The 144,179-nt window shown below is 41.2% G+C and overlaps 10 protein-coding genes and 1 long non-coding RNA gene across 17 annotated transcripts in view; 4 read left to right on the forward strand and 7 right to left on the reverse strand.

Moving 5' to 3' along the window:
- The first annotated feature begins 18,244 nt into the window (after positions 1 to 18,244).
- On the forward strand, positions 18,245 to 21,278 carry LOC308101720. The gene is made up of 4 exons (XR_013934542.1): positions 18,245 to 18,475; positions 18,657 to 18,770; positions 18,990 to 19,009; positions 21,130 to 21,278. It is a non-coding gene; the product is annotated as an uncharacterized lncRNA (long non-coding RNA).
- A 681-nt stretch (positions 21,279 to 21,959) lies between these two features.
- LOC308101436 (uncharacterized protein) lies at positions 21,960 to 26,251 on the reverse strand (the record flags this gene model as incomplete). The annotated part of the gene is made up of 5 exons (XM_080450855.1): positions 26,111 to 26,251; positions 25,626 to 25,991; positions 24,862 to 25,224; positions 22,962 to 23,028; positions 21,960 to 21,984 (listed from the first exon to the last, which is right to left on the reverse strand). The coding sequence occupies exons 1-5, from the start codon at positions 26,229 to 26,231 to the stop codon at positions 21,960 to 21,962; spliced, it is 942 nt and encodes a 313-aa protein (XP_080306981.1). The 5' UTR covers positions 26,232 to 26,251.
- Positions 26,252 to 31,268: 5,017 nt separating this feature from the next.
- LOC308102050 (uncharacterized protein) lies at positions 31,269 to 35,463 on the forward strand (the record flags this gene model as incomplete). Its single annotated transcript, XM_080451642.1, has 7 exons — positions 31,269 to 31,314; positions 31,987 to 32,334; positions 32,585 to 32,629; positions 33,570 to 33,620; positions 34,165 to 34,260; positions 34,791 to 34,825; positions 35,005 to 35,463. 7 exons carry the CDS (start codon positions 31,269 to 31,271, stop codon positions 35,119 to 35,121), a joined length of 738 nt encoding a protein of 245 aa, XP_080307768.1. The 3' UTR covers positions 35,122 to 35,463.
- A 5,666-nt stretch (positions 35,464 to 41,129) lies between these two features.
- On the reverse strand, positions 41,130 to 44,460 carry LOC308102302 (RNA-binding protein 4.1-like). Its single transcript, XM_080451948.1, has 4 exons — positions 44,416 to 44,460; positions 43,092 to 43,510; positions 42,323 to 42,973; positions 41,130 to 41,780 (listed from the first exon to the last, which is right to left on the reverse strand). Exons 2-3 carry the CDS (start codon positions 43,498 to 43,500, stop codon positions 42,348 to 42,350), a joined length of 1,035 nt encoding a protein of 344 aa, XP_080308074.1. The 5' UTR covers positions 43,501 to 43,510; positions 44,416 to 44,460; the 3' UTR covers positions 41,130 to 41,780; positions 42,323 to 42,347.
- A 1,076-nt stretch (positions 44,461 to 45,536) lies between these two features.
- tifa (TRAF interacting protein with forkhead associated domain) lies at positions 45,537 to 47,151 on the forward strand. Its single transcript, XM_080451339.1, has 2 exons — positions 45,537 to 45,701; positions 46,353 to 47,151. The coding sequence occupies exon 2, from the start codon at positions 46,364 to 46,366 to the stop codon at positions 46,961 to 46,963; it is 600 nt and encodes a 199-aa protein (XP_080307465.1). The 5' UTR covers positions 45,537 to 45,701; positions 46,353 to 46,363; the 3' UTR covers positions 46,964 to 47,151.
- Positions 47,152 to 48,977: 1,826 nt separating this feature from the next.
- Positions 48,978 to 56,392, reverse strand: LOC308102301 (RNA-binding protein 4.1-like). 2 transcript variants are annotated; one of them, XR_013934631.1, is made up of 6 exons: positions 56,310 to 56,392; positions 55,330 to 55,759; positions 54,518 to 55,239; positions 52,961 to 53,065; positions 52,707 to 52,835; positions 48,978 to 50,344 (listed from the first exon to the last, which is right to left on the reverse strand). XR_013934631.1 is itself a non-coding variant. In XM_080451947.1 (4 exons), the coding sequence occupies exons 2-3, from the start codon at positions 55,736 to 55,738 to the stop codon at positions 54,536 to 54,538; spliced, it is 1,113 nt and encodes a 370-aa protein (XP_080308073.1). In that variant the 5' UTR covers positions 55,739 to 55,759; positions 56,310 to 56,392; the 3' UTR covers positions 53,439 to 54,160; positions 54,518 to 54,535. The 2 variants fall into 2 exon arrangements, 1 of the variants encoding a protein (XP_080308073.1); XM_080451947.1 differs by lacking the exons at positions 48,978 to 50,344; positions 52,707 to 52,835; positions 52,961 to 53,065 and adding an exon at positions 53,439 to 54,160.
- Positions 56,393 to 72,456: 16,064 nt separating this feature from the next.
- fxr2 (FMR1 autosomal homolog 2) lies at positions 72,457 to 93,931 on the reverse strand. Of its 2 annotated transcripts, none has more exons than XM_080451690.1 (17): positions 93,161 to 93,931; positions 89,499 to 89,551; positions 88,389 to 88,482; positions 87,679 to 87,750; positions 86,269 to 86,417; positions 85,566 to 85,659; positions 84,633 to 84,749; positions 83,418 to 83,588; positions 82,631 to 82,709; positions 82,129 to 82,285; positions 81,373 to 81,460; positions 79,977 to 80,202; positions 79,648 to 79,827; positions 77,655 to 77,855; positions 76,848 to 76,946; positions 74,944 to 75,032; positions 72,457 to 74,460 (listed from the first exon to the last, which is right to left on the reverse strand). In XM_080451690.1, exons 1-17 carry the CDS (start codon positions 93,209 to 93,211, stop codon positions 74,350 to 74,352), a joined length of 2,031 nt encoding a protein of 676 aa, XP_080307816.1. In that variant the 5' UTR covers positions 93,212 to 93,931; the 3' UTR covers positions 72,457 to 74,349. The 2 variants fall into 2 exon arrangements, with proteins under 2 accessions (XP_080307816.1, XP_080307815.1); XM_080451689.1 differs by having other exon boundaries at positions 81,373 to 81,459; positions 82,122 to 82,285.
- Positions 93,932 to 125,757: 31,826 nt separating this feature from the next.
- On the forward strand, positions 125,758 to 132,148 carry LOC308101728 (prostaglandin D2 receptor 2-like). Of its 3 annotated transcripts, XR_013934549.1 has the most exons (3): positions 125,862 to 126,060; positions 127,988 to 129,723; positions 129,858 to 132,148. XR_013934549.1 is itself a non-coding variant. In XM_080451186.1 (2 exons), the coding sequence occupies exon 2, from the start codon at positions 128,069 to 128,071 to the stop codon at positions 129,209 to 129,211; it is 1,143 nt and encodes a 380-aa protein (XP_080307312.1). In that variant the 5' UTR covers positions 125,758 to 125,836; positions 127,988 to 128,068; the 3' UTR covers positions 129,212 to 132,148. The 3 variants fall into 3 exon arrangements, 2 of the variants coding, with proteins under 2 accessions (XP_080307312.1, XP_080307311.1); XM_080451186.1 differs by lacking the exon at positions 125,862 to 126,060 and adding an exon at positions 125,758 to 125,836 and having other exon boundaries at positions 127,988 to 132,148; XM_080451185.1 differs by having other exon boundaries at positions 127,988 to 132,148.
- A 212-nt stretch (positions 132,149 to 132,360) lies between these two features.
- The window catches only part of LOC308102254 (placenta-specific gene 8 protein-like), a 23,409-nt gene continuing 11,590 nt past the window's right edge, over positions 132,361 to 144,179 (reverse strand). The window contains exon 5 of the mRNA XM_080451878.1: positions 132,361 to 132,960. The gene's annotated coding sequence lies outside the window, so the exon portion shown is untranslated. The remainder of the gene's footprint in view (positions 132,961 to 144,179) is intronic.
- LOC308102253 (putative G-protein coupled receptor 132) lies at positions 132,954 to 137,989 on the reverse strand. Its single transcript, XM_080451877.1, has 4 exons — positions 137,520 to 137,989; positions 136,265 to 137,148; positions 134,817 to 134,963; positions 132,954 to 133,749 (listed from the first exon to the last, which is right to left on the reverse strand). Exons 2-4 carry the CDS (start codon positions 136,858 to 136,860, stop codon positions 133,434 to 133,436), a joined length of 1,059 nt encoding a protein of 352 aa, XP_080308003.1. The 5' UTR covers positions 136,861 to 137,148; positions 137,520 to 137,989; the 3' UTR covers positions 132,954 to 133,433.
- Positions 138,774 to 144,179, reverse strand: part of ugt5g1 (UDP glucuronosyltransferase 5 family, polypeptide G1) — a 6,212-nt gene continuing 806 nt past the window's right edge. For 2 of the 3 annotated variants that reach the window (XM_080451141.1, XM_080451142.1), the window contains exon 2: positions 138,774 to 141,457. In XM_080451141.1, coding sequence (XP_080307267.1) covers positions 139,855 to 141,444 — 1,590 coding nt within the window. In that variant the 5' untranslated portion in view covers positions 141,445 to 141,457 and the 3' untranslated portion in view covers positions 138,774 to 139,854. Of the gene's footprint in view, positions 141,458 to 142,477; positions 142,512 to 144,179 lie in introns of those variants that run through there. The other variant, XM_080451143.1, reaches the window with a different exon arrangement.

Below are 144,179 nucleotides of genomic sequence, written 5' to 3' on the forward strand. Positions count from 1 at the left end.
ATGACACGAACAGCATACAACGCAAACTGCAGCAGCAGCAGCAGCATCCAGCAAAGGAAAAGGAAAAATTATTACATGATCGCCTAATCGCAAGTATTTGAGATAATCGCAATACTTTTTCAGTCGTCATAATCATTTCCATGTTGAAAAATGTTAATATGTTTTCAAACATAAAAAAAAATTGTGGAAATAGCAGAATGCTATTTCTCACTATTTATGTTTTTTTTTAAGTATAAAGTTCAGCAGAGCACGACAGATACGCATTTAAATCGTTAATCGCAATTATTTGAGCGACAATTAATCGTCAAGTAAAATGTCATAATCGTGACAGTCCTAAAGAGGTTCCTACTTTGAGCCGTCTTCATCAGCCGTCTTCAGGGGAAACCCCCGAGAAGGACGAGGTCTTCGGCCGTTTTACCGTGCGGACCAAGTCTTCGGAGGAATCCCCCATGCAGACAAAACCATGGATAGAGAGAGATCTCCAGATCTCGTTCTCTAGGGCAGGGCATCCTCGGATGAGCCTTCCAGTGGCGAATCCCGCCATCTCCATCCTCCATACATCTGGTTAGCTTCACCAGTACTTTATTAGAGGTGGATGGAACCAAGCCATCCAGAATCCTGGTGAATGTGTAAAGTGATTTACTGGGCCCAGTGGTGTAAAAAGTACTCAATTATTTTTACTTGAGTAAAAGTACCAATACAACAGTTTAGAAATACTCTATTACAAGTACAAGTCTGGTATTCAAAATTTACTTGAGTAAAAGTACAAAGGTATTGACTTCAAAATATACTTAAAGTGCCAAAAGTAAAAGTACTCATTATGCACAACATGTTACGATGTGACGCGTTGTGAGCTTGTAGATCGGCTATTTTCAAATAGCCAAACTATGGCTATAGGGCTGAAGTGGTATGTTTTGTAATAATAATCCAAATCTACAAAGTAACTAAAGTTTTCAAATAATTGTAGATGTGGATAGAAGTAAAATATTTGTCTCTGGAATGTAGTGGAGAAGTAAAAGTATTGAATATTAAAATACTCCAGTAAAGTAAAAGCTCCTCAAAATTGTATAGTACTTGAGTACATGTACTTATTACTTTAGTTTACACGACTGACTAGGCCTGCATACTCTAGTCTTAGCATCACAATCAAACATGGTTCAACAATACAACATATTCACTTAATCACTTCACATCACATCACATCACATCACACAACACAACACAACACAACACAACACAACACAACACAACACAACACAACACAACACAACAATGCTGCATCCTGACTAGTTGTTGCTTTACCAAGTAAAATAAAAGTGAAATTACACGCAATTCCATCAATTCCTTTAATGCTAATTAGCAGCTAATTAGCTAAGCTAAGTCACCTGCAGAAACTCACCTCAGTTTGGTCAGATGGAGAAAATGCTCTTCTGTTTGTGTTTTAGCAGCTTTCACCACTCTGGTAAGCACTGACAACTCTACTCAACGTTCATCTGGAGTAACATTATATTATGTATATATTTTGATATTTTACTTCCAAAACATTGCAGAGACTGTGTGTGTGTGTGTGTGTGTGTGTGTGTGTGTGTGTGTGAGGGGGGGGGGGGAGCCCGACAATTGGAGGACTTAAAAAGCCCGCCCCTCCCTCCCTGCTCCTAGGGAGTGGTCAGGGTTTCTCAAAGTGGGTGCCACGTGGCAGACGGTGGCACCCTAGGGTGCCGTGACACAAGTCCAGGGGTGCCACAGCAGGATACTAATATTTGGAATTCATCAATATCACTTCAGTTTAACCACTTAGACCCTCTAGATTTAATTAGTAAAACGGACCTTGCGACACGTTGAGAGCTTGTAGATCGGTTATGTTTGACTAATATTCCCCCCAGAATAGGGATGCTGGGGTTCAAGTGGTTAAATGTCAAGTATAATGTCAATCTGTCTAACTCCAAAAGGAATTATTCTCTCAAGTTTTCACCGTGACACGCTGTATCTTAGGGGGAAATATTTACATATTTGCGTAGCGTAATTTCACATAAATTTAAGGTGCTATAAAGTAACAATGTTATTCAGGGGTGCCATGGATGAAACAGGGATGACCTGAGAGATATATAATGTGGTTAAAATGATGGTAACGCTATATCAACTATAATTGTCTCCGCCATGCATGGCGAGAGTATGTTTTGCCCCCTGTCCGTCCGTGTGTCCGTGTGTCCGTGTGTGTCACTCCCTGGATGCCAGAGCAGAACCTCTGCCCCACATTTTTCACATGGGCCTTTTATAGCGACACCAGGAGGCCGATTTGTGCAAAAAAAAAATTGACAGTAGCCTACTCCTACAGATTTTGTCCAAACATCCCGCAAATCGGTACACAGTATCTCTATAGTCATTAAACCAAACAAATCTTTCAGATTTTTCAAATTGTATCCTGATGTTTCAAATCAGCCTCATGGTGGCGCTATGACAGGCCGATTCGTGTTTTTACCTATAACTGCACCGATCTGTGTAAAACTTTGTATGCACACTCTCTAGAGGCCAAGGAAAAACCTTTGCCCTGCATTTTTCACATTTGCCTTTTATAGCGCCACCAGGAGGCCGACTTATGTAAAACAATCTTTTTGATATTAAGCCTTCAGATGCAAATTTCACGCAATTCGGTACACATGATGTCTATAGTCTATAGTCATGTGATGTATTATTATATTTATATATATATACTATATATTTATTATATTTAACATTATTATCATTTTATTGTAATATTTTCCATCCAGAATGTCTTTATTTTCTCAACAGGCATTATGAGCAAGAAGTGTCCTTGTTCAATTATTTATCTTTATTTTATCATAGAGGACAGTAACCCACACAGACACTATGGATGACAATAAACGAAAATATACATTTACGAAACAGTTGAGCTGCTGTGTTCTCCTGGCCTCAAGATAGGAAGTCAGAGACTCGTGTAAACACTGCATCAAGGCCAGAGGCACTTTAGATGAAATGGGATGTACAACTCACCAGCAGTGTTGCCATCTTTGCTTATTATAGGCCACTTTGGGCTTCTTTTTCTGCAAAGTTGCTTGTAAATATATATTTTTTGTTTTTTTGGGCTTGTTTCTAAAGTGCTGTTGTTTATTTGGCGCTCGCTTCCAAATGTTTTAATTATTATTTAAACCAGACTGTTACAAATGAATGCATTACAATTGAAGCTGATGAATTTCTTTTCAACAATTCAAAGACATCTACTGATTTGTGTCTCGTCCGTTCTTATGTCACAGTCCAACGCCCATGCACACAGTGAGCTGAGTGCAGGTACTTCTGTGGTAACAAACAAAAAACAAACCATTTCCTCTGAAGATCTCTCTCTCTTCCAGGATGTCTTTGTGGTTCTTTGCTCTTGTTGCTACAATAGGTTAGCTCTATCACAGTTGAGTTTTGTCTGTAAACCACATTTCTCTAAGGAGCCCACACTGACAACTACAACAAATTGCTGATAAATAATCACCAACATAATTGGTTATTGAAACTCCACACAACATAATCAGCAACGATTAGGAGCTCTTCTGTCACATTGTTAGCCATTGTATTATCTGATTGTTAGGACATACATCAGTAGTATCTTCATATAAAGATATGTGCCTTTGGTCGCCTGAAAAAACTGTTGATAATCACATTCATATTCCTTATAAATACATGATTCATAGTAATACACCCATGCCTGAAGACATGCAGATATGCCTCTGTCTGCTTTTAAACTTGTCTATACCTGCTGAGGTTAACACATACTGTAACAGCTTTGCTGTGACACTAATTACTTGTTATTGGCTGAACTTCCATTGTTTTATCCTTCTTCAGATTTATTTTTTGCTTACTTTGTGTTACCTGCCCTAAACATTAACCCATACCTCTTAAACATATCAACAGTGTATACCCTTGATTAAATAAATTAATAGAGTCCGTGCACCAAGTATTTGTATAGTTCTCTTTCTTCCAGCGTTACGTCCTGTAACCATTGGCAACCACTTTAAGAAGACAATGCCTAATGTACAGTGGTGGGAAAAGTACTAAAATGTTTTACTTAAGTAAATGTAGAATAACTCTGTCTGGAATTCAAAATTTACTTGAGTAAAAGTAAAAAATTATTGATATCAAAATGTATTTAAAGTACAGAAAGTAAATTAAACCCATGTCTAAACTAAAAGCAGCACTTTGATACTTTTTTTAATGAATAATATGTAATTTTGTCCAATCTGTATGGTAGAGTATGTTAATTCAATATAGCTTATACAATTGGGGTGGTTGTATTTTGTTTCCCTGCTCTTCTATTGAGACATTTAGATCATGTCAAAGGTCACGTGACTCATGTCTCACCTAGACACAGGATCTGACACTTATTTTGATCTGATGGTCAAGATTCAATTTATCCCCTGAGCAAGCAGGCAGGCTCTATTAGCTCAATGGTGAAGAGTTCAGGACTTACGCAGGAAACAGGGTTCAAATCCGGGATAGAAGAGGAAAGTTACATAGTGCAGCTTTAAGCGGAGTTACAGCTTAATTGGAGACCTGCAAAAAGTCAACTACAAGAACCTCTTACTATTCATAATGGTTAAACTAAAATAAATGATATGTGTCAATTAATAATTGTGTGGTTGTGTTCAGATGACTGTACATTATCCCACACAGATACAGCATGGTCCAAAAAAAACTCTGATCATAAATGTTGACGTAGTTTACCCCTTTCAAGCTCAACCGAGTCTCAGCCGAAAGCATATTTTCTCACTTCTATGTGGTTACAGTTGTTTAGTTTCCTTTGGTGGAAACTAGTGAAGCGAGGACAGGAAGACTGGTCTGCAGCCTCAAAGACACACAGCATCTTAAAGCGTAGCATAGTTTGAACATGATGTAGCATGTGTTTTTTCCTGTATAACGTCTAATAAAAACAAATCAAATCAACATGTTCACAAGATGAAGATTGATTTATCATGGAGAATGTGGCACCCTGAAACAAATTGTTCAAAACACAAAACATATGTATAATAATCTGGCTACATGGTGCGTCTGACCATGTAACCATAGTCAGTAGCTGATCCAGTTCTAACTATTTCAGACATTGAATATCCAACCAGGCATATGACGATATAGGTCTATTTTGGATGTAGAAATTATTAATACTATTGACCTTGAAAAAAAAGAAAGAATACTGCACACAATATATTGTGTAGGCCTACTCTTAAGCTATTTTTAACACCATAAAACTATATTTCAACAATGGAGGCTTTGGCAGGTTCTATTTTTCTACTTTATTTCGACACAGGAAAGGCAGCCAAAGAGTGAATGGGTGAATGACACACAGCAAATAATCAAGCTGGCCAGGAGTTGATCTGGGGACATGCTAAAGAAGGCATCCTCTGCATGTGGTAGGCTATACACCCTAACCACTCGGCTATCGGGTCGCCCCATCTTTACTGTGCTTTTTATCTCTTTCACTACAATATACTTTGTGGTTTTAGCAGGAAGCAGTCAGAATCATGTGAGCTTTTACCCACAACCAGTGACCTTTGCAATAAATATATACTTTTGTATTATAACAGCTCAAAAGGCAGAAACAACCCACAATCACCACATCAAATTTAAAATACATTGGGTGCATACAGTTAGTGCACTAACCACATGCTGCTTGTGGAAGGACCGGACTCAAATTCTTAATTTCTTGCATGTCTCCAGTCTCTCTGACTTCAGTTTCCTGTCTATACACTCTCCTATTGAAATAAATGTTATGTTTTTGTTGTTGTTGTTGTTGCATTTTTTAAACAAATTCATTTTCCAAAAAGTTAAAACATTGGGATGACACTAGGAAACACGAAATCCATTGGTGTTAATAGATAGAGGTTTTTGGTTGACTTAGTTACAGCATTATAAAAGAGTTGTTCATTCATGTCCACAAACAAAAGCTTCACAGTTTAAGATCAACAGAAAAGTACATGAATTTGAAGTTAAAGTGGATTTTCCTCATTGAATACCTGTCATGTTCCAATCAGCGTAGCCCCAACTATAGAGTCAACAACAAATCATCATTCCACAGCTTGGGAGCCATCAGGGAGAAGAGTTTAGGACCCTTGGAGCGTTGGCCAGGGTGTCTTAGAGAAGGGATAGTGCCATGCTCTAGAGTCTAAATTGTCTTGTAGGTCATCACCAATGTTTTGAATTGGATGCAGGCAGCAACCAGAAGCCAGTGAAGTGAACGCAAAAGGCAGAGATGAGAAACCTTTGGGAGGTAGAAGGCCAGGTGTGCCACAGCATTCTAGATCAGTTGAAAGGGTTTGAGTGAGCGTACTAACAGACCAGCAAGGAGGGAGTTGTAATGGCTTGATGTGTAAACCTGCAGTATTGAGTGATCAATACGTGTGCCTTGAAGGACAACTGACTGTCTAGGACCACGCCCATGCAGGAACCACCAGGGTGTTGTTGGTGGAAATAGAAAGATCCTAACTCCAGGCACTGAGGAGAACCGGGCAGAACAATTTTTGGGCTCAGAGGTTTGGGCTCAGAGGTTTCGGCTCAGAGGTTTGTGGAATTATAGGAGGATGAATCCCAGCGTCCCTATTCAAGGGTGAATATTCCGCAAAAATAGCAAATCGACAAGCTTGATCGACTCTGCAAGAGAAGAGTCTATAGGACACCTTTAGCATTGGTCCGGTTGTCAACAGGAAGGGAGAGAGAGCTTGTGTCATCCATCTTATTCATTTGGAAAACTTCCACATGACATCCTGAACCAGTTCAGTATTGGACATTTTATTGTAACACACACCCTCACACATGCAGCATGCACGCACACGCGCACACACACACACACACACACACACACACACACACACACACACACACACACACACACACACACACACACACACACACACACACACACACACACACACACGTGCACGCACATGCGCACGCATGCACACATACCGTATGCATATATCAGACTTTCTGGTAGAATTCTGCACAAGTCAAAGCAATCAGTTTATCCAATCACATACAGCCACACCTCTTAAGATGTTGTCCACATGCGTAAACTCTTTCCACTCAAGAGACAAACTTGAAGACGATGGCAGCATCAACAATCATCCTGCGCCTAATGGGTTTACTTCTATGGGGAGAAGGTAAAATACCACAATTATTTTACCTACAATCATAACAAAAATCCATTATTGTAATAATATGTATTATTTATATATAACTGTCTGTTTCCAGTTGCTTTTGTTCAGTTATCAGAGGAAGAACAGCAGAAGAGTTTCATAATGGCTGATGTTGGACACAATGTGACATTGAAATGCTTCTTCTATCAACATGAAGGCATAGTGTACATAACCTGGTACAAGCAACTTTTTGGCAATAAACCTGAGCAGTTAGATTCCCAGGTGAAGCCGAGAGGCGAAGCTATTGTGAGGAAATCTATGAGCGATCCCCGTTTCTCCGTGGTCACAGGAAAAGGAATATATAATCTCCAGATCTCAGATGTGCAGTTGTCAGACTCTGCAATGTATTACTGTCTGATTACAGAGTATGATAAAAAATTATTTCAAAGAAGGAATCATGCTCCTTGTTAAAGGATCCTCGTCCAGCATTCAAGCGATTGTCCAGGAGCCACCAGAGAAGTCAGTGCAACCAGGAGACTCTGTGACTCTGAACTGTACCGTCCACACCGAGCCCTGTGCTGGAGAACACAGTGTCTACTGGTTCAGACAATCAGATAAATCTCAACCAGTATTCTTTTACACCCATGACCAAGGTTGTGAAATAGCAAACACAGCACAGGGCAGCTTCTACAACTTCTCCATGAAGAACTTCAGACCGAGTGATGCTGGTACTTACTACTGTGCTGTGGCCTCATGTGGGAAGATTCTGTATGGTAATGGAACCAGACTGGATGTTGAAGATGACTGTCGGAACCAAATGAAGATCCTGGTGTTTCTCTCCATCATCAGAACTGGAGTTGTACTCTGCAGCCTCATCACCTTAACCATCATCTACATGACCAGAAAATATACCTAAACTTGACATCATGTAAACATAAAAAAACACGCCATTATGAATTGTCTCTCACTTGTTCAACTTGCTGAATATTTTCATCTGAATTAATTGAAATAGTTTCCTAACGCTTTATAATGCCACTATCATAATAATTCCATTTGCATCCAAAATAGCTTTACTTTTTCAATAGGTTTTATGAACAAAAATAAATTATGCTTATTCTATTCTATAGTATTCAATTCTATATTATCTTTATTTTAATTTTTCCTTTTTATGAAGATATTATCATTAAAATGTAATTAAATTATACATTGTTGTGTATTTCTTCTGTTCATGTGTTGAATCACAGAATTTAAAGGGTCCGTGACTCTTAAAGAAATGGTGCATACTGCATAGAGACGTGTGAGAAGAATAATGTGAGGTGTGATGTACCAGCTTGCCACGTTTCCTGCGTAATATTCTTGGTATTAAGAGGGTGCCTCATCTCTGCTATAGTCTTGTCACCCTCAGTCAGTATTGTGATAATGTGGTAGGTATATGCAGTACATTTAGCATGTACTGCTCAAACTGTAACATGTATATGAGCTGGAATAAGGGAAATTCACAGTATTCTCATTAGCTGTTCAAACTCACAGTAGACCAACACTAATACAGAATAGTATGATTTGTTACAGTTTACAGTTTACAGTTTAGGCATTTCGCAGACGTTCTTAATCCAGAGCGATTTACAGTAATCAAGGACACAAGATAAAACATCATAATACACACAATACAACAAATGCATAAAAATAGTAATCTAATAATAAAATTATACATAAGTAAACCAATAATCTAACTAGAAAAAGTGCTCCTCGGAGCACAGGTCTCCGCCAGGTCAGGTAGGCTATTGTGGCCTCCTGGTGGCGCTATAATAGGCCAATGTGAAAAGGGTGCCATTTGTTCTTAGGCCTTGCATGACAATTGGACCCTGACTGCATTCATGATTTGAGGCATTTTGTTAAAAACATTTGTTTTGCTATATGCAAACTTTAGATGTCAATCTTAGCCAATCAGGATAGAATATGAAAAATCAAACACATCCGTCTTGATCACATAACTATAGAGATCATGTGTACCGATTTGCGTGAAATTTTGATAAAATTGGAAGGAGTAGTATTCACCTGTTTCCTAGGCTTTCCACTTCCTATGTGTTTTCCACTTCCTGTCGATTTGATCCAATGAAATCCAATGAAACTGGTCAGATGACTAATGATATCCAATGAAATCCGACAGGAAGTGGAAAACACAAACAGGTGAATAGAATAATGTGTTTTACATAAGTCGACCTCCTGGTGGCGCTATAAAAGGCAGATGTGAAAAATGCAGGGCAAAGGTTTTTGGTTGACCTCTAGGGAGTGTGCATACAAAGTTTTACACAGATTGGTGCAGTTATAGGTAAAAACACGAATCGGCCTGTTATAGCGCCACCATGAGGTTGATTGGAAAAAATTCAAGTGGCATTTCTTCCTCGGCCTAATGGGAATGTGCATGCAAAATTTCACGGAAATTGCATGCTGTGTTCATGATTTGAGGCATTTTGTGCAAACTTTGGAAGACATTTTTAGCCAATCAGGATGGAATATGAAAAATCTGAAAGACCGGTTTCGTTTAATGACTTTAGAGATACTGTGTAGCGATTTGCGTGATTTTTGGACAAAATCTGTAGGAGTACTGTCAAAAAATATGTTTTGCACAAATCGGCCTCCTGGTGGCGCTATAAAAGGGCCATGAGAAATATTTGGGGTAGAGGTTCGGAATTGGCATCCAGGGAGTGTGTGTGCACAGTTTCGCTGCGATCAAGCCAACGGTGCCGGAGATTAGCTGGTCACAGACGGACGGACACACACAAGGACACACGGACACACACACGGACGGACGGACAGGGTGAAAAACATACTCTCTCGCCATGCCTTTCGGCCTGGCGGAGACAATAATAACTAATACGTAAACCAAGAACCTATCGTCAGCCTGCATTGATATTACAGATATTACAGATATCACATGTCACTGTTTTTTGTAAACGGTGCTCTGATGTTACTCTATGGCACAACATCGAGCTCACTTGCACCAAATATTTGTATATTTTATCAAGATTGCAAGATTTACCAGATTACATTCATGTTGATAAATATCAACATAGCAACTTTTTTCCAACATGGAGGATAAATGAGCATTCTAACAATTCTGTGAAAGGCCTCTTTTAAACCCATGTCTAAACTTAGCCATACCAATAGTGCCTAACCTTATCTAAAATGTATAAATTAGGATAAATGTCTAAATGTAAGTTACAGAGACCTGCATATTTGGAGACCTGCAAGCCAAAAGTCAAGACAATTCATAATGGCCAAACAAAAATAATGTATCAATTAATAATTTGAGTGTTGTGTTCAGTCGACTACATCAGGTACGTAAATTCTGTGTACAAAAGTCACACACTATAGCCATTATCCCATACAGATACAGCATGGCCAAAATATATTCTCAAGGGTCTATAAATTCTTTCCTAGTCATAAATGTTGACGTAGTTTACAACTTTCAAGCTCAACCGACGAGTCTCAGCCAAAATCTTCGGTTCTTACTTCTATGTATTGTGGTCACAGTTGTTTTTTTCCTTTGGTGGAAACTAGTGAAGCGAGGACAGGAAGACTGATCTGCAGCATCAAAGACTCATATAGCATCTTAAAGTGTAGCAGAGACAATACAACATGTTCATAAGATGAAGATTGATTTATCATGGTGAATGTGGCACACTGAAACAAATTGTTCAAGAAATGCTAATAATGATCCTATCCTGGTATACATAGTCCGTAGTCCGTCTAATTATGTCATACATTGCAAATCCAACCAGGCAAAACGCTGTGTTACTGCACTGGGGTCTATTATGGATGTAGAAATTATATTGACATTGAAAAAAGAAAAGAATACTGCACACAATATATTGTACTCTCTTGAGCTAATTTCAACAACATAAAACAATGTTTGCTTTTACCCACAACCATTGACCTTCGCAAAAAACTATACTTTTGTATTATAACGGCTCAAAAGGCAGAAACAACCCACAATCACCACATCAAATTTAAAATTGGGTGTGTGGTGGTGCATACAGTTAGTGCACTAACCACGTGCTGCTTGTGGAAGGACCAGACTCAAATTCTTAATTTCTTGCATGTCTCCTGTCACTCTGACTTCAGTTTCCTGTCTCTAGTCTATACCCTATCCTATTGAAATTAAATTAAATTAAAGTTATTTTTGTTGTTGTTGTTGTTGTTGTTGTTGTTGTTGTTGTTGCATTTTTTAAACAAAGTAGAGGTTTGGTTGACTTAGTTAGAGCATTATAAAAGAGTTGTTCATTCATGTCCACAAACAAAAGCTTCACAGTTTAAGATCAATAGAAAAGTATATGAATTTGAAGTTAAAGTGGATTTTCCTCATTAATGTGTCATATTCCAATCAGCGTAGCCCTAACTATAGAGTCAACAACAAATCATCATTCCACAGCTTGGGAGCCGTCAGGGAGAAGAGTTTAGGACCCTTGGAGCGTTGGCCAGGGTGTCTCAGAGAAGGGATAGTGCCATGCTCTAGAGAGTCTAGATTGTCTTGTAGGTCATCACCAGTGTTTTTAATTGGATGCAGGCAGCAACCAGAAGCCAGTGAAGTGAACGCAAAAGGCAGAGATGTGAAACTTTTGGGAGGTTGAAGACCCTGGTGTGCCACAGCATTCTAGATCAGTTGAAAGGGTTTGAGTGAGCATGCTAGAAGACCAGCAAGGAGGGAGTTGTAATGGCTTGATGTTGTACAGTGTAAACCTGCAGGATTTAGTGATCAATATGTGTGCCTTGAAGGACAATTGACTGTCCAGGACCACGCCCATGCAGGAACCACCAGGGTGTTGTTGATGAAAATAGAAAGATCCTGCAGTAGCCAAGATTTTCCAGGGAAAAAGAGAATTGCTGTTGATATATCCGAACCACTGAAGATCAGTAGGATTCAGAGTTTTGGGGTTCAATGTCATCGGTCAAGATTACATATTTTCTAATACCTTGAAAATGGTTAGAACTAGGAACAACAAATATAAAGACATGTATGGTGTTTAATTTTCATTGTTCATTTTATTGTAACAACACAAACTCACACATGCAACCGACCACACACGTGCATGCACATGCACACACATACCGTATGCATGCATCAGATACACTTTCTGGTAGAAAAAAGGCAAAGCAATCCGTTTATCCAATCACATACAGCCACACCTCTTAAGATATTGTCTACATCCGTAAACTTTTTCCACTCAAGAGACAAACTTGAAGACGATGGCAGCATCAACGATCATCCTGCGCCTAATGTGTCTACTTCTATGGGGAGGAGGTAAAATACAACAATAATGTTTTACCGTGACAAATGTCCATTCTTAAAATAATATGTATTTTTATATATATTTATATATTTCTGTTTCCAGTTTCTTTGGTTCAGTTATCAGTGGAAGAACAGCAGAAGAGTTTCATAATGGCTGATGTTGGAGACAACGCGACTTTGCACTGCTTCTATCAAGATGATCTACAACATTTTCAGTACACTACACTACCCTTGTACTGGTACAAGCAACATCTTGGCGCTAAACCTGAGCTGTTAGCCAAACAGCTGTCAGACAAAGCTCCTTCATCAGAGAACATAAAGGACAATCCCCGTTTCTCCTTGGTCTCAGGAGAAGGAATTAATCATCTCAAAATCTCGGATGTGCAATTGTCAGACTCTGCTATGTATTACTGTGGGTTGAAAGTGTTTGAACTTCAATTCAAAGAAGGAATCATGCTCCATGTTAAAGGTTCCTCATCCAGCATCCAAGCGATTGTCCAGGAGCCACCAGAGAAGTCAGTCCAACCAGGAGACTCTGTGACTCTGAACTGTACCGTCCACACTGAGCCCTGTGCTGGAGAACACAGTGTCTACTGGTTCAGACAATCAGAAAAATCTCAACCAGTATTCTTTTACACCCATGACCAACGTTGTGAAATAGCAAACACAACACAGGGCAACTTCTACAACTTCTCCATGAAGAACCTCAGACTCAGTGATGTTGGTACTTACTACTGTGCTGTGGCCTCATGTGGGAAGATTCTGTATGGTAATGGGACCAGACTGGATGTTGAAGATGACTGTCGGAACCAGATGAAGATCCTGGTGCTTCTCTCCATCATCAGAACTGGAGTTGTACTCTGCAGCCTCCTCACCTTAACCATCATCTACATGACCAGAAAATATACCTAAACTTGACATCATGTAAACTTGTGAAAAACACGCCATTATGAATTGTCTCTCACTTGTTCAACTTGCTGAATATTTTCATCTGAATTAATTGAAATAGTTTCCTAACGCTTTATAATGCCACTATCATAATAATTCCATTTGCATCCAAAATAGCTTTACTTTTTCAATAGGTTTTATGAACAAAAATAAATTATGCTTATTCTATTCTATAGTATTCAATTCTATATTATCTTTATTTTAATTTTTCCTTTTTATGAAGATATTATCATTAAAATGTAATTAAATTATACATTGTTGTGTATTTCTTCTGTTCATGTGTTGAATCACAGAATTTAAAGGGTCCGTGACTCTTAAAGAAATGGTGCATACTGCATAGAGACGTGTGAGAAAATAATGTGAGGTGTGATGTACCAGCTTGCCACGTTTCCTGCGTAATATTCTTGGTATTAAGAGGGTGCCTCATCTCTGCTATAGTCTTGTCACCCTCAGTCAGTATTGTGATAATGTGGTAGGTATATGCAGTACATTTAGCATGTACTGCTCAAACTGTAACATGTATATGAGCTGGAATAAGGGAAATTCACAGTATTCTCATTAGCTGTTCAAACTCACAGTAGACCAACACTAATACAGAATAGTATGATTTGTTACAGTTTACAGTTTACAGTTTAGGCATTTCGCAGACGTTCTTAATCCAGAGCGATTTACAGTAATCAAGGACACAAGATAAAACATCATAATACATCATAATACACACAATACAACAAATGCATAAAAATAGTAATCTAATAATAAAATTATACATAAGTAAACCAATAATCTAACTAGAAAAAGTGCTCCTCGGAGCACAGGTCTCCGCCAGGTCAGGTAGGCTATTGTGGCCTCCTGGTGGCGCTATAATAGGCCAATGTGAAAAGGGTGCCATTTGTTCTTAGGCCTTGCATGACAATTGGACCCTGACTGCATTCATGATTTGAGGCATTTTGTTAAAAACATTTGTTTTGCTATATGCAAACTTTAGATGTCAATCTTAGCCAATCAGGATAGAATATGAAAAATCAAACACATCCGTCTTGATCACATAACTATAGAGATCATGTGTACCGATTTGCGTGAAATTTTGATAAAATTGGAAGGAGTAGTATTCACCTGTTTCCTAGGCTTTCCACTTCCTATGTGTTTTCCACTTCCTGTCGATTTGATCCAATGAAATCCAATGAAACTGGTCAGATGACTAATGATATCCAATGAAATCCGACAGGAAGTGGAAAACACAAACAGGTGAATAGAATAATGTGTTTTACATAAGTCGACCTCCTGGTGGCGCTATAAAAGGCAGATGTGAAAAATGCAGGGCAAAGGTTTTTGGTTGACCTCTAGGGAGTGTGCATACAAAGTTTTACACAGATTGGTGCAGTTATAGGTAAAAACACGAATCGGCCTGTTATAGCGCCACCATGAGGTTGATTGGAAAAAATTCAAGTGGCATTTCTTCCTCGGCCTAATGGGAATGTGCATGCAAAATTTCACGGAAATTGCATGCTGTGTTCATGATTTGAGGCATTTTGTGCAAACTTTGGAAGACATTTTTAGCCAATCAGGATGGAATATGAAAAATCTGAAAGACCGGTTTCGTTTAATGACTTTAGAGATACTGTGTAGCGATTTGCGTGATTTTTGGACAAAATCTGTAGGAGTACTGTCAAAAAATATGTTTTGCACAAATCGGCCTCCTGGTGGCGCTATAAAAGGGCCATGAGAAATATTTGGGGTAGAGGTTCGGAATTGGCATCCAGGGAGTGTGTGTGCACAGTTTCGCTGCGATCAAGCCAACGGTGCCGGAGATTAGCTGGTCACAGACGGACGGACACACACAAGGACACACGGACACACACACGGACGGACGGACAGGGTGAAAAACATACTCTCTCGCCATGCCTTTCGGCCTGGCGGAGACAATAATAACTAATACGTAAACCAAGAACCTATCGTCAGCCTGCATTGATATTACAGATATTACAGATATCACATGTCACTGTTTTTTGTAAACGGTGCTCTGATGTTACTCTATGGCACAACATCGAGCTCACTTGCACCAAATATTTGTATATTTTATCAAGATTGCAAGATTTACCAGATTACATTCATGTTGATAAATATCAACATAGCAACTTTTTTCCAACATGGAGGATAAATGAGCATTCTAACAATTCTGTGAAAGGCCTCTTTTAAACCCATGTCTAAACTTAGCCATACCAATAGTGCCTAACCTTATCTAAAATGTATAAATTAGGATAAATGTCTAAATGTAAGTTACAGAGACCTGCATATTTGGAGACCTGCAAGCCAAAAGTCAAGACAATTCATAATGGCCAAACAAAAATAATGTATCAATTAATAATTTGAGTGTTGTGTTCAGTCGACTACATCAGGTACGTAAATTCTGTGTACAAAAGTCACACACTATAGCCATTATCCCATACAGATACAGCATGGCCAAAATATATTCTCAAGGGTCTATAAATTCTTTCCTAGTCATAAATGTTGACGTAGTTTACAACTTTCAAGCTCAACCGACGAGTCTCAGCCAAAATCTTCGGTTCTTACTTCTATGTATTGTGGTCACAGTTGTTTTTTTTCCTTTGGTGGAAACTAGTGAAGCGAGGACAGGAAGACTGATCTGCAGCATCAAAGACTCATATAGCATCTTAAAGTGTAGCAGAGACAATACAACATGTTCATAAGATGAAGATTGATTTATCATGGTGAATGTGGCACACTGAAACAAATTGTTCAAGAAATGCTAATAATGATCCTATCCTGGTATACATAGTCCGTAGTCCGTCTAATTATGTCATACATTGCAAATCCAACCAGGCAAAACGCTGTGTTACTGCACTGGGGTCTATTATGGATGTAGAAATTATATTGACATTGAAAAAAGAAAAGAATACTGCACACAATATATTGTACTCTCTTGAGCTAATTTCAACAACATAAAACAATGTTTCAACAATGGAGGCATGTGATATACATCCTAACCACTTGGCTATCAGATCGCCCCATTTGTGCTTTTTGTCTCTTTCACTGCAATATACTTTGTGGTTTTAGCAGGAAGCAATTAAGCTATCAGAATCATGTGTGCTTTTACCCACAACCATTGACCTTCGCAAAAAACTATACTTTTGTATTATAACGGCTCAAAAGGCAGAAACAACCCACAATCACCACATCAAATTTAAAATTGGGTGTGTGGTGGTGCATACAGTTAGTGCACTAACCACGTGCTGCTTGTGGAAGGACCAGACTCAAATTCTTAATTTCTTGCATGTCTCCTGTCACTCTGACTTCAGTTTCCTGTCTCTAGTCTATACCCTATCCTATTGAAATTAAATTAAATTAAAGTTATTTTTGTTGTTGTTGTTGTTGTTGTTGTTGTTGTTGTTGTTGTTGTTGTTGCATTTTTTAAACAAAGTAGAGGTTTGGTTGACTTAGTTAGAGCATTATAAAAGAGTTGTTCATTCATGTCCACAAACAAAAGCTTCACAGTTTAAGATCAATAGAAAAGTATATGAATTTGAAGTTAAAGTGGATTTTCCTCATTAATGTGTCATATTCCAATCAGCGTAGCCCTAACTATAGAGTCAACAACAAATCATCATTCCACAGCTTGGGAGCCGTCAGGGAGAAGAGTTTAGGACCCTTGGAGCGTTGGCCAGGGTGTCTCAGAGAAGGGATAGTGCCATGCTCTAGAGAGTCTAGATTGTCTTGTAGGTCATCACCAGTGTTTTTAATTGGATGCAGGCAGCAACCAGAAGCCAGTGAAGTGAACGCAAAAGGCAGAGATGTGAAACTTTTGGGAGGTTGAAGACCCTGGTGTGCCACAGCATTCTAGATCAGTTGAAAGGGTTTGAGTGAGCATGCTAGAAGACCAGCAAGGAGGGAGTTGTAATGGCTTGATGTTGTACAGTGTAAACCTGCAGGATTTAGTGATCAATATGTGTGCCTTGAAGGACAATTGACTGTCCAGGACCACGCCCATGCAGGAACCACCAGGGTGTTGTTGATGAAAATAGAAAGATCCTGCAGTAGCCAAGATTTTCCAGGGAAAAAGAGAATTGCTGTTGATATATCCGAACCACTGAAGATCAGTAGGATTCAGAGTTTTGGGGTTCAATGTCATCGGTCAAGATTACATATTTTCTAATACCTTGAAAATGGTTAGAACTAGGAACAACAAATATAAAGACATGTATGGTGTTTAATTTTCATTGTTCATTTTATTGTAACAACACAAACTCACACATGCAACCGACCACACACGTGCATGCACATGCACACACATACCGTATGCATGCATCAGATACACTTTCTGGTAGAAAAAAGGCAAAGCAATCCGTTTATCCAATCACATACAGCCACACCTCTTAAGATATTGTCTACATCCGTAAACTTTTTCCACTCAAGAGACAAACTTGAAGACGATGGCAGCATCAACGATCATCCTGCGCCTAATGTGTCTACTTCTATGGGGAGGAGGTAAAATACAACAATAATGTTTTACCGTGACAAATGTCCATTCTTAAAATAATATGTATTTTTATATATATTTATATATTTCTGTTTCCAGTTTCTTTGGTTCAGTTATCAGTGGAAGAACAGCAGAAGAGTTTCATAATGGCTGATGTTGGAGACAACGCGACTTTGCACTGCTTCTATCAAGATGATCTACAACATTTTCAGTACACTACACTACCCTTGTACTGGTACAAGCAACATCTTGGCGCTAAACCTGAGCTGTTAGCCAAACAGCTGTCAGACAAAGCTCCTTCATCAGAGAACTTAAAGGACAATCCCCGTTTCTCCTTGGTCTCAGGAGAAGGAATTAATCATCTCAAAATCTCGGATGTGCAATTGTCAGACTCTGCTATGTATTACTGTGGGTTGAAAGTGTTTGAACTTCAATTCAAAGAAGGAATCATGCTCCATGTTAAAGGTTCCTCATCCAGCATCCAAGCGATTGTCCAGGAGCCACCAGAGAAGTCAGTCCATCCAGGAGACTTTGTGACTCTGAACTGTACCGTCCACACTGCTGGTACTTACTACTGTAATTCGGCCTCATGTGAAGAGGGTATAGTAGGTAATAACATTACTTAATCTTATTCTCATTATTACCTATGGAACTATTTAATCTATGGGTTTATGACTGTAATCTATACTTTTTGCTAATATCCATGGATTAGTGAGAGGCTTTATACTGGCTTTACAAATACATCACAAAAATATATAAAAAAGAGATATAAAAATAAATATTTTCACAGATTGGACAATTGTGCACTGCCTGGGTGTGGCACTGGTCATTTCCATCATCCTGGTTATTGTCTTGTCTTCCATCATCTACAAGTTGAAACGCGAAACACGTCTTCATAGTAGTGGTAAGTAACTTCCATGACAGGAATGCTAATCTTTTTCCAGAGTTAAAGTGTTGAGCAAATGCTATTTACTCATTGTCTTTGGGAACAAATAAAGTTATTTGTATGTGTAAACTAATTATCACCTAGCATTCATTGTTGCACTGTTATCCACCTGGCACGGCCATTATGTGATAATGTAAACGTATCTTTTAATTTTAGGACATTCGGTTGGTTCCACAGGGTGCCCTACAAACACAGTGGTAGGTTTTATTTATTTAATTATTGTCTCCGCCAGGCCAAAAGGCATGGCGAGAGTATGTTTTCGCCCCTGTCCGTCCGTCCGTGTGTCCGTCCGTGTGTCCGTGTGTGTCCGTGTGTGTGTCCGTCCGTCATTCTGTCATTTTGTGTACAGCTAATCTCCGGCACCGTTGGCTTGATCGCAGAGAAACTGTGCACACACACTCCCTGGATGCCAGAGCAGAACCTCTGCCCCAAATTTTTCACCTGGGCCTGTTATAGCGCCACCAGGAGGCCGCTTTTTGCAAAACACATATTTGGACAGTACTCCTACAGATTTTGGCCAAAAATCCCGCAAATCGGTACACAGTATCTCTATAGTCATTAAAAGAAACGACTAATTTCAGATTCTTCATATTCCATCCTGATTGGCAAAAATTGGCTTTCAAAGTTTGCAGGAGTACTCCGTTTCGAACAAAATGCCTCAAATCATGAACACAGCATGCAATTTCTGTGACATTTTGCACACACATTCCCATTAGGCCGAGGAAGAAATGCCATTTGAAAATGTTCAAATCAGCCTCATGGTGGCGCTGTAACAGGCCGATTCGTGTTTTTACCTATAACTGCACCAATCGGTGTAAAACTTTGTATGCACACTCTCTAGAGGCCAAGGAAAAACCTTTGCCCTGCCTTTTTCACATTTGCTTTTTATAGCGCCACCAGGAGGCAGACTTATGTAAAACACATTCTTTGATATTAAGCCTTCAAATGTTATCCAAATTTCACGCAAATCGGTACACATGATCTCTATAGTCACGTGATCAAGACGGATCTGTTTGATTTTTCATATTCCATCCTGATTGGCTAACATTGACATATCATGTTTGCAGAAGTGGCCCGTTTTGAACAAAATGCAGCAAATCATGAACGCAGCGTCCGATTGCGGTGAAACTTTGAATGCACATTTGCACTACGTTGAGGAACAAATGCCACCCTTTTAACATTGGCCTGTTATAGCGCCACCAGCAGGTCAAATTTAGCAAAACACATTTTTAGAGCAAAATGCTTCAAATCATGCATGCAGTGTCCGATTGCCATGCACGGCCTAGGAATAAATGGCACCCTTTTCACATTGGCCTATTATAGCGCCACTAGGAGGCCAAAATAACCTACCTGACCTGGCGGAGACCTGTGCTCCGAGGAGCACTTTTTCTAGTTTGACCTAATTTCACTTCTAAAGTTTTTGCACGGCCACAAAGTCCACAGTGGGGCCTTGTTGTCTCCGCCAGGCCGAAAGGCATGGCGAGAGAGTATATTTTACCCATAGAGTTAAAAATACTGTCCGTCCGTCCGTCCGTCCGTCCGTCCGTCCGTGTGTCCGTGTGTCCGTGTCGTGTGTCCGTGTGTCCATCTGTCTGCGAGCGGCTAATCTCCGAAACCGTTGGCCCGGTCGCTGCGAAACTGTGCACACACACTCCTTGGATGCCAATTCAGAAACTCTGCCCCAAATCTTTTACATGGCCGATTTGTGCAAAATCAATTTTTTGATATTACTCCTACAGATTTTATCCAAACATCACGCAAATCCGTACACAATATCTCTATAGTCATGTGATCAACACGGATCTGTCTGATTTTCCATATTCCATCCTGATTGGCTAAGGTTGGCTTCCAAAGTTTGCAGGATTGGTCCATTTTGAACTAAATGCCTCAAATCATGAACGCAGCATGCAATTTCCGTGAAATTTCACATGCACATTCCCACTAGGCAGAGGAAGAAATGCCACTTGGACATTTTCAAATCAGCCTCATGGTGGCGCTATAAAAGGCCAAATTGCGTTTTTAACTGTAACTGCACGATCTGCGTGAAACTTTGCACGCATACTCCCTAGAGGCCAAGGAAAAACATCTGCCCTGCATTTTTCACATTAGCCTTTTATTGCGCCACCAGGTGGCCGACTTATGTAAAATACATATTTTGAGATTAAGCCTTCAGATTTTATCCAAATTTCACGCAAATCCTTATTGGCAAATTCTGAACATTGCTGGCCCACAATAACCTACCTGACCTGGCGGAGACCTGTGCTCCGAGGAGCACTTTTTCTAGTTTCTATTGATTTTGTTTTTCTTCTTTGTTAAGTCACAGAATGAAGATAACCTCCATTATGCTGCTCTGAGTCTCAACAAGAAGAGACAATCAAGACCACAGAGGAACAACTTGGAGAACGAGACTGTGTATGCTGGAGTTAGAGTTACACAATAGCACTGATATCTATTATCCACTACTTACTATCTACACTATGGGGCTCATCACCCATACATGTATGACTTAGTTCACAAAAGCCTTTCCTATATAAAAATCTGACAAATGAAGATTAGTTTCTTCTCTGATAGCTTTACCTGTGATATTTTTATGTTTGCTATAATGCATGCAATACTTTAGTAATTAATAAATGGCTCCGTAAACCTTTAGATTTTTATTTGATTTTTGTGGTGGTGGTGGGGTGCTTATTAGTTCTGATCAAAAAATGTATTTACATTTTTTGTAACATACATTACATACACTATCACACACATATACCCTTGCACTAGCGTAATTATTTAAAAAAAAACATAATAATAATGATAAATAAATAAATAAATTTAAAATAAAATAAAAAAGAAATAACATTGTCCAAGTTCAAGTTCAAAGTCCAAGATTTTAGTCTGGTTTGCTGTCTGTATAAAGTCATTTGGATATATTCCAAGTACACAGAGTTTAGTACTTAGAGGAACTGTATTTTTAAAAATTCGGACAGACACTTTATGACTTTTATCAATTAAACATTTAGTACAGACATCTAGAATACTAGCGAACATATGATGGAGTTTGACAGGAGTTATATACATTCTCATATATTACATTATATCATCTCAATATTAAAGCATTAATTCAAGAATGTTATGTAAACACACCTACTGACACTCAGTTCAGAGCTGACTGATTTGTTTGCGCCTGATGCCATAATGACACAATGACACAATGACACATTGAGGATAGACACACTCCATATTTGGGCATAGCTGCATTGGGAACTCCTTATATGGTTATGGCTGAGTCATGGTGACATGAACGTGACGACGTGGTCCTCCCTTAAGCAAATTTTTATATAGGATTACGTAATATCAATTACCTCTTAGAGTGACTTACAAAAGAGCAAGGTCAGAGAAAGTGACTTTGACATTTGTCAAAGAACAACAGGTGGCCATGGTATTGGAGTTGAATTCTTTCAGTTTATTCATGTCCTATTCCTAAGGATTAGGGTCAGTGCACATCCACATCTCCAGCTGTAAGGCCAGAACCTCACCCACATGAGCACAGGGAGAATATGCAAAACCCACTCTGAAAGCTCCAGTCATGCTGGAAACAACAGGGATTACTCCTGAGACATTCTCTCTCTCTCTCTCTCTCTCTCTCACACACACACACACACACACACACACACACACACACACACACACACACACACACACACACACACACACACACACACACACACACACACACACACACACACACACACACACACACACACACACACACACACACAGAGAGAAAGAGAGAGTGTCAGAGGGAGAGAGAGAGAGGGAGAGAGGGAGAGAGAGAGAGAGGAAATAAAATATTCTGTCTGTATGACGCATCCCTATTGAACATGTAATGTGGTTGAGTTCAGTGCTGATGCATTGTGCTTTGTTTGTATCTAGATTGTATTAATCTTATTACAGGCTCAAGGAGATCATGATAGCTACAAAGAGACAGACAGCCGGAGAGAAGGAGAGAGAGGCAGACTTTGAACATTCTAGTATTATTATGGTGGAAGACAGGGCCTGGGTAGTAAATGTGCCACCCCACACCGCTCTTGATCGTAAATGTTGTTGCCGTTTACACCTTTCAAGCTCAACAAAGTCCCAGCCGAAGGTTTCTGTTCTCACCTCTCTGTGGTCACAGTTGTTTGTTTCCCTTGCTGGAAACTGGCGAAGCGAGGACAGGAAGACTGGTCTGCAGCCTCAAAGACACACAGTATCTTACAGCGTAGTAGAGACAATAGATGTTCCTAAGATGAAATGTGGCATTCACATTAGTGAGGTTGATATATCATGGTGAATGTGGCACACTGAAACATCTATTCAACAAGTCACTGACCATGCCAGTAGCTTGTTCATTACTAAATATTATGTCACACTGAATATCCAACCATGCAGGCAAAAAGCTGTAAGTGTTTCTGCACCGTGGTCATAGTGTTACATGCACCGTGGTTATAGAAATAATTAATTTTGACCCTAAAAAAGGAAATACTGCAAATTGAACACTCCTGACTCCTAGCCACTGTTGTGCGTCTTGTTTCTTTCTATAAGTCACAGTCCAACACCCAGTGAGCTGTGTGCAGATACAATGTCACAGTCCAACACCCACACAGTGTGAAGGTACTGCTGTGGTGTACAAAAAAAACAAAAAACAAAAAACAAAACAGTTTCCTCTAAGCACAACCGCAACTTTGAGCTACCTCGCCCAGATAGAGATGTCACCTATGCCTCTTAAACATGAGTGTCTACCCTTTAAGGAGCACTTCTTCCTTTTTTGTTGTTGTGATTAGTAGTTTATTAAATGTTTGACACTTTTTTGATAATACGATCAGTCCAACAAAGGCATCGGACATAATATAAATTACATATACAAGCATGACAAGAAACAAACCAAACCTGACACACAATACAGAAATAAAATAAATAAGAAATGAACAATAAAGGGAGAGGCTATGTCATAAATAGAACAAAGTAAGGACACGCAAGGATATGCTCCTCCTACATGAAAAAGCAAGGCCAGTGGTCTGTCATTCCCACTTCATATAAAAGTGGTTTATTCTGCCCTGTCATAGAGACCTGTTCTTTTGGCAGTTTGGACTCATTCCATGTACAGTATATGGAAGGATCTCCCTATAATGAATAAACGGATGCCAAAAGGGACATCCTGATCAGCAACTCTGAATACAATCATGGACTGCTGTCCAAAAGTCCTGTACCTTGGGGCAAGCCCACCTTCATCGGAGCACATCAACACACAGGGTCATCTTTAAGCTTCAGCCTATACAATTTAGAGGGTGCCCAGTACATTCTGTTAACAATTAAGCTTCACACATTTTCAAGAATGTTCAAGTCCTTACTAATGCTCATTATAAGATAAGATCAGATCATTTCTGTCTACTCAATCTGTGTCTCAGAGGAGGGCTGGGTACAGTTCAGAAACAGGAAGGGGACAAGACTTTCCAGGGAAAAGGGATGCTCTTTTGATGCTACAACATAATTTGAGGGCATATAACATTTGTATCTCTAAATCTAATAGGCAGATTGTCATAAAACTAATGCGCTCAGCAAGGACGAATCCTACTGATTTTCCTCTAGCACCACCCTTAGGCCAAACTTTTCACTTACACACAAGTTATCTCAAAGTCTCGCACTTGAGATATATGATCCTATGTTTAGGGATAGGGACAACAAATATGAAAACACGTATGGTCCTTCATTTAGAAATGTGCCCATTGAACTTGTGCCCATTGAACAAAGACACCTGAAGTAGAATTATATTTTGAACAAACCCAATTTTATTTTGTATTCAGAACACAAAGCCCACATATCTCTTGGGCAAGCAAGACTTGTTCAAGACTAGAAATGAACAAAATTATATTGAAGAATGCAGTGAGGCATCCTTATGTATTTATTTCCGCAACTTTTTTATTGTGATATAATTAGACTCATCATCACTTCACAGGCCGCATCTTGACAAAGTAAACAAAGGTACAAATAGCTATGAATAACAACATGATTCCACATCTACTAATGGACAGGATGACGAAGGTGTGTATCTGCGGTAACGTGGTGACAATGTCCACTTTGCTTCCATTGCCAAACAGTATCTCCCCACATGAGGCCACAGCGCAGTAGTACATCCCAGCATCAGTCCAGTTCAGCACCTTCCTCTGCAGATGGTAGACGCAGCTCGTTTTAGAGGTCTCCCCACATTGGTCCTTGAGCCCATCCGCGTGGATGATGACAGGGTGAGGACCGTGCCTTAACCAGTAGACACTGACGTGTCCTCCGTCACAGGTCTGATTGAATACTGTACAGTTCAGAGTCACGGATTCTCCAGGCTGGACCAACTCCACTGATGGCAGCTGGACGATTTTACTGGGGCTGGACTCTAAACCGCACAAAATGTATTGATCAGAGAGAATTCACTGACTGTTTTATTATAAACTACTGTAGTTGTGTGTTTGTGTGTGTATAAATATATCATGAAATAATTGAATTAATCGATTAAATAGATTTAAAAAAATATAATCAATTTAAATAAAATAATCGATTTGGGGGAAACATTTTACATAATTCTTTCAACCAAAAATCTAAAAATAGCAGATCTAAAAGCACAAAATGTGTCATAAAGTAGGCTACAAGTGGTTAATTAGACTCATCAATTTAGTCGATAATAAAAAATCTATTTCATTTGTTGATTATTATATTATGATAATTGCTGAGAACATAATCTATACTTGCAGCCCTATATATCACTTCAAGAGCCTTGCACAAATAAGAACACATTACCTTTGACACTGACAAAGACTCCCTCTCCAAACTCCACTACATTGGAGTGGGCACTGCCACAGTAATAGGTAGCCGAATCTGAGGGCTCAATGTCAGTGATGTGTAGATGATTGATGCCCGGTTCGTACTGCACCAAGAAGCGGGAGTTCTTCTTCACCTGGTGGTACGGTGTGGTCCTCTCATCGTACTTGTAGATGGTTGAAAGGAGCTGAGGTTTACCTCCCAATGTCTGCTGGTACCAGGAGAAATGCATCGCCACGTTGCTGTCATAGAAGCAATGTAAAGTGACATTGTCCCCGACGTTGGCACGCCTCACACCGCTGTCCTGTTTCACTGTTGAAGACTGGTTCATGCCTGAAACATGAGCTGAACAAAAGAGATGCCACCATTTAATATACTATATCATATTTGAAATTTTGCCTCATTTATACTTGGCGGCACGACTTTGACCGTCAAATCACCTTTTACATTAAAACTAGACTTACATATTCCACCGAGAACAACCATCACATACAGCTTTATTATCACTCCAGGTAGCTCAGTCAGTAGAGAGCTCATCTTTAAATCACGTTCTGGGTTTGATACCGGGCACCTCCAACTCAGCATATGAGTAGCGTAACTAAGACAGTACAGTAAAAACTGGGAGCTGATGGCAGATGTTGCGCTCCACCTAAGAAACCTATCTTCCCAGAGGTCTAGCGCGTTGTAAAGAGGTAGACACCCGTGTTGCTTGGCTGATACTAACAATGAGCCACAATGACCTACCTAATGTTTTTGTAATTCTCAGGAAATACAATGTCTTGAGTGGAAAGTGCTTACATTTGCAAAAAGCATAAAAAAATGTGGTTTCATGTGATTGGCTGGGAAGGTGAAGTGTTGACATTTCATTTTCACTTCCGCCTTGGCCTCCATATAACAAATACAAGCCCTAGAATTCCTAGCAGATTTATCACAATGCATCGCAACGCTGCATGTTGTGAGCTTGTAGATAGGCTATTTTCTGTGAAGAGATTTGGTATCGAGGGAAAGAATTATGGGGACTAATATAGTCCCTATAGGGGGCTTGGTGGAGATTTCAGCTATTTAAACAACAGACAAATTGTGCAATGAAATAATTTGTTACCCTTCAGGATCACGCTCTCCGCACGTTTGTTGTATTGGTAAAATTAAGAGCAGACAAGACTGTTAAAATTAAGTGTATTTATTAATCAAGCAGTAGGTTAAAAGTAATACAGATTGAATATAGAAATGTACTTAATAACAGAGATCTCTGGGCTCACACACTAGCTTTCCTTATCAGCAACAAGTTGCATCGAGGTCAGTTCACGAAGTCTGAGCCCTCCTATCTGTCCCTATAGAGCCCCTATATACTGAAATGTGGGGTGGTCTTCAGGTTGGGAGAGTGACTTTGTCTGCCCTGCGCCATCTGACTCAGCATTTCCCTTCAAACAATAGGGGAGGCCTTTCTCTCCAACCTGCAGTTTTCAAAGATTAGGGAAGGACAGAAAGGAACAGAAACCACAAATGCAGACACATGTACAGACAGATGACCTCTCATCACTCCAACGGCCGGGCCATCTGACAGTTTAACATTTAAAGTTACTTGATCATAATCTGTTATAATAGTTCTATATTTCTGGTAAGTTAAGTCACATACTGTACATGGGGCTTTCCACTGCCATTGTTCTGAGATAACCTTTTCATTAAATGGATTCAAGTGCATGACAATCATGAGCACACTTATTATATTTGTCTTAATGATTACATTGTTTGTTAATATATTCTTTTTAGTCTTTATTAGGATGAAACAATAGTAATTAATGCAATCGCATATTCTTATTAAAATACCAACTAGTAATATCTAAAGCTTTAAAGGATAGCAATTGCCATCAGACTCCAGACAACAAAGTATATAGGTTTAAATGAGAATGTACAAAAGAACGTAGAAGTTTCAAACACAAACATCCATAGGTCTGAAACTTACATGTCTTTGCCTTCCACGATCAATGTTAATTCCCAAAACTCAAATTGTCAAATGTGGGACCATTTTTCTCACTCTGTCCACTCCAGTCAAGTAATTCAGTATTGTGTATTTATACAAGAGTTAGACTTGACCCAACTTTCACACTCATCTTAACTTTCTCTTTTATTTCACGCGGCAATTCAGGCTTTCATGGCTGGACGTGCTTTTTGTGACTTCATGCACGTAGTACGTATAGTACATAGGACCACAATGGAAACAAGTCCCCGGGACTTTTTTGTCATCCTTTTGGCCTTAATGTCTGACTGTACCACGTGCTGTTTACATTTCTGACAAATAAAGTATTCAATTAATCAATCACAGTGGCATGAACTGTGATTGTGTTGAGGGGCCTACTGTCTAGCCTGGGTAAACCCCTCCCTCCGGAAAACTCATTTTAATTTGATGAAAATGAGTTTTCCGGAGGGAGGGGTTTACCCAGGCTACGTACTGTCTGCGTGGTCAAGAAACGTGGTGCTTATTAGTCCAGCGGTTTGTGACAGTAGCCACACACACACACACACACACACACACACACACACACACACACACACACACACACACACACACACACACACACACACACACACACACACACACACACACACACACAGACAGACAGACCGACAACCCTCCACCAGACCCACACCGTGAAGGTTTTGTGGAGTGTGTGTGAAAGGAGCCCCACAACGACAGTTTGAAACAGATCTAAAAATCCCCAACTCTGCCCCTAGTGTGGGTGTTTGTTGACTCATGACCTTCTTTGGGAAGCTTTGGTACACTGCTGAGACAAATCGTTCACTTGGTGACATGCTTTGTTGCGACTTTGACAAAGACCCATAGACCCCCTTATAAGGAAACATATAAGTTAACATAGCATTTCCTGTAGGAAGCAGTTCAGTGTCGGGTGTGAGCTGGAAATCCCCCTTAAAATCGATATTGAAAGTAAATGTACTATTGTTCTGTGTACACATTTATTTTTATACATTTTCAGATATGTTACATATTAGCATATATACTAATATAGAAATATGATCAATACGATATGAAAGTCCACTGAATAAAAATAAAACAATTCCAATTTACATTTTGGGAATTTTGCTTAACCAGAGCAACTTGCAATAAGCAAGGAAAATAATCACATACATGGAATGCATGGAAAAATTAATGCAAGGAAAATTTGTGAAGTTTGTGAAGAGATGCTTTACCTACAATTGTAAACCAGCTTGAGAACATACTTACATGTTGATGTTGTGAAGCATTGAAGCAAAAGGCACCCAAGTCAAGGTACATAATTGATGGTATGGCCACCAGTAAAGTGACATGCTACCAGCTACCAGTCCAGGGACTGCCTGTTACCAGGAAAAGGAGACGCTGGATGTAGCAAGTCGTTGCCACCAGCCACCTCTGTGGCTTGGGTTTCTCCAACACTCAGGGACACAGGTATACAGATGGTTCAAACAAATGTATTATAAAGAGTGGCAAAATGGTGCAAGCTAGCCAGCATATGGTGTCATGGCAGAGGCTCTCTCCTGAGTATGTGTGGGATGGCCGATTTATCGTGTGTTCATCGATTACATGAGAGCTGTGCAGGCTAGGTGTGACTGCTTAACTCAGCTATCACCACCACACTAGCTGAAACCTGCTGCTTGTGGAAGAACTTATGATCTGAAAGATATAACCTGGGGTATTGATGGCAGCTTGAGTCTTGACACTAGCACTAAACTAGCACCTAGTTGACCTAGTATGATATGTTACAGTACAGTAGCATATCTGTGTTAGGTGAGGTTGAGTGATGGTGGATACACCCCCTTCTCTCTCTCTCTACTCTTGAAAAACAGGAAGACTGAATCATCTTAAACAGAGTGGGTAGATAGGCCATCTGGTAATCAGAAGGTTACCAGTTCACCTCATGACTTGCCCAGTATACGTGTCGAAGAGTCCTTGAAGTGTCTTATCAAGCCCCCCTCCCTTTACCTATCAGTCCCTCTTAATGTAATCGATAGGACTGACCTAGCTATACTTCAGGCAGAATGAAACAAATGCAACCATAGAATATGATGCTGATATGAAAATCTCTGAAAGTATCACACATAATACGCTCAAGTTCTTAACTACTTAAACCCTATTTACTTTGTTGACCAGGGTCCCCTCTACACCAAATCTCTTTGCCGAAAATAGCCAATGAGCTTGTAGATTGACTATTTTCGTCGATTGTTCTCCCCAGAATATGGGACGCTAGGGTTCATGTGGTTAAAGGAGGTCACCTTGATTTCATTAAAAAAACTTCCAAACTTCCACTTCCAAAGGTGATAGGAATAAGTGATGAAACAAAAAATGTATGAGCAGACAAAATTGGAACTGGAACATTATCAAATTGAAGCTGATACATTTTCTTTTGGGGTACTCTCTCTCCTGGTTGGATAAAATTGGTATTCTGATCTGAACATGTTTACTAAAGAGCTGAACAAACACTATAGCAATCACTTTCAGAATATAGAGCAACTTATAGAGCTTCAACACCCCCATTAAGTTAGCCCCATCTTAACACAAAGAGGATGGAGGATATGTTACTGGAACAATAGTCAAATAAATCTATAGTCACATTGTCACTTAACCACCAAACAATGGACACACAGCACAAACAACATATGGCAAGCCTCATTATCTTCAACCATACTAAATATACTAAACCATATACAGGTGGTATCTGCATGGTACAGTAGTCATCCTGAAAACTCAAACCCAATAAAAATAGAATAGAATAGAACTCACCAGTCAGTACAAGTGCAGGTGACGATTCTGCTGAGAATGACATCTCTTCATGATGGCATCTTTCCAATCATAATAGTGAAACCTGTTTCAAAGGACACTTGTTATAAGTGTTGTTCATGCACCACATCCTTCTGTCTGTGAAACATTGATGCCGTAAACATCAGTAACCACACATGGCATGTTCCAAACCTTAACTGCATGAACCATAGCGTCCTTATTTTGGACATGTCATAATAGGCAATCATTAAGGGGGAAAATAGGTGCACATCCCGTGAAAATAGCCAATCTACATAAAAGGAGTGGACCAAGTGGACTCAACAAAGTTTATAGGGTGGTTCAGCAAGTGAATTAAAATGCTGTGTCTGCCATGACGCTGAATTACAAATGTTCTCTTTGCTTGGACCAAAGGTTAACAAATTAGTGTTTCTGGCCCTTGAACTGGTGAACAGATTCATGCTGACTGAACTATCCAGTGAGGCCATAGATGTCATTTTGTAATACGTAGGAGGGCAAAAAGAGTTCCTTCTAAAAAAGCATTGGATTTGATTTTTTTTTTTTTTAAGGCAATGATTTTAATATAGTTCTTGGTATAAATGAGCTAGAAGACTGCACTGGTTAACAACTTTGTGTGATCTTATGAATATGAACATAAATGTGTTCTATAGAGGCTATCATTTCACATGCAGTATACAGGTATGTATTAAGTTTTGTTTTCCAGGTAGGTCCTTCATGTGGTCATTGATAACCAACAATGGAAAAACAAACAGCCCGCCCCTTTCCAGTGAAGCCCCTGCTTTTGAAATGCATATTATTAAGCTCCATCAATGTGATTCATGCTCACAGACACAATGATGAGCTGCACCTTCATACCAGCTCTGCTTCTCTGTATCTTGAGTAAGTAGATCATCTTTGTACTGCTGCTAACTGCATCAATAACTTTCTTTTGCAGTAACACGGCAAGCCATTGATACTTGACATTTTTGTAGGGAGCAATATTATGTTTTATTTTCCTTTTGCAGTGATGCATATATTAAGGCTGCAAGTATTGATTAGTTTCTACGCAATTATTCTGTCGATTACTTTTTCGATTTGAAAAATAAAGAAGCCTGTGTTTCTTTTTTATACATCAACGAATCAAAGCGTAAGATTTCGATTTCTTTTTTATAATCGACTAAATCGATTAGTCTCTTTACAATTTTACAATTTAGGCATTTAGCAGACGCTCTTAATCCAGAACGTAAGCAGGTAACAGAGAGTAAGCAGGTAAATACGAGGTTATATATCAAATGCATAGAAATAGTAATCTACAGTTTAGTAGATCTAGGAGTCTTTAACCACATAAGCCCTATTTATACTTTGTTGTACAACGGTACAATAGCAAAAATAGCCTTTCAAAACATAGATACAAGCTTGCATGTCACTGTGAGCTTGTAGATTTTCTGTGTTTTTGCAACTATATATATATATATATATATGTATAATCAATTGAATCATTAATCAATTTGTTTGATTAACTATAGCACCCCTAATGCATGAGTCACTCAGGTGTTGTGCTGTGTGTTTTAGGCTGGATCCTTGTTTCAGCCGCTGAGACTAAGACTGTAGAGGTCCAGCCAGGTGAAGATGTCACCTTGCTCTGCTCCAAAATCTCCAGTCAGGACACTCACGCTTTCTGGTTCAAATTGGTCAACAACTCGGAGCCCCAATGCATCTCCTCCATTTATGGATCTGTTGGCGATGCTTCTTACTGCGAGAGTCTAAAAGCGAAAAGCCAATTTGAAACAAGTGCCAATCTCTCCTTTGTCATTCTGAAAATCAAGAACGTGAAATTGTCTGACTCTGCACTGTATATTTGTGGGATGTACGATAATCCTCATACAGTGATCGTGAATGTGACACTTTTAAAGGTTCAAGGTATGTAAGAGCAAGTCATAGTCTTGACCGTCTTCTGCTTCCATGAGAACAATACTGATTTATGAACATTAACAAACCTTAACGAGTAGGATCATTTCCCTTTTTATAATGTTTAATTTGTTTTATTTATTCCTTTGTAAACTCAAAACATTACAAAAAGTAACTTACATTTGGATAATGTTTTCATAATAATAATGTTGTGATTCTTTGCTTTAGGTAAAGTTGTAAATTTTCATTTATTATTGTTAAGGTAAAGACAAAGCTGCCAATGAAGTTGAAGATGACTTGTATCAGGGTAAGCCTGTCCTCTTCCTTTAATTAAAATTCTTAGTTCTTAATGTAAAGTATATGACAGTAGTACTGCTGAATGAGAATGAGATGTCAATCTTAGGTCAGTTCAGTGTATGAATAATGACTGCATCAATTTTCTAACGTGTGCCGACTCCGGGGCACACTGGTATGCTGTGAGAGGAGAGACAAGTCCAGGTGATTTTGCATATTATATACGACTACAGAAAGAACTATGAATATTTTTTCTATTTACTATATTAGTACTTTGTGCAGTGATTTCCCCAGAGGCAAATTCTGTACCCTGAAATATATATTTTTTAAACCAATTTCAACCTGGTGTCTGTATTTTGGGCAACATTTTCAAAAATAGTGGAAATAGTTTATCTACAAGCTCATGTTTTCTGTCGCAACACTATAGATCTGCTATTTACACTATGAATACAGGCGTGCCTTGACATTTTGACTTCTCCATTGATGTGCATTGGGCACAAAAATGTTTAAAACCACTGACCTTCATCATTACTACTTTACTGCTTTGGGTATAGTCATTGGCATTGATAACTGTAACAGTTATCCATTAGGCATCAGATAAAGGTTATGTGCGGGTAGCTCAATCAGTGGAGCAGAACTTTCAATTGCAAGGTTCTGCGTTCAATACCGGGCATCACCAACTCTGCGTGCGAGTAGCACGGCTTGGGTAACTAATACAGGATAAGTAGGCTACTGGGAGCTGATGCCATGCTCCACCTCAGCAATCTATCTCCTGGTCTAGTGCCTTGTAAAGGCCTTGTTGCTCGGGTGATACTGAGAATGAGCCCCTTCGTCGTAACTTGAAAGTGTGTCAAAGTTAAGAATTCTTCTCAAGAGACTTTTGGAATCTCCTGCTTGATTCTTGGTACTGTGAATGTGATCCTTATTGTGATTGTACATTTATTATTGTTAAGGAAAAGACAAAGCTGATAATGGAGTTGATAATAAAGTGGACAAGTATCAGGGTAAGCCTGACCTCTTCCTCTTATAAAGGTTTTAGTTCTTAATATGTTTTAACCCATTAAAACCGGGAAAGCATCTGTGTAATTTTTTATGTTATAGCGTTGGCTAATCAAAAACAGCAGATATACAAGCTCGCAGTGCGTCACTTCGTGCCGCACTGCGAGCTTGTACATCTGCTGTTTTCGATTTTTTTTTTTTATCTTGAAAATTTTTTGAATAATTTAGATATTTTTTTAACATAAATCTTCTCTTCTGGGGGGCCCTGGTGGGTCCACGGCCAAATATATATCAATTTGAGGAAAAAGTTGGGAACTACTGATTTAGAAGGCATTAGTAGAATCGGCCTCAGTGCCTCGGTCAAGTGTAGGATGGCTGACCTATGATGACCATATAGTTACATGTCAGTTTAGTGTTAGTTCAGCGTATGAACAATGAGTGAACGTACATCACTACTACTCTGGGACGTGATTTATGGTCTGTGGTCTTGACATTTATCTACAGCTTGAGAGTATAGTGTGTCTAATGTATGGATCCTTCTCCTAGCAGAGCCTTTTGGAATCTCCAGCATGATCTTGGGTGCTGTAATTGTGATCCTTATTGTGGTCATCATGGGCCTGGCTGTCAAAATCAGACGTCTTTCAGGTACTCACTGTAGGTTATCTCCTCTCATTTGAAAAGATCATTCATATTTTATGATGTTATTATTATACTGTATATCGTCACTGTTGGGCCGAAACCTTGTATCTCCATACTTCATCTATTTATGTTTTTTCATGAATGAATGCCCTATTTTATACATAAATATTACAGTGTCGCGCATAAGTAGCTAAAATAACCGCCACAAGCTCACAATGCATTGCGATGTGAAGTGTTGTGAGACCGTAGATCTGTTATTTTAGCAGTTTAAAAAATCTGAAACAATTTTGGGGTGTAAATTAAATTGTGGCCGATAATGACATCTGAATCCTGAAAAGTAACAGTTTTGGACATAATGAGGTTTCCACCCAACAGAGACGATATTGTGTATTATTAGTTGTGTATCCTCTTCACAGCATTGCAATAATGTTATGTCACCACCATATTTCTGAGAAAATGTTATTCAATTTACTGTAGCTTAATATTGACAAATCATTGTATTTCTGACATTTTACTTCACTCTCATCTCTCTCTAGCCATTAATGATCAACCGCAGCCACAAAGCAATGAGGTGAGTGACATTTTAAGATTATTTCTTTATCAAATAAAAATACCTCTGAAGTCCTTTCAAAAGGCAACAATCAAACTAAATGTAGACTTAACCTTTGCTTAGATGGTAAAAAAAAACTAAAAGAAATGTGAAATGTGCGATTGTGCTAAAATACTATACTATACTATACTATTCTACAGAACCCGGACACGTCTGATCTGAATTACGCTGCGCTGAGTTTCCATCAAAAGAAGAAGAGGAGCAGGAGGCCCCAGACAGAGCTGGGACACAATGTTGTTTATGCAGCTACCAGATAGGGTGAAAGAAATAGACCAGTGTCCATTGCTTTTTTGAAATGTCTGCTTTGTGTGTGTGTGTGTGTGTGTGTGTGTGTGTGTGTGTGTGTGTGTGTGTGTGTGTGTGTGTGTGTGTGTGTGTGTGTGTGTGTGTGCGCGCGCGTGCGCGCGTGCATGCGCGCGTGCGTGTGTGTGTGTGTGTGTGTGTGTGTGTGTATGTGCGTGTGTGTGTGTGTTAAGCATTTCCTTATCACCCAAAAAATTATAATAATGATAAACAGACGAAGTTAGGTGAAATGCACATCCTTTGTTATTGTCAAGATATGGGCCATCCCCACATTCCTAATCGACATCCTCCATCTTTCAGTGGGGCCAATTGGAAAGGAGAGGGGAAAAACTCAAATGAATTAAATATATATTTTAATTTCAATTTCAATTCAAATTCAATTGAATTGCACTGAGTTTCCATCAAAAGAAGAAGAGGAGCAGGAGGCCCCAGACAGAGCTGGGACACAATGTTGTTTATGCAGCTACCAGATAGGGTGAAAGAAATAGACCAGTGTCCATTGCTTTTTTGAAATGTCTGCTTTGTGTGTGTGTGTGTGTGTGTGTGTGTGTGTGTGTGTGTGTGTGTGTGTGTGTATGTGCGTGTGTGTGTGTTAAGCATTTCCTTATCACCCAAAAAATTATAATAATGATAAACAGACAAAGTTAGGTGAAATGCACATCCTTTGTTATTGTCAAGATATGGGCCATCCCCACATTCCTAATCGACATCCTCCATCTTTCAGTGGGGCCAATAGAGCGTCGCAGTTCCCGCCCACTTCCTGTTTTTTTTGGTGCCGGAAGAAAAAACTCAATGCATTTTTCCATTGACATTTCCAAAAATATTTATATCTATTAATTTAAGCCTCGAATCAAGCCATCATGACATGACATGAATCATGACCATAAACGTTTGATTCTGTGATATTTTTTTTTGTTGAAAACGGCAAAACAAAGGGTATTTATTAAATATAGTATATCATATAATTAAATATAAAATAAAAAAAAATCACAGAAAAAAACGTTTTATGGTCATCTCGTGATGGCTTGATTCGAGGCTTAAATTAATAGATATAAATATTTTTGGAAATGTCAATGGAAAAATGCATTGAGTTTTTTCTTCCGGCACCAAAAAAAACAGGAAGTGGGCGGGAACTGCGACGCTCTATTGGAAAGGAGAGGGGAAAAACTCAAATGAATTAAATATATATTTTAATTTCAATTTCAATTCAAATTAAATTTTATTGTGCCAGTTTAACCACTTTCAACCTGGCGTCCCTATTACGGGCATGTCATTATAAGGCTGTGACATATCCATAGTTACTGTTGTCTTGAAAAACGTTTAAATAAATGTATGGTAAGCATGTAAATGTCTATTGATTCATAAAAGTGGAGCGGATCATTTTTGAGGGGCGAAGCAATATGAAAATGTTTTCAAATGCTCATTTGCCTACTTTTGGGGCATTATTCAGCTCTCTTCCTGACAAGCTAGCATGATGTGGACACAACATGATGCCTTAGGTTGTTTAGTTTCATATGATATGAAGAACTTATGATACTGGCATTTTATGAGCCCGGTAGATTATCTGAAATAGAGTAATGTCAGCCGTGGGTCTCTGGGCAGAGAAATTGAATATTCAGTTATGTGCATAATCAACTGAATTATGAACCATTGTTTTTTCACCATCGAATGGGCCCTTTATATGTACAGAGGGAGTGGGTCCTCTTCACGTAGACTCTGGGGATACCAAATTCTGGTCTGGCTCATGGACTACATTACTTAATAGCTGTGGGTCAGCTGTGGGCTCCTCAGGTGGCAAGCAATAACTTGATGAGTTCCCACAACTTCATGAGTGGTGGTAGTGGTGGTAGTGGTGGGGGGGGGGCTCCACCACTGGATTCTCATCATTTTAAAAATAAAAAACTACAAACGAAACATATTCCTGTTCAACGTTACTGACATGGTCTGTCAGCCCCAGTTCACTCCTGTCTGTTCTGAATATGTCACCACACAAAGTTCTTTTAAATGGGAATGCAGCTGAATTTCACTCTTAAAAGGTCTATCTATAACTTAAGGTCATATCCCAATGCGAAGTTAATAAACATTCATGTGTCATTGACACAAATGTGTTAGCATTTTTTTTATACCAGGATCATTTCTACAGTGTTTGATTTGATTGATTGATTGAATTTATTTGGTGACAAAAGTAGGCTACATATTCTGGGATGAGGTAGCAGCACTATAAAATTAAACTCCTTGTTTGCAGTATTATTCACTATGCAGATATAAGATAATTGGTTACTTGTTCACGTTTGTAAAGATACTTTTTTCTTGACCACAAATGTTAAGACTGTTATTTACAGTAGATACCATGATGTTTAGACAGATGCAAGGTTTGACATTTACCCGGTATCCTAACGCTCTCAGACTTAAATCTCACACTTAAAATTTTCAATTTTCTAAATTGTAATTGTGACTTGTGAGGCATTACCCTTAAAGACTATACAGTGTGGGGCGAGCAAAGCCGTGGCTCTGCACTAGATAGTATTGGAGCAATAAGCCATTCAGCCAAGCCACACAATGTACTAGAACACACATTTCTTGTCCTTTCATGGACCTGACCAACACATTTAGTTAGTTATACCCAAAATGTTTATAACAAATTATGACTATTAAAATTAAAATAACACTGTCTGTCAGTTATGTAACATAGGAGATTTAAATAGGATTAAATCTGATTTAGGCAATTGTTTGGCCTAAATCACAAAACCATGTGACTTAGGCAAAGAAAATTGCTTATTTTGGCCTAAGTCACACTAGGGAGATAGGCCATTATATTAAAAGGGGAGGGAACAGTATGATCCTTTTCAATTAGGAGATAGGCAATTTTACCAGAGGTGGCCAGTGTCATGAGGAGCTGACTTAGGCAAAAAATATAATTTTCCTCAAAAAATGACTTAAGCCATTAGTTTAGCAAGGTGACGTTTTATTTCCTGAATGGAACGCCAAGTAGGACAGCCATGTTGGGTTCTACCCTGTGCTTTATATCAGATGATGTCTTCTTCACCCTTGATTGTAGCGCTACAGATATACCATATGTACCAACATATACAGTTGTGATTCATCTTACATTATACTACTTTAGAATAGTGAAAATTGTATGTTATTCCAGTTAGACTGCTGCTTGTTGAGATATTGATGGGACCATTGGCCAAAGAACAGTGCACATGGTCCCCCTGCTGGCCATTATGGGCAACTACGGGGACGACATTTCATAAAATGAGACTAAATAGCTTCTATAAACTGATACAATATTGTTCATTTGTTTTTAATTGCAACCACTTAATTCAAGGTCAACTAATCTCAGACTGTACCACCATTACCTATTAATGACCAGACACTGTCTTCAGGGTCCCCACACATTTTTAGCAATGAATTTCCAAAACTTTTCCAAAACTTTTCCAGAATATTTAGCCCAATTTCCAGGCCTATATAACAATCATTCAGCGCAATAATGTGTCTCTTACTCCTATGTACAATGCCCAAAGATAGGCAGTGTAGCAAAAATAAAGCATAGAATATAGAATGGTACAATTCCATTTAAAATTTCGTGCAAAATTAGGGCATAGCTCACTGAAATACAAGACTCATTATGGCATCCGTATGACTTATTTTTTTAAATAATATTGCCTTGCATTTGCCCCATTTATGAATTTAAAAGTAATGAAGGATGCAAGGATGTTTTAAATTACACTTTTGTTGTAGGTTTTCCTATGTTTTTCCTATTAAGTTTTCAACAAGAGGATACTGTCAGACACGAGAAGGGATGAACATAATTATGTAAAACAAATCAAGAGTGGTAAACTTAAAAGTGCCATTTATTTTAGGAACAGTACAGTATCCGGCTAAGATTTGTGGCATAACTTGCAGCCAGCTCTATTCGGGTCCTCTTCTCACTTTACCCAGTCTTTAAACTTTTCATTTGTAAGCCACAAATTATTAAACAAACATTTCCCTGGCATTGTGGATCATACTACTAGTTCAACCGATATATTTTAACTGCGTTCGTTTACGCTTCACCGACTATTCACATGTTGCTCTCAATTGTTTGTTGGGACAGCAAACACACAACCTGCACAAGTTGCCAGGTTGGTGTCACGTGACAAACAAACAGCTCTACAAGCTAACTACTCATCACGCTGCAGCACGTTGTGAGCTTGTAGCTCTGTTATTTTTTATCACGTGACCAACCTGGCACCCTATGCAGTGCAACCTAACAATTGAGACATACATTAGGCTGCCATCACACAGCCCGTTCGGCGAAAAACTACTTATGTTACATATTTTGTGTAATGTTATACATGTTTATGAAAATGTTTTGTGTTAACAAAATCAATAGCCAAAAACAATGCATAGCCAAATATTTTTCCAGGACCCTTGATAAATTCCAGGACCTTTGATCAATTCCAAACCTTTTCCAGTACTGGATTTTTTAATTTCAAAATATTTCCAGGAATTTCATGACCGTGGGGACCCTGTGTCTTAATGTCCAACAAAGATCATCTCTATACAGACGGTGCCAACTTTATCCTGTTAAGGAATGGTTGGTATCCTAAGTGTTTGACAGCTGTCGAGTTTATGCCAAGGCAGACTGAAGCTGTTTTAGCCCATGATGCAGAACTAGACGTTTGTTTTGCAGTTCCAGAAAATTTGGCGGAGAAGCCTTATACATTTTACTCATTTTCCTTACTCTTGTGATTAGGGACATTTCCATCCTGGAAAATTCCATTAAGATCAAATGCAATTCTCAGAACAATAATTGCTTGAACATGCGGTCTTACCTAAGACAGAGGTTGGCTAGAGGATATCTTAATTTACAGTACAGTCCTTTATGACAGTTCAATAGGGTATATAATAGTATTTAACCACATGAACCCTACAGTAACAGTCCTTTTCAGGGAATGTCAATAGGCTAACATCTGGAGAACGGAAAATAATTTACATTAAGATAGCAAGAACTCTGCTTTTCTTTTCATTTAACGTGTGCCACCATTTAGTCACCCATTTCCTTTCAAAGTTACCCATACAAAGTTAATATTTCTCAAGTAAGAAGCCATATCCATTTAAAATATTTTTATTTTTGCAAGATGTATAATTGTGGCCTACAAAAACGATTGCGCTTCTGTATGTTTATGTAACTCAACCTACTGTCATGATAAAAACAAACAAAATTGGAAACACTTCAATCTATCAATCTAGATCTGTATTACACCCTGAGATTTCCTAAAACATACATGACTTGTGTACACATTAGTCCCAAGACAATGATATCTAATCCCCTTTTTAATGCCAGTCCAACCCACAAGCTTCCCATTCAACAAGTGCAAACGTCAAGGGCCAGTCACAACAAGCAGCACTATAACAAAATTGCTTAGTTGATGATAGCAGCGAACACACCACAAGTATAACAAAAACAATAGTTATAGTGCTTGGTGAATGGACCTTGATTCTTGACATATTAATACATAAATACATCCAAAGCATCTACTGTCAAATCATCAGTCCCTTACTTACCTGTGGATTCAGAAGGCCCCTAGGCCTTGCCAGACACTAGTGTAGGCTGGTCAGAATACTATGACAAACGTAGAGGACAAGAGGGGATGGTAAATACTAAGCTCCTTCTCCACCTGTTATAACCCAGTGGAATATTTAAGATGGTAGAGAAAGGGACATGTTATAAATGGAGGTAGATAAGTGACAAACGTGGGGTGTTTGAGATAAGGTCAGGAAAGAGATACTTAAGGAATCGACGCAGCGTTTATGGCAAGTCAATTATTCTTTACTGCAAGTCGAACAAAGTTACAAGGGATCATTTACCGTAATGGCGAGAGACTCGGCTGAGTATACGACTGAAAGAGGAAGTCACAACGTTTTACGGTCATCGATGAGCATGGTTTTGAGCACATTTATCAGTAACATTAACATCACTGCACAGCTCAGGTCTTTATTTAAAACATAGGTCTGACAAGGAAAAGGTACAATTGAAACGCTTTATAACTAAACAATTATTTTCCTACATAATTAAGTTATCTAGTACGTCTTTTTTTCACATACTTCAGTTAAGTTTACAATACTGCAAAATGCAGGTTTATGTAGCAATAATCAGCGAGGTTAAGATGATGGAAGCAACGTGCAAATTAGATTTTGTACCAAACATGAAATGATTTGACATGATCAATTTTTTTAACTGCAGTCATAAAAATGACGCAAGTTCTTTCACATTATCGCTTAAAACTGTTGCTGAGGACTCAAGTTCCTGTCACACACAATATTAGAACGTAAAAATAAAAAAAACGCCTTGCTCAAACTTCGATTTAAGATTTAAGAAGATAGCTACAGCACAAAGACAAAGTATAACAAGGGGGTAAAAAAAACGAGTGTAAAAACAGTGTCCCAAAACTTAATTTAAAAAATAAAATGATAAAGAGACGTCGGCAATACAGTTCCTCCTGTGAGCGTGGCAGGGGAACAAAACGCGCTCAGCCACAGACGAGGGGAGGTCATAGAGTCACGTGCATCAGGAGACGGCGGGCGGCGACGCAGTCGAACGACGATCCTGTCGGATAGTTAAAACCTGAAAAAAGAGCAAATCACACAAGTCAAATGTCTGCAGCGATGTAGACCAAAGGCACGTTGTTCCATCTTCACCAGCAAGAATTTAACTTTTCTCTGCGTGTATTTTGCTTTTTGGGTCAATGCATAGAGGTCTACTGAGTTAACCTTAACGCTGGGTTCACACTCGACGTGGAAGCCTCATGAACTGCAGTGTCTGCCCGCCAATTTCCTAGGCACCCATGTTAACTGATTGGGCTATTCGTAGCGGTGCAGACTACCAGTATTCAGCGATCATTTCGCTGTCTGGTCAATTTTTTTTGTTGCGCCTCTGCATCTAGTGTGAACCCAGTAAAGACTGACAGCTTTTCGATGCGATCCACGCCAGCGCAAGCACAGGCCCACCAACGAGAGTAGGATCTGTCACATTGACCCCTATGGTCGATCCTTTTTCATATCTTGCTTTTTGTACCAGACTTGATAAGGTGCAGGCCTTTTCTACCTTTGCACAGCAGCGCAGGGGCACTTTTTAAGATACACTTTATTGATCGAACCTATTCTCACCTTGATTCGCACGCCAGGGGCTCGCTTAATAAGCATAGCGGGCAGGTGGCGGTGGGGGTAACCGCTCTGCATAGGGATCCCTGGGACGGGGTACTCCATACGCCGGGACCCTGGAGACGGGGGAGAGACGGGAGCGCTCATAGGAATAGCCGTTACCGGGCGGGGCCATTGGTGGCGGGGGAGCCCTCCTGAGTGGGCTACGGTCTCGGGCGTAGTACGGCGAGGCCGGGGGCGGAGGGAGGGGACGACGGTCGTAAGGGTCAAGGGGGGCGGTCATTAAACGAGCTGCGGGTGGGGGAGGGGGCGGGATGGCGCCGGCACGCCTGTCGTCATAGGAGGGGAGGCTGTAAGGATGGGCCCTATATTTCTCATAGTAATCTACCATTCCATAGCCTTCCCTCTCGCGCTCGTAAGGACGCTCTGGGTATACGGCTCGTCTAGGGGGGGGAGGTGGCGGGGGAGGTACAGGGTAACCCGGGGGGAGGTGGCGACCCCTCATGTAGCCAGGAGGAGGAGGCTCATGGTGCCTCTCCCCGGGGTAACGTGGAGGCCAGTATCCACCCTGGTCCGGGGGAGGGGGTCCATAGTCCATGTCATCTCGCTCATCATGTCTGGGTCGGCTCTTTGATATCTGGACATGAATACGTTTTCCTAAGAAACAAAAACAAAAGAACAGTTAGTCACGAATCACGATAACATGCATCTGTGAATGCATCGTATACCACACAAACAACCAGTTAACCTTACAATATTGCCCCACCCCCATTACCTTGGAACTCTGTGTTATCCAGCCCCTTTATTGAGTCCATGGCCTCATCAGAGTTGGCCATGTGTACGAAGGCGAAGTTCTTAACAATGGCACATTCCGTGACCGTGCCATACTCTTCAAACATGGCGCGGAGCTCGTCGTCGGCGCCCTTCTCTACGTTCGCCACGTGCAGTTTGATCGAGCCCTGGTTCTTCCCATGGCTCGCCTCTACGTTGATCGGGGTGCCGTGCAGCTTGTAGAGGTGCAAGGTTTTGATGGCCTTTGTGGCCGCCTTACGATCCTCCATGTGGACAAAGGCAAAGTTCTTGATGATGGCACATTCTGTGACTGTGCCATACTGGGTAAACAGAGCCTGAATCTCTTCCTGGTCCGCCTCCCGGGGAAGATTACCAACAAATATCTTGACCATTGTGATGGATCTGTTAACAAAGGCATTGTGGTTACATATTAAGCCTCTGAAGAAGACCTTAGTTGATTTCACATTCAAATAAATCCTGCATTGTGGCTATGGCCTTTTCTTTACTCATAAAATATTTAACCACAAAATGATGGGAGCATGCACAAATAACGAATTTCACCAAATGTTAACCTGTGAGCATTAATACAGAGGATTCTGATTCTATTACATTATTTAGTTGAGTATTTACTGTCTTCTGATTTATATATTTGTATGCATTGCTGTATATGAACGAATGACTGCCTGTTGAGTATTGTGTTCTATCTCGGTCGGCTACATTGCAAATGAGGGCCTGCCCCTCAACTGTATTGAGAGCTTGAATAAAAAAAGGTTAAGATGATGAAATTATTTAGATATTAAAATATGACGATCATCCATCATATTATATAGTGCATCACAAAATGCGTCCGATTTCCATCCAATGCAGATTCAAATGGCATGGAGATGGTCAGCAACAGTGAGCTGCAGGCAAGGGCCTAGTGGGCCTTTGTGTGTCCCTCTATCATATGGATAACTAGCTACATGGCTACCTACCGGTATCTAAGTTGAAGAGAATTAATCAAATAAACCATCAGCATGCGCACTTGTGCTAGCATCTTGCTCAATCTGACTAGATGAATTTTAGACATTTGCAGAAAATAAAACCATTAGTTAGCTGGTTTAGCTAGCTACGCTAAAGTTAAGCTAATCAGAGCGTCACCACCACGCTGCTGTTCCTGGTTCAAACAACGCTTCTTCTGCACGATTTAAACATAAATATATACACATTCCGTCGACGGTGCATTAATACTCTACCTTTCTGATGGCTGTGAGGTGTTGTGGAACCAATATGAACGGTTGTTTGTAATGTTTTAAACCTCCACGTACCTTAAATCGAGTCCGCTGCCCTTCGTCCTCTCTCTCTGTGTGGAAAATGGCGTATGAATGGGAACGGGTTCAGTCTCTATGATACTGATATGTGTCCGCCCATGTGACGTCATCGTGTTTCCTGGTTACGATCAGGTTACGATTGGCAGTGTTGCCATGTCCGCTTATAAGCAACTCTGGGCTTCTTTTTCTGTAAAGTTGCTTCTAAATATGGATCTGGCTGCGGTTGGTTTCTATTCTGGCTTGCTTCCAAATGTTTTTAATTATTATTTAAACCAGTGGTTCTCGAATGTTTTCATGTCATGGACCTCCAAATTAATGTATGTAGGCTATTCGTCCGAATCGTCCCTAATCCCCATCTGAAAATGTTTTTGTGCTAGGGAGCCCCTTCTCCCGTACCAGATTTGTGTTAGAATGTTCCACATTTTATTTCAAAAAAATATAACAGATCTCACAACGCGTTGTGAGCTTGTGGTTAAGGTTCAAAGTAGTCGCTTCTTTTGGGCTTGTTTTCCTGGAGCTGGTTGCTTATTTCTCTCACAAACTCTGGCACCACTGACGATTGGCCGAAGGATACTTCTTCTTTTACACCCGTGTGATAAGACCTATAGATAAGACAAAACGTTTCATTTAAGTATCATGTTGATGTTCACACCTGAATCAGCTATCTATCACTCAGACGGAGCCTAAATAACGTTTAGTTTATTGCATTATTCATCAAAGATGTTTGTTTCACTTTCAGCTTATTGATAGTTACTTTAATTGTTTTCCCACACACCCGTCCGGATTAATGAATAAACTATATAAAAAACAGTTAATCATAGTCTTTACCGACAATGACAATCATTATAATGAGGTCAGATGGGGTCAAATGTTGCGAGCTGATAAGAGGAACAGAGCTCATGATAAGAAATAAAATAAATCTCTTCCGGTTAAAGTTTAAACTGTTATTCAAAACAAGAGCAACTTTTTGCCATAGGGTTATCAAGGTTATTTACCTGAGAGTAATAAAATATTTTTATTTTATAGACTGTGTGCAGTTCTGGGAAAGTATCCACCCCATCCTCCCCTGACCCTCCCCAACTTTCTCTTGTCTTGTGAGCTCTGATTATTACGAAAGAGCGTAGTTTCCTTTGTATTTTTAAACAGTGACGGTCCACAGCGTTAGAGCTAGTTGACACCGTTACTTTCCCATACTTTTCTCCGTGGTTATTATTGTGTGTATTTTGGCCCCGTTTGGCTGGTGGATTAAACATCGGCGGCGCCATCTGAGCACCTTTATTAAGGTAATGTATTTAATATGCACACACGGGCATAAATAAACGCCTATTTATTTATTTAGTAAGTTATGTAATTATTATTCCCGACAGTGTCACACCCAGTGGTGGAAAAAGTATAGCCTACATTTTATACTTAAGTAAAAGTATCAATACTGCAATGTAGAAATACTGTGTTACAAGTAAACGTCCGGAATTCAAAATTTACTTTAAAAAATACCAAAAGTAGAAAGTACTCATTATGCAGAATGTCCCATTTCACAAGTTTTCGATGTATAAAAATCTTTTTGAAAAAAGCAGATCTACAATCAAGCAGCTCACAATGGTTGCATTGCGCATAAGCTTGTAGATCGGCTATTTTCAAATGGCCAAAATGTATATAGGGCTGAAGTTGTCATTGTATGTTTTGTAAAAAATAAAAATCTACAAAGTAACTTGTAACTCAAGTTTTCGAATAACAGTGGAGTAAAAGTACAGTATTCGTCTCTAAGATGTAGTGGAGTAGAAGTAAAAGTATACTGAAAATTGGAAATACTCAGGTAAAGTAAAAAATGCTTCAAAATTTTGCTTAAGTACAGTACTTGAGTAAATGTACTTAAGTACTTTACACCTCTGGTCACACCTACATTTTGTTTACCTTTTTTTTTTTTTTTTGCTCAGTCACATGAAGGATGGCATCTCAGACAATGGACACAGAAGAATATCTCCTGACCTGTCTGCAGATCAAACTGTACCACCCCCAGCAGGATGCCAGAGGACTTTACCACCTCCTCCCGGTGGGCAGCAGACAGAAGCACCAGGCTGAAGACCCGCTGAGGATTGGCCGTGATGGGCAGGCCTGCACCTTCACCCTGGATGATAACCGGGTGTCCCGAAAACAGCTGGCCTTCCAGGCTTACCGCACACCCAACGACGCCGAGATGCGCTTCTCCCTCCAGAACCTGAGCCAGAAGGGCCGGGTGTATGTCGATGGGTCTGTGTTGGGCTACCTGGAGAGGAAGGATCTCCCGGACAAAGCCCTGATCCGGCTTCTGGACTACGAGGTGCTGATCGTCCGTGTGTCGGGCGAGGCCAGTGCCAGCTTTGAAGTGGAGTTTGAAGTGCTGATGACGCCTCCATCCAGGGAGATGGGCACAGAGGCGCCCAGTATGACCCCCGTTATGGACACAGCAGGTTCATGCCACTGTCTGACCAACGACGACTTCTCTTCAGAACTCAGAGGTCCAGGACCACTGGAGACAGATGAGACCTTAATGCATCCATCAACATGACCTTGTCCAGCCTTAAAAATAAATGTCCACGTCCAGTCGTCGTTCTGTTTGGACAATCTGAGCCTTTTAACTATCAACTTACTGATCATAATAGGTCTAAATACATTGTTACGAGTTGTTACATATGTTTAGGCTGTTGTGATTTTAATGTTTTTATATTTATATTATATTTTTGTTTTTTATTATATTTCAACACTTCCTTTGGCAATGTAAACGTATGTTTTATCATGCCAATAAAGCTCCTTTGAATTGAATTGATTTTAAAGTGTCTATATATTGATGTGCTGTACCATAAAGTTAGCCTGGTAAACCCTCCCTCCGGAAATCTCATTTCCATTTGATTCCAGGAGTGAAAACAAATGGAAATGAGATTTCCGGAAGGAGGGTTTACCAGGCTACCATAAAGTGCTTCTCGGAAGACATTCAAGTTGTCCAAGTCTAGTTTAACTCTGACTGTATCATTGACAATATTCATGTGCCTGATTGCAAATAGTCTTCTGTATGTCTATGTGTACATAAATACTATATAGAGATAGCTTAGCGATTATAAAACGTTGATCTAATTATTATATTATAGGCTTACTTGCATGGGATCTTCTAATCTGTGAGATCACTGTGATTATATAGATTACAATAGCCTATAAATCTGTTATCTTAGTATGACAACTTAGTTAACTCAGTAAGTCTAATAAAGTGTTTTTTGTACTGTCATTTACATCTGTTCTTAGAGATCTTTATTTCAGACTCAATGCACAATGATGTTCCCAGAAAAGGTTGGAGCAGCTTATCTTTTGTATGGAATTCAAGTTATTCAGCCCGTAGGCTACTTCCTTATGACACTCGGGTTACAAAACGGGTCCAACAACGCACAGAGCTGTCTTCTTGCTATAAAATGCATGTGGTGAAGCTCGCACCCCTACTGTTAGACTTCTATAATCAGCCACAGGACAACAGTCAAGGCAGTAGAACAGATCAAAGTGCTGCCACCAGCTCAAAGACATGAATTGCCCTAAATGTGGGTTTGGGTTTCATCAGCAAACAGACACCATTCAGCTGGTCCTGGTAACCCTGGTACACACCTTGAGGGGGAGAAGCCCGCAGGATCAGGCATTCATTTCCTCCATGACGAAACAGGATTAGAAGGGGATAATTGTGCAGTAGGTGCCGTTTCTCGCAGAGTTCCATTTGAATGAACTCGTTTTTTTTAATGCATATGGTCTTTGAACATGTGCTATTTTCATTTGTCAAGTGATCCTCATGTACTGTTTGCATACCAGGAAGCAGAACATAAGCAGTGACACCACCATGCATGTTCTAGTCAGACTAGACACAAATACACAAGGACCTGACCTGACCTAAAGTGTCACTCCTGAAGCCAGTTTTTCAGGATAGACGGGTGCAGCAAGGTGGGACAGTCCAGCCAACAAGTTTCAATAGCAACTTCTAATTTAGTTTGTCAAATGAGATCTGAATATGCATGTCATAAAACATGTGAGGTAAAAGTTGAAGGGGAAGCCAAGAAATGACACTTCCTAATTCTTGCTCAATTAGAAGCACAATGTAATACTGCGTTGACCATCACATTAACCAATTTCAGGTTCATTCAATGTTAACTCGCCCAATTGGCTCTCCCCACCCCCTGTGTCACTGATAGCTACAGAATGTAGTTTTGCAAGACTGATGAGTTTATCTATTTGATCAATGTCCTTACGGTTACCTCACATATCCTGTCAAATCAGCAGCCAACACAGGAACAAAATACTCTCACTACTTACTAGTACCTTTGACAGTTTGACTTCAAAGGGTGCTTGCACCCACTAGAATCTAGGGTACTCTGCCAGTTTGGATGAGTAGGTATTAAGACTCTGGAAGCTCCAAAACAAAGGGGTGAAAGGGCTGTGGTGGACCACAGTACACAACTTCCTAAAATCACAACCAACCAGTGGGAGACAATTAGATTCACTTTATTGATCCAAAGAGGAAATTCACTTATTAAAAGTAGCCAAGATAATACAAAAAGTACATAAAAATCACACCCTGTGTGAAGTGGGCGGTGTCTTGCTAGCTAATCACAATACTGAATGGAGTCAACCAATCATGTACAAAAGATAAATACATTTATTGAAACACTCTTTATGATGGACGAAACCATAACTTGAAAAAAACCAATTTTTGTTTTTTTTCAAGTTATGGTTGCTTATATAGGGCTATGCACATGTGTCATGTGACACTGGCCAATCACAGTCCTGAATAGATTGTGATTGGCCAATCACAGCGCAGGATAATTGTACTAATTTCCTGGGCCCAGATCACAGCGCAGGAAAATGTACATTTTTCCAAATCTCACTTATAGGGGCGGTTTCACCGCCCAAAAATGCTATCTTGAAGGATAGAACTATCAGGTGGATCAGGCCCCATGTACCTTCTCCATCTCCCATCACTATTTATTTACACAGCCATCAAACATTGATCATACCATATAGAATGTAGCTTCAATAGCATGTAGCAGTATTTGAGAGTATACCACAGTGAGTATTCAGTAACACGCATTACCATAGATGTATGACTATGCTATCTAATTAAAATGCCAAAGCCAGTATGACAAATGTAGGCAGATGTAAAGAATATCCTTCAGTAACAGCAGTGTGCATATTAAGATGTCCAGGATACCATATTATCCGTTAGGCAAGCATTAACATGCTACTGTACATTAAATTAAGTGTTTGTGCTACATAATGATAATCTCTTGCTGGCTATATTTGTATTCGGAATATGACCAAACTGCTATTTGACCGCTCCTCAAAAGTAATCTAATGTGGTTTTCTGTTATATTGTCATTTAACATGGAATGTCAATTTTCAATTGTTTTATTCCAGTAGTTTACTGGACAGTGATGTCAAATGATCATTACACTACCTGAACATTTATTACACAAGATTTCATTTCATATAGTTAAGTTATGCTTCAGTCTTAACACAACATATAGTTAAGTTATGCTTCAGTCTTAACACAACATAAATATAATCTCATAATTTGTTAATTATGTTCAGAGTAAAATTCAAGTATTTATAAAAGTATAAATATGGTTTACAAGTAGCTACAAAGTCATTCGTGTAGGACTTGTGGCATGTTCATTCATAAACAATATTTAGTAGATCATATGTAAATGGAGAACCATAAGAGTTATCATATGAATAAGTTAAATTGTCAGGGCATTTTGTTGATAAATGTTAACTTGAGGAACTTTCACTTCAACTTTAAGCCTAATATTTTGGTGTTGCAAGTTACAAGGATATAGCCAAGTGGGAATTCCCGAGGACCTTCTTTGGATATTGTCCATGGGCCATGTCCTCTGCCTGTTGGAAAGACCACTTCTATTACCTACAGAAAGAACACAAGGCTGATTAGGGGAACACAGGGAGATTAAAAGTGGTGCAGTTAAGCTAACGTGCAGTTAATCTAACAAATCAATTCAATCGATTATAATTTTTCTCTTTTTAAAGAATCAATCCCTATTTTGGGTATGTCAATTATTCAAAAGTAAACAAAAAATAGTGAAGATAGCCAAGCCAATCAAGCTCACAAGCCAATCAAGCTCACAAGGCAATCAAGCTCACAAGGCAATGCATTCATCTTTTACACAACACCGTCATGCAATGAAGTATAAAATATGTGGTTAATCGATTTGTTGATATATACACAATTAAAAATAATATTTAAAAAGTGCTTCTTGATTATTCGATTAATCAAAACCACAATTGAATAATCACCAAGAAGACAGATGCAGCCCTAGAGATTTAAGCATCACATTCTTCAACTGCAATTTCAGGGTTGTGTGAGACATTTTCAGACCGTCTCACAGAACCCAAAAACCTTCTTAACCACTGTCTTAAACCATATTATACTTCGTTACCCCCAACCCCCCCTTCCAACCACAACATCTCTTTGCCGAAAATAGCTTATCTACAAGCTCACAACGTGTCTAGCTTGTAGATGGACTATTTTTGGCAAATGTTCACCTATTATGACATGGCCAGAATAGGATTCTAGTTAAGTAAAACATGCCCGTGGCTTATGTACTGTAACACTTCTGGTATAGTAGGAGACAAGAAATTACCTTTTCACTGTCCTCTGCATGTTGGCTTTCGAAATATATTAAATGGACAGAACAAAAAAATACTTATATGTACTGAAAGTATAAAGTAACAACTTTGACCCTAGTAATATGATATACTTTGACCCGAGTATGGGTTTTGAAAACAGCTATATCTTAAAGAGTGGACTTCACATCAAAAGTCTTTATTAGTGATGTGTCGGTCATGATCGATTCGTTCATAAGAACTAGTTCTTTGAAGTGAACGTGAACGAACACTTCTTGAAACTGTTACGTTCACGATTTCGTTCACGATTTCGTTCACGATTTCGTTCATGCCCCCCCCCCCCTCCCTCCCCCTCCCCCGCACACACGACGGGCGGGCTGTTATTCCTTCTGCGACAGACAGACCATCAGACAGACAGAAAGCTGTGCTGTAGAGTTTTCCAGTACAGACATGCATGCGTATTGCTATTTGAATTGAAATAAAAGGTAGCCTACTGTTGTTCCTGGACAAAAGACTGATAGTGTTAGCACCACATTTAAGTATCAAAAGAAATAAATATGCATGGTCCTAGACAAAGGACAGATAGGTCGATTAACAAGTTTTAGTTTGAGTAGAAGATGCAAATAGTATGCTACAGCTACTATTCATGAGTTAATACTAGTTAAAGACATGGTTGGAAATCGATAGTCATGTGAGTGTACTGACTTGGGCTGCTTTGTATAAAATTATTATTGTTACTATAAATAATTATCGACAAATAAAAATAACTTTACATTACATATATTGCAGTAATTAAAGAAGATGGTGCAATTAGATCGTGAATGACAGTGCTGTGTTTCTGTACAGACTGTGCAGTCATGTCAGTGGGATCAGATGCACACAGTTGCATGCAGTTAGCGTAGCGCATCGCATACGCTCCGCCGGGACCGGAAGCGCTACTGAACGAGAACGTGAACGAATCATTTGAACGAATCTTTGCCGTGAACGTGAACAAAATCGTTCGTTCACCGAAATGAACTGTTTTTCCCACCACTAGTCTTTATCCTCTATCCATCCACCATAAAAATTGGGATAGGATGAAGGGTGACACCATTTAGTATGCACATCTTATGGCACATCTAAAATAGCCGAACTACTAGCTCACAACATGTATCGTGTTGTGAGCTTGCAGATCCTTTGTGATATTTGCCCAAAATAGGGTTGCCAGGGTTAATGTGGTTAATCATCGTTGGTTAAGGTGAAAGGTGTGAAAATTAAGTCCAAAGAGCATCCTAAAGTAATGCACAGATTAGGTAATGGTTATACATTAATATCCAAGTGCTCTCAATATCCCAGTGAGCAGTTGTATCAATAGTGAGGAAATAGAAGCTCATTGTAGCACCCAGACACTGCCTAGACAAGGGTGTCCCTCAAAACTCAAGTGTCTGAGGGACGCAAGTGGGACACTTCAATATATAATTACTGTGATATGAGACTAGATACAGTCTGGGATTAGGGATATCATAATATGATAAGGCATAAATGCGTTTTCCGCCTGGTTTTAACCACATGTATTCTAGCATCCCTGTTCTGGACATGTCATAAGCCAACATTTGTAAATGAGGCACTGGATATAGGTGCTTATACACGCATGCACACATTACCTTTCAAACATAGGAGCCAAACCTGGGCCTGAGGTGTCATCTTACTAGCCTGTGACCAAGCACATTATGAACCGATTTCAAACATGGTCCATGACAGTCGGCTCCCCTTCTCGCTGCTGGAGCTCAGGCCTGTGGAGAAAATAAAGTTTGTACCCAGAGTAAAGAATACAAGGAAATAAAAATGGATTTAGTGAAAAATCTCATTGCACCAATTGGTATGCTTCAGTGTCCAAATACACTAAGGTAGTACTTACAAGATTAACAGGGAGCTGCACGTCACCTGGCGGCCACTTACCATGATGTGGCCGTCTCCTGCATATTGTCCACAACACATATGCAGAGATCATGGTTCTAACAACCTACAAAAAGCACAAATACTAAGAACACCAATACTAAATTCAAGTCGGGGTATAAGCAAAGACTATAATCAGAATTTAAGACAACAAAAAAAAAAGCAAAGTGGGACTTTATCTAGAGTGAAGGGCCGAGAGATGGAGAATGCAGTTTTTAGATCAGGTGTCGCAAGAAAAGTCATGGGCCTTCGCAAAGCTCAAGCAGCAACAGGATCCATTTACAAGGATATAGAGGAGAACTTCAAATTCATAGCGTATTAATTTGAAACGCCTGTACATCACTGGAAAATTAACATCTTCTAGATGGTACCCCACCGCCTCTCAGCAAATTAATTTTACAGAAAAGTCTAACCAACGAGGAATGATTTGAGAGTTCGAGTGTCGTTTTTGGTTATATTTGTTTATTAAAAAGCTTTGAAATCAAAAGCAATCTGTAAAGAAAATAAAATCATACATAAACGATGCTATAGGGTTTCTATAGTCGCAAGAGAAATTAACACAAACTCTAAAAAAAATAAAACACACTGGAAACTTGATTTGTCATGCTAACATGCGGCGCAAATCTTAACGATTGGTTATTTTACCACCTGTCACACAAAGGATATGGAATTAAATGACGTACTAAACTGGAAATTAGCAAGTCCTAAGGAGAACGTCTAATGAACAGACCCACACCCCCTGCAATCTGATTTTTTTTTACAAAAGTTACACAAATGCATACTAAATTAACTATTCCCTTGTTATGAGAGTATGCCGTTTTCAGATGTTATCCCATGTAGCGAAAGACTGAGAAAAATACATTTTTGGCCATTAACAGTATTGTGTCAAACTGATATGGACTAAGCACCTATACCAGCAGCCTACACTGCACATACAGTTTAAGGATTTGAACAGTCAAACAAGCAGAAGGACAGAAAGGCAAAACAGCTCAAAAGAAGACGTGAATCGAAGACATGGAATTTTGTTTTTAAGAACGGGACTGTCCGCAATACAGTATCTTCCAGTTAGTCTCAGGCGAACGCAACGCAATCCGCCGTAGACTAGGGGGGGTATAGCGCCACGTGCATCAGCAGACGACGACGATCTTGTCATATTCTAAACCTGGAAAGAGAGCAAACCACACATGTCAAGGAGCGCGTTTTACTCATAAAATTAAAAAAAATAAGATTCGCGCAAGTCTCATCTTTGAAAATTAAGGCAGCAATATTTAAGACTCAGCACAGCAGTGCCTGATTATAGAGGTTTTAAAACTAATTTCTTGGTTGGAGCAGGTGCGAAAATTAAACATCTGATCTTGTGGTGACAGTTTAAAGCGAGATTATGCCTCAATTTAATATTAAAAATAAATGTCAGCGCTTAATTTTTTTAAATAATTTTGTCAAACCTGACCCATCAGAATGTATAATAAATGTAAATGACAAAAGACCACAAACCACCCTTGCTGGTACTGTATCTCACCTTGAATTTCCGGTGTTCCTAGTAGCTGGCAAAGCGGGGCGGTGGTGGAGGGACCCTTTCTGCAAAGGGATCCCTGGGACGGGGCGCTCCATACATCGGAGGCCTGGGCACCGGAGACAGCCGGGAACGCTCGTAGGAGTAGCCGTTACCGGCTGCGGGGGGAGGAGGAGGAGGGGCACGTCTGAGGGGGCTTCTGTCGCGGCCGTAGTAGGACGGAGGAGGGGGCAGTGGGCGCCGTTCATACGGGTCAAGGGGCGGCGCATTGAGGTGATCTCTTACCGCACCTGAGGGTGGAGGAGGGGGCGGGATGGGGCTGGGGCGGTCATAGGCGGGGGCACTGTAGGGACGAGCTCTGTACTTCTCATAGTAATCAACCAACGGCGCGCCGTAGCCATCCCTCTCGCCGTAGGGAGAGGGACGCTCGCCATAAGGAGAGGGACGCTCACCGTAGGGAGAGGGACGCTCACCGTAGGGAGAGGGGCGCTCACCGTAGGGAGAGGGGCGCTCACCGTAGGGAGAGGGACGCTCCGGGGGGTAACCGGGTCGTCTCTGGGGAGGGGGTGGAAGAGGTGGGGCAGGGTAGCCGCGGTGGTCTGGCCTATCCATGGGGTGGCGAGGAGGGTAATGACCTCCCCCCCTTGGCATTGGAGGTCCGTAATCTTCCATCTCTGGTGGTCCCCCTCGGGGTCGGCTCTTTGATAGCTGAACGTGAATGCGTTTACCTGAAAGGATACAAATGGGAATGACGGAACAGGCCAAGAGGCTGACAATTTATCAGTACATAAATAGCCCAATACTTTGTTTTCACTTACCATGGAACTCAGAGTTATCCAAGCCCTTTATCGCATCCATGGCCTCATCCGAGTTGGCCATGTGTACGAAGGCAAAGTTCTTGACAATGGCACATTCTGTGACCGTACCATACTCTAAAAACAGATCACGGAGCTCATCATCATAGCCCTTCTCCACATTGGCTATGTGGAGCTTGGCCGGGCCCTGGTTCTTCCCCCTGCTCGGCTCTACGTTGATGGGCCTGCCGTGCAGTTTGACCAGGTGAAGCTCCCGGATGGCTTTGGTGGCCGCTTTGCGGTCTTCCATGTGGACAAAGGCATAGTTCTTATACTTGGCACATTCGGTCACTGCGCCATAATGTGTAAAAAGAGCCTCGAGTTCCTCCTTCTCAGCATTAAGAGAGAGGTTTCCGATGAAAATCTTCACCATTGTCACTCCAGTGGAAACTCCCTAGGGAAGGTAAAGGGAAAACAGATGAATATAGATACATGCATGTAATTCAAACAATGCACATGCAAAGCGAAAGTAAAAAGAGGTGCAAGCCAAAGAAGGCAGCAAATGGTGGCATTTGCCTCAACGTCATGACCACGAAATAAAAAGTAAAACTAATTTATTTTGGATTGAGCCCAACCCAGAAGGTCGACAACATGACACAATATGTAGCAAATGATCAACCTAACGTAAATATAACGTACAATTATATAACATGAGAATTCCTTTAATAGAAAACTATATAAAACTGATATTGAAAACAAACGAAACTCCAGTAAGTTCGTGTGTTGCACTTCCTCGTCACCGTCAAGACAAGCTGCTGTAGCACCGGTTGAAATAATTAGCATGTTAGCACACCGCTAACATCGTGCGTTTTTTAACCCAGCGCTGATAAATCAGCATTGTGTACGTGACAACGCACGTGTTACCAGAGACCGTAAATATATGTTAACAAATAAATGCAAAATAAAGTCAGAAAACTGTGCAAAACACATAAAACATCACTTACCAACTAACTAAAGGCCCCGCGCGAAGACAACACGGAGGAGACGACGGAGAAGCGGTCACAGCGGAACCCAGGAGACGGAAGCTGTGTAACCCTCTAAAGGAGTGTGATTGGTCAGTAGACCTGTCTGTCAAACTTTCTGGTCAATCAGCGGTCTGATCTTTACTTTGCGGACGCCCCAAAAAATAACCGCCCCTGCGGCGTCATTAGTTGTGCAAATCAAAAATAGTCGATCTACAAGCTCACAACGCGTAGTGATGCGACGCGTTGTGAGCTTGTAGATCGGCTATTTTCCGCTCCCGGCTCAGCCGTACGACGGAAGTAGTCTCATTCATGCTGTGGTGTATTGAAATAGCCCACAGATGGCGCTAAAGGTGACTGAACAATATTCTATGTAGAAAATAATAGTATATTGTTGTAACTGTTTCGTTTAGATTGGGCTTTGTGTTTTTCATTATTAGTTGTTGCATTATTTCTGTACAGTAAGATATTTTTTATTCAGATAAAGTGGGACACCAGACTTCAACAACAAGTAAGATTCAAGTAAGGGACAAGTAAGATTCAAGCTGTTGGCCTATTGCATTAAAGTTTAATTAATAATTTTACATACCAAGCACCATTGATGCAGTTCATTTACAATTAGTTCAATAATGATTAAACTAATTGTGTTAAGATTCCAATATGGCCCAGTCAAGTAGGCTATTGTCACTTCAAAAATATTTAGGCTCCTAAGTCTATTCAAGTTTGAGAATATTTTTCAGATCTTGTAATGACTTCAAAAGGACCTAAGTTTGAATCTAACTCCTGTCATGTCTCCTATATCTCAAGCAAAATGTGTCAAAAAGCATCAAAATCAGTTGAACCACTTTAACCCTATTTTGTGATTAGGCTATTTGAAAATAGTCAATCTACAAGCTCACAATTTTGTATAGGATTGGCCGTCTAGTCAGTAAGAATACTCTGAAGATTCTTGCAGGGGCCCTCATACAAGGTTATTACGATTATGCATGCTCCCCATGGTATCACAACACCACCAAGGTCTTAAAAACAAGGCTCCAAACATCCCAAAACAAACTAGTAAGGCGCTGCTTCTTGGCCTCAATCACAAAACCCATCTAACCCCTGCTCATTTTTGCTAGGATTGGATGGCTCAGGGTTGAGGACAGAGTACAGCAACTTGCAATGGGCCTGGTCTTTAAGATACACCACAACATTGGGATTCCCCTGTATTTGTCAAAATACTTCCAAAACGTTAATGAAGTCCACGATCATAACACCAGAGGCAGCTCCATGAATCATGTTCAACCCAGATTTGGCTCAACAAAGGGAATGAACTCGTTCTCATGCTATTCAACAAAAATGTGGAATGCCCTACCAAAAGGAGTAAAGCAGTGTAAAACCCTACTCACTTTCAAAACTGCCCTAAAGATACACCTTCAGGAGGCTGCAATTCGAAAATGGCCCCTGTCTTAACCTACCAATGGCCCCCAACCCCCCCCCTCCCCATTTTTCCCCCCTTCTCTTGTACATATTTTTCACTCTTCATACCAGTAACCTGTAAGCTGATTGTATGACGTTCTGTATAGTAGTGTGTATATCTGTCTGTCTCTTATATGTCATCATGATTTGTGACATGTGCATGGGGATCTCATCTTAAACAAGCTCAGTGCTTAATGACTCTTCCAGTTTAGTAGACCTTGTATTGTGAATTTGTACTTCCATGTTGTTCTCATGTCTTACTAAATAAAGTACATCAATGAAAACAACACATGGTGTTGGGATGCGTTGTGCGCTTGTAGATCAGTTATTTTCGAAAAACAATTGTGAAACATGTGGAATGGTTTTGCACATTTTTAACACAGATTCAAAATGTTTTCAGATGGGGCTCCAAATACATACATTTGATGGTCCTTGACATGAAAATGTTTGAGAACCACTGATTCAGAATAGGAGAGATAGTGCACATGCAATCAGAATCAGGTGCACGACAAAAACAGCAACTTACAGATGGAAGAAAAACTGTCAAAAAAACTGTCAAAAACATGTGTGTGTGTGTGTGTGTGTGTGTGTGTGTGTGTGTGTGTGTGTGTGTGTGTGCGTGCGTGCGCGTGCATGCGTGCGTATGTGCGTGTGTGTGCTGGACCATTATTTTTGGTATATGTATGTATATATATACAGTATGTAGCGAAAATAAAGGCTTCCAGATTTAATTAATTGAAAGTTGATTGACTAAAATCTGTAACAGGTATTGAACTCATAATGCATAAAGCATAATGTATAAAAAGGACATTTATTGGCAGGAGGTTAGCCTGGTGGCAAGGAAGGAGCGCTACAAAGCATTTGGGACACCTTCATAACAAAGGGGATATCACGTGTTTCCCCTAGAGCCTAGGTGGAGTTGAACATTTCCACGACCTTATCGCCAACACATGTAGTTACCAAGCCTGACAATGGGATTAGTCATTATGTCACGGCCTTGCTGTTGGTCCAAATTCATCCTTAATGGGAAATTCTGCAAATTCCCTTGATTAAAAAAAGAAAAAAAGAGCTGGGTTGAATGTTCAGATAGGTCCATGTTATAATATAGAATTTGATGGACAAATTAACCAACCCTCACCTTTCCTGAAAGGAGTTTCGGCATAGATTGCACACAGTGGTATAGTGGAGGGTATACACCATACCCACTTATGTTTTTTAAATTTTGCATATAAAAAATAAAAGTAAAAGGTAATGTATTGTTTATTATCTTTGTTTTACATAGGTTTTTGTTGTTGTTTTTTGTATTTATTTGTAGATTACACAAGGCAGAGCATGTGAAATGTGTGGCTAATCCAATGACATGAATAAAAGCAAATATCCCATTGATGTGAACACAACAGTGGTTGAATCTCTCTGCTAGCTGATACTTTCAGTTAAAAAGAAGAAGAAGAAAAGCACTGTCTCTTCAGGGTGGAAAACATTAACTGAAGCAGCAGTAAAGTGACTCTGCAAAAACTACTGGTCCATACATTACTTTTAAGAAACTAGTTGATGATTCTTTAATTTTTAATAAGCTATCAAGTTGGCCTGCCAGTGTCAGAGACAGCCTACGAAAATGGCAGCATTCACAATCACTGTTTCTGAGAATTTCTACCAATTTCTTTAGCTCTGCTTCTTTACAACCTTGACATTTATGGGCAAAATGTTACTTCTACTTCCCACTACACCCCTCGCAAATACACATGCAAATGCATATGAACCATGCATTTGTATGCTTTTATGCTTCATATGCTTTTTCTCTTTCTCTCTACCTTTTTACTCTCTCTCTCTCTCTCTCTCTTTCTCTTCTCTTTGTTCTCTAAAATGCCATATGGACTTCAGTGAAACTGCTCATCTGAAACTGTTCTCCTTGTTTGGACTTTAATGACTCAGCTTTGTGGTCTTATTTTCAAGTTTGATCGAGTTTCCTTCGTGGTTCAATACAAAGAGTTTCTCCCTGGAAGAGGCCCCCCCCCTCTTTTGTGATTCTTCTCAAGGTTTCGTCATTTTCTTTTCCCGTCAAGGTTTCTTTCTTGGGAACTTTCCTTTGCTTGACTGACAGTTCTATAAGGACTTAAGGTGTTGTTTTGTTAGCTTTGTTAAATGTGGGCCTCCCCAGTAAAGTCCCTTGAGTGATACTTGAACTCTTGCGTCCCTGAATTCTGGGGCAAGTGTTCATCCAAAATAGCAGATCTATAAGCTCACAAGTTCACAACACATTGTGGTGTGATACTTTGTGAGCTTGTAGATCAGCTATTTTCAGTGAACAGATTTGGTGTAAAAGGGAAAACCCCATGGGGGACTCCAGTCAACAAAGTATAGGATTTAAGTGGTTAAGGGCTATAGAAATAAACTTGACTCAAGTTCAACTTGGTCTCTCTCCACTAATTGACAACCTGCTATCAATGGCTACATTGGCTATACATTTATATCACTGCCATCAGCCCACTTAAGTGGTTGTCCTAGATATTGGTAGCACTACACCAGCGATTGTCAATGTCAGTGCATAGACGGGTAGAGCGTGGTGGGCATGGGCTGAGGGTGTCCAGACAGAGAGTAGCCAGGGGCGTGTGGTGGTGGGTTCATGTGGACTTCCAAGGTGGTTGTGTGAGTGGCATGGAGGAGCCGTTGGCGCTGCTTCAACTCGCGAGCCATCTGGCACCAGGCGCAAGGTGTGCAGCAAGTGACAACACAGCAGTCATCACACATGGAACCCTGAATGAGCAGACAACAGAGAGGGAGAGCCACAGAGAAAACATCATTCACTTGTTTCACTCTATCATGGGATGTTGTGCATGTGTGCACTCATCGGTGGTTGACACAGACTCACAGTCTGTGTCTGTGACTTTGTCACAGTAAAAATCTGGAGTATAGATTTAACTCTGAAACTCTAAAATTGGATCTTTAAGGATCAATTTCTTACACTTTCAGAGTTTATTTAACACTAGATTTTCCTGTACACTAACTAATGCTTATCGCTATCTGGTTTTCTGGATGGTGTTCATCACCATTTCTCACCCTGCTCCTCACAGCTGGTTGGGTATTTGCACTGTACATAAACTTTCCATGCACTGGCCAATCTGGGAACCCATTCGGTAAAACAAAGTCTTGAGAGATTATGCACTGGCTGGATTGTGAACTGTGTGTGTCTGTCGGCCCACTGAAGTTGGCTGCATGGGCAGTGTTCAACATTTGCTGTGTGCCTGCGGTGTGGATTAAGCTCCTTTGATGACATTTGAATTGGGTATATGACAATGGCACCTATTTTTTGATTATTCTGCTTTTTATTGTCTTCCACTGTGAGAAGTACATAGACGTTGAATGAACCCGACTGTCTTAAAGTCCCTCATATACGATACTCTGTTATTTGCTGATGATGTGAGAGACCACTGTGTAGCTAAAATTCGAGAGAGAGACGGGTTCTTTTCAGACTCTGAAAAGTACACACGTCACACATAATTATAAAATAAGACACTAAACACTTTGTTGAACAGGGTTTTTGTATGAGAGAACGAGGCAACCAGGTGCTCACCGGATACGTAAAAGTCAACAGAGTTCAAATAGTAAAAGGTGCCCCTGGATCAGATGGGATAAAACATCAGATAAAAAATGGGAGATCCGGGCACTCAGGGTTAAAAGAGGGAGCAGCCTTTATTAAACCAATATGTTTCGGACACAAGTGTTCTTCATCAGGGCTAAATGAATACAAAACAACAGACTCTCACTATAGAGGGCTGCAAACAGGTGAGACCAGGCCGGTAATTAAACACTTAACAAAAGCATGTAGATGTATAGCACTTAATACATAGTAATTTTATAGGGACAAACAAGCAATCACCAATAGAAACCTAGATGTGAGTACATGAGGACCCAAGTGCTTGGGACACAACCCAAAACAGCAGAAACACTTATTACAAAGAATAATACTAATGATAATAATAATATAGACCAATATATATATATAGCATAAAGCTTTATGCTATATATATTGGACTGTTTGTCCAAGTTCCTCAGACACAGGGCTCTAAAGTGTTATAACTCTTCACTGTGTGATGATTTACCTGTATGTGGTACCTCTCTCTCATAGCACTCCTCAGGGCCAGAGTAGCGGCAGGGACAGTGCATCCCGTTAGTAAGTCCACCAAAGGCATGCACAGACATTCTCCAAAATCTGAGCTAATCTGACAAGCCAAACAGCATGGGGCCCAGAAACCGAGGCAGCCTGTCAGGGATGCAGACAAAGGAAATATGATACACGTGGGCAAGGCCGCAAAAAGAGATTATCACTCACACAATCTCCCTCTTTCTCTCTCTCTCTCACACACACGCACACACACACTCACACACACACGCACACGCACGCACACGCACAAACACAGAGAGAGTGAGAGAGATTTGCACATGCAGATGCTTGTTTTCAGGTCAAGAGACACTTACAGATATTCAGGTCCTCACAGCAGCTGAAGAGGCTGTTGCTCCAAGTCTCTGTCTTTAAGCCCGCAGGGGATCGATACATGCCTGGCTGAACTGTAACTACTGGGGCCGTCATTGGATGGACTGCCATGTCTAGAGAGAGAGAGAGAGAGAGACAAAGAGAAACGATAACATACCCCCCAAAAAATTATTTGGGAGGGACAACATGGATTAATTAACAATATACCCTGTAATACACTGTAAATACACAGAGATGCTAATTTTCATCCGTAGTCCACAACATTAAAAACAGAGCATACATGACTTGATAAATGACATTTATCATAAATGACTTGATACAGCAGTGTTTTTTAGTTTTATGCATTGAACAGAAATTATATAAGAATTATTTATCTGGATGTAACATTACTCGACAGCAAACAGAGACGTTATGCAACTAGGCCAGTAGTATAACATCTTAAGATATTTGAGATCTCTAACCATATCTTGTTCCAGAAATGACTGAAGTGGGACAGGACGTGATATATAATTTCTCAGATATACAAGGAAAGGTTGCTGCGCATCAAATGGCAGATCACAGAGAAAGTCTAGAAGTCTACCGTTGTTAGGAGTAAACAATTAAGCCCATGGGCAAGCAGTCCTCGAGGAAAACACTGCCACTTCAAAAAGGGATTAGCTCCCAGTAGGCTGAAAGCTGAGCCGGTGAACGATGCTTTTAGTTGGTCTAATGAACAATATTATTCACAATGTGCTGACATGTAATGACCTTTTCGAATATTTTGTGTTTTTTTCTCAGAATATAGAACTGTATATAGATAGAGTAATCTGTCTATAAAGTTGTTTCACTGTAATCTATTAAAGTATTAAATAATACATTGGACCGCAATGGAAACAAGCCCTCAGGGTTTTTTTGTGTTATCCCTTTAGCATTGCTTGCGTAATTGCACTTGGTGTACTGTTTGCAATTTGTCGATAAAGTCTTCAATAAATGAAAAAGAAAAAGTCACATTACTAAATCAAGATAGGATTAAATGACATAAAATCAGGTTATTCTGAGAATTAATCAATCAGTCTTTACATTTGTGTCTGTTGGCATGTTGACAATGCTGGCTCCGACCTCAAAACTATACAGAACATGAAATGCTGCCAGAAATGTGGAAACAAATCACAAAACTATTATGAAAACAATTACTTTACCAGTTCAACAGAGTGACATTTCTAATTGAACACTAACACAACACGCTGCGTGAGATAATGTGTCAGTCACATACCTGATTATTGTTTGTGAAGTTCAGCAGCAATTCAGATTGGCATGAATGTACAAACAGTGGTACTGTGTGGTTCATAACCGGTGTGAATCTAACTTCTACCACTGATCACTGGAGAGTAACCTGTGGAAGGATGGAAGGGGAGGACCTACAACACAATGCATCACTCCTACTGTGAGACTGCACTTAGTAACTCATAAAACACACACACACACACGCACGCACGCACGCACGCACGCACGCACGCACGCACGCACGCACGCACGCACGCACGCACGCACGCACGCACGCACACACACACACACACACACACACACACACACACACACACACACACACACACACACACACACACACACACACACACACACACACACACACACACACACATAGTGTGTTATGTGTTATGTGTTATGTGTTATGTTTCTGGAGCAAAATGAAAACACCTATCTGTATCACGTGCGACTTTGGGGAATTTAGTTGCACAAAAGATCTTGGTCCATGTAAAACGATAGGTCAAGAGAGGAAGGAAAGCAATGAAAAAGAATAAAGGAGACATTATGTACTCTCTGTTGTGTATTGTGAAGACAGTGCGAAAGACACAAACACACAGTTTATTCCCAAGTGCTGCGAGTGGACAAGGGATTAAAAACTCAGATGTCAACCACTGTTATGGCTTCAATATGAACTACTCCTTTAAGTGCCACTAAATATATTCTGTGCTACACTGCTTCAATGTGTTTTAGATCAGTTTTTATTTGGATGATATTCATAACAGTAAATGCCCAGCAGGGGGAGACACAGACTGAAAGGATGAGACAAGCATACCAAATAGTATCCCCCATCAATGATGCAATTCCAGGAATATGAACATTCAAGCACATTTCTGACAGAACATTTAAAATCAAGTATTTTACAGACCCTGTGTGATCCCTGTTGTTGAGATAAAGGGATAACTGACTTGTTAACTATAGCAAATATAATGTGAACACAAAAGTTAGGTGATTCTAATATAGGCTTAACCTACACTTAGTTGCATTGAATTCTCGTGTTTGTATGTATAACTATGTATGTATGTATGTATGTATGTATGTATGTATGTATGTATGTATGTATGTATGTATGTATGTATGTATGTATGTATGTATGTATGTATGTATGTATGTATGTATGTATGTATGTATGTATGTATGTATGTATGTATGTATGTATGTATGTATGTATGTATGTATGTATGTATATATGTATGTATGTATGTATGTATGTATGTATGTATGTATGTATGTATGTATGTATTCATTTGTTCGTTCATTCATTTCTTTTTCTAATATTATTGTTTTTGTTTTGTGTGCAGCCCTTTGGGTATTGGGCTATAGTAAACTTTGACTTGTCTTGACTAACTAGAATGAAGGTGACAGACCATGCCAGCCCAGCAGTCTCAGACTGGGTTGATATTCCCAAATTACATTTGGGAATATCAAATTAATTTTATGGGCAAAATTTAACATCACTGGATGTTACATAAAAGGGGTATTTCACTTTAAAACAGACTTTTTTCTCTTTCTTTCCTTTTTTCATTCATTTAAATTGTAGCAGAGGTGTGTGCTTTACAATATTTTACTAACAGATTGAAAGGGTGATGAGAATCGTTCTCTGGGCAGTTTCACTGGAAATAATACTCATTTAGGGCATCTGCTGTGGAGGGATACTGACCCTGTATATTTCCAGAGATCACCAAATAGGCAATTACCATGCACACAGCCATTACACACACCCACAGAGTCAGGATAACATTGAATATGAGCAAGTGCCACATGATCAATAAACCTCTAAAGGCTTATCAGTAAAAGATCTTGATTCTGGGTGTGTTCAAACATATAGTGTGGTGATAAGATTGGGTTGAGTTTACCTTTAGCTATGCATGCAACAGAATGCAACTACCTTTAAGTGCTAAAATCTGAAGGATTGTGTTTATTGTTCATTTATAGATTTACATGTATAAATATTTATCAGGTACAGGTAAAGTCTCCAGTAAAGTCCCCTGAGAGAGGCACTACATCCTTGGATTAACCGTTCTCCACGTGGTCACGTTGGTCTGGAGCTGTTTGCGGAACTTCAGCTCACGGGCCATCTGGCACCAGGCACACGGATAGCAGTAGGTGGCAATAAGGCAGTCTTCACACATATCACCCTGGGGAGACAGAGGGGAGAGCAACAGAACAAAAAGCATTTAGTAGTTTCACATTGCCATGGGATGTTGTGTGTGCAACAATAGTTTTTTTTTTTTTTCATTTAGAGGAGATAATTATTATTTCATTTCTCCTCAACGTAGTCATTATGCCAATTATTTCCTCCCCACACACTACTGCGCGTTGTCACAGCTGTTCTACCCTACTGGCTCACCTGCCAGTGAGGAGCCCCCACCGAGAGAAAGTAGCACCTCCGTCCTACTCCTGCCGCCAAAACACTCCCTGCTGACAGGTGTCGCCCCGGCCCGTAAGAGTACGTCACCACGCAGTGACAAATGTCACCCTCCCCGCCCGGCTTCCCTCCCCTGAACACGGGCCAATTAACATCGGCTGGTGTGTTAAGTGGTCAGATGGGTGGGCCATGGGGCGTGCATTTTCAGACCATGTTTATGTGTGTCCTGGCTTGGATCAATGGAACTAACATTAAGTTCCTATTTATCGACATCACAATGTCAACTTTTTCGAAGTTGTAAAGAACGTTATATTATCACAAAAATCTTGTGTAACATTGTGTTTTGCCAATTAGTTGGGGGCCCACTGGCCTGGTAAAGCCCCTCCCTCCGGAAATCTCATTTGTGGAAATGAGATTTTCCGGAGGGAGGGGCTTTACCAGGCTAGGGGCCCACTTGCTATGGCCCCGCAGGTTGAGGACCCCTACTATAATAACCTTTAACTGTGTGATATTTACCTGTATGTGGTACCTCTCTCTCAAAGTACTCCTCATTGTCATTGTCACAGCGCAATGTTGATAGTCCAGCAGAGGCAAGCACAGACACTCTCCAAAATCTTTGACAGTCTTACAAGCCAAGCAGCAGGTACACCAGTAACCAAGGCAGCCTGGCAGAGACACACAATGGAAATATCATACATGTGGGCACTACTGCAAAATGTGATTATCGGCCACACACACGCACACGTGCACGCACGCACGCACGCACGCACGCACGCACGCACGCACGCACGCACGCACGCACGCACGCACGCACGCACGCACGCACGCACGCACGCACGCACACACACACACACACACACACACACACACACACACACACACACACACACACACACACACACACACACACACACACACACACACACACACACACACACACACACACACACACACACACACACGCACACAGATGCAGGCACTCAATCACACACACTCCCACAGGACCACATGCACACACACGCTAGTGGTGGACAGTAACTGAGTACATTTACTCAAATACTATACTTAAGTACAATTCACAGAGTATTTTTACATGTGTTATAGCTACTTTTACTTAATCTACACTACAGTAATCTGGCACTTCTTCCACCACTGACGGACACAGACATGCACATGCAGACGTTTCCTTTCATGCCAGGACACTCACAGATGCGCATGTCCTCAAAGCAGCCGAAGACACTGCTACTCCAAACCTGGTTCTTTAAGCCGGCAGAGGAACGATACACGCCCGGCTGAACTGTAACTGCAGGGGATGTCATGTCTATGGAGAGACCGGGGGAGAGAGAGAGAGAGACAGCTCAGGTCAGGGTCACATAATGGACTTGAACAAAGCAGAGTGAAGGGGGCTACATGCTACCATCCACCGTCATAGGAAGAAAGTTCTGATGTCGGATGGATTCTTTTGTAGCATGTAGGAGGCTTAAAGCTTGGGGAAAAAAACAACATTTTAGTTACTTTAAATAAAAATAAAAACGAGGCAACTAACTGAAACTATATTGTGTGTTTACTGCTTACAAAACTAACTAAAACTAACCCAATCGTCTGGATACATCATCAAGAGACTAGTTGGCACCCCTCAGACCAGGTTCAATCATCCCCAACTAGCATCAACTTTTCTGGCCAGAACTTTCCCCTCTCATCATCAGTCAACCTGGGTGTGTGAATAGATTTAACATCTGTGCAAGAACTCTGTCTACCACCTCAGGAACATCGCCGTACCACACTCACTCTAAAATACGTGTCCATGCCTTTGTCTCCTCGAGACATAACAAGATTCTCGTCTGTGGAATACTCAGCCTGACCACTATTGATGCTTTTAAAAAAGGATGAAAAACGTTCCTTTTTATCAAAGCATTCTCTTAGCGATACTGGTTTTCACGTTCTCGATTGAGTACACAGGGCCACAATGGAAACAAGCCTGTAGGGCTTTATGTGTTATCATTTTAGCACCATTGTATCTACTGTACTAATTTGCAAACTGTTAATAAAGTATTCAATCAATCAATCAAACTTCTTAGGCTTTATACCTTTGTGAGATTTACTTTATTTACTCTTTTTCTAGTTATGTACAGTTTTTGTGTATTTTAGAGAAATGTGTTTACTCTGTATTACTTTGAGATTTGTTTGATTGACTGATACAGAAGTGTATTGTTTTGTGCGTTAAGGAGAATTACTGATAAGAATGAGTCAGTCACGGATGTAACATTACTCATACTGGGTGGCAAACAGAAAGGTTATGCAACCAGGCCAATATCTTACATACAAATGACACATATCGTTAATAACATAAGATACGATATTTGGGAACTCTCTGTTTCCAGGAACAACAATACATTTAATTTCTCATACACAATGAAAGGTTGCTGGGCGTCAAATGGCAGATTACAGCGTAAACAATTTGGCCCATGAGCAAGCAGTCTGAGGAAAACACCTCCCACTTAAAAAATGTAGTGTGTGTGTATATATATATATATATATTTATATATAAAATGTATTTCAAATGTGTTGCAAATTGTATTTGTATTGTTTTTGCAATGCACACTAAGGGTAGAAATTTGGGCAATTAATTAATAGTTTGTGAGGCCATGTAGTTTCCCCAGGGACGACTTTTTCTAGCTAAATATTGAGATGAGTAGATTGTAACCTGCCTTGAATAGATGTAAAAGTTGTTTCATCTACTAAATTCACATTGCTAATTCAAGATAGTTCAATGATATAAGATACAAGTCTGACAATGACTCAATCAATCTTTACAATTGTATCTGTTGGCATGTTCACAATGCTGGCTCCAATCTCAATACTAGGCTACAGAACATAAATGGTAGCAGAAATGTAGAAGAATTCACACAATTGTTTTACCAGTTAATTTGTTTTTAAACAGAAAAACATTTATAATCGTAAATAAATCACTTGTTAAACTAACAATTGAGCAACCCTAGGCATGCTATACAGGCAAAGAGGAAATTTGTCAGTGACATACCTGTATGCTGAAATTGGTTTTCTTCTTTTTCTTTCTTTTTTTTATTTGATTAGACTAAAGATGTGAAGGTCAGCAGCAAATCAGATTGACATGAATGCAGTGAGTATAAACAGTGGTACTGTATGGTTCATAACAGGTGTGAATCTAACTTCTACCTCTGATCACCGGAGAGTAACCTGTGGATGGATGGAAGGGGAGGACCTACAACGCAATGCATCACTCCTACTAACTGTAACTGTGAGACTGCAGTGTGTGTGTGTGTGTGTGTGTGTGTGTGTATCATTTAGCCCCGGAACGCTCTTGAGTGATGAATGAAACATACACGCGACCGTGTTTAAGATGGAGAATTCTTTCTTTGGTGTGATGGACAAAATCCACTCAAAACTCAGAAATAGCTACTGTACACATCGATGTAGATGGCATGCCAAAGGCCTACTTCACAGATTTTCAGCGTGTCTTCATATAATTAGTCCTCACAAATGCTCATTGTAAGATGGCATCATTTCTGTCTACTTGCTTCAGAAGAGCACAAGCTCTTATGACGTGTTTCATGAACCATTAGTTGAGAGTTAGAGCATCATGCCATTCAGCCCCAGGATGCTATGTTGAGTAATTGGATGAAACACACGGCTGTGTCAAGGGGTCCGCTCATAATTCCATCTATGTCAAAGCTAATGGATGAGATAGAGAATTATTTCTTTGATGTGATCTACAAATAGAGGGAGATGGTAGGTGATGGACGAACCACACTCAAAACTCATGTTGTGCTCTTTAATGTTGATGTGCCACTGAAAATGTAGCGGTGTAGCTTTTGTCAAGCTACCCAACTACATGGTGAAAAAAGTAGCTGAACTACTTGAAACCTACATCATTCTGAAAGTAGTCTAGCCAAAGTAGTCTAGCCATAAGCTACTTGGAATGGTAAACTAGACATTACATGCGAGATTCACCTGAAATAATTCACCTGAAAGAATAGCAATGGGACAAATTATCCAGTCTCTTTATTGCCTTATCTAACTTTTACAAAAAGTTTAAATCAGTTAATTATAAAGCGAGGAGAGAAACAAAAAATAAATTTCTGGCTGTCTTGGTTCTTCGTACTATGGAAAGCTTGGTACTTGTACTTTTACTTCAGATTCTTGTACTTTTTACTTTAGATATTTAAGTACATTTTAACACCAGATACTTTTCTTAAAGGGCAAGGACACACTGGTAAAGGTTTGGGTTGTGTAGTTACCTTGCCATGAACTCCAAAGGGTAGGCGAGAAAAAAAAAAATAGTTGCTCCATTGATTAGAAGCTCTCAAGGTCACTCTTTTAGCCCGTATATAACGTATAACTTGTTAGGCAGAATTGGGCAGCATTCATGGAGCATTTGCAGCTTCATGGCTACTTCCAGGCATCACTTTGAGGGTAGGAGTACCTTTGCACCGCAAAAAGAAATAAAATAATAAATAACATAATAAATTAACTGTTTAACCAACCAGTTATACATTTCTTAACGGTTTCCGGTTTAACTTTTGGTAAGCCTTGAGTCAAGAGTGCAAACCTTCCTACCTTATCAGTTAAACGGATCATGAACATGTTTTCATTTTATTTTTGTCTTGTGGCCCCTGACTTGAAGTCATTTTACAATTGTGGCCCCCTGCCTAAGCTAGTTGAATACCCCTGCGGTAGGGTCTCAATGTTTTCTGAAGGCAATGAGCTCAAATTCTACAGGGAGGTATAATTCTACAGGGAAAAATGCAAGTTTTCTTGAAATGTCCACAAGATAGCAATAAGTCAAAGGAGAATGCACAACTGGTATCAACATTGCGATAAATTAGCATTGAAACGGTTTTAAATATTCAGAATCAATATGTATTGAAATATGTACTTGTGACAACACTAAAATTGATTGCAGCTCACACTAGAAGTGAGCATACACAATACTCTTTGCACAACTGTAGTCCCAGGTTTTCAGATGTTGGCATACTCATTTCCCCATAGCTCCATTTGATTGGCTTTGCAGCAGATTTGAACTGGATATATATGTGAAGATGTCTTGTATTTCCAGTTCAAATCTGCTGCTGAGTCAATCAAACAAAGCAATGGGGAAATGAACAGTAACAGGAAATGAGTATGCCACTGAAACATGGGACTACAGAGACAATACTTGTATAACATATGGATTAAGTGGTTAATCATGCTGATCACAAGTTTGATTTGTTGGAAAAAAGTCGCTTCTCGATTATTAAAAAGTAATCTACAGAAAAGTAATCTATAGAATAATCGATAGTTGCTTCTCTAATTAAGTGTGGCTATTATTTTCTCTCATTAGAAGTTATTTTGTTTAATCACTCACATGCATAGCATGCTGCGGTTGACAAACATTGGCCCTCATCTCTATGTCAACAAGCCTAGGCACTCTTTTGTTTAGAAATTCCCAAGAGCAACAAACTTAATAGAGAAAAATGTATACCAAACAATGAAAAGTCCTTTATTGCCATCAGAACATGAGTGAGAAAACCAGAGACAAATTCTGACAGAGTGAGGAGTTGACTGTACAACTAGCGTCCACACACAGACACTCAGCAGCCACACAAGCAGCCTTTCAACAGGACATGAGGGTTGGGGCAGATACATTGGGCAATACAGTACACACATATGCCTAATTTATGCTCCATTGCATGACAGCGGCGCATGCCAAAAATAGCAGACCCACAAGCTCACATCATGAAACGTGTTGTGAGCTTTTCTACTATGTTCAGCACGTGGCGCTGTTGTGCACCAGAGTATGAATCAGGCTATACACAGTGAGGTATAAAGGTTAACAAACTGGTACGAGATAGGGCTCCATCTCTCTCTCTCTCTTTCGCTCTCACACACACACACACACACACACACACACACACACACACACGCAACTGAACCAAAGGTACAAATAGCCAAATGTTTTCATACTCTTGACTAAAAAAAACAAAAACACGACATACAGGTGAGCAGAACCGGGTAACAGCATGTGGGTCATCTCGCTTCAAACACGCTCCCATTCATCAGTCTCTCAAAAAAACCTTTGGTCATGTGGACACGCTTGTCATGCACCATGTCGCCCCCTACAGTTTAACACTTGTATGTCACCTACACTGACGAGGAAAAGGATGGACCATTTCCACTGGTTAACCACCCTCCCCCTGAAAAAAGAAAAACAATACATCTGGGCTATGAGTGGGGTAATGTGTGTCAAGTCACAAATAAATGTTTCTCTCTTTAAAAAAGGAAAGAGCTCCTACGTCAGACATTCAATGTGTACATTAGCAGCAATTCTAGTGAATGAAACAATGGCTTTGTCAGTCAGATTAATTAACACCCTTCCTCATGCACAGGGCAGGCACCACCTATTTACTCATGAACTAATACCATGCAGGTTAGAAAAATAGACTGCAAACTCACAAGACAGAGATCAGAAAAGTTCATTTCCAGAGGAGAGGTTGATTTCACTTCCATTTTTTATTTAATATTTTCTATCATGTGGAAATATAACAAAAAAAAGTTGAGAGCGGTAACCAAGACAACAGTAAATACATGAGCCGAGAGCCACTGAGGTTCCATGAGTCCCTCTCCTACCGCCCTCCTGTTTGTCAGCCTAACCTTCCAGGTACAGGACAAACCACGTCGCTTCACGTTAAACCCCGGCTGCGGCCATCTTGCTTTGCGGTGTGCAGGCGACCACCTCGTGTGACTGACTCGCAAATGTGTTCCGTTAGCGTTTTCCGTTTTGTGTTGTGCGCGCTCACCCCTCGTTGTGTGCGAGTGTGTGGGTCAGTGTGCGTGTGTTTACGGCTCTCGTCTCGTCTGAAAACTGTGCCGATCCCACGTTCTGCGCACGCCCCCACCTCCCCGTCTTCGCGTGTGCCGGCAGCCGTGTGCTGTGGCAGTTTATACGACACTGGAAGGTAGTGCACACTGTCCCCTGTCCCCTTACTCCTTGCTTGGAGATAGAGGAGCGGTATAGATCTCCTCGTCTTGTCCAAATCCATATTTTTGAGTGCACAAATCTGTCTGTTTTTGCAGTCTGTCTTGCACGGGCACTGCCCAGGACCCTCTAGTGAAGTGAGACGAGGTGGCCTAACGGCAGAGCACCTCTCAAGCTCGACTGACCAACAGAGAGGCCCTCGCCTTGTGATCTGCCTGGAACTACTTCTGACACTTAGTGACTTCTCCCTCCCAGCTTAGCTCTGTGGTCGGCTGGTCGCCAGACATCTCAACTCTGCACATCCAATCACGCACTCACGCACGCACGCACACACAAACAAACGCACACGCATTCCCCACGCACACGCTGACCCCCCAACGCTGTCCACCTCTACTCTTACTGAGGACAAGCGCCTTGAATTTCGTGTTTGGCACCAGGCAAATTTTCCTCCATCTTCTCGCCGGTCACTCACTCCGATCCTGTATCCTCTCTACCACAGTTGCCGCGCAAGCGGTCATTTTACTCCTAACTCCATCCCCTCCCCCATACAAGTGTCTTTTCTCCTCATTTGAAAAAAAGAAAAATAAAAGAACAGGAAAAAAAAACCTCTCCCTTTTCTTCTCTTCCTCGTGAGAACCAAAAACAACTCAATGTAAAACTCAAGTTTTTTTTTTCTTTTTAATTCAAGGCACAATGTCTATCAATAACCCAATCTCTTGACTATACGTCCTTTCCATCTGTCTCGTCTCGACTGTCGGTCTGTCTCCACCCTCCCGAGGTTCGGGGTATGACTATGAACGACGTGTCACAGAAGCTATTGGACCGCCCCGCCTGTATGCCGCCCTCCCTACGTCGCCTAGTACCGTCGTCTCTCCTCTCCCCCTTTAACACGTTTAACACCGCTAAGAGACGCTTCGGTTTCGGCCGAGAGCGAGAGAGAGCAAGCGAGCGACCGCAAAGTCCAAAACCAGTGATAAACAACGGAAAACAAACAAACAATAAACAAAACAAGAAACAAAAAAAGGGAACAAAAGAACAAAAATAAAGACAACCGTTTCAAAAACAACAAAAACACAAAAGAGTCTCGTCCTGTTTCTTGTGTTTCAGTATTTCTTTAAAAATCAAGTCATATCCACCAGCTCTTTTTTGGCAAGCTAGTTGTTTTTATCTTCTTCTTTTAAATAAGCACTAAGTACTGATAGATAGGATAGCATACACCATTACGTGTGTTTTTAAGTAGATGCGTTTGTCGTTTTTTTGTAGTTTTTCTCTCTCGTATGAATTCAGGTATTTTGTCAGGTAATTTTTCACTCATCTGTTTATGGTTTTAAGTTAATGCAAGCAGGGACAGAGTTTGCCATGAAGTCTTGCTCTAGACGTGGGTGTGAGACGGGCGGGTGCCGCTCCTTTACGAGACCCCGTTGACCAGGGTCAAGGTCTCGCTGGCCGAGGCCATGCCATTACTGGGGGAGCGCTTGGAGGGCGTGCGGTCGTCCATCTTGCTGCTGCTCCCGTTCTCCTGGGGGGGGGGGACGAGGAGAGGACAAAGCTCGTTATCGCTGGCCTACTTACGTTTCATATCAGAAAATGTCACCGTTATGCAAATAGTGCAAACAGTTATTTTCTAATTCTCAAACACAGAAGTAGTGATTGCACAGACATGATTCAAACCACTTTAACCCTGTAACATAGTTGACGGGCGTCCCCAGGGGCTCTATACTTGGTCCGCTCCTTTTCCCCCCCTCTACATCAAATCTCTACGCCGAAAACAGCCGACCTACAAGCTGTCAATGCATCGCGACTCATTGTGAGTTTGTACATCACCTATTTTCGCACAATGTTTGACCAAGAATCGGGACGCTAGGGTTCATATGGTTCATTAACATCTTAATATTCAAGAATGCAGTATTGCACCAGGATAAAAACCCAACTATATAGTATACAGTATATACTACTGATCAAGGGTGGCGTGTATACAGTACATGTGTGTATCCATGCATACCTTGGGCTCAGGGCCTGCGTGGTTCTCCTTCTGGGGAAGGTTCTGTCTGCTCTGTGACTCAGGGCGGGAGATGTAGTCTGCCACAGTCACTGAAAACACACACCATTGAAAAATATTAGCCAAGCATTGGAGAGAGAGATTTGAAATCTACAGTGGTATTAAAAAAAATATACCCTTTTGACTTTAGCTGTACCATGGAATGAATTCAGAATGTATTTATATGAGGCTTTGTCAAAGACCACAACAAAACCTGCCATCAAATGCACCTCCTACATTAACACATTGGGTGCCAAAACCGTATATATACGGTTTTGCGCATACTAACGTTGAGTGCCAAAACCGTATATATACGGTTTTTGAAAAAAAAAAAAAAAATACTACTTTTTTTTTTTTTTTTTTTCTTCTCCTTCACAGCAACAGGAAATATCACTCCTACAAGATTTAGACTCCAATCCACCTCCTGGTTAACTTATGACTTCAAAAACCTGTATCTCGGCTCCTGTGCACTTTTTTTTTTTACAATGTTAATTTAACTATTTTCAACTGGCTGCAACTATGGAATGGATTTCCGAATGTTTTAAATTTTTCCCCCCCGATTGTACGAGACCTGTATGTGTGTAATGAGGGGATCACCGTGAGGACGGTGATCACTGAAAATATTTTGTGACTACTTGAAAAAGGTTCAAAATGTTTAAAAAGTCCTGGCACTCAAAGTATAATATTTTAATAAACCTCTGGCACCCAATGTGTTAAATATATTTTCATTGCTGTGTTTTGGAAGTAGCAGCCTAGATACAAACTCACAAAGAATCCATTCCATTTGTGCAGAAAGGCACTTTGAAACAATTTAGATGTGTACTGTGCCCTGTATTTGTTGTCACTGTACATCTGCACAGACGTAAAATCTGTCCTCTGCATCATCCCATCCTAACTATTGCAGCAGTGCACTTAAACTTGAACAGGAGAGCACTTGAAGTGGAACTGAAACAGCCATATGCTAATTGATAGCACAAATGATTGTATTGAAACCACCATTATGCCAATTGATATTGCATTAAAATCATTGTATTGAATGAATGTCTTAATTTCTTTACTAATAATAATAAAAGATCATTCTGAAAACAGGATTTAGAATGTTTACAGAATCGGCCACATGTCTAAATGGGTTATCAAGCATTAAATCTGGATAAATTGAATAATTGCAATAATACAGCTTTATCACACATGGGCCTCAAAATTCCTAATACATCTCCCAACTGCTGTGCTTAATTAAGTGTTTCCCGGTTCCTGCTTGTATATCCAATTCAAAACACTGGTGATGATCAACAAGGCACACGGTCATGGCACTCATTTAAAAAGGAGTTTGTGCCAGGGACTCCCATAACAGACGTTGTTGTGATTTTCTCACAATTTTACAACTGTCTATAATGTAGATGGGGAGATAACAGTGGAGAGAGTGAAACCTCCTTTGATCAATCATTCTTATATATTTTTCTCATTGGGCCAACTTCTAGCTGGTGAAATTCGAGTGAAATTGAACCGTTTCTCATTCTGAAGGGGACCCTCTAGAATCCCCCAGACAGCACGTTCAGAACCACTCCAAGACAGCACTTTCAGAACCACTGGACTATCGTTTCTGTCGGGTGGAAACCTCATATGACCAAAACTACAGTTACTTTTCAGGATTACATTTTTAAAGTATAAAAAATAGCAGATCGACAAGCTCAAGTTTCTAGCTTGTAGATCGGCTATTTTTTATACTTTTGTGTGACGCTGTAGTATGATCGAGTAGGGCATCAATTTACGAAAAAAACAAAAAGTTTAAATATGGAGATAAGGCTTCTGCCCGACAGCAACGCTATGACAGTTCACTGTGACTGCAAAGACCTAAAAATGGTGCTCACCAGGCTGTCTGTCGCGGCTGGCCGATCCTCCCTCTGGCCGGGTGCCTCGGTTACGGCGACGACGGCTTCTGTTGCGGCGCTGAGGCCTGCCCTCTTCATCTGACATGTAAAAAACACAGACAGTGAGTGAGTGAGTGCATCAGGTGGGTTGGTCCCACCTCAGCTTCACAAATACCTCACATGGGATCTCACTAATGGCATCACATGGTCCAAATACAACCTATAAATACCAAGATGGATGCACAGTTGACATAATATATGGATATGTCACCAGCTACCACATCAAAGTGAGTTGCTTTTTTGACGTTTATGTATAGGATGTTAACTCATTCAGTGCGTTTTAACATAAGCCCCGAGTGCCACAGGACGTCTAAGACGTCCAAAATAAATAAATAATGATACTGGTAATAAAAATAAAAAAAATGTTCAGAACCCAAGATATCATGATTTGAAAATATTCTGCTCCATTCACTCTTTGTTTAACTTCTTACTGAAAAAGGCTGTATCTCGGCTCCTAAGCACTTTTTTTTTACAATGAATTTTGGCTGTGGCACTCAGAGCCAAACTACCATAAATAAGCCGGGCACTGAATGAGTTAACAGCGCAATATAGATTTTGTCCAGTGTCTGAAAAAATAATTTAGAATAAATATATTGAATTCTACGTTTGGCCAATAAAACATCATCCTTGTAACTCAACTGCAACTGGTGTATCTTTGAACAACAAGCGACAGGATAAACATCGTTATGCATCATTCACAACAGCAGCTTAGGCTAAGAGACAAAATGGCCGCGTGGCTCTGCCCACCTAATCCATTCTCGCTGGGGGCGGCCTGGCCGTCCGACTCGCCGGCGGCGTCCATGACGCTGGGCTCCTGGTCGTTGCGGCGGCGGCGGGAGCGTCTCCGGCGGTCTCCTCCGGCTCCGCCCTCGCTGGTGTCGGCATCCGCCGACAGCTCACCCTCGCCCTCCAGCAGGGAGTAGGGGTTGCTGTCTGGGTCTCTCAGCACTGCAGAGGCGATGGAGAGACCAGAACATTAAGACTGAGGCAGTGTAGTGACAAAGACATTTACATAGCTGTCACTGTCAGGGGGAAACCCTGGAATATGTCCAAAACCCACATCGTTTTGTCAATGGTTCAATATTTATAAAAATCCACAGACAAACTTAATCACTTTCAACCCAACGTCCCTATTTTGGGCGAGTCATTATCGTTGAAAACGTAAAACAAATGCTATGTTTTCCACAAAACGGGGGAAAAAGCAGTTCTACATGCTCACTATGTGTCATATCTCAACGCATCGTGACACTGTTGTATGACACTGTCAAACTATATATAATAATATTGGGGCATCAATTTATGGGGGAAAATAAATGCATATAAATACATATATCTATCTATCTAAATTCATGGGGGAAAAAATCAACATGGAGATAAAAGGTTTCTGCCGACGCTTTCGAGGTGTTGCAGGTTTACTTCTGTACCCAAGTAGCTTGAACAGTTTATGGATTTCTGCTTAGAGAGCTTTCAAAATGGAGACGGACGACATAATCGCAGGCAAGTAATCCTTGTGATACGCGATCACTGAAACCTTATTGCAGCATGGTACTGTAAAGTTATAATAACAACTGCTCCTATAGTTCCGTCACACTAATACATAGTCTCTCTCACAAATGGCAGATTGGCCTGCTGCCTGCTACAAAGCAAGTTATTTTTGTCTCAATAAGAAATTCCTCAAACTATAAACTCCCTACTCCTTCAGAGTTCAAAGCACTGGAAGTAAATTCTTCAGAGTTTAGGGCTCTAAAGTCAGAACTACAAGTGAAAGAGTCAAAAAGAGATATGGCGTAGCCTTTGATGTTAACATGCCTTGGTAACTGGCATGGCAATCATTGTCCCCAGGATGGCAGAGCAAATGCTGTCTGGCTGCTTATTTACCAGGAGGCGGCTTAACAGTCATTTTGCCAGCTAGGGCACAATTTGGGAGGGATGCATGAATAAAATGAGAAAATATATTAAATATGCATACTACAAAAACCAAATTCCAATATTATTACTACTCACTCCAATTTTTATGAAGCAGCCAAACTGTAATAGTGTTAGACTGATTTATGACTTCACCATTATTAGGTCAGTAGGTATAAATCTGGTGCTGAATTATTTATCTCACTGCTGTATCATCCAGATACAAAGCAAACCACATGAACCATAGCATACCTATACTGGGCATGTCATAATAGGGAAACAGGCCAAACCTTCAGCAAAAAGATTTGGAGCGGGCCAAGGATAGACCCCTGGCTGACCCCGGACAACAAAGTATATAGGGTTTAACTGGTTAAAAATCTACAAAATATTCCTAAAATAAAATGGTAGAAGTGTTGTCACTGAATATTCTCACAAGGTGTTACACCTCACTCAAACCCGATTTGATACAACTTTGACAATTTAAGGATAACAGTTAGCAGATTGTGACACAAGAGAACATACACAGCAAATTCCTCAGTGTTACTTTAACTCTTTAGGGCCGTCCACACCAAGCACTACAACTATGACTGTAAATATATTGTTCACCATTGTTGTTGTTATAGTTGTAGTGTGGACTCACACCACAACCATCCATTTGACTTTTTAAAACTATATTTTTATAGTTATAGTAATAGTGCTTGGTGTGGACAGCCCATTAGTGTTGACTCTATTTTAATGTTTAAGTGTTCAATGTATACTCTAAGAGTTCAAACTAATTTAGTAAAATGTTGGGATGATAGTCGCTGAGGGAATATGACGCTGGCTTTTTGCCCACCTGAACTGATGGAGTTGGTGGGTCTGGACGCAGGTCCACCGCGGCCTCTGCCTGTGTTGGAACCACGACCCCGTCCCCCTCTTCGGGCGCCCCTCTCGTCTCCGCCCACTCCGCGGGGCCGCTGGTCTCGTTCGATGGCCTCCTCGGACTCGGAGGCGTTGGACTGCTCGGAGTTTGTGCCTGGAGGAGGAACAGTGTGAGGGGAAGGGGCTTTTTGTGAACAACACGTCGTGTTTTGTGTGTCGTGAGAGACAAGGAATTAACCACTGCTACCTGTAAAGTTCACGTGGATAATGAACAGAGATGCATCATGGGCTCCCATGTCTCACCATATCCGGAGCCATACTGGCTGTTGGAGGCTCTGCGTCCACGGCCCCGGCCGCCGTACGTGCGCGAAGTGTGGAGCGAGTTGTTGCTGCTGTCGTCTGTCATGTAGCCCTTCTCCCGGTCACCGGTGGGGCCCCCGGTCCGGCTGGCCGGGGCGCGGTAACCGACGCCGATCTGACGGAGCTGCTCGTCAATCTGCAGGCGCTCCATTCGTAGCTGCTCCACCTCCTACGGACAAAGACAATGTCAGGGATTGGGCCACGCCATCTATAGAACATTGTTTGTTGTATGTATGCATGTATGTATGTATGCATCAATGTCTGACAAATTGATGGGAAAATGACTGAGTTTACAGGGGACACAGCCAGCAGTCGTTGGCACGTGAGTTTGTCATGTTAGATTAGATCACAGTTATATTCAAAAAAGGGCAAAATTATCATTCAGGAATGCCATGAGCTCATCTTTTTCAGCCGAGTTACATGGGCCGACAGGAAGGAAGGGTGTCGGTGGAGGGACCAGGTCAACACCGGCGTCTAAAGGCTGGGCTAAAGTGCACTGGCAGCAGTTCCTGTGGTGATGGGGGCGGGTCGCCTCAAACTTTGACAGCTGCCTCCACCAACGACAGCTGCATCTTGCGGGAGGTGGCAAAAGGGGGCGTGAAGGAGGAGCGGGGGACGAGGGTCTGGTCTTATTTTTAGGATGCTGAGAGTCCAGATAGCTGGTAATCTAAACTCCTGCTGCCCCCTCCTTACTATTTAAAATAGTCCACGGGGTGAGGGCAAAATGAAGCGCCCTCAGCAGGTTTTTTTTTACATGTGGCGTTGGGTGGAAAGAGGGAGGGAGAGAAACGGGTGACCAGTTTGGATTGTCCAGGCACATACACCTGCCTTAACTCTCCAAAATCCTGCCTCCTAGGAGCTTGGTCCCCACCCTATGACCCCAAAACTACCTTCCTTGAAAAAGTGTGACTAGAGCCTGGCCGATATAACGGTTTGGCCAATATAACAGCAATGATTTGACCTTTTTGTCGGTATCAGCAATTATGCAGCCGGTGTGTCCTTTCTTTTTTTCTAATCCATTTTTCAAATTGATTAGAAATATTTTTTTCTCCTGATAAAATATCAATCAAAACATCGCTTATCTAGGACTATCCCAAACCGGGTTTGGCCTCAAACATCGTTCAGGCTCTAAGTGTAACTATCCCAAGTGCCAACTACCAGTAATGATTGACGAGAAGAATGATTCAGAGAACTTCAGACTCAAAATAGCTTGAACTGAGGGCAGAAGATAGAAATGATGTTTGACCACAGTAACTGAGATGTGCATTTGAGTGGCAGGACAAGAGGCCAGGTTGGCGCTGCCCTCTAGTGGTGCAAGGGAGACGGAGGACAGACTCACCTGCAGATAGGCCACGTGGTACTCCAACAGAGCCTGGGCATTGCTGATGTTCTCTTTAGTTCCTACAAACACAAATGGGACCATGCCCTGGTGGTGGAAGAGAGAGGGAGATGCAGAGTTAGTCTATGTTGAGGTAAATGGATTAAGGTCCTTGCACAACGCGAGCGTGTCGAGTCAGCAAACATTTCACATCAAACTATTAATTTGGTGATGCCTCATTATTACAGGTTGATGCTTTTATTTGCGGTGATAAAAATAATTGTGTTGCTTTATCGCCATATAATATTCGCCTTCTGTGTGTGTATGTACTCCTGACACAAACAGCAGTTAAAATGAATGCGAATGAATGGCACAAAATAAACACTCTCTGTGTGCAAGGACCTTTTTAGTCAGAAATACTTTTTGAGGACAGTCCAAGGCACAGGTTTAGAGGTATCACAGATTTGGAAAAACAAACAGGTTCCACTTACTCAAAGGGAACATTGTAAGTGATATATTTATGACATTATGTTTTGTAGAATAAAATCAAAGGATGCACCATCAATCAACAGAAACTCAGAGCCAAACATAATTGACACACATTTATGTAATGGCAATGGAAACACTGGGTGATTTTAGGCAGAAAGACAAGGCAGCAGAAAGGTGGAAAACAACACATTGGACATTAACTCCCAGGAAAGTAGAATAAGGAGGGTTGCTTTTTTGTTTTTGTTTAGGTTGGAAGACCAGGCGAGCGAGCGGTCATTCACCTCTTTGTCTTTGCTGCTGGAAATGTCGTCTCTGTCAGCCCCCTGCCTGCCTACCTCCTCCCTAGGAAGCTTTTTGTCGTTGTCCCCCTCAATTCGAACGCGAACCACTCCAGACTTGTCCACAATCTCCTGAATGACTTTACCGTTCTTGCCGATGACTTTGCCTGTGCGTGAAATAGAGAGAAAGCAAACAGACGAGGGACATTGAGAAAAGAAAAAGAAAGGAATCGTTAGGGGTCGGGTGTGGGGGCATATAAAGTAATACAACTTACACAAAAAAAAAGAGACAATATATAGCATTGTTGGTAAATGTCTGATTTATACCTAGTTTCACACAGGTATTGCACACCAAAAGATGTTTGGTGCACAAAACCCTCACGCAAAACAAGGTATAACTCAGGCTTAACTGTTCAGCGACCTTCAGTGATACAGATCAGCTATACAGGTCTCTCTGATGTTGCAGTTGGTGAAATGAGCTCCCTCAGGCGTATTCGATATTGTCCACTCACCTACGAGGTTCCTGGGTACCTGGAAGTAGTCTTCTTTGAACTCAAGGTACACTCGAGCCTGCCTCACTGCCTCTGGGGTCTGTGTGGCAGCAGAAAACATGAGCACTGAGCATTATTGCTGGCCAAACGACATATAGCAAGACATCGACTGACTCACCATTATGTACACTAGCACACAAACTTGTTTTATAAATGCACATGGCTTTAAAAGCACCCCTCGCCCATTCACAAATAAATGTTTTTGACGATCTCGTGATCCACACAGGAACGGTATGGCTTCAATGTGGATCTTGGACTAAATGTGGCCTGTCTGTGACATAAGTCATCTATGACATATCTATGACTACAAATTTGGGCACGGTTTCAGCCTGATCAGAACCTCCATTATAATATTCAAGTTAAATATATAAAGCATATGTGAGAAAATCTGTGGAGGTACGCGCATAAAGGTTTTGCCGCTGAACAGTCCAGCGGTTCGCGACATTAGCTCCGGACACATCCACCCACACACACACACACACACACACACCCTCTCATAGATGGCTAGCCTCTTGCAGAGCCATCCCATAATATCTTTAATATGGGTCCACTAGGAGCACCATTTTGTTTCAGAAACCCGAGAATGAAATGTGCTTAGGAAATAAGAATCCATAGTTGTAGAGTCGTGTTTCAGCTCAAGTTGTGTTTTGGTGTTTTCAGCACTCTCTGAGGGCATATTTGCACACAGGGTGACATACATGCATAAACTCTCGCACAGCTCGACTAATGATGTTTTGACTCGACAGACCTCTCCGTAGATCCTGAAGGTGCAGCTCTCCTCTTCCAGTTCAATGGCGGTTACGCCCAGCACCTTTCTGGCCTGCTGGATGTTAGCTCCGTGAGAGCCGATGGCGAGGCCCATCAGGTCCTCCCTCACCTTCACCTCCTCCTGGTACGCCGATGCCAGCTGCTTACTGGTCTGAGGAGAGGACAGAGAGGAAGGAGGTTATTTTGTGTTGAGAATTTGTGTGTGAGCCCAGTTGCACGTAAGAGGAGGATGAAACCATAGGCTAATTTTTTTTTAATCTTTTGTTTTCCAGTTCCAGTAAACAACCCATTAAAACCGGGAAATCATCCGTGATTTTAGCGTTGGCTATTCAAAAATAGTTTTTAACATTTTTGAAAAATCGTGAAATTGTCAGAACATTTGAAGTATCGGACTCGGGTCTTAAAGGGTCAAAAACTACAGCATGGTAAAAGCGTGGTAGTCTGCATAATACAGACCTTGTAGTGCACTGTGATGTAAGCAACACAACTGCATCTAATCAAATTAATAACGGGGTATTACATTTAGGTGCGTGTTTTAATGTGCATTGACGTTACTGTTGACTACTATAAAATGCATCCACATCGTCTCACTCATGGCTCTGGGCACACATATCTGACACAACCATTATTCGTTTTATTAGTGGCAGAGGCGTTGCCAATTAGCCAGTTATGTTTTTAATCTGCAGTTGTTTTTGACCTGAAATGTAAACTTCAAAATCAACTTACGGTTTCACGCACCTTTAACCACTTTCAACCTGATGTCCCTATTTTGGATATATGATTATAGGCAAAACCTTTGCCACACGTCTGATTTAAGTAAATAGCAAGACTTTTAATAGAGCCAGTAGTATGTTGAATTTTGTTAAGGACATTTAGAAAAAAATATTAAGACGTATCAAATGTCATTTGATGAGACTGATCCATAATAACAACACTTTTAAGTCATATAATCCAGCAGTAGATAAGACATCCACATGATTACATACTCTTACTGCTGTTACTGCTGTGACACCTGAATTTCCCCCTGGGGATCAATAAAGGTTTATTTTATCTTCTTCTAAACAGCACTTATACATTTATACTATCAACTGATTGAGACTGTGTGAATGCAGGTGCTGGTAATCACAGATGCAAGGTGAGCTTTCTCCCCCTCATGTTTTGACAGTGGGCGCGTGTTTAGACAGGATGCATCTACCTCCAGATGTTTGGTGGCCTCTTCGTTGCGGGACATGAGCATGAGCTTGGTACGGATGCTGCGGAAATGCATGTCACTCAGGAGCGCAGCGCGCTTTACTGTGGTTTCGTTCGTAGACTGTATGGATGAGAAGGGGACAGGAGAGAGGCCGATATAAGAGACAATTCCAAATTACTCCAGTGGTCTTGGAGCATTAAAAAAAAAACAATGTTTGAACATGAAACAAGAACAAAGACTCTACTACATTATGTCATCAATAAACATTCAAGAGCTGCTCCACTGACAGAATAACCTTGTGGACTCAAGTCTCTCAGACAGCCACTTAAAATGGCATTCCTTCCGTAATAAAAAGTTGAGAAACACATTCTGTGAGTGTGTGTTAATGGGGAAGGGTTAAGTGCAGCGTTGTATATCGTTATCGTTGCTGTCGGGCGTTAACCTTGCATGTCAAAACCGTTACTTTTCAGGAAATGGAAAAAAAGTATTCCAATGTATCCAATGTACTTAGTTATTCACAAGCTCTTGTTGGTTACACAAAAATATTTGTAAAACCCACAGACAACCTGGCGTCCCTATTTTGGGCTCGTCATTATAGGCAAAAAAGTCCAAAACATTTTAAATATTTGTTTGAATATAGCAGATCTACAACCTCTGAGGTCTTGTAGATCTGATATTTTTGCTAAAAAAAATTTCATGGCATTGTCATACAACATAGGAACGAAGTATAAAATGGAGCATTCATTTATGACAAAACATAAAAAGATTAAACATGGACATACAAGGTTTCTGCTCGACAGCAACAAAAACATATATCCATGATTATGGCCACTGTTCATTCTTTTGTTGACAATGAAGCCAAAAAGTGGTGTTTGATGACATCACAGACTAGAGTTGTTGTCCTTTAGACACTTGCTTTGGGAAAACGGTACTAACCAGCACAATGAGTTCGTGTGACTGGGCACTGTAGAAGATGCAGTTGGCTCCGATGGCTTTTCTGAAGTCTTTGTGAATGTTGTCGTTTGCACAGCTGTTGATGACAAAATAATCCACAGGAGAGTGTCTTGTTATTCATGCGACAGCTTTTGGGTCATCACAACATCACCACCGCACGATGTGACCCATAACAGAGCTGAACGCCACCGGCTACCACATTCAGCCATTGGGAAGTATTAGTAACAGTCCAGTAAAAACCCATCAGTACTGACTTGAAGCCTCGTCTCACGTAGTAAAGACATATCAGAGATCTCCACCCCACAAATAAGTCTGATCACATCTAAATTTAATCTAGGGGCTTAGACTGGGTGGAAACAATTCAGAGATTTAAAATACAAAAACATTACAGAACCAGTGCAAAGCCTTTAGGGCGGTCCTTAATTCTTTTCAAAGCAGTGAAAGTAGGTGTATTGTTAGCGGACGTTTTCTCCACTGTTCTAGCCCATACATTATAGACGTCACCAGACATCGTTTTTTTTTGGCGGAGCTCACAACATGTCACGTTGCGACGCATTGTGAGCTTGTAGATCTGCCATTTGCGGCAAAGAAATTTGGTGTCGAGGGAGAGAGACCCTGAGACCCCTGGGGGACACAGGTCAACAAAGGCTGACTTTGAATATGTGAGAGAGCAGAGGGGACTTACATGTCCCTCAGGTCTTCTGGGATAGCGATGGGGACCTTGTGGAAGGAGTTCCGGGTGGAAGGGCTGTTGGGGTTGAGTGGCCGGATGCGCTCCGCCGTGACGATCTCGTTGTATGTGGCGTCGCACGCGGCATATTCGATAACGTAGAACTGAAAAAAGATTATATAGTCATCAGGACTTGTGTTCTCAGGGTGATGTGGCGACAAATGACGTGTCAACAGTAAACAGAGATGACTAATGCCTACTTTATACTTTGTTGTACAACAGCGTTGAATGTAAAAAATAGCAGATCTGCTATTTTCGGCTCACAACACCGCCATACTACAAAGTATAAATCAGGCTTAAATGGCAGGTCTGCTTGACAGTTTACAACCTTGATGTGAAAAATTGACTAAAGGGCTGGTATTAATTTGCGATAGCGATATAACCTGCTGCCTCTGATGTCTTGCCAAGAAAACACCTACACTGCTATATCGCATTAAAGATTCATCAGGTGTCCTGTCCAAAGTTGCTCAAAAATGACATTTCATTCTAAGAATTCAATCCACTATTCATTTGATTAATGAAGCAATACTCCTTCAAGAAGAGAGAGAGGGGGAGAGAGAGAACGGATGGAGGAAAATGAGAGAAAAAAGAATACTGAAAAGAGAGGGAAGATGGAGGAAAACATGTTGACAAAGAGAAAGGGGGGCCGTGTGAGAGGAGGGAGAGCGAGTCAAGACGATGCACTCTGTGCTCCAAGAGTAGAATTGGAGCCATCAGTCAACACTAGACATTCCTGCAGGCTGTTATCACACGGCTCTCCAAATAACAGCACCAGCAGTTCCCCTGACACTATAGCACTGTAAGACCGGCTAATGCAGCCCCCCCCCCAACCCACTGACCCACTACTCAACCGGCAGCCCACACTGGGGGCATGGCAGACAGCCCTGCATCAAAATGCAAGCCAAAATGCTCTAGCTGTGTTTGGTAGATTTTGCCCAGTGTTTACAAGCCAGGAGAATATTAAGATATAATTTGAGCCAGGTATGATGGTGGTAGACCAGACTGATGGTGCTGGTCATTTTACAACACAAGACATCTTTCCACAGGTCCGCCTTGAAGCTACACATGGCATACCGTGGTCCTCGGACGTGCAATTCACCAACATTATTCCACGAGTGATCAGGGTTAGGTGATGTACTGCACTGGACTAGCAGTACTTGTGCGCAAACAGGGATAATTACAAAACTAGCATCGACAACTCGTCATTAAAACATTAACATTTAGAATGTTAAAACGCTCTTTATAATACAACTAACCCAACACTGCGGTATCACTTATTCACCATCTCTATACCCATGTTTCTACCTGATGTCCTAGTCAGTAAATAGCCCAATACTAGCCTGTTGCACCCCCAAGCCAACTCACCTCTCCCTTCATCATTCTGACACGGGCCAACCACCAGCCACATGGCTCCTGTTCGTTGGCTCTGGAGTATACCTGCATGGAGAGACAGTCAGGGAAAAGAGTGGTGAGGCTATGTACACCCGGCAAACTGCTCCGGGTGCGGACAAATTATTAGTAGAGCAGAACAGAGAAAACACCTGCTTGAGGTGCCAGGAGAGACCAGCCTGGGATGTAAAAAACAATCTGTTTAATTCACTCATCATCCAAAAGCAATTCTGACAGTTTGTCAACTGTCAACTAAGGCTGGACAAATGTACGACCCTCTTTTCCACCAACAGAGAAAATATCCATATTCATACATATCATCTGCAAGGGTAAAAATAATTCTCTGTTGAGAACTGTGAGCTGGAGTGACAATTAAATAAAGATTGTAACGCCGTTTCCAGAACGTAATCCTGTCTAATTATGTGTCAAAACGAGAGCTGCCGTTAAACCATTGTCAAGCCTTTTAGTTGCTACACTGGCAGAGGTCAGGATTATTAGGCGTGTTGTCTGTATGGCTGGCTGGCGAGTGTATGGTGATGGGAGTCCGGACTCATAACAAAACACTTGACCTGTGTTAATCTTCTGAAATATTAGTCAAATAATCTTAATGCCGAGCGAGAAAGCTTTCAACTTTACAGCCATTGCACATGTAATAACAGAGGTGGGCAGCAATTTGCATTATTTACCTCCACTTCCTCTCCCTCGCCAATGTCCTTGTGGTAGTCTGCTGGGGGCGGGAGCCGCACATCACTGAAAGGCAGCTGTCTCTCTGGTTGCCAGCTTTTAGGGTGTTGGTGGGGAGATGAAAAACAAACATAGAAAGAGTCAGACTACAAACAGAATAAACATTATAACAGCCCTCAAAACTGAACATTACAAACAGTCTTTGCTTTCGGTAATGAGGTGTGCCCAACCGCCTAGGGGTGCGCAGCCGCATCAACGCACACATCGTGAAACGCAAGTCATATAATTAAAATCGGTTCATTGGCTTTGACGGCAGGGTTTTCAGCATTGCTGGACTGTATGGCCACTGTCAGATTCCTTTTACATAAAACACTCGATGAGAACCCAAGAGAATGCTGGAGTGCTTTGGAGTTTGCCGTCTGACCTTCAAAAGCAGTGCAGGCGGGGTATAAATAAGGCTTCTGTGACTGAATGAACATCCATCATCTTCAGAGCCAGGTTGAGGTGATTCATCCGACATCTACATTGATGACTCCATGATGAACTCTCCTCAAGCTGAGACTTTTAAATACACTCGATGACCAAGCATCGCCAACACAGGCCATTTAAAGGGGGGCATCATTCATGCAGTATGTATCTTACAAACTGACTACTTCCACATCTCCATGTGGTCAGGCACGGAGAGGGGGAGGAGGTGGAATACAAGAACCATCCCGAGAATGGCAGGGGCCACTGTCCTGCCCCCCCGCCCTGCATGCATACCTCGGGGGACTATTTTTAGGGACAACCAGGCTGAGCCAAGTAGATAAAGCGGAACAGGGGTTGGTATCATGGTCTATGTGTGTGTGTGTGGGGGGTACACTAGTAGGACAGGAGAGGGGGTAGGGGCAAAATAGGAGGTAAAAACCTGTTAGAGAGTTGTGTCGACAGCTGTGCGACAAGCACAGGTGCTAAAAGAGGGGGATTTTTTTGGCTGGTGAGGACAAGACCAGGCTAACAGAGGAGACATGAGGAATCAATGCAACACACAATAACTAGGGGTTAAGCTGCATATGGTTAGCATACAACAGATTTACTGGGTAGAAAACCAGACTCATTGTTTGAAAACTTACTTGTTTTCAAATACTATTGTGAGCGAGTCTTCGTGCACATCCTTGATATAGCCCTGAAAGAGAAAGGAGAACAATGTTAAGCCCACAAATACAATGACGAATTTAAGCAATACTACGTGACAGCGATGACTATGAGGTACAGGGAAGGAAGTCTCGACATTAATTTACAGCCCGGTTGGACGGCTCCAGTTATCATCAAAACAACAATCGGCTTGCGAGCTGTGCTACACTGACACTTTCATTGCTGCTGAAAAAAACATCTAGGGCAATTTCCAAAGCCAAGATATCACGTCACGGACACTTTTCTCTGGCTGTTAGTGACGAGGAGGGGCTCAGACTCCTCCCGACAGCACAGACAATCTGGAAAATCATCACACACACTCATTTACACGCACACAGAGTAAAATGTATGTTCCTGCTGTGTGGTCGGTGGAAGAGGTCTTGGTAAAATGTGTTACGTGTGAGTGATGTGTACATGAGGCCATGTGCATCGGGCCACAAAGGAAAGTGAGAGCTCACTTGGCCTGGCCTATATCACGAAATGTGTGATACATGTTTCGACAACTTTTACCAAAGAGAGAGTGAGAGATCCCCTAAATTGGTCCCGTGTCACAAATCACGCTGTGCTATAACCTTCCAACAACGCCCACAGCAATGAATGGTGGGGGGTTCTGAAGTAGAGGGAGTGGGGGGCATGCAGAGTGACACTGCCTTATATGGAACCTTGGGAGAGGTTGGGCGGTTGGGTGCAAGTGTGAGGGGGTGAGAATTTTATCTACTTGAAAGGCGGCAGTTTTTTTTCTCCTGGAAAACTGACTAGGGTTTTAGCCAGGTGTGGGGACATTATGTGTGTAAGCTCCATTTGCAAATGTCAGAGCACTAGGATTTCCACATAACAATCCAGTAGAACTCAAAGTTTTATTATCCGAGAACAGCTCCGCTGCCGTTCTAGGAATGGCCATCGGGGGACGTCAAAAGGCAAATTGCCTAAGGGACTGCCAGTCAAGCTGAAGGGTTTCAGTCAGCCAGCAGAAAAGAAGCACAGAGCGCAGGCTCAACAGAAATTACAGGAGCATCCTCCAGCTTCCAGAGCTTGTGTGAGGAGACAGTCGTGTGGGTTACGTCAGGGAAGGTATCGCTTCAACGTAGTACTACCAGCCAGGTCAAAGGGCAGGAAAACCCTCCTTTTGGCATATGAGTGGTGCGGGGGCAGGACAGTTGAGTGGCCACTGACAGACTTGTAATGAAGTCACTAGCTGACGGCCTGTGGCCACATGAGGGTCCATGGGGAGATCAGTAGCACACTTACAAGGGCAGGTTCATGAAGATTCCAAGCAAATAGTGCTCACAATTACTGCAATCCAAAAACCCTCAACTGAATCCTCATCTAGCCTCTCTTAAGTTTGCTGGCTGTATGTGTACTGCTGCCAAAGGGCAGGCTATAAACAGGACTGGGGCGCCATTTTCCTGACAGGTGCATGATCACTCACACAGGTTCATAATGATGACCACGTTGACTCATAAATAAATTTCAATACCCTCCCTGACGGATTCGCTATGATGTAAAAACAACTGAGCTGTGTAAAAAAAGCACCTTTCTGAAATACAACTCCCCCTACACACAACACAGGCAATAGGTTAAACCAAAAACACCACCCAATGAAAAGATCCTTTATAACGTGGCATTTAGAATGCCACTAACAGTCAGGTTCCATATATAAAATGGGAGAGATGAGATAATTTGACCACATGAACCCCGGTGTCCCTATACTGGGGGCGAACATTCAGCGGAAATAGCAAACCTACAAGCTCGTAACGCATCGCATTTTGAGCTTGTAGATCACCTATTTTCGGCTAAGACATTTGGTGTTGAGGGAATACAGTAGAGTACCAAATACAGACCCCTGATAGACACCAGTCATGGTGAAGTAGGTATATAGGGCTGCTTATGTGGTTAAGTAAAAGGGTTAAGTGGAAAGTGGTCATTCATGCTTGAGCCCGACTGTCACACAGTAAAACAGGACGACAGGTGAGGCGGCATGCGGGGAGTAAATATAGGCTCATCTCTAAAGTGCCATGTGCTCGGTGCAGGGCGTCAGTTGACCTAATGCAGGCCCGAGGAGGACAGGAAAGTGACGAATAGCATAGCGTGACGTGCAACCTAAAGGTGTTTTTGGATCAAGGGAGGTGATACTGCAAAAGTTAAGAGGCAGGATAAAAGCAGATTAAGTGTGAGGAGGATGCTGCCCTGACTGGCAATGATTGCAGTTGTCAAGATGCTTCGGCTCACTGTCCCCAGGACACCTGCTCTGTTGTGTCCCGTTTGGTTTCAGATTGAATCTGTTCTACATGCCCAAAAGCCAAACAGTGTCAACAACTTCCAAGAAGCGGTTAGAAGATAAAAAACAACAACAACCCCAGTGCCTTTTAATATAATAAATGAGGAGCATTGCAAGTAAAGAAGAGCCATGTCATCATTACTAGATTGAAAACAAGCACGGAGCACAGCAATGATGACTGCAATACCACGTGACTCAATATGAAACTGGACTACTTTCCCTTGAAGACAATAAAGAACTGAAAGCTAAACACCTACACAAGTGCCCAGTGTATCTTTTCCATAGATTGCACCCCGAAAGACAGTTGATTAGGCTAAACATTTTAGCTAATCTTTTATTAAAACACACTGTAGCATGGTTGCTTTAGATGTAGCATCCTGTCACACTTTGCATGCAAGATCTGCTGGACAACTGTGATTAGCGAGCTAGCTATTGTTATAAAAGCTTACATCCCACACTGGCTAAACAAGCCAGCAAGAACCCTGAATGATGCCTCCCATTCCGAAACTATGAGAATCTGTTTTCCTTTAGAGGGGGTGGTGGATAATCACACTGACGTGCTGAAAACGTTCAAATATAGGCCATGCATTGCATGATGACAAGTGGAGCTAGCTTGAAAGCTATCATGAGCTAGCAGCAACCCACCCCACAATGGCCAAGAAGCCAGCCCATCCTGATTAGTTTGGATCGCCCACCCCTACCACGCTAACATTAGCCAAGCGGACGGGCTGAACCTTTATTTAACTAGTTGGCCTTGGTTGAAACTTTTAGCAGCTCTGCGACCCACTCATCGGGGGGTTTAACTGGTCTTTTTTAGCCCACGGTGTGTTACCCGTGTTGCCAGGTTAGTGGGAGAAATAAGCAACCAGGTCTATGAAAACAAGCCCAAAAGAAGCGATGCACATGAGCACTTCAAACCTATATGCAGTCAGTGGCTATTTAAAAATAGCCGATCTACAAGCTCGCAAACGCGTCTCAGCCTTGTGAGCATGTAGATCTGAAATTTTCTAACAGAAATCCTTGGAGAAAAATGAGAAAATGTGGAATATGTTTTAAACATTTAAAACCCACAAATATTGTATGGGGGGTCCCTGGCATAAAATATTTTCAGATGGGGGTCCACAGACAAAATTAATTAAAGGGGTCCTTGACATGAAAATGTTTGAGAACCACTGGTTTAGACAACATTTAGGAAACAAGCCCAAAATAAGCAACTACACTTTAGAAACAAGCCCTAAAAGACAACAATTTCCAAGCAACTTTACAGAAAAACAAAGCCCAAAGTCGCTTATAATAAGCAGACATGGCAACACTGTGTGTTACCTTGTAGAAGGCCCCGTTGGAGCCGCGAACCTCCACGGCCAGCCCATCCATGGCTGTCGGCAGCTCCCCGCCGCGGCTCAGCGGGTCTGACGCCGGAGCCGCTACGGGTGCGATGGGTTCCGGTGCCAGCTTCACCGGCCCGTCGACCCCGCCGCCGACGCTCTCCGGTCGCTTGTGGATTTCCAGTGTTCCGGGTGGTTGGGGGGAGACAGACAAGAAGAGAGAGGATGGGGGAGAGGGAGGGAGAGAGAGAGAGGGGACGGAGAGGTGAAGGGTTGCTGGAGAAGATGGGGTGTGATGGTGGCGGTGTGGTGATGATGAACCGATAGCGAGGCTACAGACGGCCGGGGCGGCCCGAGCAAAGCCTGCGTTGTCTCCGGGAGGTTTTGCTGGGTCGCGGAACGCTTTCGAGGAGCCTTTCGAGAAGGAGGAGGAGAGGGAGGTGAAGCGAGCTAACGATGCTACGACGGAGGGATAAATAAGAGCCGAGCTACAACACCTTGATGATACAGGAGAGGAGATGCTAACCTAGCTGAGCTAATGGAAGCTGGTTTTGGTAAACAGGCGCAGTCGCTGCTGGATAATAATTGCAACAACAACAAAAAGTCGCCGCTGGGGGGGTCGAACGGTTCTTCTTTTGTCCCGTTATGCTATATTTGCGGCAGAGCGTCCGTCCTCCTCCCGTGCTGGGGAAAAAAACAGAGGCTGTTTGTGGTGCACTATTGCCCCGGCAACTCCTCTTACTCCAGCCGCCCGTCGATCCCCTCAAACGCACGCCGATAGAGTGAATGAGAGAGGTACTGAATGACCTGGGAGACCCCACCCCTCAACGGCACAAGACCAGTGTTGCCAGATTGTGTGAGAGCACTAAGCAGCCTGGTCTAGGAAAAGAAGCCCAAAAGAAGCAATTTGAGCCATAATTATGAGCACTTTAAACCGTATGCGGTATATGCAATATTTTTTGAAAATAGCCAATCTACAAGCTCACAACGCTATTTTCCAAAAATATATAGAAGAAAATGTGAAAAATTAGAATACAAATAAAAATGTTGATTGATGTATGGGGTCCCTCACTGCTGGTTTAAAATGTTTTCAGATGGGGGTCTGCCATCTGCAGACAAATACATATTAATTTGGGGGTCCTTGACATGAAAATGTTTGAGAACCACTGGTTTAAACAACATTACGAAGCAAGTCGAAATAAGCGAGTACATTTTAGAAACAAGCCCCAAAAAAACGCAAACCCGCAACAACAACCAACATTTACAAGCAATTTTACAGAAAAACAAGCCCAAAGTCGCTTAAAATAAGGACATGGCAACACTGCACAAGACCCGCCCAACCCCAAAGGAGGACATTTTATTGGCCTGTAGCTTCGACTAGTCAATTACAGCTTCCATTAATTGGTTTAATAAATAAGGGCCGGCCTATGCGTTTGACCAATGGAACGAGCGTAATCCCGTTTTGACTTAATCTATTGGTTTTATTTGCTGACTATTATGTCCTCTCTCTCAGATTAAAAATGCCTCCCATCATGTCCACATTTTGCGCACTCATTGATGAGTGAGGACCAGTGTGAAAACTACTCTGCATGTCATAACATTATGTCATAGAAATGATTACATAACATCTCATGTATTACTACTAATAAACAAACGCACCAACAAATAATTTTCACAAAGTTGCATGTCACAGTGTTAATTTACACGTAGGCCACTGAATGTATTGATTGTGTGATTAATGACATTCACAGCAGAGTTATTATAGTTTTGATTGTATTTTCATTCGTTTTTATTTTTATTTCATTCTTATTTCTTGTTCTGTCAGTTTAGTTTCTGTTAGTTAATAATTTTCAGAGTGGGTTTGCTCGTTTTGTTAATTGGTTTCATGTTTGTTGCAATTTGTGGGGTATTTGTCAGTCCAGAATTACAATGTAAACAACATTTTGAGAAGGCAATAAATGGGCTCACAGTGATGACATTCTAGTCTCAATAAGCATATGCACCAAACTCCAAAGCCTCCTTATGCTTTTTACTATATGTTGATACATTTGACCAAATTGACAGACTATGACAGGCTATAACTAGTCTAGTTTAGTTAGTTAGTCTAGTTAACTATAATAACCCTGGTTCAGAGGTGCAGGCACAAACTGCAAAAGGGTAAAAAAGAATGCCTGAGTTGCAGTGGCAATGATGTTTGTGTGGTCTTATTTGTTATGTTATGTTATGTCTTTTCAAGAGGCCACTATTCTTTTCTATACATTATGAACAGTACAAATTTAAACTACTTTGTGCTGCTACTGTAATATATCACCATTTATCAGCTAATATTTATTTATTTATTATATTGATAATGGTTACAAACGCATTTTGAATGAATGAAGCTCAAAGAGCAGCAGAAACGGTAATCTGTGGCTGTGCAGAGCTATAGCCTACATGGAAACAGCTGTGAAGAAGAGAGGGCATGATGTGTCAGAGGTCAGCATTAGCAGTGTCACAAACTGGAAGACATTTCATAAAATCTAAACCACACCTGCTAAAATAATTGGTCTCCCCACCCCCAATTAACACCAGCCCTGCCATGGAAATTACTCTGACCACCCACGTATGTCACTTTATTCTCCCTCTGATCACAAATACATGACACATACAGTAAGTACAGAAGGGCTCACTTCAAGAACTGCCATGCCTATATGTGTTTGTGACAGTATCTAAGCAATTTAGCATTTTGTTATGGTATAAAGTCGTTTTGGTATGTAAGAGGCTGTAATTAGTGTCATGTTTCTGGAATGTATTTTATACCTCCTGCACATGAATGGCAGTGGAAATAATTTGTTCTCACGAGTGATATAAACTAACCAGCCTAGCCAAATGTTCTCAGCTGGCATCTGTCAGCAGTGGAGCACCTGTTTAAGGTGTCGATGTTACACCACTACAGCTGTTATTACTCTGTTGTTACTGCAGGCCAAAGTGTTTCTCTGTTTATTCTTACTGCTGAACAACACTCCTTGAGCCAGGAGCCAGGATCCAGCCGTGTGGGACCCTCCATGAGGTCCACACTATAGGCAAGAGAATATTGTCTGTTGTTTGTCCTAATACATACTGAACTGAATCTTTTTGCTTCCCAAGCTTAAAAAAGAAAGGGTAAAAAAATCACACAATTTCGATCTGCAACTACCAAGTCGTCATATTTTGCTGCTTTATCAAGATAACGATGATAACGTATTCAACTTCAAATTACTTTATTTTCTCTCAGAAGTTCCTGCAGTTATGTGTGGAAAACAACAATCACATACAAACACAGCAACAATTGATACCCTCATCTGGAGATTAAGCTAAACGAGTGAGTGACCCGTTGTGAGCTTGTAGATCAGCTATTTTCAGCAAAGAGATTTGGTGTAGAGGGAAAAAAACAAAGGGTCAAGGTACAGACCCCGGTCAACTAATCATAAGTATTATAGGGTTAAGTTGTTTTCAATGTTTTAATGGCCTTTTCAATGTTTAGACCACATCGTCCACATTATATTATGCCTGAGGCATCACATTCGCATCAGATTTGACCTCCCAACTCATCAAATACTACCTCTTGGTCAAAGGTGTCACCTTGGGTTGAGAATATGTTCCAGTTACAAAAGTCATTTAAGGAACACTTCACTTTTGTTCCACCTTATTAATTGCATTTTCAATTCAAAGGGGCTTTCAGCTGTGTATAGAATACCAATATGTTGCATGTTTTGGTAATTAAGTGATCAATGGTGAAAGCAGTCTGACATTCTTGGCATACAGAGTTGTAGGGTGATGATCAGAAAGGAGAAGCACCTCACAAACTATAAAAAGGCAGTAAAAAGTAGCTGGCTGAAGAAGTCCTCTTGGTTCTCTCTCGCCCACCCACTCCCTAGTATGAACACCACAATGTAAAGAACAGAGTTATGCTATTTAACTCGCATCATAGTTGGACACTCCATCTCCATGCAAATACTCACAGCCCACCTCTGAGACACAGAGCAAGTAAACAGAAATGAGGATTGGTGAGAACCGATATATGAAGGGATGGGATTTAGTGAAGTTTTCCTTTAATGCAGGCATTTGCAATGGAAATCATGACCACAGGGTGGCATGAGAACGCCACTGTGCTTTCACATGGTCCAATGCTGAGCAGATGCAGGAGGAATGTTCCTTATTATCTCCAAGGAGCCCCAAGAATCCCTCAAGGCCATGTAGACAGAGGATACAGATTTCACTGTGACTATCTCCCCTTTGTTCCTCGTTATCATCATGTACACATTAAAGCTGTCCTGTGCACAATTTAGGGCCGGATCTTTTGCCTTGAACACAATCAGCATGATTCTCAGATCAAGCCATGTTAATGTGTTTTAATATATTCAACATATAAGAGTCAACATATAAACATGTACATAGCAGATGTGTTTAAGTCCATCATTGCTTTCTTCGCTACTCTTGGATGTGTTGGCTAGGCCTGTATGTATGTGCATTTTCTGGATTTGTTAAGTAAATTTGCTGATGCACTTCAAGCATTGTCTGGGCTGTTGCAGAATTATAAACATTTTATTGTGAGTTTCATATAAGGGAACTGCTTTACAACTCAAAAACAACCACATACTACTATTGACAAAGTATGTGACCATATAGGATGGGTTGGTAGGTTTAATTTATTGGGCCTCAAGCAGGAAGCAATAAAAAAGTCCTTCTTATTTTTGTTCTTAGCCATGAGTGTTTCTTATTTTGTTCGTTTGGGGGATTCAGGCATCAGCAATACTTTCTTAATTCTCCCTCTAAACAGACAATTAAGAGAAAATATAGGAGAAATAGGAGAAATTTAAGAGAATGTTGCTCCATGAGGCCCATTTTTATTTTTGTTCAGGACTGCATCCTGAAAACAACACCTCCATGGAGACATCACCTCAGACTGTCGCAGCACAAACAGCCACTCACTGCAAGTTGGGGAGTAGAAGATTGAGGAGAATATATTGTTACAAGGCTTGTGTAGGAGGAGATGGATTGTGGAGGGTGGAAGGAGGGAGAACAGAAAAAGCCTTGTCAGAGAAACTTGAACCTTGAACTTGGAACCTCAGGGAAACGTTTACAGAGCATCAGAGGACCAGCGGCCTAAAAGACTATTTTTACTTTCTTATTTTCCTATTTTGTGCTTTTGTTAGTTGTCCCACTCCCAGGGATAGAGTGGGATAGGAATCCAGGACTTCCGTCATCGGTTCAGTAACACACCGGGAAACATATACCCAGACCTGCGGTGGTGGGTCAGGTGGTGGGTCGATTATCATTGTCATTATTTCCAATGTTACATTGATAGACATAGGTCTGCATTTATCATAATCATAATCCAATTCTAAGTAAAATAGGCACACACACACGCACACGCACACACACACACACACACACACACACACACACACACACACACACACACACACACACACACACACACACACACACACACACACACACACACACACACACACACACACACACACACACACACATTTGATTTTTGAACTGTTTGGTTGCTACTATATATGTCTATGAAATTAATTCAAGGACCCCAACGGAAACAAGTCCGCAAGGACTTTTTAGGTCGGACCTTTTAGACAAAAGTATTATAAATGTAACTGTGTTGTTTTACATTCTTTTGCCTAATAAAAATGTCAATCAATCCCCCAAAAGCAGTCCAACCCCACCCTCTGGTGGTGGTACTAGGTAATGACTGGATTGAAACCAAAGTTGGTACAACTAACTGTTTATATGATGTTTTGCATAGTATTGTATATGTGTCATTAAATGTTTCGATGAATTTAGTACAAAGGACCCCAATGGAAACAAGCCATAGGCTTTCTTGGGTTTAAAATCCTCTTAGCAGACCTTGTATTGAACTGTACCTTCCTGTGCTTTTTCCCCCCAAACTGCTAATAAGGTATCAATTTAGATGGAGGTCAAACCACAAATTGAAAAACAACAACATGATATTTCTGTGGCCGTGTTTGATTTCACAATAATCAATATAATAATCGATTTAAAAACATGTTGCCATAATTCTTTACATAAAAAACTAAATCATAATTAATAACCTGCCATTAATAATCAGAAGGGATTCAATCCATGTATTCAATTAGGCTTTTATTGCACGCTATTGCACGCTAGACAAAACTGTGGTTTTCCAGAGGGACAGAGGTTTTCCCTGGTAACACCATCAAAGACATACAATTATCATCATCAGAATTACAAATGAATGGAAAGAGTTTCTCAGTGAAAGTCTGTGTGAAAGTGTGTAGGTGTGTGTTAGAATCAGGATCAGAGAAGGACAGCTTTCCTCTGTTGCAGTCCAGCTGGACTCTGATCCTCCGGGTATCCTTGGTCACTGGGAGAGGATCAGTGATATCAGTGATTGACCCTGATGAGTAGACTGCTCTACATTCACCATTACTAAACCCTATCTTCCGCTGTCTGCGTCTATCCCCTCTATCCTTCCTGTAGAAAGACTCCACTACCGCACCCAGGAACCAGCTTCTATTTTCTCCAACCTCAACATCCCAGCTGTGAGACCCTGAATTAAAGCCCTCGGAACCCAGAACAACGAAGTCACACCTCTCTGGGTTGTCAGGAAGCTGCTGTCTCTCTCCATATCTCACACTAGAAAGATCATCAGACAGGATGAGTTCCGGGGAGGCAGTGTTGGGATCCAGAATCACAGGAGAGTAGGAGACAATCTCCTTCATCTTGCCCCAGACACTGAAGGCCAGGTTGCCCAGGTGTTTGGCCACGTCGATCAGCGCTCCTGGGTCCAGCTGTGGCTTTTGCATGGGGAGCTGGACAGCCTGGACTCCTTCCACCGTGGCCTTGTAGTTCTGCAAGAATGAGATGTGGTTGTCAGCTTTTAGCTGGTCCTCTGTGGCTTGGATTGCCTTTGAGAGGGTTTCCAGCTCTCTGCTCAGCCCCTCAATCCTCTCCTTTATCATCTGAGTCTTCTGCTCGACTTCCTCCTTCAGAGTGATGATCCTGGCCTCCTCTTCCTCTTGAAGGAAGTGATGAAGCTTCTTAAACAGTTTCTTAATCTGTGTCTCTGTGGTCTGGGCCTGAACCTTGATGTGAATCTCTGTTTGGTCAGAATTTGCTTTAACTTTATTAAAGAACTTCAATCTATTGTTTAAATGCTCCAGTGATTCCTGGAGTTCCAGTTTGCAATCCTTCAATGCTTCGTCCACAGCTCTGAACTTGTGTCGGGCATGTTTTTCTGAATCACAACACACAACACACAACAGCTGTTCATCGTCCAGACAGAAGAGCCTGAGCTGCTTCCCGTGCGAGGCGCAGAGGACCTCTGAGCTTACTGAAGGACAGGTGTGCTCCACTTCCTGATGAGGCAAATGGGAAGTGCGATGCCCCATGTTATAGTCTGCCAGTTGCACTTTCTGCTCTGAAATGTAGATCTTAGAACAGGAAACAACAATAACATTATAATTAGCAATAGTACTCGTATTATAATAATTAGTAGTAGTAGTAGTATAGTAGTAGTAGTAGTAGTAGTAGTAGTAGTAGTAGTAGCATAGTAGTAGTAGTGGCAGCAGTAATAGTAGTACAAGCAGTTGTAGCAGTAATAATAATGTTGTTGAATTATGCATTTGTCATGCCCTGACCAAGTGTCTGCCATTTGAAATATCTTTCAAAATAACATAGACATTACTTATATCATTTGTTGAATCTGTTGATACGTTGTTTACATGTTATGAAATACCAGTAAAAATAACATAGTAAAAAAAAAACGCTATTGTGCCTCGAAAAACGGTTAGAATAAAAGCTTAAGGGGCATTCACTTTTCATTCATTTCATGTAAGAAATAACTAACACATGACCATATACCCTACAGCTTCACAGACATTTGAAAATAAAACAGCAATAGTGCTGGCATTGCTACAACAATCGTTGTCTTACCTGTTGCAATGTTCAAATCCCGATGCAGGTCTGGGGAGGAAGAGGAAGTATAATATAGAGACGATGAATACTGTGAAGCTTCTTCAAGGTCCAGCTCACTGTGATGTCTTTGGGGCTCTAACCATCATTTTTATAGAGAAAAGTCAGCAATGTATGTTAATGCAGGGGGAGGGGAGTGGCATTTATAACAAGTGTTAGTCTCACTTCTCAGCTGTTGAGTAGGCCAGCTGTTGATTTGATCAACACCGCCACTCACTTCAGTTGGCACTAAGGGACAATCATATCAGAGCAGCTTTACTTTTAAATACTTGTTGACCAGGGTCCTCCAAGGGTCTATATTTGGTCCCCTCCTTTTCTCACTCTACACCAAGGGCCCTATCTTGTGCACCGCCTTACCCCTCATGCCTAAACCTTTTTGGTATTTTTTACTATTTTGAAAAACATTTTAAAATAGTGAAAACAGACGATCTACAATCAACACGTTGTGAGCTTGTAGATCGGCTATTTGAACTATTTTAAAATGTTTAGCAAAATAGTTTTTAAAAAAAATCCTAAATAGGGCCTATAATCTCTACACCGAAAGTAGCTGATCTATAAGCTCATAACGTGTCCACCAAATGTTCATCCTAGAATAGGGATGCTAGGGTCCATGTGATTAATTCACAGAATTTATTTCCGACCTTGTGACACAAGCAGGCAACATATATTCACTATAAGGAACAAATGATTAGATCCCCCTACAAAGGCATTGTTATCAATGACCGGCACACTGCTTTAATCAATTTGGTACAAGAATCAACACACTATGGTGGTAATCCAATTGACCTTTGTGTTATGGCATTGTTTGTCTCTGATTAGTGGTTTGTCTCTATACATCATATTTGACCACTTTTTTATCGATTTAATATTGTATTGACAATTTAAATGTACAGCAGTACGTTACAAAGAGTCAAATGGATATTCACAAAAGGCCAGAGGCTTGTTTCTATTTCTAACAAACAAACAGTTCAAAAATACATATACAAATATTCAGTTCAATCAATTCATGTTGATAACTTGCATTTCCAATTTGGCCAATTATGTTAGGCAACGTAATTGCCTAACATAGCAGATTGCGATCCTTTATAGCCTCTCAAAACACTTCATGGCCACTGAGGTCAGCGCTACCGGGCGGCCGTCATTCAGGTCAGCTGGGGAGGCGTTTTTGGGTACAGGGACAATGGTGGACTCCCTGAAATGGCTTTGCTTTTTTTATGCCACAAATTATTTGCATTTCTGTGACGTCATCCCCATAATATGACGTGACACTGTGGGTATAATAGCTCCGTAGGTTGAAGTGGAGTTCATTCCACTTGTGGATTTACGAGGACCGCCCACGGAAGGATGAGCAGCTGTAATGGGATAAGCAGCTGTAATGGGCCTGTGATTAAACCGAAGACGAAACAATGTCCCTTGATTGGAATTGGAGATCACCATTGCAGCCGTCACAGGCCTGCGGTTCGACCGAAGAACTATAGATGTCCTATGCTTGAATATCACGATTATAGGAAACCAGACGATGATATGTGCTGCTGTCGTGCTGAGAGAAGTCCTTGGTCCATGCCCAATCCAATTGAATGCAGCAGCCACTGGACCGGTGACCTGACCGCTAATGATTGTGCCAAGATATTTAGGCAGCCTCTTGGGAACATGACTCGAGAAAACATTGGGATCAAACCAGAGACCAGAATATGTCATAAGTTTGATAGATATCTTGCGGCTACAGATGTTAGACAGGAGAGAGCTTATGCAACGCAACAGAGGCGTACAGCAGTTAAACCAACTCTGATTAAAATAGATGCTCCCACTGTTGTGCGCCCAGGGACCAGACTTCCAAAGTCAGACATTTCTTATCCAAATCTATATGGTCATCCCTTACGGGGTCCGTTGGCAGCCATACGCTTTCCTCGTCTTAACCAGTCTCTGTCTGTGGAAATGTTGGAGCTGAAACGAACCACACAACCTAACAAAATCAAGGACAAACATCACATTTGTGATCTGACAAATATCGAGACATATCGTGTTGCCTGCAGGGCTCCAGGGCCCCACAAGAAGAAAAAACCCATTCAGGATTTAAGACTGAGGGTGCCGAATCAGTCCGAGTCAGTCCCTGACTCTCGCTTGACTTGGTCAAGCGAGGCTTGACCAAGTCTAGTCAATGCATCTCAATGTGTTTCACGTAGTAGGTCAAGCCAGAAGTGCTACTAGGTGAAGCCAGGCTAAATTCATTCAGATGAATGAGCAATTCATGGCTTCCTTCAAAAGACCATGAGGTCAACCACAGATTTCTTCAACAGCCTACGAGTTCAATCACAGACTTACTGATCCTGAAATGGAGAAGATGCACTTACAAGGAAGTAAAGCATATAGTATGTAAAACAAAACAAAAAAGTAAATGTGGTTGCTATAAAGCAGTGAGAAAAAAACCTTGCACACAATAGTGGGGTAGCGTGAATGTGTAACTAGCCCAAAAATGTACTATTACTGCTCTTAACTGAAACATAATAAAAAGTCATAATTGTACATAATAATATTGAATAATATAATACTATACTTAGACTTAATTGAAAACGTCTTTACAACTTTACCAGCCATTTCTGATAATCTAAACAACTGCAATAATGTATGCATATAACCTCTAACAATAATGAACAACAGTCTTCATACTGTAATGACAAAATAACAGTAACATTTGTAACAATCAGCTTTGTAAATATTGATTGCAGGTATTACAAAAAAACATGCTAATTATTTAATTCTCCTATTTGATTATATTCATATGTTTACTATTAATTATTAAACTCATTGCTTTAAAAAATGAAATAAAGGACAAATGATAAAGCTCTAAGGGTATAGTTTTATATACATCTATTTTTGATAGATCACACCGACATAAATAGGCAACTGACATCTATAGGCTCAATGCACATACACACATGTAGGGGCAAACAGTGAAGTCCCCTTACATCTCCACATGCTCACTCTGGGAAAAACAGAGCCAATACAAACAAACAAAAGGTAATGCAATAAGTCCCTCGGGATAGATCAATAATAAATCCACATAATCCAGTCAATAATCCAACAGAAAATATAATCCTGAGAAGTGAAAAGAAACATAGACGATCTCACAGACTTGTCATTGTTTTGATGATCAAATCAATAATTGTAAAAAATTACAATGTTTAAATAATAACAACAGCCTATTTAACTGAATGGCAGACTAATAAAAATGAGGCAACATACACACGAACATGGGATAAGTGTGAAAACCACATTGGTGTCCGATGAGTGCCTGAACAGATAAGGAGCCAGGAATGGATGAATCAAGTCTCAGAGAAGGAACCAGGATGAATCAAGTCTCAAAGAAGGAACCAGGATGAATCAAGTCTGGCTGTTTGCCTGGCCTGGAGCAGGCTAGTCACACAGAATAAATCAGCACAGTAAGTTGTATGTCACTGCTTTCATGAAACCGAATGAAAGCTAAATTCAGCCAGGATAACTGGAAAATCCTGGCTTAATCCACGGTCAATTGTTATCACACATATCCCCACCTTACCGGAAGCAGGATTTCCAGAGACCTCCCGCTCAATGCCAAGAAGACCAAGTCGACTACATAGGAAGCAGGGAAGAGAGCACTCCATACATTGACGTTGCGGTGGAGACGGTCAGTGACCTCAAGTTCCTTGACATACACATCACTAAGGACCTCACATGGACACCAAAGAGCTAATCTTGGACAAATCAGCAACTTGTCTTGCCAAGTAGGCCAAGGAAGACTGTGTCATTTTATATTTTTGGTGTGTGCATTACCTCCACCCACTTGTCTTTCAATTAGGATGGGCCTTAATGTCGCTGTTTCATACAGAAGCATTCTGTGCAGTATGTGGGTGGTGATGCCTGTTTTCAATGGGAGTGCCCTGGATTTATAATATGCTACAGAAAGATGTCAGCAGCAGGGACACTATGCCTGTCACGTTTGTCATTTTCATCTGGTCGTCGTAAGTTGACAAATGTTCAACTCTAGATCTGCAACTTGGAAGTCTACTCCCAGTCTACGCCACCAACACAGGTCCGGCTACTAGATAATTAATGGCAGTCAAATGTGCAGTACACTCATATTGTGTCAAGATGGCATGAAATAACAATACATAAAACCCACTTTATCAAATCAAATCAAATGTATAAAGCACATTTAAAACAACTCTTGTTGACCAAAGTGCTGTACAGAACAACATCAACGAGACAACTAACTAAAAGGCAAAAACAAACAATCAATAATAAAACTCAAATAAACCATTATTAAAAACAGCAAAAATCTTCCATATCGGTGGGATTCAAATGCTAGTGAATAAAAGACTTGAGTCTTGAGCCTGGAATTAAAAGATTCAAAAGAGGGAGCAGATGTGTGCTGTTCCACAGTCTAGGGTCTGCGACAGAAAAGGCGCGGTCACCCTAAGCCTGAGTTTAGTTCTCGGGGGAACTAGTAGCCCCAAGTCAGCTGACCTGAGGGACCTGGAGGTAGTAGGAGGCGCTAGTTAAAACCTCAGCAATGTAGGAGGGGGCCTACTACCGTACTGGCAGCCAGTGGAGAGAGGTCAGGCCAGTGGTAATTATTGTCTCTCTTGCTGGTACCAGTGAGAAGCCTTACCGCGGCATTTTGGACCAGTTGCAGACGGGGTATGGATGACTTGCTAATCCAGTAATCCAAACAGGATGATATAAGGGCGTAGACGACTACCTCAGGATCTTTGACAGAGAGAAATGGCTTGATTTTGGCAATGGAACTAATGTGTTTTGCAGTTTTGCTGATTTTTGCAATCAGAGAGCACTCCAAGGTCTTTGACATGGGGTTCCACAAGGGTGGATAGGTTACCAGGACCATTTTGCATTTTGTATTAGTGTGTTAGGGGGACCAAACACCCCAACTTCAAACTTGCTTTCATTCGGCAGTAGGACGTTTTGTGCCATCCAACATTTTATGTCCTCAAGGCAGCTCGTCAGGCTAACTAATTTGGACTGGTCGTTTGGTCTCAGCTAACAGTGGAATGAGATGTTATATTTTTTAACCATTTGCCCGAGTAGAAGCATGTATATAGAAAAGAGGATGGGACCTAAAATGGAACCTTGTGGCACCCCGCAGGAGAGACAAGCTGGGGGAGAGGAAAAATTGCCAATATTAACAGAGAAGCTTCTGTTATTGAGGTAGGATGCGAACCAATCCAAGGCAGTGCTGTTGACACCATGCAGCATTGTACTGGATACGGTGTAATAAAATGTCATCTACTGTATCGAATGCTGCGCTGATGTCCACCAGAGTTGTAGGAGAGGAGCAGGTCACTTCTCTGTTGCCTATAGTCATGACTGTAAAAGACATCAACAATTAGTCATACTGTTGTGTCAAGCTGCAAGCAGCGGCAGTGTGTTAAAAAGCATAGCTGCATTAGATGATAATGTAAATCAAAGAATCAAAATGTGTAACTTTCGTCACATTTGTTTGCACATATGAAGAGAATAACGAATACGTATTAATGTATTAATGAATGCACTTTCTGTATTGCATTTATGGTGGTAGGCTGGTTCTGTTCTGATCAATTTAATGGCTTAAATGAAATTAGCTTAAGATTCTTTTTTTTTTTTTTACATCGTCGAAATGATATCTTGAGGTATCTTTGAAATATAATTTTGATTTATATCACTTCTTTCATGGACCACAGTATGTCAGGGAGGCAGAGAGCAAGGAAGGGTGCAACATTTTTTTTTAACCAAATAAAAATAAGGTAACGAGAGCAGAGGTTCAGCATCTTTAATTGTTGTGCAGTATACGCTTATCATGTAGAGATGGCAGGAAATAACCCACTTTACATCAGATAACTCTGATAACACAGACTGGAAAGTTATTTAAAATGATGTTTCCAGAATCAGAAATAGCAAAACACTACGCTTGCTTTAGTTGCTTATCAACTAAGACAATTAAGCAATTGTCAATATGCCACTGAATCCCTGAATGGTCATGTGATCTTTTCAGACATATTCACACCTCCAGCTAACGTTGTTGTTTTAACAACCAGCTCAGCCTTCAGCTGCTCCCCACTGTCCAATAGTGAGTACATGGTCAGAAGTACATCATATGGCCCGGACCACTGGCGTAGCGGTCCGGGCACCTAGGCTACAATGTACAGTAGTCAGGTTCGATCCCGACGGCCTTTTCGGCATGTCACTCCCCATCTCTCTCCCCAGCCTACTGTCCTATATAATAAAGGCATAAAAAGAAAAATAAATCTTAAAAAGAAGTAGTACATCATATAATAATGATAATAATAATAATAACAATAATAACAACAACAACAACAACAACAACAACAACAACAACATCATCAACAACATCATACTACTACTACTACTACTACTACTACTACTACTACTACTACTACTAATAATGATAATGATAATGATAATGATAATGATAATGATAATGATAATGATAATGATAATGATAATGATAATAATAATAATAATACTAATGGTATAAAATAATCATAATAATTGGGTGCTGCCCAACCTAACGGCTTTACTACAAATCGAATCTTGCAAAGCACAGAAAAACAGACTCAGAACATCCCACCGCCATCCTGCCGTCTCTCCATATTTGGGCAACACTAACATCATCATCAATATGATGTTAGAGATTCACATGGGAGCCACGCCATTATTAGACCTCATCCTGTCTTGTAATTAATTAACTTACACACTTCTCTGTCCAACCCAATCCTATTTCACCATACAGTTACTGATCCAGTACATCTGAATGGTACCATCTGTTTGTTCAATATGGAAACATGATCACCCATTCAACCAGCAGACAGCTCAGACTGCTCACTCTACCAATTCACTCGATTATAACCACATCAAATTGCACATTGTCCATTCATAATTTAAACCCTGCAGAAAAAAAGATTATATTAAAAAAAAAAAAAAATAGCAGATCTACAAGCTGCCAACATGTAGTGAGCTGGTAGATCAGCTATTCTTGCTATTCTTCATACAGAGTATAAGTATATAGGGTTTACAGTCAGTGCTTAAAATTGCTTTGGATCTCAATGTAACTTAGCCTGAAAATATCAAAGACACACCAGTATAAAGTAGGCCAATAAAAGTGATCTGTTGTTGTACTAGTGATTACAACAAGGAAATGCATATCATTACTTAAATAGCCCTTTGATCCAAATTGGTACCTCGCAAGTAAACAGAAAAGGCTCCTATATCCCTACACGACCAGCAGTGGGGGAAGAAGTACTGAAATGCTTTACTTAAGTAAAAGTATCAATACCACAATGTAGAAATACTCTGAAGTAAAAGTCCGCTGTTCAAAATTTACCAAACGTATTGGCATCAAAATGTACTTAAAGTACAAAAAGTAAAAGTACTCATTATGCAGTATGTCCCACAAGTTTGTTGTGTATAAAAATCATTTGAAAATAGCTGATCTACAAGCTCACAAAACGTTGCAAAGCGATGCGTTGTGACTTGTGAGCTTGTAGATCGGCTATTTTCAAATAGCCAAAGGATAGGGCTGAAGTGGTTAATGTAATTTTGTTTTGTAGTTTTTTAATAATCAAAATCTTCAAAGTAACTAGTAACTAAAGTTTTCAAATAATTGTAGTGGAGTAAAAGTATAATAGTTGTCTCTGAGATGTAGTGGAGAAGTAAAAGTACTGAAAATTGGAAATACTACAGTAAAGTAGAAAAGTACCTAAACATTTTAAGTACTTTTAAGTAAAAAGTACAGTACTTGAGTACATGTACTTAGTTACTTCACAACACTGTCTATATCACTACACCACCAGTAAGTGTGCTTGCAGTGGTCTGATGGATTTACAGCATTTGTGATGAAAATAATTAGGTTTTTAAAGAATATGAATGCTTATTGTTCGCATTTTGACGGGTAGAAGTGTTATGACTGACCCAGCTTCTACTGAACTAATTAATGCCATGAAAAGACTTGCAATTTTTTAGGCTACAAAATAACTGATTAGCATTTGCTTGACGTTATTGTGTAATATAACATGGCACTGTGGTTATAACAGTCTGCATAAGTTGCTCAACGCAGCAGCCACTGGACCGGTGATATGAACCATTGTGCTGCCTTTTGGGAATACGACTCTACAGTAGATACATTTTAAGCTTTTTCCATTTCAAGGGACCAGTTCGGGACCCCCATCTATCTCTGAGTGGGACCCCAATCTACACTGTAAAATCCTCAGCGTACAAATGGGTACAAAAGAGTGCAGATGGAACCAAATGGACCCTTGCTTTTTTAAGCTACAACATGCTTATAATCCTACTACTATAATTGAAATGACCTCCAAAAGTTCGTCCGGGGTAAAAATACGTACGATCACTCCACTTGCCTCCAAACTTGCCACAGACTGTTGATCAGTGCTCTGGCTAATATTTAGGCTTCTTTCCCCGCCTTGCAATGTACTTACATATTGTACAATTAATATAAAACTACATTTTAACATTTTAGCCACAGCAGCTTTCCTCCTTTTTGGCCGCAGCAACTTTATCTTTGGCCGTAGCATCCTTGTTCTTGGTCGCTAGGACCCCACCCTACTGCGCATCTCCATATATGGCCATATCAGTTGGATTACCGGTGCAACGTAGCTGTGATGTAGCTGATCGGGCCTAGATGTGAGGGCCGCGAAGCGGCCCGAACCTGTAGTAATAATAATAAGACCAGGAGACCTGGTTCTGCCAGACCCAGAATAAATTCCTTTTCCTTTTATGCCCATGTATGGACGAAAGGGGGACGAAATTGGCTGACTCTATTCAGCACTGTGATTGGCTAGCGAGACACATGATGACATTAATAACCTATAAATAGGATTATGCACTTCAAAAAAATCTTTTTTTTTTAAAGTGAGCTCCATCACTATGAGGGACGAAACTTGAACCCTCTTTTATGCCCATGTATGGACGAAATAGGGACAAAGCCTCATGTAGGCCGACCCCTTGGGTCTGGCAATTAGCGTTTGTGTGACGTCACTGCATAATATGACGTGGCACTGTGGGTATAATACTGTGTGTAAGTTGATGCGGTGTTCATTCGACTTACAGCAATCCCTTTGAATTAGAAGCAGAACAGAAGAGAAAGCGCTTTTGGAAAAAAGCGCTCGATGAATGCACCATTTACCTTTGAATTAGAAGCAGAACAGAAGAGAAAGCGCTTTTGGAAAAAAGCGCTCGATGAATGCACCATTTACCATTTACCATTTGAAACAAGATGAGCAGCCGTCACTGGCCTGCGAGTCAGAATACCAAACTATGTCCTCGGTTTGAACGCCACCACCACATGAGACCAGCAGAGGACGAGATGTACTGCTGTCGTGCTGATGATAAAAAACGCTGGGCTCCGTCCAATCCAATTGAACGCAGCAGTCACTGGACTGGTGACCTAACTGCTAATGATTGTGCCAAGAATTATAGGAAGCCTCTTGGGAATATTACTCGAGAAAGCCTTGGGATTCAACCGGAGACCAACATATGTCCTAGGTTTGACAGATATCTTAAGTCGGAAGATATTAGACAGAAGAGAGCCCATGTAGAGAAACAGAAACGTCATGTAATTAAACCGACCGTGTTTGAAGTAAAGAATCCTAGCGGCCTTCTGTGTCCAGGAACAAAACCGTCGAGATCAAATGATTGTTATCCCAATCAATATGGTCTTCGTGTTAGGGGTCCAGCGTCAGCGAAACGCTATCCTCGTCATAACCACAATCTCGATGCAGACATTATAGAGCTCAAACGAACCTCATATCCCAACAAACCAATCTTCGAGAACCATCATACTTGTCATCAGTCCAACGTTGAGACCTATGATGTTTCCTGCAGGGGTCCGGGGCTTCCAGGAATAACTGTCAATTGTTATCAGACAAACTATGTAAACTACCCCTACCCTTGCAGGGATAGAGCGTTGGGGATGCCTCACCTGAGACCGTGGCAACCCCCACATTACCGGAAGCAAGAGTTCCGCTCTCAGCGCCAAGAAGACCAAGGAGCTGATTGCCGACAACAGGAAGGCGAGAAGAGAGCACGCCCCCATACACATCGCCGGCGTCGCAACGGAGAGGGTCAGTGACTTCACGTTCATCAGCATACACGTCTCTAAGGACCTCACAGTTTGTGGCTCACGTTAAAAGCTTCAGCACACCTGGTCACACCTGCGCATTATGATGACAAGGATGTTGCGTTAGTTCTATCAGTTTATCAATGGCGTTTCCCAACAGCATTTACCCGCATTGATATTTCCCCATATTCGTTCACATATTTTAATGTGATACATGTGTATGTGTGTGTGTGTGTGTGTGTGTGTCCGGAGCTAACATCGCAAACAGCTGGACCAATCAGCACCACATTTCTTGCCGTTCCATGTAGATTTCAAGATCAATATGATCAGATTTTTGGGAATGATATAACTTAAATCTATGTTTATATTAATGGAAGTCAATGGGGTTTTGATGGGGTTGAAACCCCTTGGGAGTCATATGTCATAGATATGTCATAGACGATTGACATCACAGGCTGGCTAAATGCTGTCTGACATCGACATGGTAGCCATGCCATTGTTAGGCCCTATCTTGTTTTTGTATTAATTAATTGATTAACTGATTAACTGATTAATTTCAGTACACAATTATGCTATATTTTGATGTTGTTTTGTTTTGATATTTCACTTTTTCATTTGTCTCTTTTCTCCTAATTATCTACACAGTATGTAACTGCAAATCGTGGATATCTGTAAACTTGTGATGTGATAAATAAACTTGAAGTTGAAGTAAGAGAAGGGCTCTTGCGGAGGCAGGGCCCCGATTTTTGTTTTGTTTATTTTTTATTTATTTTTTTAAGTCTTTATTTTAGACAGAAGCAATGGGGATTTCAGGGAGCCAGAGTCCTATTTTTATTTATTTATTCAATAATTGTTTGTAAGTAGCTTTTTTTTGTGCGGGCGTTGTTTAGGTTCGGGGGTTCTCGACTGTAGCAAAGCCAGAGTACTTATTTTTGTCTTTCTTTTCGGGGTTGTGGGGTCAAGGTTCAGGGATTCTCTCCTGTTCGGCAAAAGAAGGAGCTTTTGCAGAGGCAGCGCCCCGTTTTTTATTTATTTGTTGTTGTTTTTCAGGGATTCTCATCTGTCTTACAAATAGGCTTTCGGGAGCCAGATCCCTGATTTGTTTGGGCATTAAAGAGGTGGTGCCATGGTTTTGCACTTTTTCTGTTTTTCATGTGTCTATGAGGTTAATAGAACTTCATTAAGCCCCCTGGTGGTGTTTTTATGGTGTTTTATGTCTTCTCTGACTATTTTGAGTTTCTTCCTGGAGGCTGAAACCTTGAGGGTCAAACGTGCCAATAGAAAAACAGCGCTTTAATGACACAGTAGAAATATACCCTCCCCCTCATTATCATAACACAACAGGTGTGGGCATGAGGAGGAGGAGGGACTAGGAGAGGTGGGTGGTCTTGTAGGAGGAGGCGGAGGGACTGGTTCAGGTGGGAGGTGCTAAGGTGAGAACCAGGTACAGTATACTTAATGAACTGGAGGCGTGTCGACATAAAAACATAATCTTAACACTTTCTGTACACTTTTTTGAAAAAAATCGTCCTCCTAGTGTAACCATAATACCTGATGATCATGTTTTAGGGGGAGAAAAAATCTTTGAAAATCACGGCACCCCGTCTTTAAGGTTCACAATTTCTCTCCAGTCTAGCAAATGGGCTTTAGGGGAGACCATTTTATTATTATTATTATTATTAATTTCATTTTTGGGGGAGGGGATATTTGCTCCATCTTGCCACAGCCGGTTAACTTGATGCTATATCCCGAAGACAAAGCTGCAATATAAGACAAGTTGGGATGGAGAATGTGTGTGGGTATTTTGACAGCCAAAAACGTGGAAATGTGCTCTTCCTTGCTGCCTGGACACCGGCTAATTTGGAAAGCACATCTGTGTGACATCCGGTACAGGCTGTCAAAATATACGATTTAAACCGTTGTTTTACAGTGGAGTATCATTGGAGACATCCATAGCAGCACCATGGGGCTCCGGTAGGTAGGGGACACCTTCATTCTACTGGGAGTCTTCAACGCACACATGGGAAACGACAGAGACACTGATTAGGAGGAACGGTCTCCCTGCTTTGAACCATCTAACCAATTTAGACAAATGCACCTGTCGATATTACACCGGTACAGCTGTTATTCTGTTGTCTATTCTTACTGCTGAAGAGTACGAACCAATTTAGACAAATGCACCTGTCGATATTACACCTGTACAGCTGTTATTCTGTTGTCTATTCTTACTGCTGAAGAGTACGAGGCAAGAGAATGCACAGTATAAATGGTGCATTTATCCAATGTGCAACAACACACACACAACACACACACACACACACACACACACACACACACACACACACACACACACACACACACACACACACACACACACACACACACACACACACACACACACACACACACACACACACACACACACACACACACACGGTAGAGGAAACTATGCAAGGCAAGGGGCATCAACCTGCTCATCGGGAGCAGCTAGGGGTTAAGTGTCTTGCTCAAGGACACTTACAGTAACACGGGGAGCCGGGGATCAAACTGGGAACCTTCTGAGCCACTTCTCTGTGTGTATATACATAATGTTTTTTTCCCTCTACACCACATCGCCAAAATAGCAGATCTACAAACTCATAACACGTTGCATTGTGATGCATTGTGAGTTGTAGATCTGCTATTTTCACCGAATGGTCACCTACTATGACATGCCCAGAATATACATTCAAACGACAGTCTAGAGACAACAGGTTAGTCAGCAGAAAAGGCTCGCTCCTATTGAGGAAATGAATATCTTCCTTAAATCCTTTATGTAAATATGTATAGGCATGCCATTATGTCATTTGCATTGTCTTCGTATTTTAATAGCTTTTTTTTGTTTTTTTTGTGAGATCTGACGTTCATAGTGACAGAACACTATGCAACCGAAAAAAAAGAAGATAAAACGGAAGTCTCGCTAGACGAGATTGAAATCTCGAGATTGAAATCTTGTCTAGCGAGAGGGGGTGCACTAGTACCTCAGGACTTTGGGTGTCTATCTGTGAGAAGGTCCCCATTTCGAACCTGCAGCTTATCCAGGTTTGATTTAAATTGCCACACACAAATCATGACATTATTAATTAATGCAGGGGTCTTCAACGTTTTTCAGGCCAAGGACCCCCTAGCTGAGAGAGAGAGATGAAGCAGTGACCCCCGCTATATATTGTATAAAACTGTGTTGCAGATTAAACGTTTTCATAGATTTCATAGATAGTTGGATTCATGCTAATGTGTATTTTCCGATAGTTAACCTTTTAAACCCTCAATATTAGTCAACTTGACCGTTGGCTCTGTACTTGGTCTGTTCTTTTCTCCCTCTACACTAACTCTCCAAAAATAGCCGATCTACAAGCTACAATCTCACAGCGCCTCACACTGCCAGGCGTTGTGAGCTTGTAGATCTGCTATTTTCGGCTAATGTTCCCTATCACACAAAGATTTGGTGGACCCCATGTAGTAACTCTGAGGACCCCTTAGGGGTCCCGGACCCCTTGTTGGAGACTCCTGAATTAATGTATGTGCTGCACTTTTTATAGACAGCATGAAATGGCATTTGGAAGGTATTTAATGTCATTATTGTTTGTTCAGTATGTTTCCTAGTGAAACAGGGGCTTGGTGCAGCATGGCAGAGGGCAGTAGCCTAATTAGAATACTAATCTATGCTTTAATTCAACATTATTGGGAGACCAGTCTAATAAGATGATTTTCCTACAAAGTGGTGGCCTGGTTTTTGTGCTATAGGAGTAACTACAAACTGTAAATGCAGAAAGAAAAAGTAAAGGAAACCAAGAGAAAACATGTCACTATGAATGTATCTTGAATTGATATTCCATATCCAACTAACAAGCATACATGTCACTATGCTCATCTCTCTTGCTCAGGAATCTAGAAAAGCAACAGTTTAAATCCAGACTGCTTTGGAGCCCTGCAGCACCCCCCCCCCTACACACACACACACACACACACACACACACACACACACACACACACACACACACACACACACACACACACACACACACACACACACACACACACACACACACACACACACACACACACACACACACACACACACACACGGTAGAGGAAACTATGCAAGGCAAGGGGCATCAACCTGCTCATCGGGAGCAGCTAGGGGTTAAGTGTCTTGCTCAAGGACACTTACAGTAACACGGGGAGCCGGGGATCAAACTGGGAACCTTCTGAGCCACTTCTCTGTGTGTATATACATAATGTTTTTTTCCCTCTACACCACATCGCCAAAATAGCAGATCTACAAACTCATAACACGTTGCATTGTGATGCATTGTGAGTTGTAGATCTGCTATTTTCACCGAATGGTCACCTACTATGACATGCCCAGAATATACATTCAAACGACAGTCTAGAGACAACAGGTTAGTCAGCAGAAAAGGCTCGCTCCTATTGAGGAAATGAATATCTTCCTTAAATCCTTTATGTAAATATGTATAGGCATGCCATTATGTCATTTGCATTGTCTTCGTATTTTAATAGCTTTTTTTTGTTTTTTTTGTGAGATCTGACGTTCATAGTGACAGAACACTATATGCAACCGAAAAAAAAGAAGATAAAACGGAAGTCTCGCTAGACGAGATTGAAATCTCGAGATTGAAATCTTGTCTAGCGAGAGGGGGTGCACTAGTACCTCAGGACTTTGGGTGTCTATCTGTGAGAAGGTCCCCATTTCGAACCTGCAGCTTATCCAGGTTTGATTTAAATTGCCACACACAAATCATGACATTATTAATTAATGCAGGGGTCTTCAACGTTTTTCAGGCCAAGGACCCCCTAGCTGAGAGAGAGAGATGAAGCAGTGACCCCCGCTATATATTGTATAAAACTGTGTTGCAGATTAAACGTTTTCATAGATTTCATAGATAGTTGGATTCATGCTAATGTGTATTTTCCGATAGTTAACCTTTTAAACCCTCAATATTAGTCAACTTGACCGTTGGCTCTGTACTTGGTCTGTTCTTTTCTCCCTCTACACTAACTCTCCAAAAATAGCCGATCTACAAGCTACAATCTCACAGCGCCTCACACTGCCAGGCGTTGTGAGCTTGTAGATCTGCTATTTTCGGCTAATGTTCCCTATCACACAAAGATTTGGTGGACCCCATGTAGTAACTCTGAGGACCCCTTAGGGGTCCCGGACCCCTTGTTGGAGACTCCTGAATTAATGTATGTGCTGCACTTTTTATAGACAGCATGAAATGTCATTTGGAAGGTATTTAATGTCATTATTGTTTGTTCAGTATGTTTCCTAGTGAAACAGGGGCTTGGTGCAGCATGGCAGAGGGCAGTAGCCTAATTAGAATACTAATCTATGCTTTAATTCAACATTATTGGGAGACCAGTCTAATAAGATGATTTTCCTACAAAGTGGTGGCCTGGTTTTTGTGCTATAGGAGTAACTACAAACTGTAAATGCAGAAAGAAAAAGTAAAGGAAACCAAGAGAAAACATGTCACTATGAATGTATCTTGAATTGATATTCCATATCCAACTAACAAGCATACATGTCACTATGCTCATCTCTCTTGCTCAGGAATCTAGAAAAGCAACAGTTTAAATCCAGACTGCTTTGGAGCCCTGCAGCACCCCCCCCCTACACACACACACACACACACACACACACACACACACACACACACACACACACACACACACACACACACACACACACACACACACACACACACACACACACACACACACACACACACACACAAAATACTAAGTACTTTTAAGAAGAAAAAAAGAGAAAGAGGGGTGATAGAGTCATTTTGGTCTCTTATCTGAATTATCATAATGTGTCTAGGGTCCTTAACCTGGTTAATATGTCCTATTAAGAATGCCATATGGGCCTATACCTCAGTCCTGTTAAAAGTACTCTTTACTCACAGTCTCTCTGTCTACAAGCCAAGGTCGAATCCATGCTACAGGCTTTCTGTGGCAATCTTTTGTTTTAAGAACACTGTATCTAGAATTCTCTTCTACAGCTGTCTCCCTTAGTGTCACCAAATCCTCCACTGACCAGTGGGTCAGAGTCAGATGTCAAACCTGTTGACCCAGACATGGGGACGCTGTTGTCCAGAGATAAACTGTCACATCATAATCTACCATCATCAGACGACGTAACCATCGCTCTCATCCAATCCGAACATGTCTTGTCAACGCTTTGCGCTTTAATGTCAAATGGTGTGATCTAATGTCCTAATGACCTATATCTCTGTATGACCTGACATCGTCACTAATTTACTCTGTCAGCTGTCACCCTGTCACAGATAAACCTGCCACATGTCCTATAATATCGAAGGGATAACTTGTTTATGGAACCATAAGATGTATACAAGGATACCCTAAGATGAACAACAACTTATTATTCAGACAGCCAGACGCCTTGTCCATCTGATGACTTCCTTCTACGTATGAGGGTCTTACAACCAATCAGAAGAATACACCTATATCTGATGCCATGGATGTCCAACTCTGTATAAATAACATTGTCTGTTGTTAAAACTTCAGTGTGATTATTATTCTTGTCTGTAACTTGTACTGTCTCTGTGTACACGCTCGAGCAATATAGACTGATCATTTTTGACTTACCAGGTGTCTGACTATCATTTCTTTGGGTGTTGACTGGACGGGTATTGGGGGTCTTAGTACCAAACCATCTTTTTACATATTATTATAAAGTTAATTAATTATCAGCTTTATCAATTGGTCCTTCGAAAACGGTTAGATAGCCATTAGAGATTATAATTAGCAATATAGACTGATCATTTTTGACTTACCAGGTGTCTGACTATCATTTCTTTGGGTGTTGACTGGACGGGTATTGGGGGTCTTAGTACCAAACCATCTTTTTACATATTATTATAAAGTTAATTAATTATCAGCTTTATCAATTTCTTTATTTTGAATTCCTTCTGGGTGACGATTCAGCGGCGAATTCAGATTCAGTTTTTTTTACCCTTTTCCTTTTTTTGGACCTCACTTCCTGCATTCAGTCAACACTCCAGAGAGCTGATCTGCTCATCTCCGCGTGCTGAGACGGTTCTTATCAACCACCCTGCAGCCAGACACTTTGGGTATGTGACAGTTCTGTATTGCTCACACAGGAGACTATTATAGTACTTGTTATATCTTGTTTGTCTTGTAGTTTATATGTGCTGTTTGTTTTGTTGATCTTGTTGTCGTAATGTACTGATTTTCTGATTCTATACTGATATTTGACCTAAGATTAACCCCTCAGATATAGCCACCCTTTCACACTGCCTATTTGCTATATGTGGGTTAATGTTACACAACGGGTCTCATATCAACCCATAAGAGGAGAGTGTTCCAGTGTCACTCTCCAATCCTGGCTACATTTACCTCCTCGCCACAGGTAATACCATGTATACAGATCTGTGTTTTCAATGTCAGTATCACCCTTACCATCCCTCTTAATACGAAACATTACCAGCCAGCTGCATACCGAACATTACTAACATGTTCGACCCAGACGACAATTGCCAGGTTGTCATCCCTGTCACCCTTGCTTCAGAAACTTCAGTACATTGTGTTGATCGTTTGTCTTGTTTGGTCAGTACATATTTTGTTTGTTTGTTTGTCTTGAATTATGAGTTACATCCATGCCATTACAACGGTTCTGTCCATATAAACTATTATATAGTATCATAATATAATCTCCCCTCATATAAAAGTTGTCTCTCTCTCTCTCTCTGTCTCTCCCTACCCAGCCCTCCCAACCCTTCATGCTGCGGGCCCGTTATCACCTCGCAAACAGCTGCCTCGCTGTTACTTGAATCTTTTAGACCATTTCAACATTGACACACACAGAAACTTTCAGTGTGTGCCAATCAAGAGGGGAATTATTATATAGTATTATAATATAAATATAGTCCAGATACACCATTCAATTAATTGAGATCTCCTGTGTTCCTTCGACTTCTCTGTGTTCCTTTGTTTCAGACAACCTAAACCAGCTACGCCATCTCCTCAAATCAGCCCTAAAAACAGCATTACACCAGCACGGGACAGTTGGTATAATCTCTATTCCTTATCTCCTAGGATTATAACACAGCCTGCTGATTTGCGTATTTTTCAGAAACTAGCCATTTAAAACCTTCAATTTCATCCCTGTTTCCATACAGTAGAATACAGCCGAGCGTATTTTATTATTATTATTATTATAATTTTAACTTCACGTCATGGGCAGTCTAATACCAACCTTTACTTCATGCATGGCAAAACCAGAACGGCCAGTTATGGCCATACAGGGTCCTACTGTTCGCCCCCTTACACCACCTAGACAGGTTTCCAACACGAATCAGGCTAACATTACACACCCTCCAAACACCGGACACACTGCTGGACCTCCTACAGCAGGTAAAGGTCGGGCTCCGCGAGATTATACGAGAGTCCAGTGTTATAGTTGTGGACCTATTCCATATATATATTTTCCCAAGTATTAATCTCTCCTTATGTGTCTTGTTCTCATTTTTCTATATTCTATGTCTCACTTTCCGTCTACACCAGAAACTTGGCATCATGGCGTGAACGGCTTCCCAGGCGTGGCCCCACCAGTGATAACCAAGGGTGTCCCGCTGTATCAAGCCAAATCACTATCTCCACGACACCCAGAACACACCAGCGTATTAATTCCATTTGATTATTTGGCATTCATTAGTTCAGTTTCTGATGGGCTGATCTTAAGTTAAATCTGTTTAATGTATTTTTTCACGTTAGAGGTTAGCTGAGATCTTATTTTTTTTGGTAGGTAAGGGGGTTCTATTTATGACGACGGGGAAATCTTTTCTGGCATAAACGGAATCCCACCCTTTTGTTTATTTTGATCTACCCATCATTTTTTGACTTCATGTTAAAATTCCACCCTACAGTATTTTGTTGTAAAAACCTTCTCTATGTCTGCTTTATGCCTCACAGCATCACATACCCCGAAAGAAGGCAGCCGAGATCCATTCAGATCCAAATTACTGATTTTTTTTGTGACCCAAGACCGTACGGGATCAGAGGTCAGTGGATTTCAGGGGGGGATCACAATGAGAGGTAAGGTGCATTTTAACATCTTACGCCTCCTGTGCTCCTTCTGAAACTCCAAAAAGGAAAAAAAATAAATACGATTTACACATTAATATGAATCCTGGTACAATTTGCTCAGTTTATAATAATAATTCATATCCATTTACTTAAAAAGGAAGATATTTCGTTAGATTCCCAGAGTACACTAAAATACTCATTGTCAATTTACCCACTACTAAGTATATTAGATAATCAAATTCATCATAGGTTCTCTCACATATAGCCTCTCATTTCTCCAGTTTCTTATCTGTTTACATTCTCTTGTTCAGCTGTTCTCATAACAAAGTAGGCTATGGTTAATAATTGCTCACAGAAGTGTGAAAGAAAGTACAGAAAGTGAGTTATGTCGAAAGTAAAGAGAAGTGTGAAAGAAGGTAAAGAAAGTCAGTTATGTCGTAGTGAAGGAAAGTCAGTTATGTCGTAGTGAAGGTAAAGAAAGTCAGTTATGTCGAGTAGGGAAAGTAAAGAAAGTGATCAGACAGAATGTAGAATGCAAAGGATTTCATTTTATTTTATTTTTCACCAGTTTGCTGTCTCAGAAAAGTCTGTGACCGAATTGTTATGAGAACATTCTGACTTTGTGAGGGCCATTGGGCTCAATATATAACTTTAACCCATTCCTTCCAATTACAGTAACTCCCTTATAGCAATATCTATCTATCTCTATATATATAATATCAGTTTTATTACTGTCAGCCCATTATTAATATGTTTTCCTTTATTTTTGCCATAATGTCAGCACCATCAGCATATGAATGAGTTTGTTCATCTAATTTAGTAACTTTAACTGTTAAGCAAACTCCAATATCCAAAATCCCTTGTGGAGATTTCCGTTTCCGTTAGGGTCTGTAACAGCCACGTTGCTATGGCAACTCATTCCAAAATGACCTCTTAAAACTCAATTTCCCATAATTCCTTCTGGTATGAGACTCCATTTCCCATAATTCCTTCAGCAGGAAGTGTTAGTGGTATGTTAGACACGGTTCCATGGCAACCTAACCCTGTAGAGTCACTATTGAATTCCATTTAAAACATAGATCCGTTAAATTTACCCTAATAAGATTCAATTTGTTCTATATCAATATTGGTGAACATTAACTATAATATTAAGTTTATTATCAAGTCATTTTGATTTATTTTAAAAGTTTTGAAAATATTTTATCATTTTAACTTAAGATTTTTTTGTAAGCTTGTAGATTTGCTAATTTTCAGAAGCTATTTTTCTGTACTGATCTCATTTCAATATACTCTTCAGAACAAAGATGTTTATTCCTTATTTTTCATTGTTATATTTTAATTTTAAAAGTTTTAATTATATATTTTTTAATTTTAATTTTTTCATAATTTTTTTCTCATCCCCTTTCTCATCAACAAATCATCTGACACACACTATATTATAGATATATGGGTGTCAAATAGAGGGGAGTTTGATGAATATCTGATTTAAATATTTGATTTAAATGTTTAAATGCTGTGTTTTGTGTTTCATTTTCATTTTGTGTTTGTTTCATTTTAGAACGAGAATGTAAACCACCCCATTAAATCCAATTCCTGGACAACTATAAGATTTCAACTCATGTCTTGGATAGACAGATGTTTGATGCCACATGCCTACATGCAATCAGGAAGTATTTCTTGAGTTTTAAGACGATATCACGTAAGTTTTTTCCCAAAGTAAAGTGTAAAGTGATGTACAAATTTACATAGTACAGAAGTGTCCCGTTCCATTTTAAATACTTGTATCTTGATAAGAGCACAAGGACTGCAGCTCCACAACGAGGAAGGTAACTTTTCTATTTCTGAACGTGTACAGAAACAATCAATGACCCGAGACGTAGGTCTCTTGTCAGATTTCAATATGAAAACTTACAGACTGGTGAGTTGTCCCTCCCTACAATCTCTCTGCTGCCATGCCATTAAACTGTGCTAAAATTGTCTGTCTTAGTTAAACCAAACATGTTGAAAAGATTTGCTTGGGACGGTGACATTAGCTGAGATTTTTTTTGAATTATAATAAAGTTATTTGCAAAGTTGCAAAGGGAAAACTTGTGGAAACGTGTGGAGTGTCTTGGGAATTCATGAACTATAAACCCTGTTTTGCTTCCTATTTGAATAAATAAATTATACAGTCCTTTTGAAGAAGTATAAATGTGTATGTTATCTAACTAAGCATTTATTTTTGGCCTTAAGTCATTTAAATCTTTGCCTGTCTGTGATTTGGTTTTGAATAATGTCACAAGGTACAATCAGCTTAACCTTTGACCCTATCCAAATCATGATAAGATGTAGGATTGATAGAGTCATTTTGGTCTCTTATCTGAATTATCATAATGTGTCTAGGGTCCTTAACCTGGTTAATATGTCCTATTAAGAATGCCATATGGGCCTATACCTCAGTCCTGTTAAAAGTACTCTTTACTCACAGTCTCTCTGTCTACAAGCCAAGGTCGAATCCATGCTACAGGCTTTCTGTGGCAATCTTTTGTTTTAAGAACACTGTATCTAGAATTCTCTTCTACAGCTGTCTCCCTTAGTGTCACCAAATCCTCCACTGACCAGTGGGTCAGAGTCAGATGTCAAACCTGTTGACCCAGACATGGGGACGCTGTTGTCCAGAGATAAACTGTCACATCATAATCTACCATCATCAGACGACGTAACCATCGCTCTCATCCAATCCGAACATGTCTTGTCAACGCTTTGCGCTTTAATGTCAAATGGTGTGATCTAATGTCCTAATGACCTATATCTCTGTATGACCTGACATCGTCACTAATTTACTCTGTCAGCTGTCACCCTGTCACAGATAAACCTGCCACATGTCCTATAATATCGAAGGGATAACTTGTTTATGGAACCATAAGATGTATACAAGGATACCCTAAGATGAACAACAACTTATTATTCAGACAGCCAGACGCCTTGTCCATCTGATGACTTCCTTCTACGTATGAGGGTCTTACAACCAATCAGAAGAATACACCTATATCTGATGCCATGGATGTCCAACTCTGTATAAATAACATTGTCTGTTGTTAAAACTTCAGTGTGATTATTATTCTTGTCTGTAACTTGTACTGTCTCTGTGTACACGCTCGAGCAATATAGACTGATCATTTTTGACTTACCAGGTGTCTGACTATCATTTCTTTGGGTGTTGACTGGACGGGTATTGGGGGTCTTAGTACCAAACCATCTTTTTACATATTATTATAAAGTTAATTAATTATCAGCTTTATCAAGGGGTTTATATCCAGTATCCATGTATTTATTTTTCACACAGAATTTTTGGGTAAATAAATAGTTACTATATCGATTTTAAGTCATTGAATCGAATCGTATCGTTCTAAATTAACCTGTCCTGTATCGTTCATGTATCGTATCGACTAAATCACTGAATCGAAACATATCGTATCGTTCTAAATTAACCTGTATCGTTCATGTATCGTATCGACAACCAAGTATCGTGATACGTATCGAATCGTTGTTAAAATGTATCGTTACACCCCTAGTATTTAATGTCATTATTGTTTGTTCAGTATGTTTCCTAGTGAAACAGGGGCTTGGTGCAGCATGGCAGAGGGCAGTAGCCTAATTAGAATACTAATCTATGCTTTAATTCAACATTATTGGGAGACCAGTCTAATAAGATGATTTTCCTACAAAGTGGTGGCCTGGTTTTTGTGCTATAGGAGTAACTACAAACTGTAAATGCAGAAAGAAAAAGTAAAGGAAACCAAGAGAAAACATGTCACTATGAATGTATCTTGAATTGATATTCCATATCCAACTAACAAGCATACATGTCACTATGCTCATCTCTCTTGCTCAGGAATCTAGAAAAGCAACAGTTTAAATCCAGACTGCTTTGGAGCCCTGCAGCACCCCCCCCCCCCTACACACACACACACACACACTCACACTCACACTCACACTCACACTCACACACACACACACACACACACACACACACACACACACACACACACACACACACACACACACACACACATTACATAAGCATGTCTGTTCGCAGAGGCATGGGATTTATAGCCAAGAATATATCACTGGAGTGTGTATACAGCGGTTTCTTTGATTAGAGGAGTAATCTGTCATAGCCTACAACAATTAGGCTATAATTAGGCAGGCTACACCTACTGTAGAAAGAAAAGCCAGATGGGGAAAGCAAAATGCTTGGTATTTTCAGCCTGTGGTACAAACCCGGCCAGATCTTTCAGCAGACCATACAGAATGTTTCAACAAAGTGTGACAAGCTACACGTTTTGTCACTGCTCTGCATTGCTTGTTGTTGTGGTTTCTCGTCAACATTGTAAATGCCCACAAATATTGATTTATCAAATACAACCACAAACTGGTATAGTAGCAGGTAATGGTATCACCGAGCAGCTTATTGGTTGCTATTGTAGCAGTCCAGTGCAACAGCTTTTGCACTGGCATTTCGTGCGTCTGGTCTCGGCCGTGGTAATAAGCTTTGTGGTGTGCTGGCTTCCGTATCACCTCTTCAGCATTATACTTTACATAGCCTGCAGGAAGCCAACAAAACATGCAGCTATACCCAACCTTCATGCAAAATGAATGGCTTTGCATGTCTGAATGGCTGAAAGGCAAAAACAGTTTTGTTGTAGGCCTATTTTGCGTCAAATGATGTATTTCTTTATTGGATAGGAGGTGATCATTGACAAATAAACTCTGAATAATAATAAATATGAAATATGAAAAGAATAATAATTGAACCCATTCAGGATGATGAGACCTGAGGGATGCCATCACTGTGGGGGGTTATTTCTCAATAATGACCTACATAACACCAGAAGACACTAGCCTTGATGTAGTTGACGATATGGATATTTTTTTTGTCGATTCTGACAGATATAGCCTACAAGAATCAATACAAAAACAATCAATGATCAATCCATGTCTCTAATGAGGATATGCAGCAAGAAATCACCTTGGTTTGAACGTGTGTGTGTGTGTGTGTGTGTGTGTGTGTGTGTGTGTGTGTGTGTGTGTGTGTGTGTGTGTGTGTGTGTGTGTGTGTGTGTGTGTGTGTGTGTGTGTGTGTGTGTGTGTGTGTGTGTGTGTGTGTGTGTGTGCGCGCGTGCATGCGTGCGTGCCGTGCGTGCGTGTGTGTTTGGGCTGCTCTTATTTGACAGCAGTATAATCGCTCTGCTTGTCAGACCTGCCGAGAAGCCAACAGGTGAGCCGCGCTCAGCGCGTCAGAAGGAAGTAAGGAAGGAAGGAGGAGGAGGAGGAGGAGGAGGAGGAGGAGGCATTGGAACGAGGATGTTAACCAACGTGGTGCATTTGCGCGATTCATTCCACTGGGTGATCTTCTGTTTTCTCTCAGTTAAGGTATATAATAACACATTCGCCAGTATATTCGTTTGATTTGATCGTCGCTATTTATGTGTAATATGCAGGTGTGCTGTCTGCTGTTGTGCGTCTTTACGCGTGCGCCTTGTTCTGCTGATGTGCAGTCATCATAGTATTAATGACCTCATAACCAGCGCAACGAGTTGACAGATCAGTGGGTACAACTTACAAGTCATTGAATTTGCTGTTAACTGGAAACCCAGGTAGGCCTAAAGGTTTATGATTTTCTTTTTAGGTGTAATAGCTAAATCGCCAGTGCATTGGATATTGCCTGGTGTGATATTGGTAACCAGATGACTCGCGACGTCTCGGGTCACTCGCCCCAAAACACAGTCGGAGGCTCACCCCCATTTTTTTCGCGGACCGCTCGCCACCAGTGGTTCTTGTATCCTTGTATTTGTTTTACTGAGGATAAGGTTAGGAATAAGTTAGCCGCATAGTTTCACTGAGGGTACGTTTAGGATTAAAGTTTAGGCATAGTTTCACTGAGAGGGTACGTTTAGGAATAATAAGGTTAAGCCGCCTAACTGCATAGTTTCACTGAGGTTATGTTATGTTTAGGAATAAGGTTCGTTTTTTTTTTTTTTTAGGCAGCATAGTTTCACTGAGGTTACGTTTATGACCTGGTGGTGGCGACCTTTCCGAGGTCGGCAGATTTGGCCCGGGTTCGATCGTGTTTTGGGGCGAGCGTTCTTGTATTCGTTTTAATAACTGAGTGAGTGAAAAGTAGTCTGCTCATTATTGTTATTATCGTTATTGTAGCCTGCTTTTAGTGTAGAAGCTGAAAATACAGCAGTATATTCTTTACATACTGTATATCAAATTACACACCCGTTTGCACCTCATTTAAAACGTATACACTTTACAATCTTTAAGTTGGCTATAGAAATGGCCTGTAGCCTATCTCATGGTTGATTGATTGATTGATTGATGTACTTTATTTTGTAAGACATGAGAACATCAGTAGCCATGGAAGTACAAATTCACAATACAAGGTCTACTAAACTGGGAGACTCATTAAGCACTGAGCTTGTTTAAGATGAGATCCCCATGCCCACAAATCATGATGACATATAAGAGACAGACAGATATACACAACTACTATACAGAATGTCATACAATCAGCTTACAGGTTACTGGTATGAAGAGTGGAAAAAAAATGTACAAGAGAAGAAAAATAAATGGTGGTAGGGGGGTACATAATAGGCTACAGTAGGCATAATATGTAGGCCACTAGGCCTTTTTGTGCCAAGTGACAATTGGTATACGTTTACGTTCTGATAGTCAGATGATGTGGGAGATAAGTGTGATGATCAGATTGTGATGCTACAGTCTTCAAAGTGCTGCTTGCAGATGGTGATCTTTTTATTATCTGAGTTTGAACCTCATGGGTTCTCAGGTAGCCTAGTTCTACTGACCGCTGAAGAGGGGAAATTCCAAAATGCATTTGAATGAAACATTTCAGAAAGTCAAATTACATTTTACAGTCACTGGTGTTGTCACAACATCCAACACCATGCAATTTACGACTGTAATTCATAACTTAGCTCAATGACCACAGCACAATATTTGTCTTTCATTTGTTCCTGGAAAATATTAACCAACATAAGCTATTTTTGGCAGGTTTGAAAGGGGGAAGCTACAGCAGAATCATTGTGGCCAATGTTGGGACAATGATATAAAGATAGTTGTTAATTGTTGAGCAGTTTAACTTTATTATTTTGTCTCACCTTAGGGGTCGAAGCTGTATTTTGTATGTTGAACACCACAGGTGCTTTAAATGGTGCTGAACTATAGAGATTGAAAAAGTTACCCAGATCAAAGAATAATTAGGGATGGAGACAATTAAATGAGCTAGTAGACCATTATGATCAATGCTGTCTGTATCTACTCTTGAGCGCCCGGATCGTCTATTGTTTTTTTCTCTTGAACCCTAGCTTCCCTATTCTGGACATGTCTTTGGCAAAGATTGGTGAAACTTCTGCGGAAATAGCACAAGCTCACAATGAGCTGTTGCATTGCGACATGGATAGACCATGATGTACTATATAACAAAGTATATAGGAGTTTAAGTTGTTACCTTGAAAACTGAAATCAGCAGTGTGTCATTTCCCATCATTTCTGCTGCAGATCCTATCACTGTGAGGCAGAAATCTAAGCTACAGTACACACCACCGGGCCAAGGGCATCGGGGCAGTTCCTCCCATCAAGATGAGCACACCTAGCAGCCCTGTCTACTGCCCCCTCATCCAGCAGATGGCGAATGTCAGCGGCAATGCGACCAATTCCACGGCCACGGTCAGTGCCCTGGGCCTGTTCACGGTGTGCCTGCATGGCATCATCTCCTCCTTTGGAATCCTGGAGAACGTCCTCATCCTGGGGGTGGTGGGTTTCCGCATACGCCGCACGGTCATCAGCGTCTGGATCCTCAACCTGGCCGCCTCTGACCTGCTGGCCACCGCTTCCCTGCCGTTCTTCACCCTCTTCATGGCCAGCGGAAACACCTGGACACTGGGCACCACCTTCTGCCGCCTGCACTCCTCTGTCTTCTTCCTCAACATGTTTGTCAGTGGCTTCCTACTGGCGGCCATCTCTCTGGACCGCTGCCTGGTGGTGCTGAGGCCCGTCTGGGCCCAGAACCACAGGAATGTGCAGCTGGTGGGGAAAGTGTGCGGGCTGCTCTGGGCCATGGCTCTGCTCTGCACCGTGCCTTTCTACCTGTTCCGTGACACCATCCCGCAGCGCAATGGCAAAGTCCAGTGTTACTACAACTATGCGCGCTTCCTCCCGCATGTCGAGGTTGAGGATCTGGCGTCTGTGTGTGAAGCACGTGAAGAGGCCCTTGTCTTCATGAAAATGTTACTAGCCTTCCTCGGGCCTCTGCTGGTCATCATCTCCAGCTACATCCTCGTGTCCACCAGGTTGGCGCGCCGAGGCTCGCGGCGGCCTTTGCGTTTCGTGCGCCTGGTCTCGGCCGTGGTAATAAGCTTTGTGGTGTGCTGGCTTCCGTATCACCTCTTCAGCATTATGGAAGTGGTTGCCCCCGACCGGTCTTCCGCACAGAAGCTTGCGGCACGCGCCCTGCCCATGGTGGCGAGCCTCTCCTTCCTAAACAGCGTTCTCAACCCGATCCTGTATGTATTCAGCTGCCCAGACCTGTGCAATAAGATAAGGCAGTCCCTGAGTGCCGTGTTGGAGACCGTGATGGCTGAGGACCTGGTGGACCTGGCTCGAAGGCGAAGCTCGAAGGTGTCTATCAGCACCACTGAAGTCCTACTGAGGGGGAAATTTTCACTCCCTAGACCTAGCCTGACTCCAGAAGAATATAAGGGGGAGGATCCTCCAAACTCTTAAAGGTGGTGTAAGTGATATAAAAAAAAGTTGAAGTTCAAGCTCTATATTCCGTTAGCAATCATTGATATAGAGTGTTTGTTCAGTAATAAAGGTCCCCCTTTCTCTCATACAACACATTTGCAGGTCGGGATACCAAGTTTAACCAATCAGGAGAGAGAACCCTAGAAAGATCATTTATCAGCTTCAATTTTATAGTGTTGCAGTTCCATTTGTTTCATCACTTCCAATTTCACTTGTTTATCCTGTAAACAAGTGAAATGATAAAATTGGATAAAATTTGTATCCCAACCTGAAAATGTACCTTCTGTTTACCAAAGAGGTGGAGAGAGACGGGGAGGGGGAGACCCATGTTACCGAACAAACACGCTATAGCAATTAGTGCTATCAGAATACATAGATATTTAAGTCTTACTTTAACAAAACAAAACGAAAATCACTTGCACCACCATGTTGAGTGAAATTACATCCGCCATGCTTATGTGTCTGTGATGACCAAAGCCTAGGCTGAAGAGGTCAGTATTATGTACAGAGTCTGCCCACCCACGCTGAGCTTAGCATGGTGCTTTTAGATTTGAAGTGAGGGATTTTATGAGATGAACTGATAAAATGACTATAGAAAACAATCTGCAATGTTCTTATCTTGCAGGTGTTGTTTACGTCAAATGAGCCATACAAGCATTCATTCAGGGCAGAAACACATGTGAAACTGCAGTAACTTTGTGTAAGTGCATCGACCTCAAACCACAGAAACCTGTATGGCATGATATGACGTTTCTGAGCAGAAGTGAGCCAACACAAATATGTCCCTCTGCTGACATGTTGAAATGATTTCTTCCTCTGTTCCTACAGTAGAAAACATGTATGTATCGTGCAGGTCCTTGATGTCCAACATTGCCTATTGACCATGACCTCCATGTCCATGTACTTTTTAACCACATGAACCCTAGCGTTCCTATTCTGGGCATGTCATAATAGACAAACATTCGGCTACAATTGCCTAACATTCGGCAAAAATTGCAGATCTACAAGCTGAAAATGTGTCACTGTGAGCTTGTAAATCTGCTATTTTTTGTCGCAGAGATTTGGTGTTGAGGGAACAAAGGAGGTGACCAAGTATTGTTCTGATTCCATGTTGGCTAGAGGTGGGTGGTAATAATTCAGAGATTAAAAAAAAAAGTGAATGACGTTGGGTGGTTATTCTTATCTGGGTGGAGCCATTCAGTCAATGTGGTTAAGGCGGTAAAGGCGTGTCCTAAAACAACAACAGTTTACAGTTGCTTTGTCACGGGTTGCCTTTGCCGGCCATCCATGCCCATACGATGAATTGAAATGTATCCAGACGATTGGTCACTGACCCCGGTGAATGAAGTATATAGGGTTTAAGTGGTTAAACATGTAAAGTGCCGGTTTCACTGTTTGCCTCAGCGTAACTGAGCTTCACTGGACTGAATGACTTTTTTTTCTTCTGTTGTAAAAAAAAATAATCTGTTGGCAGCTGTTTAAAAAAAAGAAATCTAAAAACAAACAAACCTCACTGATGAATGGTAGTAGAGCTGGGAAATATATCAATATAATATTGATATTGTGATATGAGATATAACATCTAGGATTTTGGTTATCATAATATTATGATATACTGTATAGCTTGTAAGGTTAGGTGAACAATCCTGGCCATTAAACAGATTGTGATGAAATGTTGTCTTTTCCTGGTCGTCCACATTACCAATGATCTTTTCTTAAAATGTTCTTGTGTATAAATAATCAAGTAAATAAGAAAGCACCAATAGGCATCCCAAAAATTACAGGCTCTGTAGAGGGGACCTCTCGTCTGCTACTGGTGCAGATGATGCACATTGCCCATCACACAATTGAACTAGATACCATATTTTCAACTTACAATTCCGATACAGATCGATCAACTCAACAACAAAGCAGTAGGCTACTACAGACTTTGTTTTGGTTCAAGGACCAAAACAAAACAACTCCAGGCTCCAGTGTTGCCAGATTATATGAGTGAAACAAGCGACCAGGTATATGAAAACAAGCCCAAAAGAAGCGACCCGTTTTACCACTTGAGTCCTATTACAGTACATCAGCTATTTTCAAAAAGATTCTTGAAAGCAAGCCCTACATTTATAAGCAACTTATAAGCAAATAAGCAACTACACTTCAGAAACAAGCCCATAAAAAGAGCAACCCGCAGCTATGAATATTTACGAGTGACTTTACAGGTTAACAAGCCCAGAGTCGCTTATAATGAGCAGACCTGGCAACAATGGCAGCCCCTGCAGACCAGCACTGCAGACTACTGAGTCTACAGACTACTCCTAGTGTGGAGAGTCATGTCATCTGCTTTCCTCGCTATGCATGCGCACAACAATGTGCCGTCCACCGACAGTTTGTGCAGAAATTCTGCCAACTTTTGCCAACAGACTGCCAGTCTGTTGTACTCTGTTGTAGTCTGAAGTAGTCTGAAGTAATCTGTTTGGTGGAGTACCTTTAGGATGGACCTTTATCTGTTTGACCATACATGTACCGATTCACTCACTTTCATCTGTGTAAACAAACTGATAAAGCGGCGACCATGGCCATGGCGTCACAAGTAGATCTGCATAAGCATACTGATATACTTGAATGTGATGTCACTGCATGGTCAGGAATGCTTACACAGATGAGAGTGAATGAGTATGTACTGGTCAAACAGATAACGATCAAGCCTAAGATGTATCATAATACTCAGCAAGGGATTGAACCCCTAACTCTCAACCTCAGGGCTGACACTCTAACCACAAGGCCACTGAAACGATCTCCAAACACAATATTGTTATATGGAGATATGGGAGGGCAAGACATTTGATGTAGTCAATATCCAAGCTCTGTTTAAACACGTGATCTGAAGTCATAATAGTGTATTAAAGCTCTTAAAATGCTGTTTCATCACTGGCTTTAGTTGATGTATAGACATACAATGTGACAATTAAACAAGTTTATGTTTGTAGTCATCAACATCAAACTGAAAAAATAACCTATTTTTTCTAATAAAAAATGAAAAATAAATAATAAAAGTGTCTTGTAAAGTGTCTTCAGACAACTTGTTGTGAAACTTTATTATTATAAAATCTTATCGAATTGAAAACAACGTTCCAAAAAGCACTTTTACAAGAATAGGCTACATAAAATGGTCATCTTTAAAATGGCCATGTGGCATAGACCTACCTCCTATCTTAAAGCATCTATTGTAGATATCACAGCCAGCCACTCAGTCGCAGAAGACTGCATTCTTGTTTGTCTATTTTAAGCAAAATGCATGTTTTGTTTTGTTTTGTTTTGTTCTGCATGCTGTACATAAACATTTCCACTGGGTGGCACAATTGCATCTCTTTTGCTGTATCAAGCAGGTGGCGTCAGTTACATAAATTAACCAACCTGGCCATTGTTCCTATTTTGGGCAGTGGTGTAAAGTAACTAAGTACATTTACTCAAGTACAGTACTTAAGTAAAATGTTGAGGTATTTTTACTTTCCAGTTTTCAGTACTTCATATTTATTTGTATTATTACAAAACATATGTTACCCACTTCAGCCCTTTATACATTTCGGCCATTTGAAAATAGCCAGTGAGCTTGTAGATCTGCTATTTTCAAAAGATTTGTACAACATTTGTGAAAACTTGTGAAGTGGGACATTCTGCATAATGAGTACTTTTACATTTGGTACTTTAAGTACATTTTGATGCCAATACTTTTGGTACTTTTACTCAAGTACATTTTTAATTCCGGACTTTTACTTGTAACAATTATTGATACTTTTACTTAAGTAAAACATTTGAGTACTTTTTCCACCACTGATTTTGGTCATATGCAAAAATGTTCAAACACTTTGGAAACCCCTCAAAAACATTAAAAGAAATCACACCCAGTGTGAAGTGGGCGGTGTGGTCACAGTGGTCATGATCACAGTGATGGAAGTTCACTTAAAGAAAAGTAATATTGTGGACCAACCATTGTACACCCCTAACTTTAAAAAAACCATAAATGTGTTTTTTTTAAGTGCATAGTCCTATTTATAGGGCTATGCACATGTGTCATGTGTCACTAGCCAATCACAGTCCTGAATAGACTGTGATTGGCCAATCACGGTGCAGGGTTAGGGGGTGCAAATGTCCAAACCTCACATATAGGGGCGGTTTCACCGCCCAAGAAAACTAAAAAACAAAAACGAAATCACATCCTAATGCTCTCTGTCTCTGTCTGTGACGTCACAATGTTCCTCTCCCCGCTGTCACTGTGGAACGGGTGACCTCTGGGATTCAGTATGAAGGGGTTGGGAGCAACACCACGGCCGTGTCCATGTCCCACTCCCACACCCACGCAGGGCAGGGACCGCCGCAGCTCCAGCCGAGCGTCGGGACAGAGGAAGATGTAGAACAGCGGGTCCAGCAGCGTGTTCAGGCTGGTCAGGCCGTAGCACAAGCGATAGACCAGGAAGAGGGAGCGTTCCAGTTCACACGGCTCGTCCGTGTGCAGCAGGGACACAAACCTGCAGTTTTGGAAAAAGTACTAAAATGTTTTTATTTAAGTCAAAAAGTATCAATACTGCAATGCAGATATACTCTGTTACAAGTAAAAAATCACACCCAGTGTGAAGTGGGCGGTGTGGTCACAGTGGTCATCACAGTGATGGAAGTTCACTTAAAGAAAAGTAATATTGTGGACCAACCATTGTACACCCCTAACTTAAAAAAACCCCATAAATGTGTTTTTTTTAAGTGCATAGTCCTATTTATAGGGCTATGCACATGTGTCATGTTTCACTAGCCAATCACAGTCCTGAATAGACTGTGATTGGCCAATCACGGTGCAGGGTTAGGGGGGTACACTGGTGGCCAATCACAGCGCAGGGTTGGGGGGGTGCAATGGGTGGTCGATGTCCAAACCTCACATATAGGGACGGTTTTACCGCCCAAAATTTCCGGAATTCCAAATTTACTTGAGTAAAAGTACAAAAGTATTGGTATCAAAATGTACTTAAAGTACCGAAAGTAGAACGTAGGCCTTCTCATTATGCAGAATGCCCTATTTCACAAGTTTTCAAATGTATAAAAATCTTTTGAAAATAGCAGATCTACAAGCTTACAATGCGTCCCATCGTGACGCATTGTGAGCTTGTGCGGCTATTTTCAAAAGGCCGAAATATATAGATAGAGCTTAAGTTAATCCTTAAAAGGATTGAACCCAAGAAAGCACTATGGCTTGTTTCCATTGGGGTCCTGTGTATTCAATTAATTGAATCATTTAGTGACAGACAAATATACAATACTGTGCAAAGTTAATTGTATGTATGTAAGTTATGTATGTTTTGTAATAATAATCCAAATCTACAAAGTAACTAGTAACTAAAGTTTTCACATAATTGTAACAAGTATAACATTTGCCTCTGCTCTGAGATGTAGTGCAGTGGAGTAGAAGTAAAAGTGGGCCTACAGAAAATTGGAAATACTCCAGTAAAGTAAAAAAATACCTCTATATTGTACTCAAGTACAATATAGAGGTACTCAAGTGAGTAAATGTACTTAGTTATGTGTCACAGTTTACACCACTGCAAACCTGTATCCCCCCACCAGGTGGTAGGGCCCGAAGACCACGATGAAGTTGATGGTGATGACCACCAGGATGCCCACGATCTTGTGCCGCTCGTGGTCAGAGACAGAGGGCGACCGCTGGAGCGTCACCCCGATGCGTGCCGAGGTGTAGCTGGAGGAGGGAGAAGGATGCAGGTGAGGCCAGGGAGGTCAGTTAACTCAGTGGCTCTCAACATTTTCAGGCTGTGAATAATCATATTTGAACTGGGCCCCCCCCCCACCCTGACAAGCAAAAAATTGTATAGGCATTACATGACTCGGTTCCACAGATAAATATGGTGAAAATAGCCGATCTGAGCTTGTAGATCGGCTGTTTTCAAAATGTTTCCCTCTTTCTTATATTATTTGACAATTTGGTCAAAATTGTTATAGTATAATTTATGGATTACTTTTTGAGTAATGGTATTTCCTTTTTAGGTATTAAAAAGATCTTAAAAGTACTAAATTGTCACTTCGCTGTCATCTGGGGACCCCCCAAAAAAATCATGTGCGGCGACCCCCCTGGGGGTCCCGACCCACAGGTTGAGAACCACTGTGTTAACTTACTAGAAGCATCAATGCTTCATTTTTGCAGCGGTGCTGTTTAGGGTTACAATTGCATTTATCCTCATTTAGGCACCAAATATATATATATGTTTTTTTTGTAACCTCAAAAAACCCATTTAGACATAACAAAGGCATCCATAATTAAACACTTCCACCCACAATGTCTTTGTGCAGAAGTCTTTTGCTAATTATGTTGCTTTTCTATTGGATCTAATAATCTTCTCTTCTCTCTCTCTTATAGTGATGGTGAAAGTGTCTTCGCTTTGAGTCTGCACAACAAAATCTGGAATGTTCATTTAAACGGTAAAAACTCAATAATAATATTTCACCTAATGCACCAGACAAAAAAAATCTAATGTTTAAAGTACTAGTTCGACATAAAAGCAAGATGTGTTTGAAAAGAAGACCCTCAATCAATTTAAATGCTATGCAAATGTAACACCCAAGATTCGAACCACGTCTCCTGCATAGTAAGGAACACTAAAGCCTCACCAGCTTAAGAGGACCAGGCCAGGGGAGATATTAGGCTTTTTGAGCTTCTGGCTGAGCTACCCTGCACATTCAGCTCTCTTTCACCTCCCCCCACTGGGAAACCAGACCGGCGTTCACGGCACCAATGTAACACACCCAAGATTCTAACCCAGGACTCCTGCGTGGGAAGGGACACTAAAGCCAAACATCTTAACCACTAGCCTAAGAGGGAATACCGCCTTGGCCAGGGGAGATATAATAGGCTTTTTGGGCTTCAGGCTGAGATACTGTGCTACACAAGAAAGCCATTACTTAACCCCTGTGGGGTTCCATGTATCAGAATAGAGTAGAATAGAATAGAATCGACTAGATTGATAGATTATAGATTGCTCTTACCCCAATATCCCACAAGGTAGCAGGAACCCCAAGGCCACGGTGGCGATCTTAAAGTTGGCGAATCTGCGGCTGACTGGGTACTGCTCCAGACACCAGAGTCTCTCAGAGTCAAACACGGAGGGCAGCAGACCGCCCAGGCAGAACAGGAAGGTCAGCGTCCAGACCGCCACCCCGGACACTGCGGCCACCCTCACAGTCCTCACCCCACGGCTGCTGAGCGGGTATACGATGGCCAGGCAGCGGTCCAGCGCTATCAGGCACAGAAACATCACGCTGGCGTAAACGTTGACGTAGAACACGTACCCCACCAGTTCGCAGGCGGTCCGGCCGTAAGGCCAGCGGTGGCCCCCCTGGAGGTAGAGGATCCACAGCGGCAGCGTGAGCAGCTGGAGGAGGTCCGACAGCAACAGGTTGAGGATGTACACCAGCTGGCAGCCACCCCCGCCAGAGCGGCCCAAGTGGTACAGTCCCCACAGTGACAGCAGGTTGCTGGGGAGACCCAGGGAGAAGCTCAGGCTGTAGATGTAGGTCAGACCAACTGTGTCTGAGTCCAGAGGGAGGTTGCAGCTGTCATTGGACATGTCTCCGGTGGACATGTCTCTGGTGGTGCATGTGTCAGAGGTGACGACTTCACATGGGAAACCAGATGCGATTTACTTTAGTCCCGCCTGAAAGGATAGACGGTGTGGCAGCAAATGTTCCCGAGCTGACAAAAAATAAATACATCTACCGAAAGGTGACAGTTGATGTCTTCAGTTGGCTCTATCCACTTATGATTGGTCCATTGTCATGCCATTGCTGTGTTCATCAAGGTTGGCTCCTGCAGGGAAGGTGGCTTTGCATGGCATGTGAGGTGTCAGTCGGGTCTTCGTTTCCATTCTTGCCTGAAAAGCACACAACAGAGAATGAACCTGGTTAGACCTAGGATCCACGACCGGAAGGCTCTTGAAAAAGGCAGTTTCGTGTCACATTATCAGATTGTCAACAGGTGCATAGAAATGAAAACAAGGTCACCATTTTAACCACATGAACCCTAGCGTCCCTATTCTGGGGGGAACATTTGACTGAAATAGCTGATCTACAAGCTCACAGAGCTTGTAGATCAGCTTAGAGATTTGCAGAGATTTGGTGTATAGGGAAAGAAGAAACAGACCAAGAATAGAGCCCTGGGGGACCCTGGTCAACTAAGTATATAGGGTTCAAGTGGTTAAAGGCTTTCACACCATGCTCAATCACATGAACTCTGTTCACTCACCTCTCATGACTATGAAAATGACGAAGGGACTGTTCCCGAATGCCGCTCTCCGCACACTGCCGCTTGATGACCTGGTGCCGGTGCATTGGGAGCACAGAGTCTCGAACCAGGCCTTGTCTACTGTGTGATCGTTTCCTCCACAGGAAACCCACTTCTTCGGTTTTAAAGGCAACATCCTGAGGCAGGAGAACGCCTTTCTCCACCAGAACAAAAAAGAAAAAGAAAAACAACAACACGCCACACACACACAATCACACGCACTCTTTCTCTCCCGCTCTCTCACCCTTTATGTCAGACTTTCCCTCCCCCTCAGGAACAGGACAGGGTTATTCAGAAGGACGTCAGGAGGATCTGGTGATGGATGTGTGAATACCAGTCCAGACCTTTTTGGCATTATGCATTTCAACAAATTGCATAATGCCCCCCACCCTGTGAGGTTGCCTTTTAGCATCTAATGAATTGTTTACATAATCATTTTTTTACTCAAGCAAGTTTTGATTACACGAGTACAGGGCAGTCTTCCACATGCAAGTGGAAATTTCAGTCTTTCCGTCTGTCACACTTTGTTTTGTCAGGCAGAAACCTTGTATGTCCAAAACGGTTACTTTTTAGGAAATGGAAAAAAGAACTTGTGTTCCATGGATATAATGTAGTTATTTAGTCATAAGCTCTTGTTCATGCTTTTTGTATTTTTGTATTTTAAGTATAAACAGGGTTAAAGTGTTTTTTTTTTTTTAAATACTTTATTAACACATTTTAATGGGGACCCCCTGGAACCTCCTCCATGGGACAACTGGGGGTCCGAGACCCCACTTGGATAACCACTGGGTTAGGGCAGTGGTTCTCAACCTTTTCAGGCCACGACCCCCCAAAATAATCATATTTGAACTGGGGACCCCCCACCCTGTCAAGCACTTGGCATTGTAGGCATTACAATTAAGTTTGACTCTGTTCCACAGATAAATATTGTGAAAATTGAAGATCTACAAGGCCATTGTTTGACCAGTTTTTATAGTATAGTTTGTTGATTACTGTTGATGCAGTAATGGTCTTTTTTCATTACATTCTTTTTCTAATTTTTTTTAAAGGTCTTAAAATTCCTTACATTGTCACTTTACTGTCATCTGGGGACCCCCCCCCCCCCAACATCATGTGGGTCCCGCCCCACAGGTTGAGAACCACTTGGTTAGAACAGAGGAAGTTCATTCAGTAGTGTATCTTGATCGATTAGGTTTGAGGAAATGTTAGGGGCCTCACATGGGCAGAGTCTGCCAAAAAGAGAACTCAACAGAACTTGGCACAATGCACGCAGACATTTCTCCTTTATTGATCCCAGGGGGGGAATTCAGGTGTCATAGCGACGGCAGTAAGGCTGAAACAAAAGGAACATGAGTAAGAGTCAAGAGCCAATATAAAATGAAAACACTTGGATTTAGGTTCTGACACAAGAGTCTCTCAATGAACGAGTTAACATAATGTACAACAGTCTATCAACAAATATACGTACAAATTCACAGTCTATCACCAATGAATATATGAATGGATATACTGTATACAGAACAGTGAATATGAGAATGCTATACAGTGTCAACAGGCCTTCAACAGTGAGTATCTGGGTAATATATATGTACAGTTTATCAACAGTGAATATGTCAATGCATACAGTATATGTACAGTCTAAGAACAGACTACCAACAGTAAATATGAGTTAATATTTAGTAAGTCTCTCACTCAACAGTTATCCTCAACAGGCATCTGACAACATTCTGTAGTGTACATCCTAGTTGTTGACGTGCAAAGGCACCAGATTTAAACCAGTGTCAGTAATCCCATAGAACAGACCAGACAGCAAGTCTTAAGCTCTCATAACAAGCCTTCTCTGCAGATGTTGCATTTGAGCAATTTACCCACGGTGAACTTGGCTGTGGTGCAGGAGAGGAAAATTCTGCACAATTGAAATTGTTTGAGGAAGAATGGGAATGTTGAGACAATGGGTACTAGGCAGTATTTTTACAACATGGTTTCAAAGGGAGGAGGGTCTAATCACTTGTTGCATGTTTCCTTTAAAATGTCACCAGTCTGCTATTTGATGGATGATTCAAGGTGAAAGTTGTACCCCGAGGGTGAATCAAATGAATAGCATTTCCAGAGATATAGAATTTTAAAAGGACAGTACTCAATATGCAGAAAACCGTCTACGCATGTTCACATGCAAAATGACTAATATAGTCATTTTATTCACATATCCAAAAAATTTAATTGTATCTATTTACACGTTTCAAATAGAAATAGAACCCATGACGATTTCAAGACTAAAAAAGCTCTACACTTAACGTTATTCTGCTTTTATTTTCCTCCAGGATCTCCGGCAGCAGAGCAGTCTGCAGACAGACACTGATGCCCAGAAGGAGGCCCCGCTGACAGCCAGGAGCAGCACAGCAACATCTAGGCTATGGTAGGTGTACCAGGGTAGATCAAAGCCTGCTGAGTGCAGGTGGGCTGCTCCTTTGTTCCTGATGACATACTCGATCCAAAAGGTGGCAGTGTCCATCGGGGACATAGGTTGGTCACGGTGCAGCTGGGACAGTTTCTGCATATTTTGTCGGTAGGAGGGCTTCTCCAGGATGTCCTTCAGGGCCTCCAAGAAGTTGCCTGTGGTTAGAGAGGTGGGCTCCACCACCCGTGCTGCCCCGCGCTCCTGCAGCCGCAGGACGTTGTCGAACTGGTCAAACAGCAGCGGGACACCGAGGACAGGGACACCATGGTAAATGGCTTCATACAAGCCGTTGGTGCCTCCGTGGGCAACAAAGGCGCGAGTCTTGGGGTGTCCCAGGAGGTCGTTCTGGGGCAGCCAGTCCAGCAGCAAGGTGTTGTTTCCCAGGGAGGAGGGCCTGCTGCCCAGATACCTCCACACCACCTTCTGAGGGAGCTGAGCAAAGGCTGCAGCAATGGACTCGGTCATCTCCCAAGGCAGAGCTGACACCAGAGTCCCAAGAGACATCACCACCACGCCCTGATCCCCAGAACTCTGCATGAACGCCTCGAGCTCAGCAGGGAGGGCCAGGGCCTCCCTGCACTGGAAGCCCCCTATGTAGACTATGTTGGGCATCGTAGGCCGAGGGAACTCGAAGACAAAGTCCACTCTCATCAGCCACACATCAGCTGAGCGCTGCATGGAGAGCAGGTCTGCTCCAGGGGGGAAATGGCGCTGGAGCAGGTCCTTGTAGAAAGGCAGGATGACCAGATTTTCCTGCAACATGCTGGCTGCATACCTTAGGAAGTTCTCCGTCCTCTGCAGGAAGTTCATCTTGTCGTTGAACACAGAGTTGTACATTGGCACATAGGAAGGTGGAGACGGGGCCACTGCCATGTGAGCCTCAGCAGCATTGAGCCACCGGACATTGTACACCATCGGCAGTCGGAGGTACTGCGCAAGTAAGACCCCTGCGGGGAAAGTGGGGTCAGTCAGCAATAGGTCGTAGCCAGATTCCTTCAGCGTTGCTATCAGGGAAGAATCCTCCAAAACGGTGGAAATCAAACGAAGAGCTGCACCGTGGAACATCCGCAGCATGTCCGCCACGTCCCTCTGCTGCTCGACGAAGCGCCAGAGTGACGACATCTTGTGCAGCTCCAGTGACCGCTGCATGAGCTCGGCATAGAAGTCGCTTCCGACGTCTCCACCGGGGGCGTCCGGAGGTGTGACCGTGATGGAGGTGTAGAGGGGAGAGTTCTCACCGATGTACCAGCTCTTGGCAGAGCGCACCACCGTGAGGCTATGACCTCTGGAGTGCAGCTCCCTGAGCATCAGTTCCATGTTGATCCAGTGGCTGCCGTCTTCGGGATACACTAGAATCCTTCCTCCGTGACAACCGCTGGCCAGGAACAGCAGGCCGAGTGAGAGAGTTGTTGCTCCACAAACACCCATCCTTTCGAAGAAGCTGGAATTCACACAGAAAAAAAACGGTTTTATTCTCTCAGGCTGGGCTCTCCTCTAACAGATATAGAGGCCATGCTTATAAATGTGTACAATAGAATAGAATACTTTGTCATTATACCACAGCTTAATGAAATAGGTTAAAATTAAGTTTCAAAATACGGTATTACAGTATATTCATACATTAGTAACAGTAGTGGCTGATAGCTATCCCCAATAAATTCATCAACCGGCAGGCTAAGACTGGGATATAGAAACCTGTGTGACACGCAAACTAAAAGGACTCACGCCCAAACGAAAGTTCAACTTTAAAATGCTTTACTGTATCACCAAATATAAAATGCTTTACTTCAGTATCACCAAATATTACAATACGAACTTCCAATAAATCTGTACACATAAATCTGTGCAAAGAAATAGAGTAAACAATGAGCATTTCCCCAAAATGCGGTCAACAGAAATGATCCCTCCCCGCTAACCCTACCCCCACGGTCAAACCAGCCTTCAGGTGAGCAGGTGAGGACCATTACTTGTAACCACTGGAGGCCACCCACAGAGACACTCCCTCCATCAAAGTGCCAATGCGATGCATACATCTATCACACATCAATAATCCAGTCCAGTGCACAAATACAAATATAAAACCCCATTTGGCTCCTACAGTAATTAAAAACCCATTAAAAACAACACCCCTGTCACAGGTGAGGGTAGTGTGTAGCCCTTTTGTACTCTTAGTTAGTACGACCAGACATTCACATTAAAGATGGCAAGGCACGCAGTTGGGTAGAGTTTAACAGTGTCATATAAATAAAGTGGCAAGACCCAGATAGTAAATAGAAAATAAATAAATATTCAAAAACAAATAACTTCAAACTTCAAATGATCAAATGTAAAATAAATCCAAGCATTATAATAAAATAAAATACAACAAATGATCAAATGCTTAGGCCATCAAATTCTATAATTAACAAATGCATTTTAACCATTGGTTTTATCTCAATATAATTACAAAATAACACTTCACCTCCTTAGAGACCGACAGCTCCTGAACACCTCGACAGACAGTAGCAGACTGTCAGAAATAGTACAGCTCACACCTATATACCCCATGGCTCCTCCCACCAGACAGACCAAATAATAGGTGATCTATAACATGTCACTTGTTCAGTAGAAAACAAATCGGCACAAAAATACATCATGTACATTTCACTTCACGGACTTGTATATTTTGCATGCATATTCTCAGTCTGCATATTGCAGTTCAAACTGAAGAGAATAGTGACTGACTGCACAGCTAAATTGTGTTAAATTATTGTCTGCTTTGCCAACGGTATGCAATTGGCAGATGTCAAAATATGCAGTGAGTTATGTAAGAAGGCGAATCGAAAAACACGGAGTAGAACTACAGTATTATGCAGGAGAAGAGGCATTGATGTAAAGCTATGTTTCAGTATGACAAGCCGAAAGAGGCCCCATAAATAAAATGCATTTTGAAATATTATTAGAGCATAAGAAAAGGAGGAAAAATGTCAAGCAGTCAGTTATTTTACTGGTCAATGTATGATGCAGTCTAACTTTTATTGTCAACTGCACTTGAACCCATAAAGCAGGGGTCGGCAAGTAAGATAGGCCCGAGGCCAATTCTTTTTCTAAGCCATTAGATGGTGGCCCAGAACACAATCTATGGCTAATTTAGGACCTGGAACATGCGACAAAACACACAAAATACAATTATAACTATATTTGCATAGATGTTAATAAATAAAGATGTTGGTGGTATAAATACTATTAGAAATATTCGTGGGAAGCAAATGTTACAGGTGCATACAGAAATAGCCTGGCATGGCCAAACAGAAATGCTTTTGTAATCATTTCGTGCTGACAGTCATGCTCCTTTTCGAACAAGAGCTCTTGTGTTTCAAGGTCTCTTCTTAGAACAGAGAGAAACAATGCATTGTTTAAGCCAGGCATGAGAAACATAGCTTTTGGTTTGTTTTTTAAATGTGAGAGAAGTTTTTCATCCAAAAGTCTAAAAAGAGGAGAGTTATCAGTGAAGTTATCAGTGAAAACATAACATTCAAAGAATGGAAATAGAACTATGCATTCATTGTACCCAGTTTCATCAATGCAAATCCATTGTTGTCCATATCGTCTGGTGGAAACCTCATATGCCCAAAACCGTTACTTTTCAGGATTCAAATAAAACTAGAAAAAGTGCTCATCGGAGCACCGATCTCCGCCAGGATAGGTAGATTATTGTGGGCCAGCAATGTTGATGGAATATGAAGAATCGGACAGATCTATCTTGATCACATGACTATAGAGATAATGTGTACCGATTTGCGTGATGTTTGGACAAAATCTGTAGGAGTAATATAAAAAAAAGGTTTGTTGCAAAAATCTGCCTCCTGGTGGCGCTATAACAGGCCGATCTGTGCGTGCACAGTTTTGCTGCGATCAGCCCAACGGTGATTAGCTGCTCACAGACAGGCAGACAGACAAACAAACAGACAGACAGACAGACAGACAGACAGACAGACAGACAGACAGACAGACAGACACAGACACAGACACAGACACAGACACAGACACAGACACAGACACAGACACAGACACAGACACAGACACACACACACACACACACACACACACACACGCACGCACACGCACACACACACACACACTCTCTCACGGAAGGACGGACAGGGTGCAAAACATAGCCTCTG

This window comes from Gymnoscopelus braueri, assembly GCF_963280865.1.
Source record: "Gymnoscopelus braueri genome assembly, chromosome: 15".
NCBI lineage: Eukaryota > Metazoa > Chordata > Actinopteri > Myctophiformes > Myctophidae > Gymnoscopelus > Gymnoscopelus braueri.

What these genes read in the sequence shown, in the direction of transcription:
- LOC308102302 (XM_080451948.1), bottom strand. Translation starts at nt 43,500, where the DNA reads ATGGTCAAGATATTTGTTGGTAATCTTCCCCGGGAGGCGGACCAGGAA. An exon ending in GGATAACACAGAGTTCCAAG is followed by an intron (nt 42,974 to 43,091) that starts GTAATGGGGGTG and finishes TTTGTTTCTTAG; the next exon opens with GAAAACGTATTCATGTCCAG.
- tifa (XM_080451339.1), top strand. Translation starts at nt 46,364, where the DNA reads ATGGCATCTCAGACAATGGACACAGAAGAATATCTCCTGACCTGTCTG.
- LOC308102301 (XM_080451947.1), bottom strand. Translation starts at nt 55,738, where the DNA reads ATGGTGAAGATTTTCATCGGAAACCTCTCTCTTAATGCTGAGAAGGAG. An exon ending in GGATAACTCTGAGTTCCATG is followed by an intron (nt 55,240 to 55,329) that starts GTAAGTGAAAAC and finishes GTATCCTTTCAG; the next exon opens with GTAAACGCATTCACGTTCAG.
- fxr2 (XM_080451689.1), bottom strand. Translation starts at nt 93,211, where the DNA reads ATGGATGGGCTGGCCGTGGAGGTTCGCGGCTCCAACGGGGCCTTCTAC. An exon ending in CCAGCAGCAAAGACAAAGAG is followed by an intron (nt 81,460 to 82,121) that starts GTGAATGACCGC and finishes TTCCACCACCAG; the next exon opens with GGCATGGTCCCATTTGTGTT. An exon ending in ACGCAGGCCCTGAGCCCAAG is followed by an intron (nt 74,461 to 74,943) that starts GTATGCATGGAT and finishes CCCCCCCCCCAG; the next exon opens with GAGAACGGGAGCAGCAGCAA.
- LOC308101728 (XM_080451186.1), top strand. Translation starts at nt 128,069, where the DNA reads ATGAGCACACCTAGCAGCCCTGTCTACTGCCCCCTCATCCAGCAGATG.
- LOC308102253 (XM_080451877.1), bottom strand. Translation starts at nt 136,860, where the DNA reads ATGTCCACCGGAGACATGTCCAATGACAGCTGCAACCTCCCTCTGGAC. An exon ending in CTACCTTGTGGGATATTGGG is followed by an intron (nt 134,964 to 136,264) that starts GTAAGAGCAATC and finishes TCCCTCCTCCAG; the next exon opens with CTACACCTCGGCACGCATCG. An exon ending in CACCTGGTGGGGGGATACAG is followed by an intron (nt 133,750 to 134,816) that starts GTTTGCAGTGGT and finishes CCAAAACTGCAG; the next exon opens with GTTTGTGTCCCTGCTGCACA.